The sequence below is a fragment of the Pristis pectinata genome, chromosome 5 (genome assembly GCF_009764475.1).
Source record: "Pristis pectinata isolate sPriPec2 chromosome 5, sPriPec2.1.pri, whole genome shotgun sequence".
NCBI classification, from domain to species: Eukaryota; Metazoa; Chordata; class Chondrichthyes; order Rhinopristiformes; family Pristidae; genus Pristis; species Pristis pectinata.
Window position 1 is genome coordinate 40,007,423 of NC_067409.1, and position 100,940 is coordinate 40,108,362.

The window sequence follows — 100,940 nt, forward strand, 5'->3', positions numbered from 1 at the left end:
TGGTGGAATTTCATGATTCCAGATACTACTCTGTAAGCTTTCTTCTTGACCTGTGGATAATTCCACTCAGTCCTTGTTAGGACATGAGAAGTGAAAACAATGGGTTTCTCTTGCCCATCATATATTACTTAATTTATTATTGCTCCGACATCATAACCTGATGCATCACCATCACATTCAGTGAATTTGGGTGTGGTATTGTAATGAAGAAAAAAAACTTCACTTGCTAATGTTTTCTTGCACTCATCTTGTTCCATATCCACTTCACATTCTTTTTCAACAACTGATGCCACAGTGTGTGCTTGCTCAGAAAATCTGGAAGGAGTTGCATATAATTCAGCACCACCACCAGGAATAATCTTAGCTCTCTTATATTTTCAGACTTTGACATATTGGTGATGGTTTCTACTCTTCAGACTGCAGGCCACTGGCATTAAGCTTCAAAGCAAGGAACACTACTTCTTGAAAAAAACTGCTTTTTGCTTTGCTTCAACTTCAGCTTGTGGTTATGTAATCTCTTGAACATTTCCTGAAAAGTCAGAAGATTTTCTTCTGTGCTTGAAGCAATCAAAAGATCATCTGGTTATACCAGCAATACGCCATTCCTTGCAAGATTTTATCTACGGCAGCCTGGAAAATCTTGAAAACTAGACTCTACGGGGTAATTTTGACCTTCCTACACATTAATGGTCAGACATTACTGATTATTTTTGCCAGCATTCTGTTGTGCACATGCATGGGGAGCTCCAATTCTGTGAACATTTTTGATTCTGCTAACTCTGCAAACAAGTCTTGTGAAACAAGTAGCAAATATTATTCATTTCCAAATGTTAGTTTAGTGTGACTTAATAGAGTCCACACAGCAGTACGATATTTCACTAACACGCCACTTGTTCAGATGATCCAGTTCAGACTCAATTTTACTTTTTAAAGCACACTGGCTTGTACTTGCAGTAGACCAGCTTAATATCTGGTCTGAGGTGAGTATGCAAATTGTGCCCCACTAGGCCAGTGTAGCTGTCCTCAAAAAATGACAACATACGTTCTAACAATGGCCCATCTGCGCTGAAAGTATTCTTTCATTGCAGTTTGCGTTGTCTCAGCCAGTATTGAAGTTGGCATGTTCTCATAATTGCCACAATAAAGGGTCACACACTGTCCACTATGTTGCACTGTGCACTCCATTTGCCCAATGTCTGTAACACCTCACTAGGTTTTCATTTTGGTGGTACTTTTCTTAAACAGTACTTAGGTTAACTTACAAGGTGATTATCTGCAGTGCATTTAGTAGATGGCACACACTGCAGCCATTATGTGCTGGTGGTTGAGGAAATGAATTTTCATGGTGTGAATGAGATACCAATCAAGGGGACTACTTTGTCTAAGATGGTAACAAGCTTCTTGAGAGTTCTTGGCACTGCCCTCATCCAGGCAAGTGGTGAGTATTGCATCACACTTCTGACTTGTGCTTGTCATTTTCAGAAGAGTCATTCATCACAGGATACCTAACTTCTGACCTGTTCTCACAGCTACAGTATTTATATGACTGGTCTGGTTTAATTTCTGGTCAATGGTGACACCCAGTAGAATTGATAGTGGGTGACTCAGCAATGGTAATGCTACTGAATGTTAGATCTGTGGCATTCAAGACCGGTGATCCAGAATCCTACAAGTAGTTCAGTTACAACCTATGGAAGGCCACCGTGAGAGTGAAAGGGCAACTCTGTATGAAGTTAGAGATACAATCAGATGCACAACAGCTGTGGCAGGGTTTGCATGCCATTACTTCCTATAAGGCAATATCTAACAGTATAAATGGCAGTGATGCTTCATTCCCTGATGAGCTCAATGCCATTTATGCAGGTTTTGAAAGGGAGAATAACAATACACCTGTGCAAATCCCCACAGCATCCGGCGACCCTGTGATCTCTGTCGCGGAGGCAGACGTCAGAACAACCTTCAAGAGGGTGAATCTTCTCAAGGTGTCAGGCCCCGACTGCATACCTGGCCAGGTACTGAAAACCTGTGCCGACTAACTGGTTGGAGTGTTCAAGGACAGCTTCAACCTCTCACTGCTGTGGACTGAGGTTCCCACTTGCTTCAAAAGGGCAGCAAACATACCGGTGCCCAAGGAGAGCAGGGTGAGCTGCTCAATAACTATCACCCGGTAGCACTCACATCTACTGTGATGAAGTGCTTTGAAAGGTTGGTTATGGTTAGAATTAACTCCTGCCTGAGCAAGGAACCAGACCTGCTTCAATTTGCCTACTGCAGGGGTCTACAGTGAATGCAATCTCACTGGCTCTCCACTCTGCTTTGGAGCACCTAGACAACAGCAAAACATACGCCAGGCTGCTGTTTATCGATTACAGCTTGGCATTCAACACCATCACCCCCTCAGTACTAATCAAAAAGCTTCAAAACCTGGGCCTCTGAACCTCCCTCTGTAACTGGATCCTCGACTTCCTTACAGGGAGACCACAGTCAGTGCAGATCGGTAACAACATCTCCTCCTCGCTGACAATCAGCACAGGAACACCTCAAGGATACGTGCTTAGCCCACTGTTCTACTCTCACTACACTCATAACTGTGTGGCTGAACATAGCTCAAATGCCATCTATAAATTCACCGATGACACCACCGTTGTTGGTAGAATCTCAGGTGGCGATGAGGCGGCGTACAGGAGTGAGATAGATCAGCTGGTTGAACAGTGTCACAACAATAACCTCACACACGTCAGCAAGACCAAGGATTTGATTGTGGACTTCAGGAAGGGGAAGTCGGGAGAACACACAACAGTCTTCATTGAGGGGTCAGCGGTGGAAAGGGTGAGCAGCTTCAAGTTCCTGGGTGTCAACATCTCAGAGGATCTATCCTGCACTACACATTGATGCAATCACAAAGGCAGCAAGCCAGCGGCTCTACTTCGTTAGGAGTTTGAGGAGATTTGGTATGTCACCAAAGACTCTTGCAGGTTTCTATAGATGTACGGTGGAGAACATTCTGACTAGTTGCATCACAGCCTGGTGTGGAGGCTCCAATGCACAGGATCGCAAGAGGCTGCAGAGGGTTGTAGACTAAGCCAGCTCCCTCATGGGCACAACCCTCCCCACCATCGAGGACATCTTCAAGAGGTGGTGCCTCAGGAAGGTGGCATCCATCGCTAAGGACCCTCACCATCCAGGACATGCCCTCTTCTCATTACTACCATTGGGGAGGAGGTACAGGAGACTGAAGACATACATTCAATGATTTAGGAACAGCTTCTTCCCTCCTGCCATCAGATTTCTGAATGGTTCATTTTTTTTTTGCACATTTTTGTAATTTATAGTAATTTTATGTCTTTGCACTGTACTGCTGCTGCAAAACAACAAATTTCATGGCATACTAATCAGTGATAATAAACCCAATTCTGAATAATAGGTTGGACACTTTCTTGTTAGAGATGGTCATTGACTAGTACTTTTATGCCATTTTTGTCTCTTAACAGCTGGTGCCTTGGTCTGGCTGCGTGCAGTTATGGGCTGGTCACTTGCTGAGTACCTGTGAATAAAATTGAACTCCCCACTTCAAGTTCACTGCCACAAGTATACATTTGCAGGGTATAAATGCCATGAAAATTAGCTTTTTGCAGCAGCAGCACAATACATTAAGAACACAAGTTAATATAAACTTAAAGTCACATAAACTATATACAACTTACACATGTGCAAAAATAAACAACAAAATAAACATAACAACACTAGTGTAAGTTGAGAGACAGAAAAACTATAATCCGATATTGTTAGGGTTTCTCAGGTCAGTTCAAGAACCTGATGGCAGTGGGGAAGAAGCTGTTGTTGAACCTTGAGGTGTAGGTCTTCAGGGTCCTGTACCTCCTGCCTGATGGCAGCATCGAGAAGAGGGCATAGCCCTGATGTTGAGGGTCCCTGATGATGGATGTCACCTTCCTGAGACGTTGCCTCTTGTAGATGTCCTCGATGGTGGGGAGAGCTATACCCGTGAGTCTACTACTCTCTGTAGCCTCTTGTGCTCCTGTGCACAGGAGTTTCCATTACAGGCCGTGATGCAACCAGTCAGACCTTATGGTGGAAGGAAGGTCTTTGATGGAGCAGTTGAAGGTGATTGGGCTTAGGATACTGTCCTGAGGAACACTTTCAATAATGTCCTAGGGTTGATTGACCTCCAAATCCACCACCATCTTCCTTTGTGTGAGGTATGATTCCAAGTGTGGAATGTTTTACCTTTCATGCCCACTGACTTCCGTTTTTCCAGGGTTCCTTGATGCCACACTTGGCCAAATGCAGGCCTTGATGTCACGGACTTTCACCTAACGTCTGGAATTCAGCTCTTTTGTTCAGGTTTGGACCAATGCTGATGATGACTTCTGGAGTGGAGAGGCTCTTGTGATAGCATTGCTGACACTGACATTGATTTACCAATCCTGCCAGTGGATTGAGAGGATATTGCAGAGGCAGTATTGGCAATACTCCTTCAGTGCTTTGACCTCTTTACCTGCAAGTCATCCAAGGCTTTGATAATACTGTAAGGCAGGGATCACTGCTGCAGATCAGTGCCGGGTGTGTGGTTATTCTCTTTGAAAACTCTTCAGAGAGCCAAAGACCACATTGGTGCCTCTGAGGTGGCGGTGAATTTTGTCTTTACTGTCAACCTTGCTGAGAAGTGGCTCCAAAAACATGGGAAGTGATCTGCACTGACCAGGCTCTTGTCATGCATCTTAATTGCTGGGGGTAGTGTCCTGTAGTGGGGCAGATTGGTGTAGGACATTTGTCTTCCAGATATTTAGTGAAAGGCCAACCCTCTTCCACATTTCACTTGGAAGCTTGGCTTCTAACAGTGCACATATGCAAACATTATCTACATACTGTAGCTAGGTTACTGAGTGGAGGCAGAAAAGGCTGAACAGTTCCTTGCCTTTCCTTTAGATTAATTGGAGAACTTGTTAGAGCTGAGCTGCAGTTAAGCAGCGAGGAAAACAGGAACACAAGCGCCTGCAGATGCTGAAATCTGGAGCAACAAACATGATGCTGGAGGAACTCAGCAGGTCAGGCAGCACCTGTGAAGGGAAATGAGTAGAGACCCCTCATCTGGATTGAAAAAGAGAGGGGAGATAACCAAGTATAAAAAGGTAAAGGAAGGAGTGCAGCAAGAGCTTGCAAGCGAAAGGTGGATCCAGGTGAGGAGGAGTGATTGGCAGATGGAGGAGGGGAGAGTGGAAATAACAACACAGGCTGGGAGGTGACAGGTGGAGGCAAAGGGATGCAGATGATGGAATCTGATGGGGGAGGAAGGTGGAGCATGGAGCCAAGTAAGGGAGCTGGGGAGGGCAGATGGGAACAGTGGGGGGAGGGGGAACCAGTGGAAGGAGTGTGCGGACGATGGGCAGTTGGAGTGGGTGGAGGAGGGGAAAGAAATAAGGTGATGGGGGTTTAGGAAGAGTGTAGGAAGAACTGGGTAGATCAGGAGAGAAATTGAAGAATTCAATGTTCATGCCATTGGGTTGTAGACTATCCAGGTAGAATATGAGGTGCTGTTGCTCTAGTTTGCAGTTAGCCTCACCCTGGCAATGGAGAAGACAGGACAGACACGTCAGTGTGGGAATGGGGAGGAGAATTAAAATAGCTAGCAACCGGGAGCTCCAGATGGTCATGGCGGACAGAGTGCAGGTGCTTGGCGAAGCAGTCCCCCAGTGTGTGCTTTGTCTCACTGACGTAGAGGAGGCCACATCGAGAGCACTGGGTACGATAAACAAGGCCAGAGGATATGCGTGTATGAGTCTGCCTCATCTGGAAGGGCTGTTTAGGGCCCTGGATGGTGGTGAGGAAGTAGGGACAGGTGTTATACCTCCTACGATTACAGGGCAAAGTGCTGGGGGAGGAGGGGGGGGGAAGCAGACATGGGAGTCACGAAGAGAGTGATCCCTGTGGAAAGCAGAAAGGGTTGGGGAGGGGAAGATGTGGTGTTGGGATCACATTGTAGCTGGCAGGGTTACGAAGAGTGATGTGCTGGATCCGTAGGCTGGTGGGGTGATAGGTGAACAGTGAGGAAGATTGAGAAATAGGTTAGTGCAATAACACTTGATCCTAACCTGACAGAGGTAGAAAGAGGACTGGGAGAGAGAGGGAGGGAGGGTGGATAGCAGACAGGTGAGGGAGAACATAAATGTAAAACATAACAGGAAGATAAGAAATAGGAGCTGGAGTAGGCCATTCAGCCCATTGATCTTGCCCAACCATTCACTGAGATTATAGCTGATTCAACTGTTACATTTCTCTCTCTTTGTACTTTCAATCTCTGTTTTGAATACAATCATAACTGAGCCTACACAGCTCTCCAGCATAGAGAATTCCAAAAATTCACCACTCTGAATGAAGAAATTTCTCCTCATTTGAGTCCTAGACAGCCTACCCCTTCTACATTTATAGACCAGGAAAACGTCACCCCATACCTAGCTCTTAACATCTGCAAGAACTTGGTGTTTCAATGACATTACCTCTCATTCTTCAAAACTCTAGAGAATATGGGCCTTGTCTACTTGGTCTGTCCTCATATGACAGACCTACCATTCCAGGAACTAGTCTGCTGAATCTTTGTTACATTCCCTCTAATAGCAAGTATATCCTTCCTTGCGAAAGGAGACCAAATTTGTAACAATACATCAGATAAGGTCTCATTAAGACCCTAACATTATTGTAGCGCCATGTTTTTATTTTTCTACCCAAATAAAGAAACCATACCTCTTAACTTCCTCATTGCCTGTTGCACCTGCATGTTGGTTTTCTGAGATTTGTGGACAAGGACACAAAGGCCCCTTTGAACATCAACATTTTCCAATCTCTCACCATTTAAAAAAAAATATTTTCTTTCCTACCAAAGTGGATAACCTCACAGTTTTCCACATTGAATTCCATCCGTAACTTTTTGCTCAGTTAGCGTGCCTATATTTCTTTGCATTTGCATCACTACCCACAACAGCATTTGTCAACGGCATTTCATTTTCTCAGTCAAATCACTGAAATAGATTGTGAATAGTCAGAATCCAAGCACCAACACCCACTAGATATATCTATTATTTTCTATCTGCTAACCAACTCACAATCCACATTAGTATATTACACAACTCAAAGTGTTCTTACCTTCCTCTGTGATCTTATTGAGCAACAGACCAGGCTCAAGGGACTGACCACCCACTCCTGCTTCTTTTGTTATCATGTACAAAATCTTCTTCTCTCCAAAATGGAGTCTGTAATATGGAATGGGGTTACCTAACATTTATTATTATATGAAGCACGATCAGCTCCAGTCAGAGCACTCCCTGCTAGCAGGAGATTTTGACTATCAGGGTGACCAAACAACTGTCCAGATGAACTACATGAAGCAGAAGCCCCTTTACTATGGATGTCAAGGATTAAAGTGTGTGGAGTAATCCCTACTAGGCTGACCCTTGCTTGGTCAGAATTGGTCATTGGTTCCAGGCCCTTATCATGGGCTACTATACTTGAGTAGAATTTTGGAAATGCCCCCTCTAGCATTCCACACTCTACAGAGTGGTTTCCTCTATAGGCTGCTCCAGCATACTCTCCACTTTCACAGATTTGTCTGCTGTTTTGCCTTTTGTTGTTCAAGTGTTCTCCAGTGACAATGTTTCTGCATGGAAGCTGTCCCCTTTATGTAAGGGACACAAGGTGAAGAGTGATATCCACGACAATCCTGTGCAACAGATTTTTAAACAGTGTTCCCATTCCCATGATCTCTGTAGTTCCTGAGGCCTAGACAAGTCTGTAAAACATGTATATTTAGAATGTGAGAAGTTGCAGTCCTGGTTTGAGTTTTCAAAAGGGCTGCTCTCCAACCCCACACTGCTGATCTTTAGACACCTACAGATGGGGAGGACAGTTGAAGGGTCTCATCAGACTGCTTCTGGCCACTCTAATAGCTCTTGGCTATTAACCAGATAGTGGGTTTGGAGGGCAATCTGTCCATTCTGATTGCCTGCCCTTTCCCCCAAGGTTTTATTGGTACCTTGGGATCCCTGGAGAGGGAACGCACAGTGTCCACTGGTCACAAGAAACTGCAGAGTTGTGGACACAGCCCAGTGCATCACAGACACCAGCCTCCCCTCCTTGGACTCTATCTTTACCTCTCACTGAAGCAGCCAGCATAACCAAAGAGCCCATCCACCCAGGTCATTCTCTCTTCTCTCCTCTTCCATCAGGTAGAAGATACAAGAGCCTGAGGGCACGTACCACCAGACTTGAGGACAGCTTCTGTCCCACTGTGATAAGACTATTGAACGGTTCCCTTATACCATGAGATGGACTATGACCTCACGATCTACCTTGTTGTGACCTTGCACCTTGTTGCACTGCACTTTCTCTGTAGCTGTGACACTTTACTCTGTACTGTTATTGTTTTTACCTACACTACATCAATGCACTCTGTACTAACCCAATGTAACCGCACTGTGTAATGAATTGACTTGTACGATCGGTATGCAAGACAAGTGACAATCATAAACCAATACACTTGAGGCCTTCCACACTCAACGAGTGGTACAGGAGCAGGTTACCATCCTAGTCAAGGAAAACAACGTTAAGTTTTATTTCTTATAAAGATTTTAAAACAACCCCCTTTCTCTCTTCCCCCCCCCCCCTCCCCCAACCCGCAGAACAAAGTTAAAAAGGGGACCTGGATAGAAAGCAAGATGGATTATACTCGGTTAAGTACAGAGCTCCACCTGCATCACCCCCATCAAAAGGAAAGGTTACTTAATAGTAAAGCAGATATACAACACCAGGCAGAGCACAAGTTTTAAGACTGCTCTGAGCACCTTCCACATATACTAGCACCTTTTCCCTGGCAACCTGCAGCTGAGCAGCCCCAGTCAGCGCCGCAGAGGGAGGAGCGTCGTCAGCTGACCTCAGACGAGGGGCGGGGGGTTTACCGCATGCTCAGTGCCGGCTGCCACTGTCTTCTGCTGACGCCCAGTAGTTTCACTCCAGCCACCGTGAGACAAAGTCAATAGTATCTTCTGGGCTGCTCCTTTAAACTGCTCGGGCGCAAATGGCTGCACCTCTGAAAGTGTGTATTATTGGCTCTGGAAATTGGTGAGTCAGGTGATGGGGTCGTTGCTGCGAGCTCCGGTTTTGTCGGTAACGTAAGTCACTGTTGGAGAAGGGAGATATGCAGTCATCACATCGTTCGGGTTCATTTCGGGAATGGAGCGTCTTTTTGTCTGCAGAACAAAACTAAGGGCTTTATTTTGATGCTGTGTGAATTTATCTTTTCTCAGAATGTCGTCATTTAATTGTACTGAATCTTCTAACAACGAGTTTCCCTGTTGCATGCCTTATATAGGGATAAGATATTTTAATGCACTTGCCAACTTTGAATTGACATATTGACATTTCAAGTGCAGGGTCAACCTTTCACTCGGGGTAATATTAGCAGAGAGTGATATTGAAATGAAGCCTTAATCCACCATGTCAGGGTTATCTGAGAAGATCTTAATCAATGGGCAATATTATACAACAGAAAGGCTGGATTTATTTTCTCTAAGCCAATTTACAATCATACATACAGTGCTGATGTAGCTACCCGAAGTTGTACCGCTATTTACTCTAGTGTAATTTAGAAAATAACAAATCAAATTGTTGGTAGGATTAAAATGAGGAATTATGGGTGTGAACCTGCAGTTCATTGTGCTCGTGTGAGTTAATCAAACCACTATCCCAATAGACAAAGCTGCGTCGTCAAGATTGTCAACAATCTCAAAGTTGCAGGAATGATTACATTGCATTATCTGACTTACAGTCCGTTTTTATCAAGTTTTGAGCTCGTGGCTTGGGGCCAGATTTATATTGGTGGGATCTGAGAGCTGAATTTAGCTGTGCAGATACTTACAACCGAGCTACAGACTCTGTAAGTATCTGCACTAGAATTTGAACTAAAACAGCGGCATTATACAAAAAAATTGTTACAGTACTTGTAATAAGATAATGCCTTTTACTTCTGCAATTCTGGTACTCGGCTATCTGGTCCTTCTGCAAGTGGTTAAATCATTGCCTGGCTATTTAAACCTTTTTTTTGTAAATTCATTCTTAGAAATGACAGATGGGTATCTCGCTGAAAGCAATTATCACATCCACATTCCTTATGCTTTTCACACTAGTTGCCCCAGTGATTTTTGTTTTACATCTCAGATTTCTTCTGATTCAACCATTCAGAGAAGAGATGGGCAGCTTTAGCAGTACAGTAGAAAAGTTGGCAGCTGCTCCCAAATGTCAGATTCTCAGAAACTGAACTAAAATAAATTATATAAAAGCAACTTTGTCTCTATATATTTCTAATAGTAATAGTTTGACCTTTTCCCCAATGGCTGGTTAACATTAAATAATTGGTGATCAAAATCATTGAAATGTGAAAGTTTGGCAATATTGCCAAAGAGGGGTAAACACCAACAGACAAACAGCTGGAGGAACTCAGTGGGTCAGGTAGCATCTATGGAGGGAAATGGACAGCATCTGCAGTCTCTTGTATCTCCATAAACACCAATAGACAATGGTTAGACCACATCCCATTGATATTGTAACATGATATTGTAACATAACATTGATATCATAAAGAATAAGCAGTGTAAGTAGCTCAGCAGCACAATACTACGAAACAGACTGTTTAATGGACATGCAAACAGACTGTTAATATTTAACAGCCAAAACTTTATTCATTGGCATTTTAGGGGAGCTCATTGAATTCTGTTCCAGTGTCCAATACCATGTTCAGCAGAGAAGAGAGAGCCAGGTGGTTGTTTACAACATTATATCTCTCTAGTGTGATGAACAAATTGAAGGTTTGTGAAGATAACCTCACTTGGTTACTCTTTCTGTCAACAGTTGAAGCTCACTTCTCTCTTAACACATTAGATAACCTCAAACTGAAATAACAGATCTTTATTCTCTTTAAATCTTTCTCCAAGGAAATAATGATGTGTTTAAGGAAGTTTTGATTTACTTCAGTTGCGTGCAGCAAAATATCACTTTGAGGAAATTGCAAATTTGTATAGACCAAGTTTGATAATTATGATGTTTAAAACGCTCCACCAAATATCTTTGGTCAGACAATTGCATACTTTATTTAATTTTGTATACATATTACTTAAAAATACCAGGTTCAAGTTTATTGTCAGAGACATTCATACACAGGGTATGAATGACATGAAAATTAGCTTTTTGCAGCAGCAGCAGCACAGTACATTACAAACACTGTTGTATTAAAATGGAAGATAATGTTTTATAATTTTTTTTATCTTTTTTGCATGAGGAATTTAAACTTTCCTATCTGATTTGAGGACATTCTTTGGTTGTATTCTTCCACAGTCTCTATAGAGAGTTAGCATTCATACACTTGACTGTGTTGGGCAGAGTGACAGAGGCAGTTGTGAGCCAAAAGCATATGTCACAGTATTCACTTCACAGTGCCCTCTGTGAAAAAGAAATAAAACGTCAAGAGAATGGAACTATACATATGCAGGCTTGTCATTGCTTTCCTCTGTTGGAAATGGGCTGTAAACTTAATACAGAAAAATAGTAACGGTAACATAATGAATTAACCTCAAAGACCTGGTTAAGTTGAAATGCATTTCTGAGTTTGTTTTTAATGTACTGGTAAAGTAACAGCGATTGGTTATTATAAATTAGAAGTTCTATAATAAGAGTTAATGCATAAGGAATGAGCCTTATTCTTGCTCAGCTATGGGTTTCCAGTCAACTGACGCACAGTACGTGTTAACTAGCTCTTATTCTTCCATCAGATTTCATAGTTTTCATGTGAGCAGTTTTAATGTAAATACTATGGTATATTTACTGTAAATATTAATCTTTTACATCTTTTCTGTTCACTTACTAATAAAACAGATTTTTTAAAAACCGACAGGACGGTTTGCACCTGAACTGGAGGGGGACTAACATACTTGTGGGTAGGTTTGCTAGTGCTGCTCTGGGGGGTGGGTTTAAACTAGATTTGCAGGGGGAGGGGAACCGGCGTGTTAAAACAGATAGTGAGGTGGAGGAGGAAAATGGTCATGCAAAGACTGCAGGTATAGACAGAAATCAAAGGTTTGTATGTGATAGAAATGTTCTCAGGTGCATCTATTTCAATGCAAGGAGTATTGTAGGTAAGGCAGATGAGTTTAGGGCATGGATTGGCACGTGGGATTACGACATTATTGCTATTACTGAGACCTGGTTGCAGGAGGGGCAGGACTGGCAGCTTAATGTTCTGGGGTTCCGTTCTTTCAGATGTGATAGAGGGGGAGGGTTGAAAGGGGGAGGAGTGGCATTACTAGTCAGAGAAAATATCACAGCTGTGCGGAGACAGGACAGCCCAGAGGGCTCGTCTACAGAGGCCATATGGGTGGAGCTGAGGAACAGGAAAGATGCGACCACACTAATAGGGTTGTATTATAGACCGCCCAATAGTCAGAGAGAATTGGAGGAACAAATCTGTAGTGAGGTAGCAGACCGATGTAAGAAACAGAAAGTAGTCATAATAGGGGATTTTAACTTTCCACATATTGACTGGGACTGCCACACTGTGAAAGGGCTGGATGGCTTAGAATTTGTCAAATGTGTTCAGGAAAGTTTTCTAAATCAACATATAGAGGTACTGACGAGAGAGAATGCAATACTTAATCTCCTATTAGGGAACCAGACAGGTCAGGTGACAGAAGTATGCACAGGTGAGCATTTTGGGTCCAGTGACCATAATGTCATTAGTGTCAAGTTAATTATGGATAAGGATAGGTCTGGTCCTCGAGTTGAGGTTCTAAATTGGAGAAGGGCCAATTTTGTGGAAATGAGAAAGGATCTAGGAAAAGTGGATTGGGATAAGTTATTTTCTGGCAAGGATGTGTTCAGTAAGTGGAAGGCCTTCAAAGGCGAAATTTTGAGAGTGCAGAGTTTGCATGTTCCTGCCAGGATTAAAGGCAAAGTTAACAAGCATAGGGAACCTTGGTTTTCAAGAGATATTGGTGCTCTGGTTAAGAAAAAGAAAGAGGTGTATAGCAGGTATAGGCAACTAGGAACAAATGAGGTACTTGAAGAGTATAGAAAATGTAAGAAAATACTTTTTTTAAAAAAAAAGGAGATCAGAAAGGCAAAAAGAAGACATGAGGCTGCTTTGGCAGATAATGTGAAGGTAAACCCGAAGGGTTTCTACGTATATGAAGAGTAAAAGGATAGTAAGGGACAAAATTCGTCCTCCTAGAAGATCAAAGTGGTCGTCTATGTGTGGAGCCTCAGGAGAGGGGGGAGATCTTAAACAGTTTTTTTGCATCGGTATTTACTCAGGAAACAGGCATAGAGGATATAGAAGGAAGGGAAACAAGCAGTAGGGTCATGGAACATATAGAGATTAAAGAGGAAGAGGTGCTTGCTGCTTTACAGTGAATAAAGGTAGATAAATCCCCCGGGCCTGGCAAGATATTTCCTCAGACCTTGAGAGAGACTAGTGTAGAAATTGCAGGGGCCCTGGCAGATATATTTAAAATGTCCTTAGCCACAGGTGCGGTGCCAGAGGACTGGAGGGTAGCTCATGTTGTTCCGTTGTTTAAAAAAGGCTCTAAAAGTAAACCAGGTAATTACAGGCTGGTGAGCCTGACATCAGTAGTAGGTAAATTATTGGAAGGTCTTCTGAGAGATCAGATATACAAGTATTTGGACAGCTAAGGGCTGATTAAGGATAGTCAGCATAGCTTTGTGTGTGGTGGGTCATGTTTAATGAATCTTGTAGAGTTTTTTGAGGAGGTTGCCAAGAAAGTAGATGAAGGAAAGGCTGTGGATGTTGTCTACATGGACTTTAGTAAGGTCTTTGACAAGGTCCCACATGGGAAGTTAGTTCAGAAGGTTCAGTCACTAGGTATCCATGGAAAGGTTGTAAACTGGATTCGAAATTGGCTGTGTGGGAGAAGACAGAGAGTGGTAGTGGATGATTGTTTCTCAGACTGGAGACCTGTGACTAGTGGTGTGCCTCAGGGATCTGTGCTGGGGCCATTGTTGTTTGTTGTCTATATCAATGATCTAGATGATAATGTGGTAAATTGGATCAGCAAGTTTGCTGATGACACTAAGATTGGAGGTGTAGTGGACAGCGAGGAAGGCTTTCAAAGCTTGCAGAGGGATCTGAACCAACTGGAAAAATGGGCCAGAAAATGGCAGATGGAATTTAATGCAGACAAGTGTGAGGTGTTGCATTTTGGAAGGACAAATCAAAGTAGGACATACACAGTAAGTTGTAGGGCACTGAGGAGTGCGGAGGAACAAAGGGATCTGGGAGTTCAGATACATAATTCCCTGAAAGTGGCGTCGCAGGTAGACAGGGTTGTAAAAAATAAAAGGCTTTTGGCATCCTGGCATTCATAAATCAAAGTATTGAGTATAGGAGTTGGAATGTTATGGTGAGGTTGTATAAGACATTGGTGAGGCCAAATTTGGAGCATTGTGTGCAGTTCTGGTTACCTAACCATAGGAAGGATATCAGTAAGATTGAAAGAGTGCAGAGGAGATTTACTAAAATGTTGCTGGGTCTTCAGGAGTTGAGGTAGAGGGAAAGATTGAACAGGTTAGGACTTTATTCCTCGGAGCGTAGAAGAATGAGGGGGAGATTTGATAGAGGTTTACAGAATTGAGGGGCATAGACAGAGTTAACACAAGTAGGCTCTTTCCACCTAGATTAGGAGAGATAAGCATGAGAGGACATGGCTTTAGGGTGAAAGGGGAAAGGTTTAGGGGGACCTTCTTCACTCAGAGAGTGGTGGGAGTGTGGAACGGGCTGCCATCTGATGTAGTAAATGCGGGCTCACTCTTAAGTTTTAAGAATAAATTGGATAGATACATGGACGGGAGAGGTCTGGAGGGTTATGGACGGGGTGCAGTTAAGTGGGACTAGCGGAATAATGTTTCGGCACAGACTAGAAGGGTCGAATGGCTTGTTTTCTGTGCTGTAGTGTTCTATGGTTCTATATCACAGAATTGCACCTTCCACTCCTTTTTGCCTTCTTGGTCCAGTATATATTTCTCTAAACAGCCCCAGATAGTTGTAGGAAAATAGAAACAAAGGACGGGGTGTTCTTAACGAGTAAGGAATCTGGTAAAGATACTCCGGGTCAATTTAATTGATCTTTACTTTTACCCATTTTTTGGGATTTAGGCATCATTGGCAAGGCCAGTATTTACTTCCAATTCCTAAATTGCCTTTGAGGAGGAGATGATCCACCATCTTGAACCACTGCAGCCCTTCTGGTGAAGATTCTCCCTCAGTGGGGACAGAGCTCCAGGATTTGTACCTAGTGATGATTAAGGATCAATGATATGCTTCCAAGGCAGCATGGTGTGCAACTTGGAGGGGAACCTACAAGTAGTGGTATTTCTAGCCCCTGAAGCCCATGTCTTTCTTGGTGGGTTGAAGTGGCAGTTTGGAAAGTGCTGTCAGAGTACCCTAGGTGAGGAAGTGCAGCACAATTTGTAGATGGCATACATTGCAGCCACTGTACATTGATGGAGGAAACGGTGGTGGATGGGGTATCAATCAAGTGGACTTTGTCTTGCATTCTTCTGGGTAAGTGGAGAAAATTCCATCATGCTGCTGACATGTGCCCTGTGGATTCTGGAAGGGCTTTGTGGTTTGAGGACGTGAGTCAGTTGCCGCAGAATCCCCAGGTTCTGACCAACTCTGGTAGTTACACTATTTATGTGGCTGGTCCAATTGAGCTGGTCTGTGGTAAGTCCCAGGATACTGATGGTGGGAGACTCAGTTATGGAAATGCTATTGAATGTCATGGGTAAGCAATTATATTCTTGTTGAAGATGGTCATTACCTGGTACAAACATTACTTGCCACTTATCAGACCCATATGAATGTTGTCTTGCTGAATGCAGGCATGGACTTGTCCATTTGCTGAGGATTTGCAAATGGATTTGAACATTATGGAATCATCAGCAAACATCCCCACTTCTGACTTTATGTTGGAAGAAAGGTCATTGATGAAGCAGCTGAAGGTGCTTAGGCCTAGGACACCACCTTGAGGAATACATGCTGTGATGTCCTGGGTCTGGGATGATTGACCTCTAATAGTCACAACCATTTTCCTTTGTGTGAGGTGTGACTCCAGCCATTGAAGTGTCACTCCCCTTGGATGCCCAGTGACTTCAGTTTTATCACAGCTCATTGCTTAACATATGAGGAGCATTTGATGTCTCTGGGCCTTGTCTCAATGGAGTTCAGAAGGATGAGGGGGGATCTCATTGAAACTTACCGGATAGTGAAAGGCCTGGATAGAGTGGATGTGGAGAGGACAGGGAAGTCTAGGATCTAAGGGACACAAAATAAAGGGACACCTCTTTAAAACCTAGATGAGGAGGAATTTCTTCAGCCGGAGTGTGGTGAATCTATGGAATTTGTTGCCACAGAGGGCTGTAGAGGCCGAGTCATTGGGTGTATTAAAGGCAGAGGTTGATAGGTTTTTGATTGGTAAGGGGGTTAAAGGTTACAGGGAGAAGGTGGGAGAATGGGGTTTAAAAAATCAGCCATGATTGAATGGTGGAGCAGACTTGATGGGGCAAATGGCCTATTTCTGCACCTATATCTTTTGGTCTTATGGCCTTAGGTTGCACTAGGTCAAATGCTTTATTGATATCAAGAAATTCAGCTCTTTGGTCCATGTTTGGACCAAAACAGTGATAAGGTCTGGAGCAAAGTGGTCCTACCAAAATCCAAACTGAGCTTCAGCAAGCAAGTAGCTTATTGGTGAGGAAATGTCACCTATTAGTACTGCTGATGACACCTTCCATCGCTTTGCTGGTGATTGAGAGTAGACTGATTGGGTGGTAATTAGCTGGATTGGATTTGTCCTGTTCTTGGTGAATGGGACCTATCTGGGCAGTTTTCTACACAGTTAGATAGATGGCAGTGTTGTAACTGCACTGAAACAGCTTGATTAAAGGTGCAACAAATCAAGTTCTGGAGTGCAGGCTGTTACTTCTACACCTGGCATATCGTCTGGTTCCATAGCATTTGCTGTAACCAGCTCTCTCAGCCGTGCTTTGATATTACATGGTGTGAATTGAATTGGCTGGAGACTGGCTTCTGTGATGCTGAGGATTTTCAGGAGGAAGTCAAGATGATCATGCTAATGGTTGATTGTGAACGTTTCTCTCTTGCTTTTGGCTTCTACATTGTGGGCACTCCCATCATTAAGGATGGGGATGCTCCCTTGGAGCCTTTTCCTCTTGTTAGTGGTTTAATTGAGTACCATAATTCATGACTAGGTGAGGTAGAATTGCAGAGTTTCAGTCTATTCTGAGAGCTTTTTGTTTACGAGAGTATGACGACGTGGCTGGAAGCTATTGTAAGTGGGGCAAAGGTTTAAAGCACAAATCCAGCGCAGGTAAAGTTGCTGCAATTACCTGAGCTGGGTTTAAAAAAGAACACTTTTAACACAGTGGCAGACCCTCTCTTGAAGTTGGCTGCTCCCTAGGGATCTATTAATTACCAATGTCCACAGGAAAGGAGTGATAGTGGTCTAGCTAAATTGCTCTGGCAGCGGGGTGGCATAGACTCGAAGGACTGAATGATAATTCTACGATTCAACAATTCAATGTGATTTTTCACTAATTGCTGTCATTTGTCAGCCTTCAGGGAATATCTCAAAAAAAATGAAGCTGGTTCTTTTGATTACGTGAACTAATAGAAATGCTCTAAAGGCTTTTGAATTTAATTGTTTTAATATACTAAAATTGACAACTATAACCCCTAATAATTAGGAAAGATTCCATTAAATTTGGTAAAAGTAATTGTAAAAATATGTTTTAGATTGACAGATTTAAAAATACTTTTCATGATAAATTCATTTGCAGCTGCATTAATCATACTGCAACAAGTTCGCACTTGTGAATTTTTTGAGGAATATTCTTTAACTCAAAACTATTTAAAAGTAAATTATATTCTTGTAGGCTTTTTATTTGAGTTGGTTCATGGCAGCACGTGCAGTTTAGCTGATTGTGCAAAACAACTGCCTTCGTAATTTCATTATCTAGCTGCCAAAATCTAAAGAACAAAAGGCTTATGGTATTTGTCTGAGAATAGCCGTCATTCAGAAACCACCAAGCTGTTCTCCTGCGGTTGAATATTTCTGATACTGGAATTATTCCTTCTGACCATTACAAGTGTATTAATTGGTTTCATCTTTACAGTGCCGTGTGTTAATTTTCATTTGAAATAGCCAAGTGTGTAGCTGCAGTCTGTAATAACTGGCCCTCTCTTTGTTACAGACCAACTTAATGAAAATTAACTAAATTATTGTATTTTCTTGCAATTTGGAGTACATTGTAATACTAAGCAAAAATAGCTCTCCGGGAAGAATAGTTACACCTATTTGCAACATCAAAATAAAAATAATTTAGCAGCTACTGCAGAACTTCATAAACTAAAATAATTTGATTAATACCTTTTGTTAAAATAATACATAGTTGAATGTCAAATGAATATTTTAAGTATTTGCACATTATGACTAACAGGATCTTCCAGCTCATTTTCCTCTTGGATCCTCTTGAAGGTGTTTTTTTTTTCAGTAATACATCCAAAATATAGCATGTTACAAAATCTGTAAGTGTAGCATATTAATTTGGTAAGTTAGTTTATTATTGTCACATGTACTGAGGTACAGTGAAAATCTTTGTTTTGCATGTCATCCATATAGATCACAATAACAGAATAGAGAATATGGTGTTATGGGTACAGAGAAAATGCAGTGCAGGCAGACAATAAGGTGCAAGACCATTGCAAGGTAGTATGTAAGGTCAAGAGTCCATCTTATCGTACTAGGGGATGTTCAATAGTATTATAACAGGGGAATAGAAGCTGTCCTTGAGCCTGGTGGCACGAGCTTTCAGGCTCTTGTATCTTCTACCCGGTGCCCAAGGGAGAAGAGAGAACATCTGGGGTGGGTGGGGTCTTTGATTATGCTGGTTGCTTTACCAAGGCAGCAAGAAGTGTAGACAGAGTCCATGGAGGGGAGGCGGGAGCTCTGATTACATTGGAGCTGATTCGAGAAGCTGGTCTATGTACTTTGTTATATTTGACCTATCTACACCCTGGTGTTTGCAGCCTACCTTGCTAATGCCACTCCTCATATTTCCTAATGGTTGTAAACCTCTGCAGTTGGGCAATGTAGACCCTGTCCCCAGCTATTATTCAGTAATGAAAGTCACTCCTGCAAACCTGCAAAATCACAAACATAATGAGATACTGTGACTCACTTATAAGTGTGCCACTGGTTTGCAGTACATTATAAATCACAGCATAATTTTAACTGCTTTACAAAAATTATGACTTTCCACATCACTCTTGATTTTTGATTCCACAAATTCTCTGACAAAGTTACTGAATACGATGGTTAATAATTTCATGTTAGGTTGCATTCTCCTTGCATCAAAAGAGACTCTGGGTGATGTTGCAAAAAGTAAGCCTTTACCGAACAGCAGCGTCAGTATGTCCCTTTTTTCTTGAGGGAAAATAAAAAAAAATGTTTGGAGACATTTTTGCAGCTTGTTTGTCATACAGGATGTTATAGCTCAGAAACTGGCCTTTTGGCCTAACAAGTTTCTGCTGAAGTTTATGTTCCACACAACATGCAACTAATTTGCAACCAGTCCTAAATAAATGACCTTGTGACTGTGGCTTTTAAAAGCTCTCTTCATTATTTCCTGCTCAAAGTTTGTGCATAAGATTTGAGAGAGAAAATTCCTTGGTTCGTATAATTTTCATTGATTAAGGGGCATAGTGCACTGATACTTAAAGCATGAACTATTGATCATGGACATGAGTTCAAATCAGAATAGGGCAGCTATGGAAATTAAGTAATTAAACAAATTGGAAATAAAAAGATAGTGTTAATAATAGTGAAGCATGAAACTATTGGATGGTTGCACAAATTTATCTGGTTCATAAATGCCTTAAAGAGCAGGACTTGCACAGTAAACAGGGCAGGACTTGCAAAGTAAATGGTAGGGCCCTGGAGAGTGTTATAGACAGAATGATCTATTTACATAATACCCCAAAAGTGGCGACACAGGTAGACGGTGGTGAAAAAGGCATTTGGCACACTTGCCTTCATCGGTCAGGGCATCAAGTATAGGAGTTGGGACATCCTGTTGCAACTGTATTGGTTGTTGGTGAGACCTCACTTGGAGTATTGTGCTCAGTTCTGGTTGCCCAGTTATAGGAAGGATGTCTTTAAGCTGGAAAGGGTGCAGAAAAGATTCATGAGAATCTTACCAGGACTGGTGCCACGTGCTAGCGAGGTCAGAAATAGAAAGATTGGCCAGATGAATTTGTGGCTGAGGAGCCGGTGCAGGGGGCAGGGAATCAGGTTCTTGGACCATTAGGATCTCTTCTGGGTAAAGGTGGCCTGTACAAGAGGGACGGGTTGCACTTGAACCAGAGAGGGACCCATATCCTTGCAGGAAAATGCTACACAGGAGGATTGGTGGGTGGGTGAGACTCTGAGCAGGAGCAAGTCATGGGATAAAGCAGTAGCCAGTAAGGGCAAGTTTAGTAATCAGAATAGCCAGGGATAAAGTGAAGGCGAGGAAAGGAATACTCAGTTAAACTGCACTTATTTCAATGCACGAGTTTAACAGGTAAGGCAGAAGAACTCAGAGCATGGATTGGCTCTGAGGATTAGGATGTTATAGCCATAACAGAAACATGGCTGAGAGAAGGTCAGGACTGGCAGTTTAATATTCCAGGATACAGATGCTACAGGTGTGACAAAGATGCAGGTGAGCAAGGAGGGGGTGTTGCCTTTTTGATGGAGGACATAACAGCAGTGCTTAGAGACGACATCCTTGGGGATCATCCAGTGAGGCCGTATGGGTAGAACTTAGAAAAAAGAAGGGGAGGGTCACTCTAACGGGGCTGTATTATAGACCCCCCAATAGTCAGCGGGAACTTGAGGTGCAGGTGTGTAGAGAAATTGCTCATAGTTGTGTGAATAATAGGGTTGTATTAGTGGGAGATTTTAATTTCACAGTATTGACTGGACCACCCAGACTCTTAAGGGCCTGGACGGGGTGGAATTTGTGAAATATGTCTGGGAAAGTTTCATGAGTCAATATATAGAGGACCCTACTCAGGAGGGTGCAATACTGGACCTCCTCTCAGGGAATGAAGCAGGGCAAGTAACTGAAGTGGCAGTCAGGGAGCACTTTGGCTCTAGTGACCATAATTCTATTAGTTTTATGATAGTGAAGGAAAAAGATAGGACAGGTCCACAGGTTAGGGTCCTGAACTGGACCAAGGCTAATTTTGGGGGGAATTTGGCAGGATTTAGCAGAGGTCGGTCGATTGGGTGAGCCTGTTTGAAGGGAAAGGAATGAATGGCAAGTGGGAGGCTTTTAAGAGCATGATATCAAGAGTCCAGTAGCAGCATGTTCCTGTTAGGGTGAAGGGTAAACCTGGCAAGTTCAGGGAACCTTGGCTGACAAGATATTGAGGCTCTGGTCAAGAAAAAGGAAACATTATTTAGGTTTAGGAGGTTGGAGACGAGTGATTCCCTTGATGACTATAAAAAGATTAAGAATACTCTTAAGAGGGAAATCAGGAGGGCAAAGAGAGGGTATGAGATGGATCTAGTAGGTAAGGTTAAAGAAAATGCCAAGAGGTTCTATTAAGAGTAAAAGGGTGACCAGGGAAAGAGTAGGTCCCCTTAGAGATCAGCAGGGCTGCATCTCTTGAGCCACAGGAGATGGGAGAGATTTTTAATGAATATTTCTCCTCTGTGTTTACTGAGGAGAAAATCATGGTTGCTCGAGATAAGGGAAACAAGTGGTGATGTTTTGGAGAACATTTGTATTACCAGAGAAGAGCTATTTGCAGCCTTGCAGCTCATTAGGGTGAATAAATCCCTAGGGCCTGACCAAGTGCATCCTTGGACTTTGTGGGAGGCTAGAGAAGAAATTGCGGAGGCCCCCACGGAGATATTTGCTTCATCGTTAGCCACTGGTGAAGTTCCCGAAGACTGGAAGGTGGCTAATGTTGTTTCATTGTTTAAGAAGGGTAGCAAGGACAAGCCAGGGAACTACAGGCCCGTCAGCCTGACATCAGTAGTGGGGAAGTTACTGGTAGGAATTCTGAGGGACAGGATCTACCAGCATTTGGATAGTCAGAGTCTAATTAGGAGGAGTCAGCATGGCTTTGTGCGTGGAAAGTCCTGCTTGATGAACCTTTTGAAGAGGTAATGAAAAAGGTAGATAAGGGTAGGGCAGTGGATGTTGTCTATTTGAACTTTAGCAAGGCTGTCAACAAAGTCCCACATGGTAGGCTGGTCTGGAAGGTCAGGTCCTACGGAATCCAGGGAGAGTTAGTTAGGTGGATTCAAAATTGACTCCAAAGATCTTGTACAATCAATTAAACTGTTTACATGCACATGATTATACAATTGATTACCTACATACCTTCATAACTGTAAATTTAACCAATTATGAATTCACTCCATTTTTTTCTCTTTATTTGCTGAACTTCACTTGCAAGTTGCCCTTGATTTCTCTGAAGTATCGGCTCTAGGCACCAATAATTCCAGTACATCACTTTCCCAGGGAGATCTCGTACACATTTGGTCTGGCATCTGTTCTGCAACTGTTGCCTCAACATCATTGGTTTGTGACTTTGAATACATTGCATTATATATTCTGGATGGCATTCTTCTTAGTGTTAGCTGTATGCACTAACCTATTGATATAAAACCTCATACAAGGCTAATAATATGTAGATACTCTGAACTCAGTTGCAATAATTGCAGTTGCTGGAAATGTGAAATGAAAACTCAGCAGGTCAAGCAGCATCTACGAGAAAGAGAGTGAGAAACAGTTAAGGTTTTAGGTCAATGACCCTTCATCAGAACTGGTTCAATAACAATCTCTACTTTGTTTGCTTCTTAAAGCTCTCCATTTTTGAGTCTTTGTCTCCATGCCACCTTGCATCTGATTTCCACTCCGACTCATAGTAGATACTGGATCTCTCCTCTTTCCTACTGCCACTTATGACTTTCCTTTCCAGGATTGTCCCCACAGTTTTTAAACTCCATAGTGACTCTTTTCAATCTGATAAATTGCATTTCCAGCTATTATTAAATCCATGCCTAATGTGCCATCAAAGGATCTTCAGAGCTTTGGAACTGTCTCCACATTGCAATGCAATCCTCTCTCAAAGCACCCCACCCAGTCTGTTCTTGATTCAATGCATTTAGCAGTTCTGTAAATAAAAAGTTCTTTGTAGGTGCTGAGCCCTTCCCCCGAACTTGTGCAGTCCCATCTTCTCTGCTTTTATTGACTTTGCTAGACCCACCCTGTTTGTTGCTTCTTTTCTTTCTTGTGGTCTCTTGCAGTGAAACAACTGTTTTCCTAAAACTTCTGTGAACTGATCATCTCGTGTTCTTCTTGCAATCTTTTGAGGTTTTCAATAGTCACACTGTACTGAAATTGCCTCTGAGATAGCTCATCCCAGTCCATTCCTCCTGACCGTCTTGTTATCTTGCTCTACCATTATGTTTCTCAAAATCACAGTTACCTGTAATTGATACCAGGATGGAAGATGTATTGATGCCATCATGGCACAATTACTGGTTCACTTGTGATCATACAGTGAAATACACATGTGCCTGGTCTTCACTGTCTGGTACCTGACCGGTCAGTACTATGAATCCATACACACATCTTCCATATGCTGAAGGAATTCTCTTTATAAATCCACATTTCCATTTACTGCCATGCTGCTTCACCAGATCCTTTGACTCTATATCGTACAATGGTCCTTGAGTTCCTTTCATTTGCTGCTTGCGTAAGCAAATAAAACATGGAATTGAAAACAGAACTCCCTCTATTGAAGGTAGTGTGTGAGTACAACAATGTATCAAGAGCAATATCATATGATTTTAAAAAAACATTCCTTCAATGTACCCTATACACCCACATACACCTTCCAGCCTGGAAGGATCATTCCCTCTAAGAAACACAGCTTGTTTCAAATTAAAGTAAAAGTAGTAGATTGTGGTAACCTGGGGGAGATAAAAGGAGGAAAGTGGAAATACTCAGCAGGTCAGACAGAGTCTGTGGTAAGAAACAGGGTTAATGTTGCCAGTTGATGATTTTTCATCAGAAATGACCAATCTGATACAAACTGGAAAGGGTAGCTATCTGAAAATGTTTAACTTAATGTTGTCTTTAGGGTTGTAATGTGCCGAGTTGGGAGATGAGCATGGATTGGAAAAGTATGGGAGGGAAGAGAAAGGGGCGTTGGAGTGGGATGGAGAATTGAAGAGATGGGCAACTAAAAGCTCAAAGGTACCTTTGTAGACTGAATGAAGATGTTGGTCACCCAGTCTGCTTTTGCTTTCTCCATTGCAGAGGAGACCACATTTTGAGCACTTTGGAAGAGCACTGCTTCACCTGGAAGAAGTATTTGAATCTCTGAATGCTGGGAATGCAAGCAGTAAAAGGGCAGGCGATGCATTCGGAGGTATATGAGAAGGGAAATAGTTGGTGGGGATGGAGGAGTAAACAGTCCCCAAGGAGAAGAGGTGAAGCTGTACCTTGGCGGGGCGGTGGGGGGGGGGGGGGGTTGGTGGGTGGTGGGTGGAATTATGGAGAACGACCTGTTGAATGTAGCTTGGTGGGGTGGATAGTGAAGACAAGGGTACCCTATTCTCATTCTGGCTAGGAGGAGAGGGGTGAGAGTGGAAGTGTGGGAAATGGAACAGATGTGATTGAGAGCCCTGTCAAGTATGGTGGAAGGCAAACAAGAGTTAAGGAAAATGGAAAACATGTCAGAATCTCATATGGTTTGGAATCACTGTCCAAACAGATGTGATGGAGCCAGAGACCCTCAGACAATGAAATGGAGTCCTTTAGTGTTTGAAGGGTGGTAGGAGATGTAATCAAGCTTGTTATGGAAGTCCATGTGCTTGTAATGGATATTGGTCACTAACTTTACAGCTATGTAAGACCATGAAGCGGCACCAATACAATCATCAGCGCACCAGAAGAAGAGGTGAGGAGGGGACCTGAGTAGGACTTAAAGAAGGACTATTCCACATATTACATATAGATGCAGGCATAACTTGAATCACATGAGTACTGTAGCTACACCCTTGAGTTAGAGAAAGTGAGTGGACTTAAAGGAGAAGCTGTTCAATGTAAGAACAAGTTCTTCCAGTCAAAGGAAGTTGGTGGTGGAGTGGGATTAGTTGGGCCACTGTTTGAATTGCTGAAGCCATTCTGTATGGGAGGGAGGTCTCTGGGGATTGGACGTACAGTATGAAAATGAGTATGCTGAGACCAGGAAACTAAAAAGTGTCAAAGCAGCAGTGGGCATCAGAGGTGGGACTGATGTATGCAGGAAGAGACTGGACTAGAATAGGGTCATGATATGCAGGTCTACTAGGACTGTCTGGCTTGTGGATCTCTGGGAGGAAGTAGAAATAGACTCAGGGATGTTGGAGGCTGAGGAGGGAAGATCAGAGGAATTGAGGTCAGTGACTATATGGGTGGCTATAGTCTGATGTTCCCTGGTGGAGTCATGGTCCAGACAGAGGTATGATGAGTTGTCAGCTTTTGCTAGGTAGGTGTCAGTTTGCCAAGGTATAACTGTTGCCTCCTTTGGTGGGTTTGATGATAATGTGGGACCTTTGTGAGTGGAGTGCTGAAATTTCAAAGGTTGGTGGGTTAGACTGAGTGGTCGGAGTGGAGGTTATAAGTGTGAAGGAGATTGCGTACAGGCTGTATTGCACTTAATTCTTCTCTAGAAGTGTCTGAGGCATTTGATTTTAGAAGCTGGAAGATTTATAGTTGACATTAAATATACTGACAGAAATAGCCCATGCACGATAGAAAATTGAAGTGCTTAGTTACGAGCATTGGTCTTTATAACAAGTACTCCATTCTACAAAATGTGACGAGATGCCATTATATCATCTTTTATTTTATCCACGTATCGTTGTCCTGCACCACTTGTCTTACAGGTGAAGTTTTTCGAAAGAAAAGGATGAATATGCAGTAGTAGTGTGGAAATGGAAGGAATTAACTTTGGTTTCTGTGTTCCTACTAGATATAATTCAAATATTCTGTAATCTTAACTGTTCCATGACTTTCTTTTTCCCCCTCTCCACTTTTCCTTTTGGTTTTCTCCCTTTATCCCATTTCTCTTGAAGGAAATGAATCATTCTACAGTACAGTTCTACTTGTGGCAGCACCGCTTCAATACCTTGCCCACGTGGCCATTCAACATGCGAGACTGGACAGTGAGTATTGCCCGACCATTTGACTGTGAGCATCATCGCAGTCAGTTCCTTCTCGCCCAATGTCCACACACTTAATAGCAGTAAGAGAACCTGAGCTAGTTCTGTTCTCTATTCTTCCCTCCCCCTGCACTCCAAGCAGTTTTGGATACCAAAGCCAATTGTAGTTCCCCACTGTCAGCCTAGTTTACCAATGCCACGCTAAACTGGAATGTTTCTGATCTGTATGGCCCAATGTGGCCATGTAATGCTTTACTGCACTGATGTGAAGGGGGATGGAGAACTTTTGTGAATTGCAAAGGAAAAAGGATCAATTAAAATTCAGAGCTTACATCGGTCAATGCATTTACATTACTGTTCTCTCATCACCACACTTGCCTACCTTTTGCACTGTTTTTTTTGGTCACTTTGCATAATCTCTATATTGCACAAATAGCTCTATCAAATGGCCTAGAGGAGATAGATAATGAGGCTGAAAAAGGAGTTTGAGTTTCTCCCTTTTACATTAGTTTACATGTTTTCACAGGGGCTCTGCAATTGCGAAGATAATTGGAAAGAATGTCCAGAAAATTCCGAAATTTGCTAGAACAGTCAATATGTGGGTCTTTGAAGAGCTGGTTAATAACAGGAAATTAACTGAAATTATAAACCAAGAACATGAGAATGTTAAATATCTGCCTGGATATAAACTGCCTGAAAATGTGGTAAGGTAATAGTCAGAAAGTATGTCACTGATGAATTGTTTTTCATTTAATCTTGCTAATACTTTGACATAGAAATTATTGTTATCATCAAACTTCGAGTATGTTTGCTAAATTTTTATTGTTACCAAAGGGGTAATTGATAGTCAGCATGGAATCAGTGGGCCGAAGGGCCTGTTTCCTTGCTGTCTGGTCTGACTCTGAATGGTTCTAAACAGGATCCCAGCATGCATATCTGGATCAAGCAATGGACCATACCTTTCATCAGAACTGAGAAAATTTAGAGAGACAACATGCTTTAAGTTGCAGAGAAGGGGGAGGAATGGAAAGAAAAAGGGAATTGTCTGTGATAGGTTGGAAATCAGCCATAATTCTGATATTCCCAATTATACCTAATTAAACCCATCCTTTGTTTCTTAACTTTAGATCCATTGTTGCACCTTGACCTTGCCCCAGGGAACATTTCATAGAACTGTACAGCATAGAAACAGGCTATTTGCCCCAGCTCATCCATGGCGACCAGTAGCATCCTTCTGTATTAACCCATCACCCAGCACTTGGTCCATAGCCTTCTATGCCTAAGTGATTCAAGTGTTCATCTAGACACTCAAATGCTGTTAGTGACCCAGCTTCAACCACTCTCTCAGGTAGTGCATTTCCAGGTACTTGCCACTCTCTGGGTGAAGAAGGCCCCCTTCATATTCCCTCTGAATCTCTTCTCCCTTGTCCTAAACCTATGTTCTCTGGTTTCATCTACCTCTGAAATGGACAAAAGTTTCCTGCAGTCTGCCTATCTATAACCCTCATGATTTTATATACCTCTGTCATGTCCATCCTTAGCTTGCTCTGCTCTAGGTGGAAGAGACCCAGCTCCTCCAATCTCTCCTTGTAACTGTACTGCTCCATCCCAGTCAACACCTAAGCGAATCTCCTTGTATCCTCTCTGGCACTATCACATTCTTCCTATGCCTTGGTGACCAGAATATGTTCTTCCTATCTTGACTTTTTTTTCACTTCCCTTTAATCTCTTTCTATGGGTATCCATCACTCTTAGATTTATAAAATTCTATAATTGTTATTGTTACGGTAGAGAAAGAGGTCATTGAGTCTATCCAATTCATGCTGGTTCCTCAATCCAACAGTTCCATTCCCCCCAGCACCTTAAGAACATAGAGCTCTACAGCACAGTACAGGCCCTTTGGCCCACTACGTTTTGCTGACATTTTATTCTACTCTAATATCTATCTAACCCTTACCTCCCACATAGCCCTCTATTTTTCTATCATTCATGTGGCTATCTAAGAGTCTCTTAGATGTCCCTAATGTATCTGCCCCACAACCTCTGCTGGCAGTGTATTCCACGCACCCACCACTCTCTGTGTAACAAAAACTTACCTCTGACATCCTCCTTATACCTTCCTCCAATCACCTTAAAGTTATGCCCCCTCGTTTTTGCCCTGGGGAAAAAGTCTCTGACTGTCCACTTAATCTATGCCTCTTATTATCTTGTACACCTCTATCAAGTCACCTCTCATCCTCCTCCTCTCCAAAGAGAAAAGCCCTAGCTCACTCAACCTATCCTCATGAGACATGCTCTCCAATCCAGGCAGCATCCTGGTAAATCTCCTCTGCACCCTCTCTAAAGCTTCCACATCCTTCCTATATTGAGGTGACTAGAACTGAACACAATATTCCAAGTGTGGCCTAACCAGAGTTCTACAGAGCTGCAACATTACCTCACTGCTCTTGAACTCAATACTCTGACTAATGAAGGCCAACACACCATACGCCTTCTTAACAACCCTATCGACCTGTGCTGCAACCTTGAGGGACCCCAAGATCCCTCTGTTCTTCCACACTACTAACAGTCCTGCCATTAACCTTGTATTCTGCCTTCAAATTCAATCTTCCAATGTGTATCGCTTCACATTTTTCTGGGTTGAACTCCATTTGCCACTTATCAGCCCAGCTCTGCATCCTATCAATGTCCTGTTGTAATCTACAGTAACCTTCTACACTATCCACAACACCGACCTTCGTGTCATCTTCTCCAATAGGCCTCCAATTTGTTTTCTCTCACTTTCTTTTGCAACTCCTGTCCTTTTTCCTCTTTCCTCTTACTTTCCCCACTATCTAGGCCTCAAATGCTCTTTCCTAGTGGAGCAGCAATTTACTTGCATTTCTTTCAATTTGGTATACTTTATTCACACTCTACTGGGGAGACTGAGTGCAGATTGCATGATACCATTGCAGAACATCTGCATTCAGTCCACCCTGAGCTGCTGCTCACTAGTCATTTTAATTCTTCACCCTACTCCCATTCTCATTCTGAGCTATAAAAATGTAAGAAACTGGAGCAGGAGCAAGAGTTGGCCAATCAACTTCTTGAGCTGCTCCACCATTCATGGCTGATCCAGTTTTGGCCTCAGCACCATTTTCCACACTCTTTCACCATACCCACACACCCCCACCCAATCCCTTGCAGTTCAAATATTTGTCAGTGCCTACTTTGAATATATTTATCAGCTCTGCCTCCACAGCTCTTTAGGTTAGAAAATTTTAAAGAGTCACAACTGTCTGAGAGATGAAATTCCTCCTCGCATCCATTATTCTGAAACCATGCCCCCTACTATTAGATGCCCCCACTAGAAGAAACATCCTGTGAGCATCCACCATGTCAATCCCATCAGAATCTTCTATGTTTCAATAAGACCACCACATCTAAACTCTAGTGAGCATAGGCTCAATCTGCTCAACCTCTGTTCATATGCCAAACTTTCACTCTGGAAATCAACCTTCTCTGCACAGCTCCAATGCAAATATATCCATCCTTAAATATGGAGACAAAAACTGTGCACAGTACTCCAGGTGTGATTTCAGCCTGCATCCTGCAAAGCTGCACGGGAAAGGAACAGCATTCCCTCCATTATTTGGACTTCTGCTCTCACCTGACTCCTCCCATCTAGAACATTTCATCTTCTGCCTGGGTATGTTGAAACCATTGAAACTTAATACTTGAATTCCAACAATTTCAGATAACCAGTCCTTTTAACTTCCTCTTTCTCTCAATGAATGCTTCAATTTGCTTCTTTTGTGTACTCTAATCTTTGTGTACTCTAATCTTTATGTCACCTTTTGGAATAATTATATCTTGGTCTCTGTCCTACCAGGTTATTCCCTCTTATTTTCTCCACCCATCCCCCTCTCTGCAACTGAAAACACAAAATGCTGGAAAGACTCGGCAGGACAGGCAGCATTTGTGGAGAAAGAAAGGTTTAATATTTCAAGTTGAAGATCCTTCATCAGACAAAGGATCTTGACCTAAAATATTAACTCGACTTCTATTTCTACAGATGCTGGCTGACCTGCTAAATATTTGCAGCATTTTCTGTTTTTATTTCAGATTTCTAGCATCTGCAGTTTTTTTTCCATTCATCAAGGAAATTAATTAGCAGGGCGCTGGGGGATAAAGTGGGGAAATAAAACTGATGGGATTGAGTTTATGCCAGCTGTTAATGGACTAATGGGCCAAATGGTCATCTCCAATTCAGTGACAATTCCTTGATTGTATGCACCAGACTTTGTGAGGATACATCTCTCCTGCTTGTTTACTGGCAGCTCAGATGCCATTTTATTCAAAGACAAAGTTGAGTTTATTGTCATATGCACAAATACATGTATGCAGAGGTGCAGTGAAAAACTTGCTTGCAGCAGCATCACAGGCACATAGCATTGTATAAGCAGCATTCACTAGAAAAACATAAATTAAACTTAATTTTTACAAGAAAGAACACAATTAAAACAAACAAAACACACAATCCATTTTAGTGCAAAGTGATCAAAGTGGTCATAGTGTTGCTAAAGTCTAGTGATTTGGGTTGTGCCGGTTGGTTCAAGAACTGAATAACTCCTCGGCCTTGAGCTTCTTGAAGTGTTTTCATTTATTGAACCAATGCTGCACAGGTACCCCTACTAGTTTGTTGGGATACCACAGTGGTCAGATGTTTCACATCCCATTTAAAATACGATATTTTACTGGGCATGTCACCTAGAGTGCTGCATGCAGTAGATCTAGTAAGTCATGGCTTTGTACATTCATTTCTGCTTATGGAGGGTAGATCAATGGATGGGGGTGGGGTGAACAACCGAGAATGTGGAGTCAAAACAGGAACTTGCTTTAGGGAAGATCAACCCATCAAAGTTCAACCACGTGCATTGCGTGATGGTATTTCAAGCCCAGTATATCTTTAGCTATTTCCAGTTCTGATGAAAGCTTGCAAATCAAGAAACTGCAGTTGATGGAAGTCTGAAATAAGAACAGAAATGCTGGAGACACTTGGCAGGTCGGGCCACATCTGTAGAATGAAAAACAGTTAACGTTTCAGAACTGGGAAGGAGTTCTGATGAAGGATGTTCAACCTGAAATGTTAACCTTGTTTCTCTTTCCACAGATGCTGCCTGACCTGCCAAGTGTCTCCAGCATTTCTGTTCTTATTTCACCTGAAAACTTGTTGACATGAAAATTGAACACTTTTTTTGTTCTGAAGATTTGCTGAGTTTTTTTTCCAGTATTTTCTGTTTTTAATTCATTTATCCACTGCATTTATTATTGTCATCGGCATATAGCAATGATCAAATTGGAGGTTGGAAAGGTGATGTGCTCCATGACTTTCAATGTTGGGAGAAACAGACTTGCTACATTCCCTGCTGACAACTTCTATTGAGATTCTTCGCTTCCATTCAGTTCCTCATAGATTCTATGCTTTAATGTATCAAGCTGATGTATTATTCCATAAGCCATTGGATTTAAAATTTCTTGTACTTCCTTTTGAAGAATTGCAAGTTTAATTTTTTAAATTTGAATTGTGTGAACTTTTTGTCATGAAATTAAAACCACTTTGTGAGAGGTTAGGAGTTAAATAAGATATTCATTATACTCCATTTAATTGAATTTGTAGGGTTGTGTGATGTATTAAAAAAAAGACGTGCATCAATACATTACATTTAATGACTAACATTATGATCTTTCAAAGCACTTTACAACCAATTAAATACTTTTGTAGTCGAGTCACTTTTATATTGTAAAGGTCAGTGTGACCTTTGGTGTAGGTGAAATTTGACCATTTTAATTAAATTCAGTGTGTCAACCCCACTGCCTAAGATTTCTAATCCCAATTTATGTTTTTGAAGATAATATTTTAAAAATCACACTATTTCTCCCCTTCTCTTGGAAGATTGACTTGGTTAGGCTCCAGCACCTCATTCACGAAGGCTTTCTTCTATGATCAAAGGACCATTCATTCTGGAGAGCACTGCAGCCAAAGCCATTCATTTTTTTTGCACCTTTGGAGGAGTTAGTCAGGATTGAGGCTGTCTTCACCTATAGCTACAGCTGGGCTCAATGAAATTCTCCAAAGGTCAGGGTCTGTACCACACAAAGCAAACTGCAGGTTCTCAGACTTGATCGCTGATTTGTGCCAAAGTAGAGAATAACCTTTATCAAGCGGTTCACCTTGTGGTACTGTGGGCTGCAGATGAAAAGTATCTCAAATCTTGGAGGAAGATGATCTTGTATTGTTATTTCAATGTTATTATGAATATTAACCTGTTATTGATAGGAGTTGAATGTTCGAGCAGACTAACTATACCTGTTTACTGACAACTCTGGCATCATTGTTATTCCCTCCAAATCCCTGGCTTGTACATTCTTAAACACGTGTCTTCATTTGTTGAACCAGTGTTACACAGGAAGTTGTATGTGAAGCCTCAAGTGTCCAATGTTCTGCTGCGCATATTACCCAGAGAACTATGTGTGGTACAGCCAACAAACCTTATCCTTGCACATGCATTCCCACCTATGAAGGACATATGACGAGTCTACTGTTTCTATGATAGGTTGCATCAAGCAGAAAGAAAATGCCTGCTATTGTTGAACATGTGGTTGGGATGCAATGAACATGTCTTCATGGATATAACAAAAAAAGAAATTATTGTACTGTCTGTAAATGAGCATTATCTTTCTGCATGATTATTTTCTAAACCTTCTGTCATTTTTTCATAGGTTGCTATTCCAGATCTGAAGGATGCCGTACGTGGTGCAAATTTGCTAGTTTTTGTTGTGCCCCACCAATTTATCCGCAAATTATGTGATGACATTGCTGACCTAGTGCCACAGAATGCTCTTGGCATAAGTCTCATCAAGGTACTTAAATATTACAAATGATTCTTTCATTTACCTGGTTATCACACTAGTTCTACTTGAGCAGTGGGAGGGAGGTTCATTTATAAACCCTAAATGATTTCCTTCATTTGTTGGCCTTCAGCTGAGTTAATTCCTGATTCATTCTCCTTCAGGCATCCAACAGATCTGAGCTTCTCTTAAAATCTATAATTCAAGATGGGATGAATCAGAATCAGGTTTACTGTCATTGACGTATGTTGGGAAATCTGTTGTTTTGCGGCAGCAGTACAGTGCAAGACATAAAGACATAAAATTACTATAAGTTACAAAAGTAAATAAATAGTGTAAAAGAGGAATAATGAGGTAGTGTTCATGGGTTCATGGACCATTCAGAAATCTGATGGTGAAGAGGAAGAAGTTGTTCCTGAAACGTTGAGTGTGGGTCTTCAGGCTCCTGTACCACCACCTCGATGGTAGAAATGTGAGGAGGGCATGTACTGGGAGGTACATCATTAGATGGATGCCACCTTCTTGAGGCGCCGCCTCTTGAAGATGTCCTCAATGGCAGGGAAGGGTTGTGCCTGTGATGGAGCTGGCTGAGTCTGTAACACTCTGCAGCCTCTTTCGATCCTAAACATTGGAGGATCTATACCAGGCGGTGATGCAACCAGACAGAATCTGTAGAAATTTGCAAGAGACTTTGGTGACGTACCAAATCTCCTCAAACTCCTAATGAAGTGGAGCCACTGGCGTGCCTGCTTCATGATTGCATCAATGAATATTTAGAAGCATGTGGATTAATCAAAAGAAGGTGCCAAAGTTTTGAAGTGTAAAGCTGACGAGGACATGATAAATAGAAAGACAGGATACTTTTATGGTAGTAGAAGCAAAGTATAAAAGATCACGGTGGCCCTAGTGAATGCATTAGCAATTATTGGCCCTGTCCTCTCTCACTTGCACTTTCTTCTAATTTATTGTTCTGACCCACAACACAAAAAAAAGCATTAAAATTGGAAATGTAGACATCTAACCATTCTCTCCTGAGAGAATGTTGTAGCCATCTAGCATTATCTGGAGTTTTGGGGTATCATTTATAAGATTCAAATCTTTATTTTCTAAATCATGAGTATCCGATCCCTTGGACTCTGTTCCTCTTGAACTAAACCAGCATGCTGAATGGGTAATAGATTAATGTACTGCTGAAGTGATGGTGTTATAAGATAACTTTTCCTATTTTAGTAATGGTGCAAAAGTTCCTTCTTCCTCTATGGGTGGGAGCTGTGAGTGGCCCTTTATTGTGTTAATTGTCATAAACTGAGACCAGAACTATTATCTCTGGATGATGAGAAAGCAGCTAATAAATTAGTATACAAGAACTGATGCTTTAAGTCTTGCATGCGAACACTTAATGCAGTATACATTTTTTCAAAATACATTGTCACAAAATCTGCAGTTTCTGTCAGAAAGGCTGACTGCATAATAACTATTAGAATCCAACTATGCTATTCTTTTTAATTTGCTGGCTTATTTAAAATGGCCAGTAACTAAATTTGCTGCAAACCATGACATTACTTTGTAATTAAACAAATTGCAAAGCTATTGCAAAATATTTTCATTTTAGTTTTGCTGATCATATTTGCTAATTTGTGTAAATTTCCTCATTCCAGGGAATTGATGAAGGACCTGAAGGATTAAAATTAATTTCTGATATAATCAGGGAAAAAATGAAAATTGATGTCAGTGTATTAATGGGGGCCAATATAGCCAATGAGGTTGCAGCAGAGAAGTTCTGTGAAACTACAATAGGTAATTCTGTTTACTTTTTCAACAACTGTGCTTTAAGGCTGCTGAATTTACAACAAAATTCTATGAACTCTGCTATGTACTGTGGCATATTACATTAGCCATCTTGTTAAGTAAATAGTGTGAACTGTTTTATACTGCAGTAATACTTCACTTAAGTTAAGTTATTCTGTGTAGTGTATTAAATCACCATTTAGGAACGAAAATTTTAAAAACAGTAGTTTCTGGACATCTGCAATAAAAACAACATGCTGAACTCTGTTTCTCTTTCCACAGATACTGCCTGACCTGTTGACTATTTACAGCATTTTCTGTTTTTACTGCAGTTAGGGATGATGTTTAAAAGGTTTTCTTGATTTGTTATTTTACTTATAATAGTGAAACATTTCTCCCAATGATATTTACTCTGTTCCTGGCAGGTAGAACATAAATGGTACCCCACTAACACCTCACACTGTGAAAGGTAATCACCTCTCAACCACTTGAACTAAAAAGCACCAGCAGAACTCAGCTGTAAGATGTGAGTGACCAGATAACATAAGTGATGCACAGAGTAGAAGGCATTGCTTTGACTCCTGGTTTGAACTGAAGTAGTTGATCTGAACTGGCATGACAGTTCATGCCATAGACCTTAATACTTGGTAGAAAAAGCAAATATGTAAAAAGCTAATGAGAATGTTGCATTGTGAGGAATTTGTGCAAGAGATTTTCATTTAACTCCTGCAGGAAAATGTTTTTGGTGTTTCAGTCAAAGCCCATATATGAGAAGTGTCTGGAGCCAATTAAACCTTCCTCCAACAGGACTCAGTGCCTTCTTGGGAAAGGGAAACAACATCATGCATTTCCAAAATCTAGATAAAATCCAGAATGATCTCAAAATTGCCGATTACATTTTAGTGATTTATATTTCTTGGCTCTCTCCTGGATTAACTAGCTGAACTATTAGGAAAAGGCTCTTTAATTTGTTAGGAACATAGAATTCATTAAGTCCTTGAGCCTGTTTAGTTATTCAATTAGATCACGATTAAATCTTTCTACCAACATTGGTTCCATATTCCATAATTTTCAAAACAAAAATATCCTAATCTCAGTTTTGAATTTTTCAATTGATTAACCTCTGGAGAATAGGCCACCAGGATTTTAACATAAGAAATAATGCAATTGATTATGTAAAATATGGGTACTGTAGTATTGGCCACAAGGTATATTTGCCAAGTTTAGCGGCTTTCTTGAAAGCATTGCTAATAAAGCTCATTATCAATTGTCCAAATCACAGTATACTGCCTTTCTGCAACAGGTCAGCAGAGCAAGGTGATGGATTCTTGTGAGAAACTAAAATGAATCACTGAATTTGTTCATTGCAAGAAAGATCCATGGAAATGATTAAACATTCACTATCTGCAACAAGTGTTTTTGTTGTTCAAGGGCAACAGTAAAAATTAATATCAGTTGTTTAGAAGAACAAAGTAACAGAGATTTCTTCTACTAGGCAGCAAAAATGTACAAAATGGAAACGTATTCAAAGAGCTCATGCAGACATCCAGTTTTCGTATAACTGTGGTGGAGGATGCAGATACAGTGGAACTGTGTGGAGCATTAAAGGTAAGAAAACATATTGCAGGTTTTTTCAAGAACTTGAATCCTACTGTCATTTGTTTATTCATGATGCCCAATTGTTTATTGGTCTCCCTGAAAAGCAAGCCACTAGAAATGGCTTGGAAATTTTTCATTTCTATATAAACATGGATATCTATGTTGTATGGAGATCATATCCATGATCCTATCCCTAATTGCCACCATAGTAATCAGAATCAGGTTTATTATCACTGACATATGTCGTGAAATTTGTTGGTTTGTGGCAGCAGTACCATTCAAGACACAAAGACATAAAAATTACTGTAAGTTACAAAAATAAATAAATAGTGCAAAAGAGGAATAACAAGTAGTGTTCATGGACCATTCAGAAATCTGATGGTGGAGGGGAAGAAGCTGTTTCCAAGACGTTGAGTGAGAGTCGTCAGGCTCCTGTACCACCACCCTGATGGTAGTAATATGAAGAGGGCATGTCCTGGGCGGTGAGGGTACCTAATGATGGATGCCACCTTTTTGAGGCACCACCTCTTGAAGATATCCTCAATGGCAGGGAGGGTTGTGCCTGTAATGGAGCTGGCTGAGTCTACGACACTCTGCATCCACTTTTGATCCTGAGTACTGGAGCCTCCATCCCAGGCGGTGATTCAACCAGTCAGAATGCTCTCCACCGTACATCTGTAGAAACTTGCAAGAGTCTTTGGTGACATACAAAATCTCCTCAATCTCTTAATGAAGTAGAGTCACTGACATGCCTTCATGATTGCATCAATGTGTTGGGCCCAAGACAGATCCTCTGAGATGTTGACGCCCAGGAACTTGAAGCTGCTCACCCTTTCCACCGCTGACTCCTCAATGAAGACTGTTGTGTGTTCTCCTGACTTCCCCTTCCTGAAGTCCACAATCAATTCCTTGGTCTTGCTGACATTGCATGTGAGGTTGTTGTTGCAACACCACTCAACCAGCTGATCTATCTCACTCCTGCATGTCTCCATCTGAGATTCTACCAACAACAGTGGTGTCGTCGGCAAATTTATAGATGGCGTTTGAGCTGTGGCTAGCCACACAGTCATGAGTGTAGAGAGAGTAGGACGGTAGGCTAAGCACACACATTTGAGGCATGCCTGTGTTGATTGTCAGCAAGGAGGAGATGTTACTACCGATCCGCACTGACTCTGGTCTCCTGATAAGTCGAGGATCCAGTTGCAGAGGGAGGTAAAGAGGCCCAGGTTTTGAAGCTTGTTGATTAGTACTGAGAGGATGATAGTATTGAGCTGTAATCAATAAACAGCAGCCCGACATATGTTTTGCTGTTGTCTAGGTGCTCCAAAGCCGAATGGAGAGCTAGTGGGATTGCGTCCGCTGTAGACCTGTTGTGGCGGTAGGCAAATTGCAGGGGTCCAGGTCCTTGCTCAGGCAGGAGTTAACTTTAGCCGTGACAACCCCTCAAAGCACTTCATCACAGTAGATGTGAGTGCTACTGGGCAATAGTCATTGAGGCAGCTCACCCTGCTCTTCTTGTATGCCGGTATGATTGATGCCCTTTTGAAGTAGGCGGGAATCTCAGTCCGCAGCAATGAGAAGTTGAAGATGTCCTTGAACACTCCAGCCAGTTGGTTGGCATAGGTTTTCAATACCTGGCCAGGTACACCGCCATGGCCTGATGCCTTGCGAGGGTTCACCTTCTTGAAGAATGTTCTGACATTAGCCTCTGAGACAGAGATCACAGGGTCGCTGGATGCTGTGGACATTCACACAGGTGTAGTGTTGTTCACCCTTTCAAAGTGTGCATAGAAGGTGTTAAGCTTCACTGCCATTTATGTTGTGCCACCTTAGGCCTTGGACAACTTCCCATCTCAGGGCTGAAAATGAGGGTCTTGTATTTGAAATGGCTTCCAGCTGATATGCCAGGCAATGAAAGCTTGAATCTAAGCCCCATATGTCTGCCACTTCCAGAAATTTAAAACTTAAACCATCCATGTTTCCAAGTGGTCATGGTGGGAAACCTACCTGCTGAAACCTTGCCACATTAGATCTGTTGCAAGTTCCATGATTTACATTCTTTTCAAAGAAAAGGAAAACCTTTGTGGGAGAAAGGTAAGATTTGGGTAATTTACATTTTTGAATTAATTTAATTATTTTATTGTATTTAATTATTTTAAACTTATTGCAGGTTTTTAAAATTTGATCTGATTTATCGTCCTGCTCTGCACCACCATGGGTGCCAGTACATCGAGCTGGTTGGATCACATTCATTGCGATTTCCTTCCTAAGATGTCCTGGTTGTCTTCCTCCTTTTAAAGGACCTCCATAAATTCCTTGTATTTAGAACATAGAACAGTACAGCACAATACAGGCCCTATGCCCCACAATGTTGTGCCGACCTTTAAACCTCGCCTAAGACCATCTAACCCCTTCCTCCCACATATCCCTCCATTTTAAATTCCTTGAATTCCTTTAAATTCCTTGATCTAGTAATCTCTTGAATTTGACCAATGTATCTGCCTCCATCACCACCCCAGGCAGTGCATTCCATGCCCGCACCACTCTGGGTAAAAAAAAACCTTCCTCCGATATCTCCCTTGAACTTCCCACCCATTACGTTAAAGCCATATCCACTTGTATTGAGCATTGGTGCCCTGGGAAAGAGGCGCTGGCTGTCCACTCTATCTATTCCTCTCAATATCTTGTACACCTCTATCATGTCTCCTCTCATCCTCCTCCTCTCCAAAGAGTAAAGCCCTAAAGCTCACTTCATTGAGTCCCCCTCCCCCAACCTTTCACTTTTTGTACTTTGTTTCCCTCTTATTTCACAAATGCCTTGGGATGTTTTTTGAGTTAAAGACATTGTATCATTGTAAGCGGTTTATTGTTATATAAAAAATAGATGCCACCCTGAATTAAGATTGGGCAAACCAGCTTGATGCCTGTTCCTGATCCAGTGAAACCACCGCATGAAAACCTGTGCAGATACTCAGTGAGCATGCTTGAGTGACACTGTAAATCTCCCACAGTCAAATACACTTAAGTGCCACTTACAACTTTTGGCTGCACATTTCTTGCCTTAAAACAAACACCTGCCAATTGAGAACATGGGTAATCTTGACCACACCACCAATATTTGAGGGCTAACCTGCTGTGATTTTTCAGACATTTTAGGTGCAATGATGCTTAACTGTATAAATTATACTCCTGGCTGATTGTATAACTGAATTGCTCTTGGTGGATGCAGATGGATGGAGTGTGATTTGCACACATTGCCAGACTGTGAGCAGGCAAACTAGGGTTTTAAGGGATCTCTTTTGACAATGGGGAGAAGTCTGTGGAACAGGTGAAGCAGAGATGTTCTTCCTGGTTCCATAATGTACCATGGCTGACATCTATCCTGTACTCTGCCAGTGCCAAGCCCATTCTGTCAGACAGTGAAATAAGACGGGAGACCGGTTTGCTGACTGTGGCTTGCCAGGTGCAATCAAGTGAAGCATAGGCTGGGTATAGTTCTGGGCTCCTGTTCCTTGCTTTGTGTCATCCTTGCTAGAAGTTGAACTACTGTCCAAATTGAAGAGCCAGTGATGGAATCGCATAGTTGAAAAAGCAAGGTCAGCATTTGCCCATCCATAATTTGCCTTTGTTATCAGACAATCCACTTAAAATTTAGTGCATTAGCTGCCATTGTAATGTAAACTAACTTTGAAATTAGTATTGACTATGTGTTCCTGATAAGAGTTTTAAGTTGTGTTTGAATTGACATTGTCATTGAGGCCATTCAATGTGCATATCCACCTTAAAAATGGATAATGAAATTTTTTGAAATCCTTATATGTTTTTATGTATTTATTAGTCACATAAAAGTCAAAACACGCAGTAAAATGCGTCTTTTTGCATTAACAACCAACACAGTCTAAGAATGTGCTGGGGGTAGCCCGGAAGTGTTGCCACGCTTCCGGCGCCAACACAGCATGCCCACAACTTCCTAACCCATATGTCTTTTTTTGGAATGTGGGAGGAAACTGGAGCACCTGGAGGAAACCCCCCACAGTCACAGGGAGAATGTACAAACTCCTTACAAACAGCGGCAGAATTGAACCTGGGTCACTAGCGCTGTAATAGCGTTACGCTAACCGCTACACTACCGTGCTGCCCTATTGTTACCTGATTTATTGTATTATAACCTGATCGTTACCTTGAATGTTGAAGCTGCATCTCAATAAATTGGCACTATTAATCTTTGACAGAACGTTGTTGCAGTTGGTGCTGGTTTCTGTGATGGGCTACTCTGTGGCGATAACACCAAAGCTGCTGTAATTCGCCTGGGTTTGATGGAGATGATTGCATTTGCCAAGCTCTTTTGCAAAGGAACAGTGTCTGTTGCGACTTTCCTGGAAAGTTGTGGTATTGCAGATGTTATCACAACGTGCTATGGAGGGCGAAACCGTAAAATTGCAGAAGCTTTTGTAAAGACGGGAAAGGTAGGAAGGATTTTATTGACTATTATCTGGGAAAGAAAATATTTTAATAAATATATGCATTTTCTAATTGTTTGAATGCAGAATGCAATATACACGTGAAACAAAGATTGATCCCCAGTCCTTAATTTAGTGATCTCCACTGGAGATGCTATTACTGATCTATGGAAGGGAAAATTGTCTGGTCATTTCAGTGTTCTCTACAAGATTAGTTGGACTTGAATGTGGTATCTATCCCCTGAGTTCTGTAGCCTGTCAGGGTCATATGAAGAGTGGTTACTTGAGAAAGATAATTGGAAGTACAACTAAGCAATAACTGATGCCTTCAGAAAGAGAGGCTGGTGGAAGAAAATGCATGAAACACCTTTTAAATATTTTCCAGCTTTGTTACATTGAACTATTGCAATAATGTTCATTGCGAAGCAGGAAAAGCGCATTTACCAGCATTTACCATTATATACCTACCAGCATTTGTGTTTCCAGTACTTTTTTTATTAAACACATCTACCCACAGGCAATAGAAAAAGACAGTAAAACTACTCGATAACATATTACTTTATTGTATAATGTGCATCAATTTATATTCATTAACAGTCTAAATACTGTTCAGTTATTGCATGCAGAAAAGTAAAAGAAAAATCTTGAATTATTTGCTTCTCAGACCATTGAACAGCTGGAACAGGAGATGCTTAATGGCCAGAAACTCCAAGGGCCTCAGACGTCAGCGGAAGTGCACCACATTCTCAAACAAAAGTCATTGGTGGATAAGTAAGTCACATTTATACATTCCTTGTTCATTTATTACGCTGGTGTGCATGAAACTACTTCTCCCTTGGATACTTTAGTGTTCTTTCTTGCTATCTTTGCTACTGCTGACATGTTGTATACAGAATGCTCTGCTTGGCTGATCAGTGTTCTCCTGAAGTGCATTTACTGCACCAGTTTTTCATTTTCTCTGCAGAGCTGCTTAGTGCTTCAGCTTCCAATGCAGTCAAAAGTGAGCAGATCAGTTTAACTTGCCATGCTAATGAGGAGGGCTACTTAAGTATTTCCCTGCACAACCCATGGAATGGAGAGCAACTGTTTAGCTGTATTAGGAAGTCAATTAAATTTACACCACAGAATAAATAATCCAATAGTTTGGACCATAATCAATTATTATTCTTGCACTTCTTGGGCTACTGGATGTGAAGCCTTAAAGTGGCTCTCAATATTCTCCCTTTTTGTGCTGCATTTTCCATTTCCATGTTCTCCCACTTGGACTTTTTTAACCTATGCTTTGTCAACTTTAGTGTTAATTCTTAAATGTTGTTAAAGTTGACCACCACACCTTAATATTGCACAGTCTAGGTTGCCTCCCAGAAAGCAAAATGCTGGAAATTTGAATAAAAAATACTAAATTCTGGAAATGCTACAGGTCAGACAGCATCTTGGAGAGAGAAACTGAGATACCATTTCAAGTTGATGAGCTTTCCATTTTCTAGCTTCATGTGCTACAACAAACTGATATTTTCAACAAACAAGATGCTGAAGGAACTCAGCGGGTCAGGCAGCATCTGTGGAGGAAAATGGACAGTTGACGTTTTGAGTCAACACCCTTCATCTGGTCTGTCCAGATGAAGGGTCTTGACTCAAATGTTGACTGTCCATTTTGTAATGCTACCTCAGATTATATTACCTTTTTCTCTCAACTTGTACTGATGTTGTTATGTTTATTTTGGTTTATTTTGTCATGAAGCTATGTATAATTTATATTAATTTAAGTCTATGTTAACTTGTGTTTATCAGGTACTGTGCTGTTGCTGCAAAGAGCTAACTTTCATGGCATTTATACCCTGGGTATATATGCCTATAACAATAAACTTGAACTTGAAACTTGACCTGCTGAGTTTTTCCAGCATCTTGTTTGCTGCTCCAGATTCCAGCATCTGCAGTTTCTTGCACCTCCATGTTGACATTTTTCAAATCTCTTCATTACTTCATCCACCTTGTCTTGGGATCTCCTGACATGCATCTGCATGGATTATTCAGCCCTCCAACACAAGTCTTCTTTTTGGCCTTCTGTTCACCCTCAAAGCGTGCTTATCCAGTTGTCATACTTCTACCCTTGAAACTGGATGTCCATTTAGTTCTAGCTTGCTACCTTTCCACCTTTCTCAAAAACCTCTTCAAAATGATAGACATAGGTCTCCAATCCTAACTGTCTCTATTCAGGATATATATTAATTTTCCCTAAAGTAAATTGTTAGAGACCATTTCCTGCAATTAAGAAACACTGTGTAAATGTATGTTTCGTTAATGAACCATCTACTTCTGTGTGGGGCTTGCCCTGTCACACTTTATTCAACACAAATATACTGTACTTTATGGTATAACTTGCTGGAGTTGCAACCTTAAAAACAACGTTGTGAGGACAACAGAGCATCTGAGGTGTCTATGAATGCGACACCGATCTTAAACTAATGAGAGTTCAAGGCTTGGAAATGGGGAAGGGTTAATTAAAAAAAAAACAATTGGGTACTGACAGAAATAAGGCAAGAGAAAGAAAAATTGGGGGAGAGAGACAAAGAATGAAAAAAAATTGAATAAGTTTTAAACTTTTTACCTCTAAGAACAATTGCCACTTGAGGAAATGCTACTGCACAATTTAATCGTACAGCAGAGAAGTTTTCTGACAACGTTAACAATTGTCACGTAGTAATTAACTGCATAATTAATATCTATTTGGTTTCCCATAAATAGACCAGATTAACCTTGTATTGTTTAATAGGCAATTAATGCAAAAATCTAGGCAGTTATTAAAAAAATGGAATGGGAAAAGGGTATAGATGTGAGTTACTGTTTGCACCACCCAAATAGCAGAGCAGTTTAAATTGATCTGTAGGTTTTAAAGATTCTCAATCCAGATTTATTTTGCTATCCAATTTTGTACACTAACATCATCATGCATCATGTTGGTATCAGAATTGCAAGATATAGATCACTGAATCAGAATTCAATTTTGATTACTGTTGACAATTTTTTCATAATTTCAAAATATTGTAGATGTAAAATTTGGAAAGGATCTTTGTTTATAAAGGGGAGCTCTGTATTCAGATTTTATTATGGTTAAGGTAGTAAATAGCTGTTTCATAAAAGAAAGATAAGCCTCATTGATAAGTTTAGTTTGCAATGGGTCTCAACTGCCTGGATTAAGGAAAGAAAATCAGTTAGAGTTGCATCTTCTCACAAATGTTTAGTAATGGAGGCAGCAAGTTAATACAAGTAAATATCCAAAAACGATAGTGGAAGAGTCTACAGTGGACACCATGCCTTTTTCTCGCACATTACCACTCACCAGAGCCAAATAAATTGCAGAACCATTTAGTTTATAAATCAAGGTAACACAAGAAATCTCCCAGAGTGACTTTGACCTTTTCCAATTGATCTCCACCATTGAGCTTCACCTTACTATCTGCTATGGAGAAATTATTTGTCTTCAGCTCAAGAATTATTTTGTGATTACATATACAGGAACAATTGAAAGTAAACTAGTTCCACCTTTTTCATTATTTTAAATCAATTCTTGCAATCCACAAATGCTACCTAACCTGAATATTACTGACTTTGTTTACTTGATGAGAAAACAATCTCCTAATATCAATATAAAATTTTCCTCCAGAAGACTACACCAGAGTATTTTTTGGGTCAGCTTTAGCAGTTCTGATAACGTTCTGTCCAATACCAAGTGTAGGCGGTTGGGTTCTAATGAAAGGAAATTTAAAAAGAATGGACAAAGACATACTGCAGGGTAGCAAAATGGGTTTTGATGACCAAAGTCTGTCAGGAAGGGATAAAGAATGCATAAAGGGACTCCTGGAGTTGGATCAGAGTAGGGAAAATCGGCACAACGACAAATTTGAGGGCTTTTTTTCCGAATGCATGTGGCATTCATAACATGGTAGGTGAATTAATGGCAGAAATGGGTATTATTTGTAAAGTGACCAAGACTGGGAATTAAATATTCTGGGTACTTCTAGAAGCGTTAAGCAAAATGGAAAAGAAGGTGGAGTAACTCAGATATTAAAGAATAGGATAAAGTCATTATAGAGAATTCACATTACTTCAGTTGGGTGAAGCTAAAAAAACAGCGTCAGCCAGAAAATATTGGTGGGATATAGACAGTCAAACAATAAAGGTATATAAACAGTAACTGCTGAAAACACTCGGCAGGTCAGGCACCATTTGTGGAAAGAAATGCTTCCTAAAGTGTTGAGTGTTTGCTGCATTTTCAGTTTTTCTTTCAGATTTTCAGCAGCTGCAGTTTTTCTGGTTTTCTAACAGTGGTTGTAATTAAAAGCACAGGAAATTAGAGGTGCATGTAACAATGGTATTAGAACTATAATGGGTGACTTCAATCTATGAATAGACTGAGAAAACTAAATCAGCAGTAATAATATGGAGGATTAATTCATAGAGTGTTTAAGAGGTGGTTTTCTAGATCAGTATGTCGAAAAAAAACAGTGAGGGAGCAGGTTATTTTAGATCTAATATTGTGAAACAATAAAGGGTTAATTGATGATTCAGTAGTTATGGAGCCTTTAGGAGAAGGTGGTCAAGGTATGCCAGAATTTTGAAAGTGATTTGGTTCAATCTGAGACCAGGGCCATAAATCTGAATAAAGCAAAGTAAGACAATGATGTGGCTATAGTAGAAATTATATTTAAAAGGTATGTACAGTCTACCAACAATTGTTGACTTTAAAAAAAAAGGTCATGGTATACAAATAATATATATATTTTCTAAGGCTAAAAAAGCCCAGCATGGAAGAATTTGAAGTCATCCACTTTGGTAGAAAAAATGGAAAGCTGGAACATTATTTAAATGGTGAGCAATTGAAAGATTTTGGTGTCTGGAGGGATCTGAAAATCAAAACAAAAATGCATATGCAGTAAATCTTAAAATAAAATAGAAAATGCTGGAAATACTCAGCAGGTCAAGCTGCACCTGTGGGAAGAGAAACAGAGTCAACGTTTCAGATTGAAGATCCTTCATCAGAGCTAGATGAAGTAGAGGGATTTGGATGTACTGGTACATGAATTACAGGCATATTCAGGAAGGAATCAAAGGCAAATGGTATTATTGCAAGAGGATTTGAGTGCAAGAGTAGAGATGTTTTGCTCCAACTGTATAGAGCCCTGGTGAGACAGTTTCTGCAATATTGTGACTAGGTCTAGTCTCCTTGCCTAAGGAAGGATATGCTTGAAACACAGGAGCTGCAGCAATGCTTCATGAGATTGAGTCCTGGGATGGTGCCTCTCCCATATGAGGAGAGGTTAAATTTAATAGGTCTCTCCTGAGTTTATAAAAATGAGCAGTGATTTCACTGAAACATACAGAAGTCTTATGGGGGTTGTCCTGGTGGATGCAGAGTTGATGTTGCTCTTGCTTAGGTCGATTAGAATTGCATGCAAAACCTCAAAATAAGGGGTTAGCCATTCAGGACAGAGATGAGGACAAATTTCTTCACCCAGTGGGTGATGAATCTTTGAAGGGGCTGTGTGGAGGCTCAGTTTCTGAGTATAATCAAGACCAAGCTGAATAAATTTTTAGATGTTAAGGGAATCAAGGGGTATGGGGTTACTATGGTAAGTGGTGCTGAGGTATAAGATTACCCAGTCTTTTACTGAACAGGCAAGAGGGGCCAAAGTGACTACTGCTTCTATTCCTTACATTAAATGACTTGACATTCTTCACATTGGGCATCAGTCTGGACCCAAGTTGTTTTGCATGTCATTTAAAGCTAGGTTGGTTTTAACTTGAACAGAAGTTTAAATATTTTGACTGGGCACTTGCAAATGTTGTTAATCTGTACATTTATGTCTTTGTGATGTGTGTTCCTAATTCACCAACAGATGGCTTCCCCTGTCCCTCACCCCACTACCTTCCTTTGTCCTGGCACAAACCCATACCATTTTGGTTTTCTTGTTGTAGGTTCCCTTTGTTCACAGCAGTGTATCAAATTTGCTATGAAGGCAAGCCAGTGGGAGAATTGATAGCCTGCTTGCAGAGCCATCCAGAACACATGTAAAATTGCATTAAGGTGGATTACACAGAGTGTTCCTCGTGCATGGGGCTAATGCTAAATATTGACGTGTGGATCACCAACTAAAGAGATCGTGCTTGACTAGATTGCTATGAAGTAGATTATGTAACATGAATCGGTTATATCAATGGAGATTCCATTATATTACCAGTTAATGTTGTGCAATATTGTGGTGGACAGAGATGAATATTCAGTCAAAATGCCATAGTGAACAAATGACTTAAAGTATTAATCTGAGTGCCTATTCATAATGGAAATACTGTAGCTTGATGGTTTGCATAAATGTTTGCTTGAACTTCATGCCTAAACATACATGGCATAACCAAATTTAGTTATTTGGGTATTGTCGACCAACAAATTCAAGCATCAAATAGCTCATGGAATATCAGGTATACTAACTCTGTCACTTGACTACAGTATAGTGTCTAACCTTATTTTTTTTCCAAAAATGTTAATTTTATTAGTTATTTTTAATATATAATTTGTGAAAATCCATATTTTAAGACAGTTCTGTAATTATGAGCATGTTGATGTTAACTATAATTAATTGCACACCTGGCTTATTGTAGGTTTTAGCCCAGAAGTAAAATCACTTTCCCTGGTGAGATACAAATAGACCCTCTCAGATGGGGGCAGTTTTGTTACTTTATACTCTCGATGTGTCCTATAATCTTGAATTATCAGTTCCTAAGTGTAATTCTCAAACCTCTGATCCAGAAGGCCATGGCTTCAAGCAGCGCTCCAAAAATTTGAGCAGTTAAAGTATAGATCCTTTAGTACAATGTTTATACTGTAAAAATTATAAAATAAGAAACTACATTTCAAAAATACTTTACACTCTGCAGTCTCTCATCAACCTGACCCTGCTGATTCCTTTTTCCTCAGCACATCCCACTCTCAAATGGATTTTTTGTCCCAATGCATGGCCTCCTGACTCTCGATCTCTCTTTCCCTCCTCTCTCAACTGTGGCCTGGTCCCAATCTCCGACCTACCCAGTAGCTACCCTCTCCATTTGGCAAACTGCAATGTCAAATGGACAAAAGAAAATGCTGCCCTGAAGCCAAGAGGAAAATCATTCTTCCAGGTTTCCTAACTGCAAAACAGTCCCCTGCCTCCACAATGCAGCAACCATCACTGAATTTGTAGCCTAATCATGTGTATAACGTATTCTCTTAAAGCATAGCTGGCCATTTGGCCCATTGGGTCCATGCTGGCTCTGAGTACTCCCACTCCCTCACTTATTTCCTTGCAGCCTATATTCTCACATGTGCCAATCAGCTTCTCCCTGTTTCTCCTACCATACATCTACACTAAGGGCAATTTACAGTGGCCTATTAATGTATCAACCAGCATATGTTTGGGATGTGGGAGGAAACTAGAGCACTGGGCAGAAACCCACACAGATAGTACTGGAGGTCTTGACGAAATCCAGGTCACTGGAGCTGCACCACTGTGCTATTCTGACTGATATTTTACTTTTAAGTGACCAAATAGCTGATTTTAACCTCTGACACAAGAGTAAGCTGGCAGGTGAGCAGGTAAAATCATCCAGGCTATCTTTCCTGGTTTTATCTTGTAGCCTGTGATGCAAGGCCTGCCCAAAGATGTCTGGTCCCAAAGGATAACACTAGCCATGACTGCAATTTTATCTTCCCAACAAGTGATGAGAGTAGGAAGGAGGATCCAGGGTCAGAAGAGACCACATCATAGAATCATAAAAAAGCAGAGCACAGAAACGGGCTCTTTTGGCCCACCACATCCATGTCAGCCATGATGCCTATATATGCTAATTCCATTTGCCCATATTAAGCCTGTATCCCTCTACACCTTTCTATCCAAGTACCTGTCCTTGCGCCTCTTAAATGTTGTAATTGTATCTGCCTCCACCACTTTCCAGATATTCACCATCCTCTGTGAAACTTTTTAAAACTTGCCTTATGAGGTACATGGTTGCTTCTTTAGACATGACGATGAAGCCTTGGGTCTCCCCTGCCGTGGAACCCCTCCCAAGCCCACATTCCCAACTGGCTTAATGCACTTAAATTGAGATGTCAGTACCAGTACTTCACATTAAAATAGCAGGAGTCTTATTTGCACGGGAAGATCAAATCACAATAGATCAATAGCTTTGAGCTGAAGTAGATCTGTAACAGTCTGCTGGTGCAATGGAATTTGGAAAATTTTACTGGTCAGTTTCCATAGCACACAATAGACCAAAAGGCTGAGCAGATGATGTAAAATAAAAAATGCTGATAACGCAGCAAATTGTTGAACTAGGTCAAAGGAAGGCTTTAGAAACTGTGAGAGTGTGTGAATAAAACGAGTACAGATATGCTAATTACAGATATAGTGAGAAAGCTTCAACATTTAATAGCTTGAAAACAAATTTGGAACAGTTGAAGAGAGGTGGGAAATACTATGCTTAGATTTTTAAGAGAAATTGTGATAAGAATTTTGACTGCGTGAACTTCCCTTGTGGTCGGTAAAAGTTGGTGAGAAAATCTTACGCAGCTGCCTCATGAGGTGCTGGGTATGCCTTGGAGAATTACCCCTTTTACTGGTTTTGATTTAAAAACCACTGCTGCTGGGACAAAAGTATTACATCATGCATTAAAACTAACCTATCTAAGGGGAAGTGGCCTCATTTCCCTGAAAAAAAAATGCTGCATTTTTAGTGGCTTACTGCACCAGGGCATGGAATGAGGTGGACCCCAGGGAGGGAGGGAGGGATGGCATGCCCTATCTGGCTGCTGCAAGGGAGGAAGCAGTTAGCAAGTGAGTTAACCAGGCTGAAAACCTCTCAGGAAAAGAATTACTTGATTTTTGCAAGAGAAAATAATTTGTATAATTTTAGAGAAGTAAAGAAATGCACTTTTTTAATAAACATATTCAGCTACCTCTGCAGGAAGTTCACTTTTTCTGGAGTTCAACTTTGTATGAACTTTAAAGATCCTTTGGGTGCCTTATTCATGAGGCCATTATTAAAGTAGTCTTCACTGCAGGAACATTGTAGGTAAATCTGGTCATGTTTGTAAATCATCCTTGTAACATATAATTTCAGATGGGATCACTGGCAGTATCACCAGACCACTGAGACCAATTAAAAGGTCCACATTGCCACCCTGGCTTGGATCACAAGTCAGCATCAAACCTATAAGCTTGTTTGTTCTGTGAGACCATTTACTGACTAGATTAAATTTGAAGATGTTTTAAAGCTAATGAAAGTGGCAGATTCCAGAAATGAACACCATGAGATTCAGGAGGATTTAAGTATTCTCACATTTGGGAAGATAGTGTGATTTGTCAGGTTACAGTACAGGTCTTTGTTTGTAGACTCTTAGATCAGATCTTACCCAGACTCACCAGATGGTTGTTACTGAAAGTTTGAGACTTAATTGAAGTCAGTTTATCCAGCCCACTAAATCATGACCAGGAATAATAATGGTCATACCATAAAAATCTAACTTAAATACATCAGTATTATAAAAGGGAGGGATAGTGTATTGTTCTGGAAATCTTGATTCTTATATTTATAAAACAAAATTGCATAGAAATCGTACCTGGGATGGCTTAATTGCTTAGTGAGTAAGTGCAGTGATATTATGCTACTAAACTTTTTAGACCAAGAAGATCCAACATTATTCAATGTTGAATTAACATTGATAATGACAACAACTCCCTCTTCTCTTTGAGAGTGGCAGTGGATTGGAACAATTTCCTTGGCATTCCAAGGGTAAGAATGGAAATGAAATTAGTCAACAATCATGCTTCCAGGCTCCATTCATTAATTTCTCTCAGAAGGGCTGTATGTGGGAACAGTGGTAAATATAGGCACCAAGTCTCTTATTTAGCATATGAAAAGTGAACTGAAGAGATTAAATGGAGCACTTCTCTTGAGCCTTCAAAAGTGGGGGGAGGTGATGTTTAATGTCTAAAAACAAACCATTCTATTCTCAGCCCAGATACTACAAATCTAAAATAGTAACAGAAAATGCTAGAAACACCCAGTAGGTCTGACAGCATCTGTGCAGCAATAAAGTTTGAGACTGATGACTTCCTTTTACATGAGGCTTATGCTTATACTTTTAGAACAATTTTATTTAGGTCTCAAACGCCTTTTGATTCATTAATTGAACAAGATTCTTCTGAAGTGTATTTGACAATTGTGATAATCAGAATCCAGGTACACTTATGTGAAAGCACAGCTCCGAAGAAGTGACAAATGTCTCCAACTGAGACCGAAGGCTACCAATGAAGAAAGTGAATTTTAAAACACTGCCAAATAAGTAAGGTGTGCAACAAATTCATGATACTGCTATAAGTAACAAAAAATAAATTGTGAAAACATTTAAATTATGAATTAAGATGTTTTACAAACGTAATTTCTTAACTTTTTAACACTGCCGGGAGTGACAATGTAATTGTGCAACATTGCACCAGATATGATCTGTGGAATATCATAATTGTAAACTAATATCTCAAAATAAAGATTTTAATTATGCTGATTTTTTGTTTGGAGTACATGGCATGCACAGCAGAAAGATATTTTCAAGATCTCTCAAACAATACAGAGGTCTTTGTAAAAATCCGATACACGTGAGGACATGGAAGAACACATTTGAACATCATTCCATTTTCCCCGTTTAAAGTATTATGATTTGTAATATACATATATTGTTTCCACTAACTTAGAAAAGAATCAAAATAATGAAGGAGTGGATGAAGTAGGCATTTCATCTTTTGTTTAAAAATGGAAATACATTGAAGTTGCAACATGAAACGGGCCAAATGGTGCATAAATGATTTTCATCAGGGGGAGGAAATGATTCCACATCTCTTCATTCCCTTTAACCTGTCTGCCTCATTGAATCTTGAATGCTGACTGTTTTTGCTGCACAACTAAATGTGGAAATGAATTCCACAATTTATCTTCAGTCCATATCTACTACCCTGTCCCATTTGTGAAGTGGAATAATTCCATCATATCCTAGGAAATGAAACATTCTATGAATGGAATCACAGCAGGAGATAAGTTTACCCTTTGTCCTTGCTCTTTTCCCACAGTCCTATTTTCAGAACAAACCTTCAAAATGGTTTCTTTTGAACATCATTATTGAATCTTCCTTCAGAAGCCTTTTTAGCAGTATATTCATTGTATACAAATAGTCTTTCCTCATGTCACCTTTTGTTCTTTTGATACACCTTAAATCCATCTACTGTAGATACTTACCATTATGTTTTGTACATCTATGTGAAGGAGGAATTGCTGACAAATTATTTGCCATTTCCCAATTGTCTTTGCAGTCAATGGCTTGTTTGGGTCTTTAACATGTTGCTGTGAACCCAGAATCATTTAAAGACCACATCGGCATTAGCTTTTTATTCCAGGTTTACGTAATTAACTGAATTTGATTTCATCAGTTGCCATGGTGGCACTTTGAACTTGTGCCAATGGGGCATCAGTGCAAACCTCTGGATCACTAGTCTAATAACATATATACTACTTTATCTCAAAGCAATGCACCTGGATGCACAGCAGGAAGTACAATTGGTGACCAATACTCTCTCGCTCATGTACACTGAGCAACTTCAGATTAACTTCAGTTTCTTTTTATTTACTCTATCAAAACAAATTAATGTGAGCACTTGTTAAATTAAATCTACCCTCAAACTTCTTTAAGAGAGCAACATCAGCTCTTACAATCTTCCCACAACTCATTCCTAGTACAATTCTACTAATTCTCATCTGTATTCTGTGAACCGTCCTAAAGATAGGTTTCCAGAAAAGAACACCATATTCAGTTGAGGTCTAATCTCTAAAGATTCAGCAATAACTGCTTTGCACCCTATTCTGAGTGAAATGTTAAACCATGCTGCCTCTTAAGTGAATGTAAAAGATACCATCAATGTTAGATAGGAGTGCACAGGATATAGGGCACAGAAAGAGGCCATTGGCCCAACCATAGCACCTATATTTCCAGTCTTTCCCCATCTATCAGTGAACCCTGTATTCACTTCTCCGTCACCTTATCCAGCCTCTTTTTTTCAATGCATCAATACCATTTGCTTCAACCACTCCCTGTGGTTTTTATGCAAGAAAGTTTTCTTAAATAATCTGGCCAATATTTATCTTGCAATCTAAAAACCACTATAAACTCAGTGGATCACCTAGTACAGCCTTACAGCTCCAGTGACGCAGGTTTGATGCTGACCTCTAGTGCTGTCTGTGTGGAATTTGCACATTCTCCCTGTCACCACATGGGTGCTCCAGTTTCTTCCACATCCCATCCACAGGTCAGTTCATTAATTAGCCTCTGTCCCTAGAGTAGAAGAGTTGCTGGAGAGTTTATAAGAATGTGGGAAGGATAGTAGATGGGGTTAATGCAGGATTAGTGTTAAAGGGTAGTTGACGGTTGGTGTGGACTCAGTGGATCAAAGGGCCTGGTTCCATGCTGTATCTCTCCATGACTCTATAACTCTAAAAACTGAAAATGCAGGTCCGACAGCATCTGCGGAGAGAGAAACAGTTAATGCTTTTAGCTGATTATCAGACTGGGAAAAGACAGGGATAAAACAAGTTTTAAGATACAGAATAGTGAGGAGGAGAGGGAAGGAAAGAGCAGAAGAGAACGTGTGTGACAGATTGGAAGGCAGGAGACATTAAATGACAGAAATGGTGCTAGTGTAAGGTAAAAGAATGTGGGGGTGGAAAACGTGAAGATCCAAGAGATCAGTCAGGAAGAGGTGCAAGTGCAGAATAACTATCCAAACTTAGCACAGGAAGGTGAAGTAAATGCTAGAAATCTGAAATAAAAAGGTCAGGATTGCAGATTTTCTGCTCATTATCACATTACTGTCTTCTATCTGCAAACTGGATGCTGTGTTTCCTGCATGATACTCGTGACTACAGTTCAAGTAAGTATTTCATTGGTTGTAAAGCATTTTGTGACATCTTTAAATAGCTTTAAATAAAAAAATCTTTAAATATTGGAAACTATTAAAAATATTGCCAAGGATTCCACATGCTTTTTAAAAGGTGCCTCACTTTTTTTCTGCTGTCTTCAAAGATTTGAATCCCTACATATCTCAGTCTGTTTTTGCACCCTCTTTATGTTGTCTGACTATTTGCCAGATCTCATTCTTCCTACTAAAATGCTTCACACTTCTTAGTATGTCTAAGTCCTCTGCTGTCTATTATTGTCTCTCTTACTGTTAGGCACACTTCCAGGTCTTGTGCTCACTGAAAACTCCCTGTGTAGCAATGTCCTCGTCATTAGACATATCAATGAGAATAATGGTTCCACAGACAATCCCTAGGAAACACCACTGTACACCTCCCTTTAATCTGAGAGTTCACACTTAAATCACCAAGAATTCTGTCCCCTGGTTGATATTGTATCCACACTGCTGCTATTCCTTTTAGTTCATGGATTTCAAAATACCAACAAGTCTATTATGTAGCACCTTGTTTGAACACCTTTTGAAATTCATTTACAGACCAACTGCACTGATGTAATCCCATTAACTTTATGCCACTTCATTAAGTAACTCAGTCATCAGTCAAGTAGGATCTGTCTTTGTTAAATCCATGCCAGCTATTATTTATTACCTCCTACTCTACCGAATGCCAATTTGTCTTGTTTTGGATTATTGTAGCAGAAATGGCAAGTTGATTAGCTTGTCATTTTCATTTTAACCTGGTCCCCTTGAACAGTGATGTAATATCGGCAGTTCATCTGCCTCTTCCAGTTCTGCATATCCAGAGAAGACTGTGACCACATATTGTAATTTCCACCCTTACTTGCTCTTGTAACCTAGGATGCAAGGGCATGTTTCACTTTTTACTTGTACTTCCTTCTGCCAAGGATCATCCACATACTGACAATGCACTTTTTTCTAAAACCTCATTTTCCTTGCACGTGGAGCCCAAAACATCATGCAGCAATCAGCTGAGCCCTTACTTATCACTGCACAAAAGGCCATTCAGCCCAATGGGCCCATACTGGCTCCCAGCACAGCAATCCAATATGTCCCATTCCCCAGTTTGTTCCCCTGTAATCAATTCCACTTTGATACCAGGGATAATTAATCAACCAGCATGACTTTGGGATGTGGGAGGAAAGCAGAGCAAAGTGGGAAAACCTAGAAGGTCCCCAGGGACAATATGCAAACTTCGCACAGACAGCACTGGAGGTTAGTATTACTAGACCTGTGAGGCAGCAACACTAACTACTGTGCCTTGAGACACTATATAGGCTAATTATTATATCTTAGCAGTTATATTCTATGGACCTTGTAATAAATCTTAGAATGCTATTGGCTTTTTATGTGATGTTTTTAACCTGATACTGCTATATTAAGTGGTCTCTATCCCTTTAACTCTGAGGAAATGTAAACTAAATTGAATCATGTTTCAAAATTTATTTTTTTTCTCCTTTGCCATAAGTCCCCTGGCATCACCCATCCCCAGCCCCCACAGCTTTAACTGTGAATCATGTTTGATTACAAGGAGTCCTCACAGTTGAGCATATCCTCAACTGGTGTCCAGGTGTTCACTTCTAGTGGAAGCCACTCATTGACAGACTGGGGTTCAAATGGTTATTTAAAACACACTAACTGCGAGTGAAGTCATTGGAAGATGAGGCTTTGCATGATTTAGCAGCACAGCAATGGCACAATCATTGCATAAAACCAGAGCAGAGGAAAGATGAAGGGCCCTGGAGACCTGGGGGTACAAGTACCTAGTTCCTTGAAAGCAATGACACAGGTAGACAAGGTGATGAAGAAGGCATATGGCATGCTTGCCTTCATCAGTCAGGGCATTGAGTACAAGAGTTGGGATATTGTGTTACAACTGTACAAGACATTGGTGAGACCACACATGGCTTTTTATGTGACCTTTTTAACCTTGTTACATGTAGTTCTGGTCACCTAACTATAGGAAGGATGTCATAAGCTGGAAAGGGTGCAGAAAAGATTCCCAGAGATGTTGCTGGGACTGAAGGGCTTGAGTTTATAGGGGCAGACTGAATAGGCTGGGGCTTTTTCCTTAGAACCTAGGAGGCTGAAGGGTGACTTTATAGAAGTATCGAAGATAGAGCAATTGTGGAAATGATACATGGGCTCCAGTTAACATCAACTAGTTCATCACGGGCTGAGGATCAAATCTGAGATCTTGGTGGACATGTGAATACTTACTAGGTCCTAAGAGGCAAAAACTATTTGATTTCCAATAGTTTTGAATTACAACCTCTGCTGACCTGTCAATAAGTGATTTTTTTAAAACTTTGGATCTCATTGATTTGCTGTGAATGGAACCCATTGTTTCAAATTGACCTCAATTCTCTCTCCATGACCTCTGAATTATTATAGCTACTTAAAAACATTCCTAATGAATCAGGAATGATTGACAAAATGCACGAATGTAAAAGTCATACAAAAGGAATTGTGAAGTAATTGAGGCATAATCTAGTAAACTGCAATAGAGATGTTATTTAAACTTCTGAAGTAGTTAATAGGCTTTTGTTCAGCATGGGAGTAATGAACACATCAAATGTGTATTGCATAGGTACCTTTTATAGATTAAGCATTTTGAATTCTGTAGGAGAGTACCCTAATATTAATGTGAGAATTTATATTTCTGAAGAAAAAGCCCAGCATAAAAGCTTCCCAAAGGTTGACAGATATTGTTCCATTTTTGACTGGTACTGTCCAGAATGTAGTCCAACTGGCTACTAATAATGTACATATTTTGCTGGTGAGTGCCAGTATGCTTTTTTGAATTTGGGGACTACTGGTAGGTAAGAAGAAGCAAGATGTAAGAGCTGGGCTAAAAATATTCCAGAAAATTAAAAGCCAATGCCATTGGCATGAAGTGGTTGGAGAAAGAGGGAAAATAATATACTGGATTGGAGGGTGTAAGTTGAAGTGTCATTTGACTGAAATTCATTCTGCATCCATACCAATCCCAGTTAATATCTGAAATAATCCGCTGCCTGAAACTCCTCTGTCCTATGATTTGTGCTGCAAAGATTTCATTGGTGCAAATTTGGTGAGGGCACAAGCAGGTGCAGATGTGATGTCACCAGAGTGGAATAGTCCTTCAATATTCACAGTCCTTTAGAGAAAGCACCTGGAGAAAGGCAATTGGCTCCTTGAGCCTAATGCAAGGATTAGCTTGTTCATCAAGGTACAAGAGTAGTGGATTGCTGCAGTTTAGTATGTAACAGGGCCCTTACAATAACAGGAGGGACAAAACTCTGGAACCAAAGGAAATGGGGGAATGAGTGGTGTTGTCTTGGACCACATACAAATCAGCAGGGATGAGGTACTGGAGGCCTTAAAGTGCATTAAATTGGATAAATCCCCAGGGCCTGACCTAGTGCATTCTCAGACCTTGTGGGAAATTAGAGAAGAAATTGTTGAGGCCTTTACAGAGATTTTTGCTTCATCTCTGGCCACAGGTGAGATTCTGGAGGGCTGGAGAGTGGCCAATGTGATACCATTGTTTAAAAAGGGTAGCAAAAAACAAGCCAGGAAACTACAAGCCAGAGAGTCTGACATCGATGGTGTGTAAATTGCTGAAGGAAATTCTGAGGGTCAGGATCTACCAACATTTGGAGAGACGGTCTGAATCAAGACAGTCAGCATAGCCTTGTGTGTGAGAAATGGTGTCTGACAAATATCTTGGGAGTTCTTCAAGGAGCTAACCAAGAGGGTAGATGAGGGTAGGGTAGTAGATGTTGCCTATCTGGACTTTAGCAAAGCCTTTGACAAGGCAGGCTAGTGTGGAAGGTTAGATTACATGGGATCCAGGGGGGAGATAGCAGATTGAGGTTTAGAGGGCTATGGGCCAAACACAGGCAGATGGGACTACTTGCTGGGCAACACAGTTGGCATGGATGAGTTGGGCTGAAGGGCCTGTTTCTGTGCTGTATGACTCTCTGACTCCAACTGAAGCAAAAAAATGATACTTCAGCAACAGCAGGTTATTTGTTACAAGAGGGGAGAAATTAAAATGAGAGAAGTAACTGTAAAGAAGCAGGTCATTTTAAATAATTTGTATGAGGCGTTCCATTTCCTAGGTCAACATGGAATGAGATGGGAGACAATTATAATCGTAGAAAAAATGCTTGATGAGGAGCAATTAAGCAGACAGCTTGTACTCTCTTGAGCTTAGAAGAAAAAGAGGTGATGTTATTGAAACACAGAATCTTTAAGGGCCTTGACAGGGGAAATGCAAGGATGATGTTGCCCCTGACTATATGGAAACCAGGAGTCACAGACTCAGAATAAAGGATCATCCATTCAGGACTGAGATGAGAAGAAATTTCTTCACCCAGAGGGCAGTGAATACTTGGAAGTGTCCTCTCAAGAATCCAAATCATTGAGTATATTTAATACAGAGTCCATCATTAATAGTGTTCTGGCGTGCAGCAGGTATCCGGTAACTGAATCTACCTCAGAGAATCAAATTGGTTCTGATTCCTTGTCACAGGAGCTTTAATGGATTCACCTTAATTCCAAGGAGATTCTGTTTATCTCCCCATTCTCCTTCAGACATTGGCCAAATAAGATAGCAACCTGGAATTGTTCCAACTTACCTACATTATTTGAAAAAACACTGGAATATTTTACGCTTTTGCACTTACAATCTTTGACATATTTTGTATTAACAAAATTAATGAATGGTTTTTATTTTGGATTTCCCGCTCAAAGTATTTTGATCTGGTAGAATAACCCAATGATTCTGAGGAAGTAAAGCAACTGTTGACAGTGTGGTTTTAATTAAACTCTATTAGCACTGCACTAATGTGTCACTCCTTTAAAGGGGTTACATGCCATTGAAGTTGTCATTGTAGTATCCTGACATACATTTAGGGTATATAACATTTGACTTTCTGGGTGGCACCCCCAAGATGAGGCAATGGGTAGTTCTAACCAGAGAAAAAGCAACCATAATGATGGGCGTCTGACTGAAAAATCTCTTCAAGGAATGACATAGACTGCAAAGTTCACCTTCATAAATGCAATCACCTGAAACAGACCCTTCGGCCCAACTCGTCTCTGCTGACCAAGATGTCTATTCGAGCTAGTCCCATCTGCCCGTGTTTGACCCATGCCCCTCTAAACCTTTTCTATCCATGTACCTGTCAAAATGTCTTTTAAACATTGTAATTGTACAGCATTCGCTGGCAGCTCGTTCCACATAACCACCATCCTCTGTGTGAAAAAGTTGCCCCTCAGGTCACTTTTAAATCTTTTCTCTCTCACCTTAAATCTATGCCCTCTAGTTTTCGACTCCCCCACCCCGACAAAAAGACTGTGACCGTCCACCTTATCTACACTCCTCATGATTTCCCCCCGAGAAAACAGAAAGGCAATTTCTAGGCCATGCTGTGAGATCTTGTAAAATGATGCGGAGTCGCATAGAATGGGGGGGGGGGGGGGGAAACAGAATCACGGCTGTGGGGATAAAAAAAATATAAAATTTGAAAGCTGAACAGATAGTCGGTGGACTGTATCTTTAAGAAGTGATGAGCGATGTTACCATTTGTAGCCATAGAGGGGGTGTGTGTAGACGTCGGTGAGGCGGAGGGAGCTTTGTTGAGGTTACCTGCCGTTGTCTCGGCCACCTGGGGGAGTGCGGCCCGCCGGCGGTCCGCGCTGCCGCATTGTCGCTGGGGCTCCGAGATTTAATACCATGGACTTCCCGCAGCCTTGACTTCAGCGCCCAGCGTCCGGCTCCAATCCCCAGTCACACGCCGGCAAAGTTTCCAAAGTTAACGCCGTGTCCCTTTCAAAGATGGAAGATCGCCCCCGGACCATCAGCACAACGAGCAGCACCTACACCTCGTCCCTCGGCTCGACGGCCAGGAACTGCGACAGGGCTTTTCTCAAGACCCTCCCCGGGCTCCTCATGATCGCCGAGATTGTAAGTGACGGCGCTCTGCAAAGAGTTTACTTTGTGTTCCGGCTGGAAGAAACCGCTTTGAAACGAGGAGCTGGGTAGAACTTAAAAGGACCAAATCTTTTGGTTTCCTTCGACCTGTCGTGCTTTATATTTGGTGGTAAATGTAAATAATCTATGGCGTCCCATATGGTGAATGGGAACCGAGTGGTATCTAGATTTGAACGGGGTTGGGGATAATTGGAACAGCCCTGTGGACATAAACAAGTCCCCAGTTTAACTCTATTTTTATCCTAGTTTTGAGATATATCCATTATAAATTCCCGTTTCCACCTTCCTATTTGAGATGGGTTTACTGAGCACGCTGCTGTATTACAGCCAGTGATAGCACATCAGTCACACGGATCCTTTTATGTATGTTATCACATTGTTCTAATCATCTTTGCTTGCCCGGTTCTGGTGTGACTCTCCTCCGTTCATTTGTCCAATCTAATCTCGAATGCTGATGGCTTCTGCCACGATCACACCGACGGGAGAGGCTAATTAACACTGCAATCTCCTCAGCCACATCCCAGTACGTTTGTAAAAAATATTCCTACGAATTCATAATGCAAATGATCTCCAAGAACTATGCACACACGCGTAAGTTTTTTTAAAATATATTATTCGTTGATCATCACACATTAGGTCAGAGAATGAGGGCATTTTCTCAGCTGTTCTAATGTTCCAGTGTCGTTTTTTCACCAATTCTCTACTTTGTACCTCAGTCTCTATCTCTGCCCCTCCTTAATTCTTTATCTTGTCGTTCGGTGTTCTTTGGGAGGGAAATTGGGGGGATGTGTCCCATTGTAACGAGGAAAGAAGCCATAGAGTCATACAGCATTTAAGTAGGCCCTTCAGCCCACCACGTCCATGCTGACTACACCCTCTAATCCCATTTTAATCCTCCCACACACCTTCACATTTGGGGCAATTTACACTAGTCAATTAACCTACCAACAACCTACATATCTTTCTGATGTGGGAGGAAACCACGTGGTCACAGGAAGAACATGTAAACTCCACACAGCACGTGAGGTCGGGATCAAACCTAGGTTGCTGGACCTATACCAGAGTGCTATATCTTGGATGGGAATTGGTGGGAGAAAAATGGCCCTCAATAGCTTCCTCTCCATCCCCTTCCTCAATCACTCCTGCTTTTCCACTTACTGCTCGCCTTCCTCCCAACCTCTCCTGCTCATTGTTATCTTGAACTGTTTTTCCCTTGTGCCATTCAAGTTCTGTACCATCACAATCTCCTTGCCGTCCCATGATCCACCTTGCCCTCTATTTTTCTCTGAATCCCTCCCCCCACCTACACCTGGGTAAGATGGGGAAGCCTCAAACAGTTAGCATTGTTTTTTGCATTCTTATCCATTAGCCCCTGTGATTTGTTTTGTGTCTCAACACATTAATTTAAAAAAATATCAAATTAGAATATATTAAGTGGAACACCAGTCTGCCTTTCTGTACCTGACTTTCTTTAACTCGATCATAAATGTTAGAAATTTAGAACTGGTGTCACAGTTCCGATGACAATGTTTTTGCTATACTTTAGAAACACAGCTGATAATTGGCTGGTTTGAAAGTCTACATTTAGGGGGGACTTTGTAGTACTTGCATTAGGAAAGTTGGAACACGAGAAGCACGACAGATGTATAACCAGATGTTTTCCCTCTCACCAAGACAACTTTGTTAAAAGTACACGCAACATGAATTTTAATAAACCTTACACTTGTATTGTTTTTAAAAAAGAAAATTGATCAAAAGTTGCTGGAGCCTAAAAAAAATACTTTCAACACAGGTGACTGAATTGTATTGATGTATCTGGGAGATCTGGCACACTGCACATGGTCTGAATGCACAAACCACTTGTCACAGTGCTTCAGCTCCAGGCAAACGTATTCACACCACAGCCAGACATCAGGGAGAGGTAATTTAGGTTGGGGTGGTTTAATGATCCTCTCTCTCTTGAAGAGAGGAGAGACAATACCACAGAATACTGATGGGTTGATTTATGTTGGCAAAAAGAAACTGAGTAGAGAACACTGGCAGGTTCTAAAGGGGACAGAGTTAATGAGCGGATGATGATCTTTATGGATGATCAAATTTAGTAAAGGCATGGCGATAAAGAAGAAAATAAAGGAAGGTGGCAGATCATTGTTTTTGTTATAATTGTGGTGGTCCTGCCTTAACCATCCTCCCTTCTGCTGACATTTGTCAATCTTGCCTAGGATTGATAACAGGTTCTCTCTCTGATATTGGATGCTAACAGGCAGTTTTGCAGTAAGGCAGGTTACTCTGAGTCACTGCAACTTATTCTTCATTCTCTCCAGAGCCTTGGCATAATTTGTATTTGACATACTGTCAACAATTGGATCAGACATGGATTTTGATCCTCCGTTGTAAATGGGCACAATTGTAGTCCATTCTCAGCTATCTTTGCTGTTGAAGGTGAAGAAAAACCACTGTGTCACTAGGTAAGAGGAAAGGTATTGAAAATGTCCTCTGTTTGGAAAAAGTGCCAAGAAATCCTGCCTTTTTCAGCACCACATCTATGAAAAGTGATGATTCCTGGAATGTAATTATGCTGGTTGATGGGTTGAATTGCAACCCTCTGGAAATTCAACAGAGGACTTAATGACGTAAATGGCACTTGTGTGGATCGGCAATTTTCCACATCAAATGCACATATAATTACATTCTTCACTAAGTAATGGTCATGTGGAATATCACAGGAGAAATAGGGTTGCATTGTTCCAAGGTGTACCTGTTGACTAATATGTGCAACTTAAAGGGAGGCTCCTTGAGCAGGTTCCAGCTCCTCCTGGGAGCTGAACATCCTCTTTAATGTATTTAGTCATTGCTCTCCTTCGGAGTCCCGACTCTCATTCCACCTTCTCCCTCCAGCACCGCCACAGTACCAACCCCATAAGTTCATCAGCCTTGGTCCAGCTGCCTCTTACTGAAGCTAGTGGGACTTGGGGAGAAACCTTTAGAGTGGAATCATCTCCTGACTCGCCAAAGGCTTTCCATAATCTACAGGATACAAGCCAATGATGCAGTATTCTCCACTTGCCTGCATTAATGCAGCTCCAACAATATTCAACAGGCTTGTCACCATTGAGGACAAAGCTGCCAACTTTAATTGGTACCCCATCCACATTTTCTCTTCCACTGCAGACTCTCTGTGGGTGGCATGTGTGCTGTCCACAAACATGCACTCTCCAAAGCGTTTTCAATATCACTTCAAAGGATAAAGGCAGCAGGTTATTTTGGAAGTTTAACCATCTGCAAGGTCCTCTCCAAATCAAACATTGCATTACCTTTCCTTCATTGTCACCAGATCTAAATCACGGAACTCCAAGAACAGCAACTTGAGTCCCTTTATCAGAAGGTCTGTGGTGGTTCAAGAAAACGGCTCTGCACCAACTTCTCAAAGAACGGGATTAGGAATGGAATATAATTGGTCTAATAAAAGTCTGCTGTGTTCACACGGGTAGCTTAGCACCACCTTCCCATTTGCAATTAGGACTGTTTATTAAATGCTGACCTGGGCAGCAATAATTACAATAAATATTCATCAATACTCATTTACCAGTTGTGCATGTAACAATGCATTAGAGATGTGCTTTAGGCCGACTGATATTAGTGGAAGGGAATCACTTTTCAGATGCGGGCATCATTGGCCAGAATTTGCCTCTGAACTTTGGCTTGATGAGCTGTTTAACAGGGCAGTTAAGACTCAAAAACTCTATTGTTTTGTCCACTGCCACATAGGCTAGATCCTGCTAGGATAGCAGATTCCATCACAGGTGAATAACATAAGTGAACCAGATGGGTTTTAATGACAATCCTGGGGTTTTATAGTCACCATTACTGATATTCTGACACCTATTAATTACTCTTTCTATTTAAATTCCCCAGCTGCTGTAGTGGGATTTGAATCATGTCTCCCAATCAAAGGTCCAAGTCTCTGAATACTAATTTAACTACTATGTTACCATGCCCCTAATGTACCGGAGTCACTGGTTTAGGGTGGAGAGGGTTAAAGAAGCAACTTGGATAAGGTAAATGAAAGGGAAAAGTAGCCCAAATTTGCTAAAATGGATGAGTCTGTCAAAAATTTATAGTGTAGATAAAAATTTATGGATTCAGAAAGTAGGATCCACAATATTTTAAGTGCTTTCTTCTGTACACACTTCATATCATTTCTCTTTCTAAGTAAAAATACCCATTGCTGAAAATTAGCTCGTTAAAGTCCTAATCAGTGATGTTCTGAGTGTCTGGTATGTTTCTGACTGGGCAGTATTTGTATGAATGTGCACAAAGGAATGAAGCAATCTTCCTCACTTTTATTACTAGTATTAGATTTGACAGAAACCCTTATCAGAAAATGCATCCCCAGGGAGTTGGCTTATTTATAGTGTGTTAATTATTATGGTTATAATGAATCATAAAAAGTGCGTCATTTGTTTGAAAAGGACACTGCAACTGTGGAGCTTATTTGAAATTAAGCAACAGGCATGCATTGTGAATGAACTGGGGATGCCTTGTGGGGGGGGGGGGGTTCGTTTAAACAAAAGGATTGGAGTGCTCTTCATCTCGGAAATGGAAGTGATTACTGACACGAGATAATTATCTTGGTAATATCCTTGAGGTCAATAATAGGAATGATGATAGGAATCAACCACAATTTAAAAGGTGAGTGCAATATGTTAAATTTGTCACTTTGACATGTTTTTCTCACAGAATGTTTGTCTTGCTCAGAGTCTTGAGAATTAGCACCGTAGTCATAGAGCACAGATTCAGGTCTTTCAGCCCACAATGTCTATGCTAACCATCATGTACCTATCTATACTATTCCCATTTACCAGCACTTGATCCATAGTGTATAGAGCCTTGCCAATTCAAGTGTACATCCAGATGCTGCTTAAATGTTGTGAGAATATCTGCCTCCACTACCTTCTCAGGCCACGCGTTCCAGATTTCAACCACCCTCTGGGTGGAAAAATTCTTCCTCCGATCCCTTCTAAACGGTTTCTTCAAACCTATGCCCTCTGGTGTTAAATGTCTCTGCCATGGGGAAAAGTTTCTTACTATCTGCTTTATTTATGCCTCTCATTATTTTATTTGTCTACCAAGTGGTTTCACCCACCAACCTCCTCTGCTCCAGGGAAAATAAGTCTAGTTTCTCCTTGTAACTGAAGCACTCCATCCCAAGTAAAATCCTGCGGAATCTCCTCTGCTGTGCAATCAATCCTTAAAATGTGGTGACTAGAACTGCACACAATATTCCACCTGTGGCCTAACCAATGTTCAATAAAGTTGTGTCAAGACTTCCTTGTTCTTATACTCTATGCCCGGGTAATGAAGGCAAGCATCCTGCAGGCCGCCTTCACCGCCCTAATTACCAATGTGTAGCGGCTGCTACCGTGATGTGAAAGCAAGACACTAGTCGAAGGGTTTCAGAACAAGAACTGGTTTATTTTCCCGCCTTGTGCAGGCCTTTTAAGAGAGCCTGTTCTCGCCCACTCAAAACGGCAATGACGTATATGCTATGTCATCAAATCTTTCCCATGCGCGGGTTCTCCCTGTCGCTCAGGGAAGACGAAGGCCCACCGCCATCTTGGGCCTCGCCGCTCTGACGACATGCGACCCGACCGCCAAGCCGGTTTGCTTGCTCGGACGGTGAGTTGCTACACATGCTACCATTTTCAGGGATCTTTGACCTTGTACATAATGTCCCTTTGTTCTTCAATATTCTCTGGGGCCCTACCATTCATGATGTATATTCTACCCTTATTTGATCTTCCAAGCTGCATCACCTCACACTTAACAAGATTAAATTCCATCAGCCATTGCCCTGCCCAACTTACCAGGTGATCAATATAACTCTGTAGCCTAAGATTTCCTTGTTGTCAACAACACCACCAATTTTTGTGCCATCATCAAACTTGCCAATCATGCTCCTAAGATATTCTCTCTATATAAATAATGGTCCTAGTACCAATCCCTGTGGTACACCTCTGACAACAGGCTTACGAACACAGAAAAAACCCTCCACTATGACCCTCTGTCTCCTATTACCAAGCCAATTTTGATCCAATTTGCCATTTTGCCTTGGATCTCATGGGCTCTAACCTTTTGGATCAGCTTCCCATGTGGGACCTTGACAAAGGCATTACTAAACTCAAAGTAAATCACATCAACTGCGCTGCCCACAACAATACATTCTATCTCCTCAAAAACACTCAATCTTCCACCAACAAATCCATGCTATCTCTGCATTTCTAAGTGTAGATTAATCTTGCCCCTCTTTTCAAGTCATCTGGTACTTCACCTGCAACCAGCGAAGATTTGGATATCTCTGTCAGGGCCCCAGCAGTCTTCTCCCTCACCTTCCATAGCAGTCTGGAATACATCTCATCAGGCCCTGGGGATTTATCCACCTTTAAACTCATTAAGGCATCAAATACCTCCCTTTTTAATCTTAACATGCTCTAGAGTTGCATTGCCTCAGTTGAAATCTCCAGCTGGAATGTCCTTTTCCTTAGTGAATATATATGAGAAGTATTTATAGAAGACCTCGTCCACATGCTCTGGTTCCATGCACAGATTGCCCCTTTGGTCCCCAAGGGGACCACTCTTTCCTTACTCTTAATATATATAAAATGCTTTAAGACTTAATCTTACCTGTCAGTGATGCTTTATGGCCCCTCTTTCCTCTCATTTAATTTTTAAGCAGCCCCCTACACTTTTTGTACATCTGAAGGGCCTCCCACATTTTCAGTGCTCTGTATCTATGATGTGCTCCCTTTTTCTTTATCAAACCCTATATTTCCCTTGACATTCTGGGTTCCCAGAAGTGAGCAGCCTCTGCAAAGTGCAGAAGGGGAAGATAAGACTGGTGGTGGGATTATTTGTTTTCACCTTGAAAAGAATAATAGGATTGCATGGGACCAACATAGATTTATGAAGGGAAAATTGTGTTTGACAACTCTGTTGGAGATGTGACTAGTAGAATAGATAAGGTCTCGCATAGGAGATTGGCTAACAGGTTAGAGTATGTGGAATTGAGGGGTAATGTACTGATCTGGATTGAGAATTGGCTATTGGACAGAAAGCAAAAAGTGGGACTAATCAGATTCTTCTCGATTTAATGGGCTGTGACTGGTGGAGTACTGCAGGGATCGGTGCCTTTGTTCCAGCTATTCAGTCTATATCAACGATTTGGCTGAGGGGAGCCAAAACCCATATTTCCAGGTTTGCTGATGAAGCTAATCCAAGTGGAATTATGAGGAGGATATGAAGATACTTCATGAGGATATGGACGAGTTGGTGCCAGGTGAGAACATGGCAGAATGTGGAAAAATTGTGAGGTCGTCCACTTCAGTGTGCACCTTAACAGATGTGGTGAGAGATTCAGTAATGTTGATATTTAAAGGGACATTTGTGTGCTTGTACAGAAGTCACTGAATACCAGCAGATGGATGCAATAAGCAATTAAGAGAGCAAATGATATATTAGCCTTCATTATGAGAGGGTTTAATTACAGGAGGAAGGAAGTCTTATTGCAGTCCTATAGGGTCTTGATGAGAACACATCTGGATTATTATAGACAGGTTTGGTAAACTTGCCTAACAAAAATGTAATTGCCACAGAGAGATGCAATGAAGATGCATGGCAATGGTTCCAGGGATGGTGGGTTTGAATGGGACTTTAAAGTTTGTAAGGATGAGAGGAGATATTATCAAAATGTACAAAATTATTATTGACGGGCTAGATGCAGGGTAGGTGTTTTTCCTGGCTGAGTTGTCTAGGGTCAAGTGGCACAGTTTGAGATTTAGGGACAGGGTATTTAAGAGATGGACAAGGAGAAACCTTTTCAGAAAAAAAGGCTGTGAACCTTTGGAATTCCCTAACCCAGAGGAGGATGTAAACTTGGTTGTTGATGTTCATTCAAAATGGAGATTGATAGGTTTTTGGGCATTAGGGAATCGAGAGATATTGGGAAAGTGCTGGAAAATGGTGCTGAGATGGAAGGGTAACCACGAAGAACAGCAGAGCAGGTTCAGTGGGTCTCACAACTGTTTAATTAACTGTTTAGGGTGATGGGGGCCAGTTGGATCAGGAGGAGAAAAAAAAGGGGGGAAATAGGAGAAAGGGACAGGGGGAGCGGTTACCAGAAGTTTGAGAGTTCGATCTTCATGCTGCCGCATTGGAGACTGCCCAGATGGAATATGAGGTGTGGTTTCTTTAATTTTTGTTTGGCCATAATCTGGCAGTGGAGGAAGCCATGGACAGACATATTGGTGTGGGAATGTGAAGTGGAATTTAAATGGCTGACCACCAGGACATCCAGGCTGGCATGACAGACGGAGTGGATGCATTCGACGAAGCAGTCCCTCAGTCTGCATCTGGTCACACTGATGTAGCACCAGGAGCACCAGATGCAATATCACATTGATAGATTCACATGTGAAGGACTGCCTCTCCTGGAAGGACTGTTTAGGGCCCTGGTTGGTGGTGAGGGAGGAGGTATAGGGGTAGGTGTAGCACTTTACGTAGTTACGGGGCGAGTGCCTGGGGAGCAAGGGGGATTGATGAGCGGACGAGGAAGTCGCAGAGAGAGTGATCCCTGTGGAGAGGGGAGGGGAAGACGTGCCTGGTGGTGGGGTCCTGTTGTAGGTGGTGGAAGTTGCAAAGAATGATACATTGGATATGTGGGCTGATGGGTTAGTAGGTGAGGACTAGGGGAACTCTATCCCTGTTCTGCTTGGGGGGGGGGGGGGTGGTGGTGGGAGGAATGATCCAACTGGCCCCCATCACCCTATGTATTTTCCTCTCCCTCACCCTCTCTACATCTGTCCATCACTCTCACACTCCTCCCACTGGTTCTCCTCCTCCCCTCCCCACCTCTCTCCTCTTTTATTCCATTCTCCACGGTCATCTCCTATCAGATTCCATCATCTTCAGCCTTTTGTCACTTCCGCATATCACCTCCCAGCTCCTGTCATCATTCCTGTCCTCATCTGCCTATCAGCACCCCCACCTCACTTGGATCCACCTATCACTTGCTAGATCTTGCTCCGTTTCTTCATACCTCTTCATACTGTATACCTTTTCTATCTCCTCTTTCTTACCAGTCTTGATGAAGGGTCTTGACCTGAAACGTCGATTGTCCATTTCCCTCCATAGATGTTGCCTGACCTGCTGAATTCTTCCAGCGTGTCCTGTAGTGCTTAAGTAGATGCTTATTTAACCAAATAGGGAATATCTGCAGATGATTTTGTGTGGGCGTTTATGCTGGTAGGACAAAGTACAAACCTGGGGAATGAGGGTCCTAGTGGAGTAATAATATACTAGCTTGGTAACTTGCATTCTCTATAGGATATCATAGGACTGACATTTGTGCACTGACATTTGTGCACTTAGCAGTTTGTGATGTGGAATAGCAACAGAAACCCTAATCATAATTTCTAGTCTCATATTTCACAATATATGGATCCTGGTGCTAGTTGCATTCAGCTGCAACCCTGCTGAGTACATATATATCTGTATGTGCAATATGGGGATTAGTGTTGCAGGTGCTGTAATAGACAGCATGTTTACCTCTGCATAGACTCCTGATTAACGACAAATACATCCTGTTTCTGCTGGATTTGCTTTCCAGTTTCTTTAGACTTATTCTAGTGTGAAATACTGCTGGGGTAATTTTCTTCTCCGTATGGATTTGCACTGAGTTCTGCAGGAATTACCCTGCAATATTCCAGTCAGGTGAAAGCAAATTGCATAATTTTTTTGTGTTCTAGCACAAGCTTAGCAGTATAAGATGGAGCCAAACATAATTTTTATGAACAAATGCAGTATATTCCAGCCAGGCTGCAGTCTTCTGCCTATAGCAAGGAACAGGACTTGTAAATTTTGGTGATTAAGTTTGAGCTCCATCTCAGTAGAGTTTGTTTCCTCCATCATCTCTTGGTGGTTTAAATCTCCCTTTCTCTGGAAATGGGGAGGTGAATGTAATGCACATGGCTATTAATGTTGCTGTAGCTGAGTGGAGAGAGATGTACAAGAGAAGTGTTCTTTCTGAAAACTTACTTGCAATGAGAACAGGTTCAGCTGGGTAAGGCTGAAAATAACAGCCTTTAAGGCATTAGCAGATTCTCTTTATGGAAAAACTGGTGTCCTTTGCATTTTGCACTCCATCAATATGTGGAAGGTGCCTTAGTGGAACTTAATATGCCAAATTCAGGAGCGGACTGACAAATGTGCTGGTATCTTTACTCCAGTTAGTTCCAGAACAATATTTTTAAAGCTACAATGGAGTTCTTCTGGTTTCTTGCCAGGACATGAAGAATATATATGATAGTTGGGTAGATTGGAATAGTCTGTGGGTTGGGTGGTAAAGCATGTTCCAAGTCGCAGCTTATTCTATGATGATCTACCCAGGTAATTTGCATATGTAAAATCCCTTTACAGAATAGAAATGATTGGCATACTATTAGAAAACTCACCTGTGCTATTATCAGGCATGGTATTTATTGCTGCTGTTTTAGTTATATTGAGTTCCGTTTGTGGAGTCTTCAAATAAACTTTCTTTGCTGTTATACTGCATTACATACCTCACTGACTCCTGCCCAATCTCCAGCTCCTTGGCTGTGCTAATAAAGTCAAAGTCAGGTTTATTGTCATACGCACATACATGTATACAGAGATGCAATGAGAAACTTTCTTGCAGCAGCATCACTGGCACATAGCGTCATATAAGCAGTATTCACAAGGAAAACAAATTAAACATCAATTATACACAATTTTTGCAAGAAAGAACACAATTAGAACAAAAAGAAGTCAATTTTAGTGCAAAGTGTTGCAATGCTGTCATAGTGTTGCAAAACCATCATTATTAGAGTTCTGCAGGTTGGTTCAAGAACTGAATGGTTGAAGGAAAGTAGCTGTTCTTGAACCTGGTGGTGTGGGACTTCAGGCTATGATGATAGCTGCAAGAAGATTGCATGGCCCAGATAGTGGGGATCTTTGGTCTTGAGGCAGCGCCTCCTGTAGATACTACTGGTGGTGGGGAGGGATGTGCCCATGATGTATTGGGTCCATGACTCTCTGCAGCTTTTTAATGTTCCTGTACATTCAAATTGCTGTACCAAACCATGATACAAGCAGTCAGGATACTTTCAACAGTACATCTGTAGAGGTTTATTAGAATGTTTGGTGACAAACTGAACCTTCTTAACCTCCCAAGAAAGTAGAGATGCTAGCGCGCCTTCCTTGTGATTGCATCTATTTGCTGGGCCCAGGACAGGTCATCTGATATTTTAATACCCAAGAACATAAAGCTGCTGACTCTATCCACCGCCTATCCCCCAACGTACGCTGGTGCATATTCTCCCTCCTTCCCCTTCCTGAAGTCAACAACTGGCTCTTAAGTTTTTACTGATGTTAAGTGAGAGGTTGTTGTTGAGGCACCACTCAACCAGGTGTCCTATCTCACTCCTCTGATTTGTCTAACAACAGTAGTGTTGTCAGTGATTTTGCATATGGCATTGAAGTTGTGCTTATCCACACAGTTGTGTGTGTATAGAGAGTAGAGCAAGGGCTAAGTACACAGCCTTGGGGTGCACCTGTGTTGATGGTCAGCAAGGAGGAGATGTTGTTACCAATTCTCAGTGATTGAGGTCTGCCAATGAGGAAGTTGAGTATCCGGTTGCAGAGGAAGGTAGAGAGGCCCAGGTCCTGAAGCTTGATGATGAGTTTGGATGGTGTTGAATGCAGCCTGACATATGAGTTCCTGTTGTCCAGATGGTCCAGAGCAGAGTGAAGAGCCAGAGAAATCGCATCTGCTGTTGACCTATTGACAGCCTAATCAAAGTTCCAGGAGCACAAATTCCTCCTTGTACTTGCAGAATTGTAGACACTGAAATGTTTGCCTCCTGTAAATGACGTTGGCTGTGTGTTGGGGCAGTGTGGTCATTTACATTCTGCACTTCTGTCCCACTGCACTAGTTCCAAGGATGGCAGCTTTGTCCTATGAGGAGTAGTTAAGTAGACTAGGCCTTCATTCTCTGGAGTTAGTTTCAATGAGACTTCCCCTCATTCTGACAAAATTTGTACAGGAGTCAATGAGCTGGATGCAGGGAGGACATTTCCCTGGCTGATGAGTTGAGAACCAAGGGTCACAGTCTCAGTATTTAGTGCTGAGATGAGAAGAAATTTCTTCACACAGAGAGCAATGAATCATTAGAATTTTCTACCTTACGGGACTGTGGATGCTGGTATATCGAGTTCATTTAAAACAGATTGATAGATTTCTGGATATTAAGCTATATGGTTGTAGTGCAGGGGAATAGTGCCGAGGTAAATTCTCAACCATGATCTTGATCTTGATGAATGGTGGTGCAGACCTGAAGGGCCAAATGTCCTTCTCTTTCTCCTATTTCTTGCGTTCTTGTTGAGCATACTCTCCCATTTATCTGAGGGGCCATGATCTTAACTCCTGGCCTTGCCTCTTGCTAACTCATAGTTTCCAGCCTACAATATGTATGATTCTCAACATTCCCCTGAAATTTCCAAAAATGATTAATAACCTAGAAGGTATAATTTGTTCACTATGTATCTTGCAACACAGGTAAAGAAGGGGGGGGGGGGTGGGGGGAAGGGGGGAAAAGTGTAATTTGACCAACAATTTGATAGCATCTGAAAATTTACATTAGACTACAATAAGAGTTGTCGCAAAGGACATCTGTTCAATGTTAACAACAAAAAGGACACATTTCAGACTTGTGCTCAAAATTATAATAAAACTAAGCCACAATTTTGCCAAATTATTTCATTAATACCAACCATTTTTCAAGCTGCTGTGGCAGTTTGTTCAGTGATGATTAATAGGCTGGGACTAACCAAGAGGCCTTCATAATCCTGGCCAGCTGTACACTGCAGTTGTCCCAAAGCCACAGGAACACTTTTGTTTTGTTCCAGTGATTGTCAATTGCTGACTTCACATGGTGAGATATGAAGTCACCACATTGTATGCAGTAGAATAGATGTGAATAGTAATAGAAGATTACAAGGCAACATTATAATATGATAGGAATTATAGTCAAGCAGTCTTAAGCACCTCCGCTCTCCACTCTGTCTTGATTCAGGGTTTTGACCCAAAACTTCGACAATACCCTTCCTCCCACAGATGCTCTTGACCTGCAGAGTTCCTTCAGCAGACTGCAGACACTGGAATCTGGAGCAATAAACAGTCTCCCATGTGTCCAGTCTTAAAGCAAGGCTTCTGAATGTCCTGTGCAATCCAGATATCAAAAAAAAAATCAGTGGTGTCTAGGTCAGAACCAGTGGATGTCTGCCATGATGGAAAGATCAGAAGATTCCTCCTCTCTCAACAGTGCAGTGAGTGGGAGATTGAGTGGTGAGTGTCTCCACCAGTCAAACCTCCTCCTGCCTGACAGCAATTACTTGGTCAGTGGTTTTGACGCTCCAGCCCAATATGTATGTATGTATTATTACAGGGTATTTGAAAACCAGAACCTCTGACCTGGCACAAAACCTGTAGTCTATGGGGCAGATATAATCCCTGCTTTCCTATATGCCCCTGAGACCCAGAGCAGTGCCAAGATGCCATCAAGGCTGTCTTTGCAAAATCCTCTAAACTCCCTGGAAGAATAAGTGAACCAAAGTTGATTCCAGGCCAGTATCCCCAGTTTTTCCTCCCGTCAGCTACACTGGGCAGGTCACGTCATTCATGTACCCAATACCACATTCAAGCAAGCAATCTTTTCTATGATGGGGGGAGAATACCAGGTGATCAGTGAAAAGTATGTGTTCAAAGTTTCCTTGAAATCTAACATCCCCACTGACTCCAGGGATCCTCTGGCCCATGACTGTTCAGAGTGCAGAAGGAGCATTTGGGATGGTATTGAGAACCTTGACACGTGAATCAGGAGCTCGCAGAAGCCCTGTGTAAGTGGTGAAGGGAGTGTACCACTTCGTAAACTACCTATCTGCCTTCCCACATTAGCCTCCATTAGTTATCTTAGAATCCAAAAAAAAAACAAAAGTTAGTCATCTTCTATCCTAAGAGACCATCTAAGAAGAAGACTATGGTTCAGCAAATTCTGGGCTGATATCTTTTCCAACGGTGAAATATCAATTCATCATGGGTTTAGGAGATTTTTCAGAACAAAATACATCATGTTCTCTATCTAATTTCTATTGTACACATTACTGATTTTATAGCAAGAATTTGCTCATGGACTATGTGTTTAGCTTTGAGATTCCTGAAAAGAATGTGGAACACAAGAGTAAGAGTTGGCAGTTCACCCCTTCAAGCCTGCTTCATTCAATAAAATTTATGTCTGATGTGTTGCCTCCATTGCTGTCCCACACCACCTGTATACTTTTTAATTTTCTAATATGCAAGAATTCATTGATCTTTAAATTCTCCATTCCGCCTCAGCTCTGACCTGTCTTTGGCCTCCTGCAATTTTCCAATGATGTTCAACATTGAAGAACAGCATCTTATTTTCTAATCTGGCATATTATACCACTCCCCACCCTTTAGGTCTCAACCTTGAATTCAACAATTTCAAGTCACCAGCCTTTTTAGTTTATAGAGGAGCTGGCTAGTTCTGACAAAAGGTCATCAACTAGTAATATTTCTCTGTCTACAGATGCTGCCTGACCTGCTGAGCATTCACAGCATTATTTTGTTTTTAAGAATCTATTCATGTCCATTTTAGGATAGCAAATTCCAAAGATTCACAACTTGGAGTAAAAACAACTTGCCTTATCATAATACAAAATGGCAACACCTTTGTTGTAAGATCCAGATCCCTGCTTCTAGTCTTTCCGACCAGAGGGAAACAATCTCCCCACTATCTACCTTGCCAATGGATCATTGATCACAGTAACCCATCCTCACCACTAATCTTAAAAAAAACTGACTGCACTTGCTTTGTGCAGATCACCCAAGGATAATTGCTGGATGTAGGCATTTCCATCCAAATATCCCATCACGGATGGGGGGATAGGGAAGGGGGTAGGTGGAGTAGTGCAGAATACGTGGAGCTTTCCTTTGGGAAATGTTCAAAAACTGTAATAAAACTCTGATAAAACCAAAGGCCCAATTATTACTGTACTTAAAAACAAATAAGCCACCAAAATCTTAAAAATATATTAAATAGTGATTGCAGAATCGATCAATGTTGGGAACCACTTATAAATAATGCCCAGTGGCAGGAAATGGACAGAGCTAAAGAGCAGCACCTCTGAAACTGCCCAGGAAGCCCTCGTACTGATGAGAGGCACTAAAGGAGGAAAGTTATTTGATAATGGTGATGCATTATGAATCATTATAGAGTTTTATTCACTACAATTCCTGGGATGAGAGGGCTGTCCTAGCAAGAGAGGCTAGACGGTTTGGGTTTGTATTCCTTGGAACTTAGAAGAATGAGAGGTGACCTGATTCAAACGTAAAAGATCCTCGGAGGTTTTGATAGGATAGATGTTGAGATGTTTCCACTTGTGTGAGAGTCACGAACAAGGGGACATTGCTACAAAATATGGGCCAGTCATTTAAAACTGAGCTGCGTAGAAATTTCTTTTCTCAGAGGGTAGTGAATCTCTGGAATTCTCTGCTGCTGAGAGTGGTGGAGGCCAGATCATTAGATATATCTAAGGTGGAGACAGATAAATATTTGAAAGATTAAGGGTTGTGGGGAACTGGTACAAGAATAGTTGAGGCCTGGGGTAGATCAGCCATGATCATATTGAATGGCGGGGCAGGCTTGAGGGGCCTAGTGGCCTACTTCTACTTCATGTAATTGTGTTCTATTTTTGCTTGCCTGTTTTTTTTATTCTTTCCTGAAATGTCAAACTATTTGCTGCCATGCAGTGCCTTGGCTGCTCTTGCATTGCTCATTATTCATGTGTAAGGTACTCTGCCTTATTGAACGTACCAAGTGAGCCCTTTACTCCACTCCCCTGCCTGGCTGGAGAAGTAATGCAAATTGCTCAAAATCAGTTAATTTGGCACATGCTCAGAATTGGTCATGGGTGTAGATGAGTTAACTAGTCACTGATAAATTAACTGAGTTGTCTAAACACTATAGAATACATTTTGATTCAATTGCAAAAGTTTTGTATTGTGCACATATCCACCGTCAGCACTAACTAATGCACCATGTATGGAAACAATGCTAACTGTTCCCAGTAATTGTTATAATGAGGAACAGTTGAGAGTACTGGAGCACACAATGTTAAAACTCAGCAATATTGTTTGAACTTTATAATTAGTTGTTAACAGAAACCAGCACTGAACTGGACTATTACTTTCAAGATGGTCCATTAAAACCCAGTTGCTAAGCAGTATTTTTCCATCGCAGCTGTGTAACTTTTACAATCTATCAATCGTTAACCCAAATTAATAGGAAGGATGAGCAGGATGTCACTTCAGCAATTATATTGTGAAGTCAATGCACAATGCATGGCCATTTAAGTAGCTGCTCTATCAACTGTACCTGGAAGAAGTTTAATTTAAATGAGTCATTAATTGTGTCATTCCTAACCAATTGGGAATGTATTTATTTATGCAATTTGATACATCATGACGGATATCAAAAAAGCTACAAACAACAGATTATAAATCCCAACACCTTTCATAACTGTGAAAAAGACCTGTGGGTGAGAGTGTCTGTGCAGGGAAGAACATGCTCCTTATTAGCATTAAATTCTTTAAACTTTTGGTATAACAAACAACTAATGAAGGAATACTTGTTTCCAAAACGTTCATAAAATTTGCAAATATAATGCAGTATATTCACAGAGGACAAATATTTGCGTTCAAGATTTACACTTATATCAGCATAACCTCAATTTTTCTTTTACATCTCTCTGAAGGTACCTGTCTGTAATGTTTGGTGGTGGAAAGCTCTAGTTTGTATATCCTATGGTTACGGATGGGTTCAGTTTTTGTAGAGATCCATAAGGCTATTTTGTCCATAAGTCAGAAAATACATAAAATCACTGGATATGGTAACCATTACCATCACTGTATTGTAATGAATGGTGTTGATGAGGACTATTAACATGAACATTTATTGTCTTCTCCTGCTTGGTTACAATGGTACAGAATTAGGATATGCTGTGCTCAATGGCTGGTTTTGATGGACTTTAAGTATCAGTGGGTTATATTTTGAGTATTATTGCACAAGTGTCAATAGAAGTGATTGTCAATTTCCAAAGCAACTCTCTTTAGTGACCTCCTCTGGTGAAACTGGCAGCCTGTGTTCTTAAGAAGAATAGTGTCTGATTACTACAGGAAAGTTGCACGTAAACAGGTTTGCTTTCAAGACTGGTTCCCATTTGAATTTAATAATATTTATGGGAGCTCACTGTTATGTACGGATGTCCATAATTCAAGTGTTTGTAACCTGGTGAGGGCCCGCACAGGCAGACCAAGTGGATCTTTCATGGAGTAGGTAATTGCCACTGGAAGATAATTGTTTGCTTGTCTTGGTGTGTGACCCTGGGAATAGCCTGTAGAGCACCGAATCTTGTGCGGCTATACAGGATGGATATCAACAAAGACCACAGCTTCTCTTTCCAGACCACTTTGGCAAATGCACATTCCACAAGCAAACAGATGAGGTTCAGATTCCTGGCACAACTGCCTTGAGGGTGACAGGTGGTGGCATTGAGACTGGCTGTGCATGAAATATCTGACAGGAGGGCTATTCTCACCCTCAGCCAAGCAAGGTCATGGTGCTAGTTTGAAAGTTGGTAGGAAGCCTCATTACCAAAAATGACTTTGACAGTCTGTTCAGGAGACCATCCAGAACACTGTGCAAACCATTGACTTGTGGTCAAAGGTGCTTCTGTGCAAATTTTATATAGTACGGTTAAATCTCTCCTTTGTTCCAAAGCAAAGCAAAGCAAACCAGCCCAGCCCTGCCAGTACCTCAAAATTATAATACTGCAGCCCTAGTTGATAACATTCTCACACCTCTGCTACCACCTTCTTTATTGTGATTAGAACTGTAAACAGTACTTTGAGTGTGGCCTAACCACAGTTCCAAAACAATCACCCCTGCTTTTCTATTTGAAGGAACTGCATGCTTTAGCTATATAAAGACAAGTATCTAGTACGCCATCCTAGCACCTTATCTAACTGGTCAGCAACCTTTGGACATGAATGCCAGAACCTCTGTTCCTTTTAGACTTTTCGTATCTTATCATTTACTCTGTAGTCCTTTGCGTTGTTTTTCCTCCCAGATGCATTACTTCATACTTTTCTGGATTGAATTACATTCACTACTTCTGTGCCCATCTAACCACTACATTTGATAGCTTCCTATAAGAATTTTCTACTGCACTACCACAACACTGCATGTTTTGATATTACTTCACACTTCTTAATTTTAGATCCAAGTCATCTATTTATACAACGAAGAGCAAGGGGCCTTGTATACAACCCTCCAGTCACTGAAGTTTCCATTAACTATTTCCCTAGGTTTTCTGTCATGGAGCTTTTACTTTCTTGATCAGTCTGCCATGTGAAACTTGGTCAGATGCCCTGCTTAAAATCCCTTTAGACCAATTATATCATAGAAACATAAAAAACCTACAGCACAATACAGGCCCTTCGGCCCACAAAGTTGTGCTGAACATGTCTCCACCTTAGAAATTACTAGGCTTACCCATAGCCCTCTCATATGCCCTATTCTTATTGATATTCATTGTTATCAAAACAGAATATACTGGAGACACTCAGCAGGTCAGACAATAGTTGTGAAAAGAGAAATAAAGTTAACATTTCAGGTCAGAGCTGCTCCTTGTTACCCCCCCCCCCCTCAAAAGATTTAGTCAGACACAACTTATGCCTCAACAAATTTTTCCTGACCAACCTTGATTAATCTTTGACTCTGTAAATGCAAATTTATTGTTTATTAGAATTTTTTTCCAACTATTGATGTCAGACTGGTTGGTCTATAGTTGTTTGCCTTACCCATTTCTCCCTTTTTATTTTAAACCGTAAAACATTAGCAACCTTCCAGTCTTCTGGCACCACACCACGAATCAAAGATCTTTAGAAAATTGTGGTTAGAGCCAGCTCTGTCCTTTTTCCCTTTTTTATTTAAAGAGCCAGGAATACATTTTATGTACTTTCAAATAAGCTAGACTTGTCTAGTAATCGGAGTTTTATTGTTATGTTTTTGGTGTACTAATTCATGATTGGGTTTTGCAACAGTACCCAATGTGGTCTCCTGGAAAAAAAATAATTGGCTAACAAGACATCTGAAACAGAATGATTGGGTAAAACAGGATTTGGATATTTTCCAATGAGACCGCACTTGGTTGAATGTAGCTTCCAATAATCTTCTCTGCACCAATCTGAGAAGGGTATCAGTCCTTGATGACATGCTCTCTGTGGCAGCCAGAGAACAGCAATACACACTGTGGTTGCTGTGGAGGAAAGAGCTCCCAGATTCCTTCAAAGTGACAAGGAAGTCCTCATTAGAGATGTACATGTCGAGAGAGCTGCTGTGTGCCAAGGGTGGTGGGAGACTAGCCAGGAAGTGGATGGTAGGAAGAGCTTGGTAGGAGGTGGCTCTAACAGTCTCCTCCAGATGTGAGAATCTCCACTCATGCAAGCAATACAAAAATGGATTTGATGAACATGCAAGATATGTCAAGGTGAGCTGGAAACTACTGAAAACAGTTTGATCTGTTTTTGTAATTGGATCAGGGATTTATTCATTGCCTGACTGATTATAACAGATCAGTCCTGCAAATGAGCAGGTGAAGGACCCATTCCAAGCACCTATCACTTTCTGCATTTCAAAAAAAAATGTGCCCCTCACATCGCCTTTAAACTCTCCTTCCCCCCCCCCCCAAACATGTCCTCGGGTATTTGAAATTTCTACCCTGGGGAAAAGATTCTGACTGCTGACCCTATCTATGCCCCTCATAACTTTGAAAACCTCTAACATGTCTCCCCCCAGCCTCCGATGCTCTAGTGAGAACAACCCAAGTTTATCCAACCTTTCTTTATAGCTCATACCTGATTGTGGTATCTGAGCTCTCTCAGCTGGTCACTAGTGAATTTTGTTAAGGACTGGAGTGTGGAGACTGTCACCATTGTCTGCATTGGTAGCTTCTTATGTCCTCCTCTTTCTCCTGGATACTCCTCCAGCCTGAATCTTGTGTCCTTCAGGCTGTGTGTGTGTGTGAGATCTTTAGGCACTGGCTGTTGTTTTCTGTTGTCGGGTTGTGCAGCAGGTCTCTGCACCTGCTGACTGTGTACCGTAGGCCATCCTGTAATGAAGGCAGCAGAATCTCTTCTGTAGGAGAGTTCAGAGTTCTCCCCTATTATACTTGCATGGCTTTTATTTTATCTCTGCTTCACTGATGTGGGTGGACAACACACTGGTGTGAGGATCCAGGGAGGTAGAAGAGCTGCTGTCCCCCAGGCTCCATCCCAACTGGATGGTGGGCACTGAATATTTCTGGTAGTTTAGTCTGAGGATGAAGATGCCTTGTGCTTTTCATAAATATGGCATTGATTACGAGGAAATTCTTGTGATGATCGGGAATTGCCAGAACATTCAGGGAATGGAGATCTTGCACTTTGAAAAGATCTGACTTCTCAAAACCCAGTAATTATGAAGGAACAGTGACCATCTCCCTGATGCGGTGGTGAGCAGCAAATTGGAAGACATGGCAAAGGTCTGCCGTGGCCACTTGGAAAGATCCTGATACGACATACTTGAGAGTCAAAATGATCTTGATCTTGCTGGAGGGGCCAGTCCAAACACATGAGCGTGGCTGAAGATTTTCCTGCTGTGTGTTGCGTATCTCAGTGCTAACCTAACTGAACCAAACCTAGGCCTGCAGATAGGTTGCTCATTGGAGAGTTCCTGTAGATATGGTGTCTCTGAAGACTCTCTGGAAGTGGGCTGCTTGTGGGTGGACATGTCTCTGCCTCCCGTTTGAGGTCGCCAATGACACCCAGATTGTCATTGTGATACCAAAGCTACCAGAGATGGAACGCTGTCAGCAGTGTCACACGCAGGCACCTATTGCTTGAGTAGTTCAGCAGCCAGATGCTGGAGAAAGCACCTGCTGTTAGCTAGAACACATTTCAAACTTTGAAAGGTGCTTGAGCAGCCTGCAGTCATTTCTGAAGTTGCCCTATCAAGTACGACAATGTCAGCAGAGCACCCCTTGAACTAGATGAAAAAATGTCATATACACCTTGTCGTTGTATTTTCTGCTGAGGGACTTCCACAGGTTGCATCCTTGAGTTCTGACTTCTGCTGATAAAGGTGGAATTTGTGCAAATTGTGTCAAATTAGTTGTGTGTCTGGTGTAGAGAGGACAGCAGAGACATTAATTGAATAGTGCACAGAAGTGCCCTGTCCAGCTTTCCAGTGGCTGCTATTTCACATGAAAATGATTGCCAGGGGAATCTTCTCCAGGATAAGTGGGTTCTTCTGCATTTTGCACATGAGACATGGGTTTACACCACTCTAAATGCTAGGGAAATGTTCTCCTTTTATATTATTTTCCATGCATTACATTCTTTCTCCTTAATACCAATGCCTCTGTCATCCCCCTCTTCTGTGAAAATAGATGCAAAGTATTCACTCAGAACTCAACAGACATTTTCTGCCCCCACAGTTGGGCTGCCATTTCAGTCTCCAATAGGACCCACTCTATCCTCTTCTAAATCTTTTACATTTTTATAGAGTAACTTATTGATTTTTATGCCATCAAAGCCATTTATTTTGCCACTAGTGTTACATCTGATATGTTTGCTGTCTTCAAATGTACTCTGTATTAAAATCTTCCTGAACTAAGCTCGGGGAACAGCTTGGTTTGTTAGAATTAGGCTTAGTACTACAGGTCAGGGCAAATTTATTCCAAGGATCAAATTTATTTTACCAATATAAAATATTGAAGATCTGAAATAAAACAGAAAATGCTGGAAATATTCAGCAGCTTAGCCAGCATCCTTGGAAAGAGAAACAGTGAACATTTTAGATCAATGAGCAAATTGATCAATGATCAGAGCTGTTGAAACTTTATTTGGTTTAAGACTATTTGCTTGAAGGGATCCAAAGGTTTTTCTTGAGATGAATTCCCAGACTGAAGAGAGGAATTTTATTTTGTGGTCCTGGCTTTGATACACCCTTCCTTGTCTTGCTGCTATTGACTATTCCACCTCATATCTCTTTGATGTTCTTCCTTGGCACTGGCCAGGGTTAGTCTGAGATACAAGAAAGAACCAGAGAAGAATGATTTGATGGATGACAGATCATTGTTAATGAAACAACAATTAGCCACTGGCTAATGCCTTGTAGAAGGGAAAAAAAGTGTGATTTTTTTTAAAAGCAAGGGTTTTTATTCCAAGTTAATGATTCTGTAAATGCACATTTTTTTTCAGGAGTTGTATCAAATAGATGGTGATAAATATCCTTAATAATTCACTGCTATACTGTGGAAACCATCAACCCAGACTGGCCATTTGGAAATGTGGCTGGAAGCCTCAAGTTGCTGATTCACCTGAGTCCATATCAACTGACCAAATAGATGTTAACCGCAATAAGTTCACCTCCATACATCCCTGTACTGATAAGTTCTTGCTGCTAGTTCACATAAGCACTGCACTCTGCTAATGGTATAATAAATATCTGGAAAAAAGTAAGTTATGGACTGTTCCTGACATCATCTCCCTCCATGGAGCTCAGACTAGCAGATTAATTAAGTAGACAGTATTCATTGATCATTCTGCTCATTGATCTGAAATGCTGACCATTGTCTAAAGCTTAGAGTTTGCAAACAGCTTTTGAACACTGTGTTCTTTTAAGGCCTGAATGTTATTGTAAAAGTGATCCTTCTGGGTTAGTCATCTGTAGAATTTACTTCAATTACTTTGTTAGTCCAGTGGAAATTTTGTATAGCTTTTTCAAGCGTTACAGATTTGCATTTCTGCATTTAATTAAATTAGGAAAAGTTAAAATGGGAAATTGATTGGATGTTAAACGGTGAAGTTGTTCCCATAAGCAGTTCCTTAATTCATTTGTTTCCCTAAATTGGGGAAAATAAACAATGAAGTGCATTGACCTTTAACAATGGCAGTGTTTTATTTAGCCCACCATTGTTCCTGCCTTTCTGTTTATCAATGAATCTCTTTCATATCCTTTGTTTGTGCTGTCCTTTGCAAGATTGAGAGCTTCCAGATTCCAGTGTGATCACTCAGTTTATTTAAAGTATAATGAGTTGCTGGATTCTCTCAGGTGATCATCGCAAAATGGAATTAGTGAATATTGAAAATCACTGGAACAGTCCTAAGTTTACTTGCATGTTCCTTCTTCTTAGAGTTCCTTTTGGGTCAAGTTTTTTTGAAGTGGCTGATGTGCCCTAGGTGGGATGCACGGATTCTGTCACGTGGGGCAGGAGCTGATTGATGGAGCTGAGTGGGTGGGTTATTTGGGATTTTGGGTACTTTCACTTAGTTTCTATCATGGGAACACAAGAAGACAATGGGTACTTGTCTGGCCAAATGATTTTGAAGGATTTTGTGGAGGCAGCATTGCTGGTACTTCTCCAGTGCTTTGAGGTGCCAATTATAGATTGTTCTTGAATTCAACATATACAGGAATATGGTCACTGCTGCTCAGTAGGCCATATCTTTAATGCTAGTTTAAGGTCTCTTGTCTTCAAACACCTTTTTTTCCTCAGTTGGCTGGAGGCTATGCTGGTAAACCAGCATTGATGGTGAATTTTGTCAACCAAGTCTACCTTCAGTGAGAGAGGTCTCCCAAGTGATGGAAAGAGATATTTATGGTGATGAGACAGTGATGTGCGGAGGGGGCAGGTTAATGAAGAATCTTTGCCTTCCAGATATTTGATGTGAGGCCCATCCTGTCATATGTTTTAGTAGAGGAATCAACAATGACTTGGCTTCAGCGTGTGAAAGGCCAAGTTCCTTCAACCTGCTTTCATAAGGCATGCTCTGCATTCCAGGCAGCATCCTTGTAAATCTCCTCTGCACCCTCTCTATGGCTTCCACATCTTTCCTGTAGTGAGGTAACCAGAACTGAGCACAATACTCCAAGTGGGGTCTGACCAGGGACCTATATAGCTGCAACAATACCTCATGGCTCTTAAATTCAATTCCCTGATTGATGAAGGACAATTCTTGAGGAGGAATTATTTTTTTCACCTATAAAAAGTTGAAATCTGAAACACGTTCTCTAAGGGATTGATGGAGACTGATGTTCTCACAACATTTTAAGAAGTACTTAGATGAACACTTGAATGCCAAAGCATAAAGGCTACAGGTCAAGTGCTGGGAAATGGGATTAGTGGGCTGAAGGGCCTGCTTCTGTGCTGTGTGCTGCAATGACTCTTGATCTGCCTTGAAAATAGAGATGTAGATTTTTGATGCCAGGGGAATGGGGGATTTGGGGGGGGGGGTGTGTGGGGGTGGGGTGGTTAGTGCAAGAAAATTGTGCTGAGATAAAAGATCAGGCAAGATCAAACGGAAAGGCAGAACTGACACAAGGGGAAGAATGGTCTGCTTCTACTTCTTTTTCCATTGCTTTGGTGTTTCCTGTTAGGCATCAAATGACCTCTACCAAGTTGCACTCTTGGAGGCTGAGGGACATCTGTTTGTCACCACTTACACAGCCAGCACCAAGATTCAGCAATGTGATAGTGGTCTGACAAGGAGAGAAGTTGATGGACAAAATTGCCAAGAAATATCTTTATTTAAAAACGCCTAGTAGTTTTCATAATATTGTCATAGTGCTGTATCCATAGAGAGAGACTAATGAGCTTTTATTATTGCAGTGCATGGTTGCGGGCAGAGGGCGCAGTTGTAGGTGAAATGCTGTATCAGAGACTATTTCAAAAGATGTGTTACAGTGACACTTTGTGAGAAGAATAAGGTACTACAGCAAGAAGAAAAAAAATTGAAATTTCACAGAATTTCCCTAAAATTTCCCTAAAAAAAAATAAAAAAAAGCAATGAATACCTGGCTTTCAGTATTAATGACAGATGAGCACTAGAAAAGTTAGTGTTTCTATTATCTGTTGTTAATACTGAAAGCCAGGCATTCATTGTTTTTATTCTAGTTTCCAGTTTTTTCAGTCTCCCTTATCTAAATATAGCTGTCTGTTACCTAATAAGTGGCATGTGGAAATTTAACACAATAATAAATCTGCCACACACGTTGCATTGGTGCTTTTTTTTATATGAAAAGGTAACACTAATGATTGATCTGTACAAGAATGTAAAGGCTTGCACTGTTTCATAATTGTATATAGTTTGTCTTTTATTATGAATGAAGTTTATTTTGGTTAAGAAAAAGTTCCAGTGCTTTATCCAGCAGCAAAGCTTAAGATACACATAAAATAATTTCATGAAATGGTCATCAAAGGTCTTTTTTGGGAAGGAATGTGAACTCTACTCTGCTGTTTTTAATTGAGTGACACTATTGCATCTTTTACTATTGTGTTTTTATGTTTGTGAACAAATATAAACATTATTGTGTAAATGAGTTATTTTAAAACAAATTAATCCCAGCTCATTGCTTATTCAAATCCAGATAGGGGCAGAATAATAATGAGTCGGGAATCTTGTAGCTTGCAGAATTTTTCTTTTAAACCAAAATCTTTTTTTTCCCCAGGTACTTGGACTGCTGGTGTGGATATTAATAGCCAGTACAGAGTATTTCTCAGTCTCTGCCTTTGGTTGGGTGATGTTTGTGGCAGTCTTTTACTGGGTGCTCACAGTCTTCTTTTTAATCTTCTACATCACCATGGTGTATACCAAGATTCCTCAGATACCGTGGACAACAGTGGTGAGTGACCTGTTGACTTGGACTTATTTTTCCCAATTTCTTCAAGATTATCCCCATTTTCTTTTTTCCTGCTGTGCTGAAGGTACTGATCACATTGGGGGGGATGATGGTTTCATGGTGCTAGGTTCCAGCTGTGCATTGCAGAAATAGACATCCTTCCTGTAGGAGCTTGGAAGATGAGTGTTAGCAGGTGGCTTTATTGGGACACTACTGCTGAACCTGATTCTGCCTTCACTTGCACAGATGTGCATCAGTCAGGAGCAGGATTGCTGGTTAAATTTCTCTCTCCCTAGCATAGAGACTCCAGTCAGTTTTTGTACCCCAATTTCTGTTTTGGTTGAGATTTATTAAGAACAAAATGGTAGCAAGCTAACTTGGATTGTGCAATAAGTCTTGTGATGTATGCAGAATACAGTATCAAATGTATTCAATGTATATGAAAGTAGTAAAACTCCACAGACAGCACTAGAGGTCAGCACTGAACCTGGTTTTACTAGCTGCACCACTGTGCCATCTCAAAATATCTTCAAGCATGTTAGTAGCTATCATGCAAATACCATGGGCCAAGGAAAATCGCTCCTTTGCGATGTTTCTAGAATTTGTTGATCAAAAGTTGCGTAATAAATAAAACATTTGTTTACCCTGTCATTTTTCTTTCTGGGTTCCACATTTGCCTCAGTCACTTTTTATGTATGTCTGAAGATTATGGATTCAAACCTCCACCAGATAGATATCTCAACTGATACCTTTGTGTAGTATTGATGTGCATGCCATGTAAAGGTGAATGCCATGCACTGGTTAAAGAACAGCAGAGAACTCCAGTGTGATGAACAACATTTACTCCTCAACTAATAGTATAAAAAAAATAAATTTAACTGGTCGTTTTTTTTCTCAATTGTATTCTGGGGTCCTTGGTGGTGTGGCTAATAAATGTTCTATTTGCCAAAGTAAGTTACAATGCTTCAGTCCTAGTTCTTTAGGATGCATAATCTTTTAAACCATCTTTTATATATTCAGGATTTAATTTGATAGAATTTTTTGAGAAAGTAACAAAGAAGGTTTGAAGGCAGGGTGGCAGACATTGTTTATATTGACTTTAGTAAGGTATTTGATAAGGGCACACATGGGTAGGCTGGTCCAGAAGGTTAAGGTATATGGAATTCAAGTAATGCTGTCTCATTGGATTCAAAATTGGCCTGGTGATAGGAGACAGAGGGTAGTAGTGGAGGGATGTTTTTCTGATTTGGAAACCTCTGACCAGTAGTGTACTGGAGAGATTGGTGCTGGGACACTTGTTGTTTGTGATTATATATTAACAACTTGGATGTGAATTTAGGTGGTTTGACTAGTAAGTTTGCAGGTGACACAAAAGGCGATGGTGTTGTGGATAGGGAGGAAGGAATGTCATCTAAGGTTATGGCAGTACATAGATTGGATGAACAATTGGGTGGAGCATTGGCAGATAGAATTTAATCCCAACAAGTGTGAGGTGATGCATTTTGAGAAGTTAACTAAGGGAATGACATGTAAAGTAAATGGTACAGTACTAAAGGATGTTGATGACAGTGAGACTTTGGGAATCCAAGTCTATAGTTCCCTGAAAGCTGCAACACTGGTAGATAGGGTGGTGAAGAAGGCATATGGCATTCTTGCCTTTATAGGTTGGGGATAGATTATAAATGTTGGGATGTTATGTTGCAAATCATGGGAACCAGAGCAGTAAGTCAGCAAGTGGAGGGATTGAGGGGAAGGTAGAAATTTGGTCAAGTAAGTTTTTTAGAGAAGGACTGGTAGGGCCAGGGTAATGAGCACAGTGGGGCTGATAGGCTGAAGTTTATTTATTTCAATGCAAAGAATATTACAGGCAAGGTAGATGAATTTAGAGCCTGGATTAGTGGATGGAACTATGATGTTGCAGTCATTGCAGAGACTTGATTGAAAGAAGGGCAGGACTAACAGTTCAATATTTCCAGGATTTAGATGTTTTGGACTCAATAGAGAGGGATGTGAAAGAGATGGGGGAGTTGCACTGCAAATAAGGAAGATTGCCACAGTGGCACTTAGGACATCTTGGAGGGCCAATACACATAGAGCGCAGGATTAAGAAAGGTGCAATCACTATGATGGTTGTGCTATGGGCCTCTCAATAGCCAGCGTGAGATAGACGAACAGGTATGTGAGCGGATTATGGAAAGATTTGAAGCAAGATGGTAGGTCTAATGGGTGACTTTAATTTCCCCAATATTGACTGGGACTCCCTTAGTGCCAGAGGCTTAGATGGGGCAGAATTTGTTAGGTGCATTCAAGAGGAGTATGTAGGTAGTCCAACCAGGGAAAGGGCTATACTAGACCTTGTATATGAAACAAACCTGGCCAGATGATTGGTGTTGCAGTGGGAGAGCATCTGGGGAACAGTGAACATAACTTTGTGAGTTTTCAGATAGTTATGGATAAGAAGAAATCTGGACCTTGGGGGAGGAAGGGTGGAAAGGCTAACTACAACCGTATTAGGCAAGAGCTGGGGACAGAAGATTGGGAACAACTGTTATTGGGTAAATCTACGTCTGGCATGTGGGAGTTGTTTAACTTGGGACTAACCTGTTCCTATGAGGAAGAAAGATGAGATGACAACATTCAGGAACCTTGGATGATGAGGGGGCCTTTGAGGAATATGAAGTAAGCATGAGCAAAATTAAACAGGGAACCAGGAGGGCTAAAAGGCCATGAGATGTCTTTGGCGAGTCAGATTTAAAGAGAATCCCAAGGCATTTTATATATGTATTAAAAGCAAGAGGGTAACTAGGGAGCGGGTAGGACCACTCAAGGACAAAAGAGGGAATTTATGCCTGGAGTCAGAGGAAGTGGGTGAGGTAATAAACAAGTACTTTGTATCAGTATTTACCAAGGAGAAGGACATGGAGATTGAGAAGGCGAGTTTTTTTTTCCCCCACACAGAGTGGTAGGTGCTTGGAATGTGCTGCCAGGGGAAGTCATGGAAGTAGATACAGTTGCAAAGTTTAAGAAGCATTTAAACAGACAGATGAACAGGCAAGGAATGAAGGGATATAGACCATGTGCAGGCAGATGGGATTAATTTTGATTGACATGGTTGGCACGTGCACTGTGGGCCGAAGGGCCTGTTCCTGTGCTTTACTGTTCAATTTTCTTGCAAAATATTGGTTAGGCCATACTTGGAGTATTGTGCACAGTTCTGGTCACCACACAATAGGAAGGAAGTAGTTAAGCTGGATAGAATGCAGAGGAGATTCACCGGGATATTGCCTTGACTGGAGGATTTATGGGGAGGGATTTAGATAGGCTGGGTTTGTTTTTCCCTGAACCGAAGGAGGCTGAGGGGTGACCTGATAGAGGTTTATAAAAGGCATAGATAGGTTAGTTGTCAGAATCTTTTTCCCATGGTAGGTTTATCAAAGACAAGCAGGCATAGGTTTAAGGTGAGCGGAAGGATTTTTAGAGGGGACCTGAGGGGTAATTTTAATTGACATCTGGAACACATTGCCAGAGGAGGTGATCGAATCTGATAAATCACTATTTTTAAGAGACATCTTGATAGGTACTTAAATAGGCGCGACATAGAAAGATGTAGACCTAATGTGGGCAAATGCGATAGCCAAAAAGGCTATTATGGATGTGTTAGGCTGAAGGCCCTGTTTCAGTGCTATACAATTCTGACTCTACTGCTAAGGTTTTTCTCCTTTCAGTTCTGTAAAGGATGTGTATAATAGTATTAATCTGGTTGCTAAGTATGGTAATGATGTGTTTTTCAACCGCAGGGTTTGAGTTTTAATGCCAGTGCTGCTTTGTTGTACCTCTTAGCCTCAATTGTGGATGCAGTTTCTATTAACCAAGCTGATAAAGGTACAGACAACTACAACTGCTGGTTAGCTTCCACAGTAAGTGCATCCCTTAATATATCTTGGTCTTTCTTCCTCCAGGGATTAATATCTTGCTTTGGGAATAAACAAGAGCCAAGCAGCTTAAAAATCAGACTCCTATTAGCAGACTCAGTGCTGAAAGCAATGTTCAAATGAAGAATTGTTTTTGCCTTTGGGTAATGTTTTCAGATACATGGAGACCAGTCCAGTGGATCAGCAGTACCAATCCCAAATCATTCCCATTGATGACTTTTGTTTGTGCACAGCAGTTCTTCTCTTGTGAAATTAACTTGTCACTTTAACATGCTCTGCATGTACAATTTAATACCAAAAGGAAGAGAAAATTAAAGTGAAATAGAATCTACAGGTACCTGTGATCTACAAAATGACCCATTTGGCCTAGTGGGCCCATCAACTCCTCTTTGATTCTTTTGCCAATTATACATATTAAGGGGTTATTTACAGTGCCCAATTAATGGCAGTGACTGTTTAGAGCCCAACTAGACTTCCTGCCCATTGAAATAGTCTGCCTTATTAGTTCTAACAAAGTTGCTCATAATTTTGGACACCTCTATTCAATCACCTCTTAACCTTCTCTGCTCTGAGAGTTATTCCACAAATTTGAGTGCAGAGCCTAGAATGCAACGAGGTAAAGGAATAAAGTTCTTTGGTCTTAAATCCTTGCCTCCTAACATGACCGTGTGCTAGGTATATTCATGTGAAGTTCATTAATATTCATAATGTTTCAGTACATTTATGTTGTCTTTTACATTCCTTCAAAATATCAGGATGCAGGCCAAAGTCAGTGGATTTTAATCAGATGAAGTGAATTAAAGTGTGTTTTTTTTTCCTTTTTGCAGGTTTTTGCTTTCGTGGTCACTCTCTGTTACTCTGGCAATGCATATTTTAGCTTTCAGACCTGGAGATCAAGGGACCAATGACCGTAATTGCCTAATCACATGTTGGTAAATGGAGGAAATATAGTGTGAACAAAGGAAATGTTACGATCTGTTAATGTGCTTACTTGGCTAAGTGTTCATTTATAATTGTGTCTGTAGAAAGATTTATTTAGGACACTCTGAAGGGAGTATTTAATTTTGCATTTGTGCCAGGTTATGAAGATAAACACTTGGGTTTGTTTCTCTTTACTCTCCACTTTCTGCTCCCTTCCAGGAGCACTTACTATCCTCATAGGTTGCAATTCATAGATGTGGTCTTGCTTTGACACAACTGGCCATCCATCTGTCTTGAAGGTGAGTGTTGGTATTCAATGGACAGTGGGGACTCTTGGGTATATGTCACCACATCTACACTCAGCATGCACATTTCCACTAGGAGTCTTCAAATGAAAATCTGCAGGGTGAATCATAGCTAATTGTGGGTTGCTGTGGACAACTGTAGTGCCCCTACTGCTGTTCCTCAAGATCAGCAAACTTGTAACTTTAATCATAGCCAACAAAGTTACCACTAGGTCAAAGGATTGTTTGTCCTTTTAAATGTACTAAACAATAGATGTTTTACATTTTGATTTTTTAAAAAATCATTTTGTAAAACCTGTTAGTGATTCTTTTTATTCAGATGTGTTGCTTTATTAATGATTGGAATATTTTATCACATTATGGCTCACTGTTTATTGCTTTGACTGTGATATCACTGTGTTTGCAGAATGATGTGAAATATGTCCACCCACCCATGATTTAAATTAATATTGTCATAAACGACATCCTTATTATGCCTTTAAAAATTAGATCATGCCCTCACTTAATGGTAATTCTTCTGTAATCTTGGAAGAAAGGTCAGGATTAAAGCCAAGACTCTGTTTCTCTTACAGTTTTGTATTGTACATTTATGTATTGTGGTGCTGAAAGGTGGCTGGTTATTACATTGCTACCACTATCCTATCTTAAATTAGCTAAGCTAGCAGACGTTGGGTACTGATCCTGTGACTTTCCTGCTCAGTGAATCTCATTTCCATAGAAAGGAGTAACTTTGCGAACTGAGGCTTTAATGGACACATTAGTGTGGTAGAAAACAGAAATAATACCTAGCCTTGCATTTCAGTTGAAATGACTTTGTTGATTAAAAATACTACAGTAAATGGCAGCCACCTTTTGATTAACTGCTTATTCAAATGGTTTCAAAACAAAATATTAATAATTAGGACTTGATACTGTTGATTGTGTAAGATGTCCATCTTTGAAAATGTAACAACCAAAGCAATCCTTTCCTAATGTCTCTAATGATACTTAAAGGTCAGACAATTTACTTTGTACATTTCTCTGTGAAACAATGCTAAGTGTCATGTATATTGATCTTGTATGTTGCAAGTTTTTAAGAGGAAGGTGGAATTTAAATTGGCAATATTATATTGCTGTATTCTTTACTGTACAGTATGCACTGTTTTCCTGTGGAGATTAAATAAATATTTTCAAATTATATGTTTCATTATTTAATTCATGTACAAATGTTGACTGAAAATTAGCTTGATGAAAATACTTAATATAATATTAAATGCCATTAGTCATTTTTTGGATGCAAGCTGAAAATTTGTGCATTTATTCTAAATTGTTAAAGATTTATAAAGACTTTGGCAACAAACCTCCAAAAATTGAGATAATCTGAAAGTTTGCATGTTAATTTGGATTTACTGTCATTAAATATTGTCCCAGAATTTCTGCTGATCGTTTCCTACATCTATATAATAATGACTATCTGACAAACCATATGCTACGCTTATGTATTTTCTACAAGTGAAACTATACTGTTTTGTTTAACATCTACTATGGTTTAATAAGCTGTTCTCTTATGGAGAATTATTCATTTCCTAATCATTTTTCTTGCTCTTTGGTGGGTTGTTCCAAATTGCATCATCCATTAATTTTCAGCAAAGTAATTGATCTCTTTAAAATAAGATATCTTTAGTCATATGTGCATTGAAACACAGTAAATTACATCTTTTGCATAGAGTGTTCCTGAGGGCAGCCCACAAGTGTCGACACGCTTCCAGCGCCAACATAGCATGCCCACAACTTTCTAACCCGTACGTCTTTGGAATGTGGGATGAAACCGGATCAGCAGGAGGAAACCCACGCAGTCACAGGGAGAACGTACAAACTCCTTACAGACAGTGGCCAGAATCGAACCCGGGTTGCTGGCACTGTAATAGTGTTACAATAACCGCTACACTACTGTGCCTGCCCCTATTCCTCTCCACCTGCGCTTTGCATTCCTAAATCTTTCACACATGAAGCAACTGGTCAATCCTTTCATTAACAGTCATCCAGCATTTCCCATGTAGTATTTTTATGTGGCTGAGTCTAGACAGTGAAGGCTTGTGGGTTACATAACGATGTTGAATTGGGTATGGTGGCATAGTGGTTACAGAGCAAGTATCCATTGATCTGGAGACATGAATATAAATTGCAGCACAACTTGGAAAGGTAAGTTGAATTAAAACCTGGGTGGTTGGAGACTAGAATAATGTGATTATGAAACTAATGGATTGTTGTTAAATATCTATTTGATTCACTTAAGTCCTTCAGGGAATAAAATCTGCCATCCTTGCCCTGCATGGCCTATATGTAACGTCAAACCCACAGTAATGTAATTAACTCTTAAATGCCCTGAAACAGCCCAATAAGTCACATGGCTCAGGGGGCAATTAAGAATGGGCAATAAATGCTGACCAGCCAGTGGTGCCCATTCCCCTTAATGAGGGACGGTGGGGGAAGGGGAGAGAGAAAGGATTAAATGATGATGATCAGGATCTACTTTCTCACTACCCCGTCCATTATCTTCTGACCTTTGGTCTTACTCATTCTGTGGCCAATTACATCATCCGTAATGTTACCAAGAGAAAACTGATTCTCTACAGACCAGGAAGCTGAATTGTCATCTGTTTACAGATTTGTACTACACCACACTCTACATTTGAGTAATTTAGAACTTAATGTGTCCTAAGTATAGGTAGCTTGGGAGGAATTGGTGGTTTTGTGACTAGTGGTTAAAGAGAGCTGCTCGGTTAAAGAGTCTAGGATATTTGTGAAGTTAGAGGTCAGCTACTTAAATCCTGAGAGTGCAAATAAGTGGTTGAAAACCCATCTTGAGGTCAAATGCGACACTAGAATTTGAACATTCTGGTTCAATCTGACAGTTGTCAGGAATGGAGTTATTTGCTCAGGAGCAGTGTTTGGGGTCAGAAGATATTGGCTTTTGTTGCTCGTTGTTTCAAGAAAGGGGACCAATGTTCATTTAATGCTGCAGGTCAGACAAAATCTGACCACCAAAACAATGGAGGAGCTGTTAGAGATGGTAGGTGGAGCAGGGTGACATCAGCCTCCATACGGAAACAGATGTGGTGTTTTCAGGTAATGTTGCTGTGAGCACCATGCAGGTAAGTGTAGGAGCAAGCGAGATCTGTGGAGACCTCTGAAGTATTGGTACGGAAACAGGAAGCAAAGCCATGATGGGTAGTTCTCTGGCTGTGCCTGGATAAATGAAAATGAACTGAATAATGGTCAAGAGATATCAGCAGAAGGTGATGTGGTCAAGCTTGCCACACTGAATGTGCAAATTTAACTTCAGTCAATTTGATTTAAAACATGATGTAGCCTATGGTGCTTTAATAGTATCACAATGTTTCAAATGCAGCTAGCTTTTGTCTAGTAATTGTGTAACAACTGAGTTTCATGCTAATGAGTGGACTATACTTGACTGCTCCCTGATGGTCTTCCAGCATTAATGATACTCCTGTGAGATTGGCCATTGGTGCTAAGACCATTTCTTCCCTGTCATAATCACACTCAAGAAAGTGGTGGGAATTCTTTTTCTTGACCCAATGAAGTCCTTCTGTTGAAGGTACTCCATGTTGGGTAGGAAGGTCTAGAATTTAGACTCAGCACGGAAGGATTGGTGATACATTTCCTAGTCAAGATAGTGACAGGGAAGGGAACACTTGGTGGTCCTCCTATGTGCCTGCTGCCTTTCTCCCTGGTGGTAGGATTGAAGGTTTGGGAGGTGCTGTCAGAGTACAGATGACTGTTATGGGGGAGCGGTTGCGTTCCTAGAAAACAGTCTGTGTTGCGATTTTTGTTTTGGTGTTTATTTACTTTTTTGACATAAATTTTATGAATTTTTACTCTGTAACCCAGATTTTTTTGGTAGTGATTTGTGAATTTTGTAACACAATTTCTGTTACCTGAACTGCTATAATGCAGGGATAGCCTGCAGCCTAAGCAAGTAACTGCAATATATTTTGTAGATGGTATGCAGTACGGCCACTGTGCTCAGATGGTGGAGGGAGTGATAGATTGAGTATCAAGTAAGCAGGCTGCTTCACCCTAGATATGATTATCATCTTGAGTGTTGTGAAGAATACTCACCTAGGTAAGCAGAGAGTATTCCATCACACTGCTGACTGGCCTTGTGGCTGGTAGAAAAGCTCTGGGGATTTGGGAGGTAAGTTGCTTACCAGAGGATACCCACCAGCTCATCACTACATGCAGCCACCGTATTTATCTGACTGGTTGAATTAATTCAATGGATATGTCTAGAATGTTGATGGTGGGGAAAATTGGTGATGGTGCTGCTGTTGATGTTAAGTGTGGTGGCTACACTCTCTCTTGTTGGAGGTGATCATAGCCTGGCACTTCTATAGCATGAATGTTAGCACTTTTCAGCATGTTCCCAACTGTTGTCTAGGTCTTGTTGCATGCAGGACCCTGACTGCCTCATTTTCTGAGTAGCGAGGGGAAAAAATGGGTCCCCATAGGAATAAGTGTGGTAATGTATTTGTGGAAGTACAGGAAATGGGCCAAGTCTTAAATGAATACTTCTCATCTATATTTGTTATGGAGAAGGACATGGAAGCCGGTGAATTCAGAGAGAGGAACAGTGATCTCCTGCAGCATATCAACACTACCTAGGTGGTGGTTTTGGCGGTCACGAAGTGCATAAAGGTCAGCATGGTTTTGTGAGTGGAAATCGTGTCTCACAAATTTGATTGAGTTTTTTTTTGAAGAGGTGACCAAGGAGAATGAGGGCAGGGCAATAGACATTGTCTACAGGGTCTTTAGCAAGGCCTTTGACAAGGTCTCACTTGGTAGGCTGGTCCAGAAGATGAGAACACTTGAGGTCCAGGGTGAGCTAGCCAATTGGATACAAAATTGGCTTGGTGGTAGGAAGTAGAGGGTGGTAGTGTTGGGTTGTTTTTTGGAATGGAGATCTGTGAGCAGTGGTGTGCTGCAGGGATCAGTGCTGGGTCTTCTGTTCTCAACCTCTCAGGAGGCTGAGAGGTGATGTGATAGAGTTTCAAAGTCGAGGTTATTGTCATATGGACAAGTATATGTATGCATAGGTGCAATGAGAAACTTACTTGCAGCAGCATCACAGGCAAATAGTATCATATAAGCAGCATTCACAAGAAAAACAAATTATACACAATTTTTACATGAAGAAAAACACAATTAGAACAAAAAAAGTCAATTTTAGTGCAAAGTGATCAGAGTGGTCATACAAAATTGAGAGGCAGAGAGTAGAAACTCAGTCTGTTTCCCCTGGTAGGGGGTGTCTAAAACCAGAGGGCATAGGTTTAAGGTGAGAGGGGGGAGGTTTAAAGAGGTTCTGATGGGTAGATTTTTCTGCAAAGTAGTATCTGGAATAAGCTGCCAGAGGAGGTAGGAACAGTAACAATATTTAAGAGGCACTTTAACAGGTACTTGAGTGAACAGGGCATAGAGGAAATATGGAATTAATGCATGCAAGTGGGATTAGTAGAGATGGGCATGATGGCCGTCATAGATGCAGTGGTCCAAAAGGCCTGTTTCTGTGCTGTACAACTCTGATTCATGAATGGAATTGAACACTGTGCAATTAAACATTGAACATTGTTTATGATGGAGGTAATGTCACCCTTGAAGCACCTGATGAATGCTGAACCTAAGACACTGCCCAAAGGAACTTCTGCAATGTCCTGGGCTGGGATGACTCACCTCCAACAACTACAACCATTTTTCTTTGTGCAAGGTTTGACTCCAAACAATGGAGGTATGTCATAGCATTGTGTATTCCCACATTTCAGTTAAATGGTGATCAGTCATTTTCACAAACCTCTGGAATTCAGTTCTTTGATCCACATTTGACTCAAGGCTGGAATGGTGTCTGAAGCTGAAGTGTCCTGACGAAACCTAATTGAGCATTCGTGAATAGGTTATTGGTGAGTTAAGGCTGCTTTCTATCAATGTCAAAGATACCTCCCATCACTTTACTGCTGATTCAGAGTCGACTGATTGGCTGGATTAATCTATACTGCCTTTTGTGGGCAAAGCACATGTGGACAATTTTCCACATTGTTGGGTATGATCAGTGTCATAACTGTATTCAAACAGCTTGGGGTAGAGGTGTAGCTAGTTCTAGACTGCAACTCTTTAGTACAGGAGGGATCTTGTCTGACCCTACAGCCTATGCTGGATCCAGTGCTCTCAGCCGTTTCTTGATATCAGGTGAAGAGAATGGAATTAACTTGGGGTACGGCCGATGCTGCTCCCGGGCATGTCTTTTACACTTATTGAATCAGTGTTTGTCTGTTGGTGATACAAAAGATAAAGAAGGGATTATACTGAGCAATGAGCTTAGAGATTCTGGTGCTGTTGATGGTCAATGGTCCCTCGTATATGTCCCATTTTGCGCTCATGAGTTTGTTCTGAATCTATTCCACTTGAAGTTATGAAAGTGTCGTACAAAACGAAGGTGTACATTGATCATTCCTGATGATGCTTTCATGGATAGAGGATCTGCTAAGGATAGACTGAGCAGGTAGGTTTTTCCCTATGTTGGTTCATTCACCACTTACCACAAGCCCAACATGGCAGCTTTGTCCTTCACAACCCCGCTAACTCAGGCAGTACAGTTCTATCGAGTCACTCTTGTTGATTTCTGCAATAAAGAGATGCTGTTCTCTCCTGTCTTCCTCCTCCTCCAAATCTCACTGTTCAATTAGTTACATTTCTACCACTGAGTAATAAGGCTCTAAATTAAATGATCAATCTGTGTTGATGCCACAGAGTGCTGAGAATGTGTTACATTGTTGACATTTTAATCCTTTGCAGAAACTGTTGGCCCAGAACTTCTGGATCCCATTAGATTCTGACTTAAAAGCCAGAATGCTGAGTCAAAGTGGCACAATTTTGGGCATTGCTTTTGCCAGTTTTGCACAGTGCAACATTTAACATGGGTTTGAGCTTTAAAGGGAAGAGCAGGTAAAAAGAACTGAAGTAGATAAAAGTGGTTGGTGCAGCTTGTTGGCCATTGATCTTTTCCATGGGGATTCCACCAGTGCAGTGCCTGTCTCCTGGGATTAGTACTTAGCCAGGGCAGAACAGTGAACCTAGGAGTCCCAAGCTTCTCTGTAGTTAAGTGGGGATCAGTGGATCATAAATGGAGATTGCACATTCTCCCTGCAACCAGGTGGGTTTCCTCCCACATCCCAAACTGGTTGATTAATGACAACTTTAACTTAATGTAGGTAAATGGGGGTGGGTGGGGGGGGGGGGGGAAGGACATCAAAAGGGAGCTCATAGGGACATGAAAAAAAATATTGACGGTCTACAGGGAAATAAGATGAGGGTGAATGTGACTGATGGGATTGCTGTGTTGGAAGTTGACATGGAATTGATGGGCCAAATGGTTTCTTTCTGTGTCGGAGTAAGTAAATGAATACCTACCAGCTTTTAAGCAGAAGATCAGAACCATAGTGACCAGTGTAGATCTCAAACTTTCCAGCATCTTAGTGTGACCCTTAACCTTGCATACTTATTCTACCTACTGAAATCGATGGGAAGAACAGCTGTAAGAAAGTTAGCCCTTTTGATTTGATGTAGTTCAGTTGAGTTAAAAATGCTTTGTTATGCAAGAGTATCAGTGTTTTAATTTTTAACAAACATTTTAATAATTTTGTTTTTAATATTTTGCTCTTTAAAGGGTGCCTGAAGGAACCAACACAAAATGTTGGTTATCTCAGATGGTCTACTGATACAGTTAGAGGTTATCAAAGGCCATTTATAAAGGACTATTTTACATATAATAAATTATTCTGCTATTAATCCTCATCACTGTGCTGACTGTATGGACAGACAGAATCACACAACTATTATAACATAGGCCATTCAGCCCATAGACTTGTTACTAGCCCCTACTGGAGAAATTCCATCAGCCCTGTTCTGATCTTTCCCCACAGCCTTGCAAATTACACTCTCTCTCATGTGCCTACTCAATTCTCTCTTGAAGGCACTGATTGATTGTTTCACACTTACAAGAAGTGAATACCAAACCCTGATTCTCTGAGTTTTTTTTAAAAAAGTGTTTCTTCACACCTCCCCAGCATCATTTGCCCTAATGGGAACAGCTTCCCTCTTTTTACCCTGTCTAACCCTCTCCCAAATCGCCACTTTAGTCTTTCTCTTTTCCAAGAAGAACAAACTCTGCTTCTTCATTCCAGCTTTAAAGCTGAAATCCCCCTCATCCCTAGAATGCATTTACACTCTTTCTGGAACCTTCATAGCCTTCGTAAAGTGCAGTGACTGGAATTGGATACACCGCTCCAATTGTGGCCTAACCAGTGTGCTGTCCCAGGTTCAACATAACCTTGCTACTTTTTGCCCCTGTTGCCGCTGTGTATGAATCCTATGATCCCATATGGTTTCTAATTATTCACTCAACATGCCCTTTTGCTTTCAAAGATTTATGCACACCTGCACCCAGATCCTTCTGCACCTGTATACCCATGAGAACTGTGCAAGTTAGTCCATAAGCTCCTTATTTCTTGCTAAAGTGTTTCACTTTGCACAAATCTGCATTAAGTTGTGTTTGCCACTTGTCTGCCCATCGTGCCATTCTCTTCTCATAATCTTTCTTTATTTGTTTAATGCCAAGTGTTATTATGGTGCAGTCCATCCTGCTCCAGATTTGATCCCAGTGCCCTAATGATTTTAAGTTCTCCTTCCTGTATCATGTTTTTAGCCTCACATTGATATAAATCATCTTACTATGTCTATTCCTGCTAAAATGTGGCTCTGGGAGTATTTCAGAGATGACAACCTTGAAGATCCAACTTTTTAACTTTCTCCCAGCTCCTAACCATGGAATCTCTATTCCTGATCCTCATGTGTCATTTGTACTGAATCATGTTACATCTTTTGGCTCCCTCCTTTCTTCCTGCAGAATAACCTGCATCCTCGCAGTGATGGCTTTAGCATGGTATCAGGGAGGCATACATTTGGCCCATATCCCTCTAAACCTTTGCTATCCATGCCCCTGTCCAAAAGTCTTTTAAACTACATCCTCGAGCAGCTTGTTCCATATACCCACCACCCTCTGTGTGAGGGTCTCCCCTCTTTTCCTTCTAAATCATTCCCCCTCACCTTAAATCTATGTCCTCGAGTTTTAGACTCTCCTACCCTAGGAAAAAGACTGTCATGATCCACCTTATCATGATTTTACGTACCTGTATAAGGTCATCCCCTAGCCTATCCAGCCTCTCCTTGTAAATCAAGCCCTCCAGTTCCAGTAACATCCTCTTGAATATTTTCAGCATCCTTTCCAGCTTAATCATATCCTTCCTATCAGAACTGCACACAGTACTCAGTGCAATATAATCAATGATTTGCACAACTGGATCATGATGTCCTAACTCTTGTAATCAATTCCCTGACTGATGAATGCAAGTGTGCCAAGCTCCTTCTTTACCACCCCGTCTACCTGTGTCGCCACTTTCAGGGAACTAAGTACCTGTACTGCTTACTGTTTAAGTCTTGCCCCGGTTTACTTACCCAAATACAACATCCTGCACTTGTCTGAGTTAAATTCCATCTGCCATTCCTTGGCTCATTTTCCCATTTCTTCTACTGTTGTAGCCTTAGACAAACTTCTTCACAACACCTCCAATTTTGGTGTCATCCGCAAACTTACTAACCATGTAAGTACTTGTGCCATTGTATCTTAAACTTTCTCTGGATG

General features: G+C 41.1%; 2 protein-coding genes across 3 annotated transcripts; both read left to right on the forward strand.

The window, feature by feature from the left end:
* Positions 1-8,888: 8,888 nt before the first annotated feature.
* On the forward strand, positions 8,889-51,698 carry LOC127570645 (glycerol-3-phosphate dehydrogenase 1-like protein). 2 transcript variants are annotated; one of them, XM_052016393.1, is made up of 9 exons: positions 9,000-9,129; positions 26,280-26,369; positions 26,893-27,070; positions 33,129-33,269; positions 34,916-35,054; positions 36,541-36,653; positions 40,877-41,110; positions 41,769-41,875; positions 47,081-47,466. In XM_052016393.1, the coding sequence occupies exons 3-9, from the start codon at positions 26,963-26,965 to the stop codon at positions 47,175-47,177; spliced, it is 939 nt and encodes a 312-aa protein (XP_051872353.1). In that variant the 5' UTR covers positions 9,000-9,129; positions 26,280-26,369; positions 26,893-26,962; the 3' UTR covers positions 47,178-47,466. The 2 variants fall into 2 exon arrangements, with proteins under 2 accessions (XP_051872352.1, XP_051872353.1); XM_052016392.1 differs by lacking the exon at positions 26,280-26,369 and having other exon boundaries at positions 8,889-9,129; positions 47,081-51,698.
* An 8,050-nt stretch (positions 51,699-59,748) lies between these two features.
* LOC127570646 (CKLF-like MARVEL transmembrane domain-containing protein 8) lies at positions 59,749-92,365 on the forward strand. The gene is made up of 4 exons (XM_052016395.1): positions 59,749-60,127; positions 85,861-86,034; positions 89,829-89,948; positions 90,791-92,365. The coding sequence occupies exons 1-4, from the start codon at positions 59,999-60,001 to the stop codon at positions 90,869-90,871; spliced, it is 504 nt and encodes a 167-aa protein (XP_051872355.1). The 5' UTR covers positions 59,749-59,998; the 3' UTR covers positions 90,872-92,365.
* The last annotated feature ends 8,575 nt before the right edge of the window (positions 92,366-100,940 follow it).

Bases quoted from the DNA above. Each gene is read 5' to 3' on its own strand.
- LOC127570645 (XM_052016392.1), top strand. From the start codon at position 9,086: ATGGCTGCACCTCTGAAAGTGTGTATTATTGGCTCTGGAAATTG. The intron at 35,055-36,540 runs GTAATTCTGTTT...TTCTTCTACTAG, and splicing joins GTTCTGTGAAACTACAATAG to GCAGCAAAAATGTACAAAAT. The intron at 41,111-41,768 runs GTAGGAAGGATT...TTTGCTTCTCAG, and splicing joins CTTTTGTAAAGACGGGAAAG to ACCATTGAACAGCTGGAACA.
- LOC127570646 (XM_052016395.1), top strand. From the start codon at position 59,999: ATGGAAGATCGCCCCCGGACCATCAGCACAACGAGCAGCACCTACACC. The intron at 60,128-85,860 runs GTAAGTGACGGC...TTTTTTCCCCAG, and splicing joins TCCTCATGATCGCCGAGATT to GTACTTGGACTGCTGGTGTG. The intron at 86,035-89,828 runs GTGAGTGACCTG...TTTCAACCGCAG, and splicing joins AGATACCGTGGACAACAGTG to GGTTTGAGTTTTAATGCCAG.